Here is a 142,441-nt window from a genome sequence, read left to right as displayed (position 1 = left end):
GGCAACTGGTGTCAGTGCAGTATCTGACAGATAATGTACTCTTTGATGATGGTAGATATCCACAGAGATTGAAATGTAAGTATTTAAGGGTTGTCTGTGTGACACCAAACTCTTCTGGCTCATTTTGGGAGTGCTAGTTGATACTGGAAGCAAGCACTAACTACATTGCTGCCTTTTTAAAAGCTAAATATTTCAGCTAATAGCACATCACGTTCATATACTCAGATGACAGAGTTTTTGGCTTAGAAGTTGAGAACGAGCAAGCATCAACCCATTCAACCTTCAAGCATACAATCTTAGGAGGAGTGTACTGGAACAGGGATGTATAGGAGTTAAACATGGGTACAATGTTAAGATTGAAACCCCAAATCTCTCAGTCATCTGTCTAACAGAAATTCAGATCACGGTCAGTGAGATGTTACAATGCTAGGAGTGTGAAAAGCTGGAACCAGACGTTTACAAGAAGACTGGCATTCAAGAGGAACCATTCCTGGCACAAGGCAGGCTATAGATACAAGAGCAGTCCTTGAAGTTTTTAAGGCACATATATCTGCAAACACAGAACTTTCAGTATTTCACAGATGTGGGAGTTTATAATTTTTTAAACACAGTACTAAACTTGACTATGCATAAAGAAGCCTGTTACAAGGCTGGGAAATGCATTTCTGGTTCCTTAGTCTCCTTAATTGTATCTTGATATTCCGCCAAAAAAAGCAAACTTCATGGAATGGTAACACAGCTCTGTTCACAAGCATTAACGGCTTCTACTCCTCTTTTTTTTTTTTTGTTAAGTCTAACTAAAGAAAATAGAAAAAGATACTGGGAGGTCACTAATAAACTCATTTTCTACATTAAGGAAGAAATATCTGTATAGAACAAACCTCATAAAGGTAGAAAAGCATCTGTAATGACCTCCAGAAGTGATCATTGCTTGCACAGACTTGTAGACAGTTGCTAAGGTTGTTTTGGTTATTTTTCCATTTTGTTTCTTCTGCCTTTTTTTGAGGGCATGTGCGTGAGTCTTTCATAATGTTGTGTCATCATCTTCTCCAAAATCTCCCACCAACAACGAATGCTTATCTGGTTCATTAAGAACTATGCTGTTCACTGAACGCTTGTCTGAAAAGAGAGAATTTATGGAGGCTCTACTGTAATTGATGATGCGATCCATTAAGCTCAGTTTACGAGAGTTTGTGCCAGTCTCATCAATTCCGATATGGACACTGATTTCTGATGAGCTCTTGTGCTTCATTTGGCCACGGGCCCGGAACTCGAGTTTCTCAGAACTTGGTTTCTGGTACCTATGGGGGGGCGAGAAAAGAGGACAATGTGTCTCAGGATTAAGTAAGGTACACTAAAATATGGAAAGAAGCTAGCCTTAAAGTGCTATAATCACACGCAAGCCAGAGACATTTATAATATGATCCATTTTACAGTGATTGAAGTCTCAGATTTTGAGAGTCTACCATACAACCAGAAGCTGATTCTGTGCTTTTTTGCCAGGATGCAGAAGAACAGGTAAAGCAGACAGGTATCACTCAGTATTTAACTGCTTTAGTGGTACTGAGCATCTGCAAAACATGTAACAGCAAAGTGTATCTGCTAACATTTACCAAGTATTCTGCTCTGCTTCCTCTGAAACCAAGCGTGTTAACTGGACAGCAAAAGATACCATTCCTACCTCAGTGCTACACTGCTCCTAACTGTGAAGTAAGGAAACAAATTCTTCATTGACAAATGCAGCTTGGTTTATCACCAGTCCTCGGTGCTTGTGCAGAGTGTACAGCTGCGCTGTCTCAGAAGCCTCACTTTTCAGCAGTCAGCATGTTCAGACAAGATTTCTCAGAAATATACAAAGGGCACTAAGGAATTTGAAATTTTGAACACACTTTTGAGTTCTACGTTTCTCTTAATTTTTAAATACTACCTTCTGAAGTATTATGGGCTGACTACTCTTCTCAAGCAAGAATCAACCACTGCCAAGCACAGGCTTGCCCAAATTGTTCTCCAAAAAGTTTCAAAATCTGTCACAGCCTCACACTCATTTTCTGCCACTTAAAGGAAAAGACCTGAGCTTCAAATCCAAGTTACAAATAACAAATAAGTTTTTCATACTCACATCTTCAACAGCAAAGAAGAAAGCACAACAGAGACAGAGGAGGCGGCCATTGCTGCAGATCCCATCCAAGGTTGCAAAACCAGACCAATGGGCAGGAACACACCTAGAAAAAGAAAATAATAAGTTTAGGGCAGTAACACAGCATTCTTCATATATGAATCCAACGCCTTATGTAAAAACACAAAACTTCATGAGGACTTTCTAATTTCGTTCCATTTCTATTATGTTAGTAAATGATTTTAGTCTAGTATTAAATAAATATTTGCATTGAATATTTGTTACGTCCTATCTCGCGCAGAACCCACATGTGAATACAGCTGACCATGTCACTTATATAATCTGTAATTCATAGGTAGGCATGTCTTGCCAGCCTTGCAGTAAACTGCTTGTTTGTGGGATCAAGTTCATTTAATAAACAGTTTATCTTACAGTCATTTTGATGTGCTGAGCATATCCACAGCAGCTGTAATGTGGGAAATGACAGTGCACAAATTGCCTGCAGAGGTTGCAGTGGCATAAGAGCTCTGCTCTTAACGTCCATCAGAAATAAAGAAAATGGATACTCTTCCATACAATAGTAAATCCATGTAATCTGTTGGCTAAGCACAGTTTTATTACCACAGGAAAATCACATACCAGCAGCTATGGGAACTCCAATGAGATTATAAATTAGAGCAAAGACAAAGTTGATCCGGATCCTTTTGACGGTCTTCCTTGATAAATCTATACTTGCTACCACATCCATTAAGTCATCCTGGAAATTAATGTTTATAGGAGAAGTCAGAGATAAAAAGCATACACATAATGTCACCATACCCCCATTTTTAAGCTAACTACCATACACTGGACATAACAGACTACATGTAATAAGTATTCTGTAAGTTGCTCTATTTCATCTGCATAGAGCCCATACAATGAGCACCAGCCTTATTTCAGATGCCACCATAACCCAAACAATGTATACAGCGCTATCTGTAGGGTACAGGTCTAGACAACACAGTTCCTGTCAAGGTATTGTTGATACACAGGAAGAAGTGACTGTAACCTTACAGATATTCTGATATGTTCCTTAAATATGATTTATGTTTGCCAAAGGTCACCCCATTTTTTTCCTCCTTTGCCAACTCTAAAATTTGAATTACCCCTGAATTTGTAGGAGCAAGAAAATGGGGAAAGCTTCCTTTACAGGTCACGTACCACTACTAAACAAGCAAGACAAAGACAATCTCCAGTTGTACTGGCTTATGAACTACACCTCAGCAATGGTCTGAATCACTCAAGACATCATCTCATTTTCATGAAACATTCTTCTTTCTTACCTTAATTAGAACCACATCAGCTGCCTCGATGGCTACATCAGTACCCGTGCCAATAGCAATTCCCACATTAGCCATAGCAAGTGCAGGGGAGTCATTGATACCATCTCCAACCATGGCCACCCGTTTTCCTTCATCTTGTAGCTGTTTCACTTTGGCTACTTTGTGGGAGGGAAGAACCTCTGCAAACACTTTGGAGATGCCAACCTATGGGGAGGGGTAGAGAGAGAGAACACAGGAGTAGCTTTCCTACTAGCTATCAAAGTTTCTGCTTCTAATAATGCAATTATGAAAGCCAAAACCCACATTATGCTCTTGAGTCAAAAGACCAAACCCTAATATGAAAACAGCTCTGATTTCAAAGTTGACGCTGCACCTATTCAAAAAGGCTTCTTTAGTTACCCTCTTATTCTGAGTTTTATGTCAGCATTTTTCACCAAAGACCAGTTCTATACTAGCCACAAGCATTATCAATGTGACAACATCCTTTCTGTAAATGGGTTGTGGCAAGCTTCAAACCCAAACACACGCAGAACAGCTTACCTGAGAGGCAATAGATCGTGCTGTCTTGCTGTTGTCACCAGTCATTAGAACAACTTCTAATCCCATACTCTTCAAAGTGTAGACTGCCAGCTCAGCTTCTGGTTTCACAGTATCAGCAATAGCTATCAAGCCACAAAGCACTCCTAAAAACACAAAGCAGGGGTTAGTAATAAATACTCTGTTCATTTCTTTTGGGGGAAGGAGAAAGTGACATTTTCTCCTGTAAGACAGTGTAACAAAGCTTTAGCACTTGATGTCTCTCCACCCCATTAGTCTACTTCAGGTGTAACTGCTAAGGCATTGGTACTTACCAGTTTCTATTTAAGTGGTGACAAGTCACCTCTGAATGAAGAGAGAGCAATGAACTTACCATCGACAGCTGTAAGAACTGCTGTGCGACCTTTCCTCTCATGCTCAATCATGGCTTTATCAACTTCATTTTTAACAAGAAGTCCATTTCTGTTCATCCATTCCCGGTTCCCAATGAGAACAGAGTATTTTTGAGAAGTCACTGTAGCTGAAGGAAGAACAAGTCTTGTCATCATATAGACAACTAGCAAGTTTCCCTCCAGCTAATCCTATCCAGCTCTCTCGGTATGCACTGAAATATCATTAAAGAGTCTAATCAATATTGAGAGAGATTTTCTTTTTTGCCAAGCCAATCTTTTCATGTGTTCATGAAAAGAACGGTACTGACATTTCTTCAGTAATAGGTAGTTACCACTTCAGTAGACCAAGAATCACAGATCAAGGGACAGTAAAAGACAAAGTCCCTTTATCAGTGCCTTTAATTTAACATCCTAATATAGTTGAAAGATCTAACAGTGAACTGCTCTTGATTGAAAACCAGTCAAATGTGTAAACATACATAATTTTGCCTAGCAAATAGTGACTTGGGATGAAGCAAAATAGACAGCTAAGAGAAAACTCCTATATGGTCTTTCAGCTCCACATTTTACAACTTCCAGTTGTATTTATACCAACATAATGTTTTCATCCAAATGTTCCAAGTGATGCGTGAGCATGAAATAAATAAATGACCGCCTCTATTTCATACGTGCCTTGATGCAAGCCCAGTTCTACAGGGCTGAAAAAAATGCTCTCATTCTTAAGGATCCTGACTAAGACCAAAAACGTAAGGCAATCTTGCTATCCATTTTATTCTATGAAGTGGAGTTAGCTTACTTGGTAAATCAGCATCGATAATCAAAGCAGGCTGCATTGATTCCTCCACATTCTCCTCAAGTTTCACAAGTGTCACGTTTTTAACATTGTTTTCTTCAACCATTTTATTTTTCCTGTAGAGCAGTGCTTCAATATTGGTGACTTTACAGCTAATGCCACAGCCTGGAACTACCTGAAAATCTGTACATGTCCCAAGGGTTTCTGAGTCCAGTTCCTAAAGAAAGCGGTAGCAAAAAGAAGACTGAAGTGGCCTCAAAATTTTCCAGCTTTCTATTTGAATACATCGATTACTTTCTAAATGATGCCAGTCTATTCAGACATATTAAGTAATGCAGAAGTTCTTCTGTAATACAAATGTCTTTTCCTACACAATTTACCTTTTTGCAGTACTTTGTTATTGCTACTCCAAGAGGATGTTCGCTGTTACTCTCTGCAGTTCCCACGATGGCCAGCATTTTATTATGTGGCATCCAGTTACTCTCTACTAGGTATTTCACACGCGTCACTTCTGGAGTCCCATGAGTAATCGTACCCGTTTTGTCAAATACAACCACCTTTACCTGCAGTAAAACAGGAAGATTTCATTCAATGAACAAAGCTTTAATGTATATTTTCCTCAGAGTACCCCACTTTTAACCCAGCTTACTAAGATGCCGCTCACAAACATGCAATGATCTGCTCAGACAGGAATTAGCAAAATGCTCCTGATACCCACCCTTGGAGTTCTTGTAAAATTAACCCACGTTTTGTACCTTATGGGCCATCTCTAATGGTTCTCCTCCTTTGATCAGTATGCCATTCTGGGCTCCTACACCAGTACCAACCATCACAGCTGTTGGGGTGGCTAATCCCAGGGAACAGGGGCACGCAATACACAGGACTGTGATAGAGGCTTGGAAAGCAAAGCGGATTATCACCTCTGCTGCAGAAATGCTCTTATTGTAACCCTAGTGACAGAAATTCATTTTAGTGACACAATAAAACAAGGAAAACAAGGAATTCAACTACACATTGCCTTTGATGTAAAAAAAAGAAATGCAAACGTAAATTAAAGAATTAGAATTAAAAAGTAAAGCACAGGAAAAATATGCCAAAGCTATGACTAATGACAAAATTAACGACCAGTGAATAAATTGTGCTCTATACTGCATGTACCCATGGTTTGTTTTATTATAGGACTTTTCCTTATATAGGGTACTACACTCTAGTCATATGCAATAGCAAAGATATAAAGATTGCTCTCCTGCAACTCGTAAATTCTAACGAGAAATACTAGTCCACCAAGAAACCTGAGATCTAAGCTACCACAAAGTACAAATTAAGATTTTGATCCTCCTCTGGCATCTGTAAGGTACATGTATTTCACTGATTTCAAAGGTGAATTTACACAAAGATATACTAAGAAAAATAGAATAAGAATTGGAACTTGTGACACAAAGCATTTCTTTTCCCAACAGAAAAGGAATGGAAATTGGGAAATTTCAAGGGTTAGTATTTGTGCTTTTTTCTGTTTTTCCTTTTTAAAACTAACTGTCAGGAGTTGATTAATTACTGCAAACTCTCTTTAAGTAGAAATGTAAGAATGGTTCTGCAGTGTAATAAATAGCTGAAAAATATAATCATTTCATATGGGTTGTTCCCCCCCCCAGGAACTGCCTGCAAGGACAATCCAAAAATGAAGCTGTTGCAACCTAATACATTTGCAGACTAATTATTTTTGAAATATTTCAGAAGGTGTTTAACAAGATTTACTTACCATAAAGTATTTTTCTACTATTTCGAAATCCACAAATCCAATTATAATCCAGGCAAAAAGGGTAACCACAGAAACAGCCACAATAAAGGCACAAAGTAGCCACTAAGTTTGTCTGCAAATTGCTGAATAGGAGCCTAGGAAGAAGAAATGAGCGTCAGCTTCAGCAACATCACGCTTATTCTCTTCTATGCCTTCAGACACAGATATAATCACACCTTCTGTTTTCAGCACATTTGTCATACCACACTTTATAATTACATTTTACTCAATAAGATGACGAGATCTGGAACAGTGGACCATATCAAAGTCCTTGTTCAGCAAAAGAACTTCATTATGTTGAGATTTGAATTGCAGCTGCAATCTTAACCACTTTGCAAATTATTTGGTACACTGATGCCTAAGTAAGACGAGGCTCAAATGCTTAAGTTGATACTACTCTACCTTTGAGGTCTGGGCCTCCTCCACGAGTTTAACAATTTGTGAAAGAGTTGTATCAGCTCCGACATGGGTTGCCGAAATCAGCAGTGATCCATTCTGATTAATAGAACCTGCAATAACTGTATTGCCGGGTTTTTTAGTCACAGGCATCGCTTCACCTAAGGAAAAGTCAATAACAGATGCTGGAGGAGCTTTTTTGCTGATGTTTTTTATTTTAACAACTACCAACTCCTAACATACAGGTAAAAAAAAATAAAAGAACATCAGTTTCAACTTCTCTTCAGATTTATTTAAAAAAAAGAAGAACATGTTCATACTTGCAAAAAAAAAATGCAGGCTCACCTGTGATAAGAGATTCATCTACCATTGAGTGTCCTTCAATAACACGACCATCCACTGGGAATTTGCCTCCTGGCACCACTTTGACAATATCACCTCGCTGAACCAGTTCAACATCAACTTGTTCTTCACTAGAGTTTTTAAACAAGAGATTGTTAACGGAAGTTACCCAGGTAAAAACAGTTGTCACTATACACAAAGCATAATCCCATCAGTTAACATTGTTAACTTATACAAAGGCCATTTTATAGAGCACTAAGCTTATCATATTTTTATTTACTTCCCAGATGAGAAAATCCACTATGTTCCTTATCTTAGCAAAAATTAGCACGATTCCAATAAAACAAATTGGAATAGGATTAATTTTTCTTAATTTTAACATTTACATCTTACGTATCTGCCAGCAAAATCTGAAGTTATTTCCTTCATAGTTCTACAGACTGATAACATTTGTATGTGAATTACTAATATTAAAAACAGAAAAAGGAACATCAGCAAAAGCAAATGACAAAGTAAGATACCTTAAGAGAAGGTTATCAGGGCCCAAGGTAACAATAGTTGCTTCAGTAGCTTGTAATGAAATTAGTCTAGCCAGTGCTTCTGATGTTTTACCCTAGAATAAGAAATTCCTTATTTTTCTGACTATGGTATTGGAAAAAAATCACAGGGTAAATGACAACCAGATATGTTGTGATGTACTTTGTTAAGAAAATACTTCCTGCAAACAGATTTATATTAAGTCATTTCATATTTTTACTACTTCAGTTATTGTAGATGATTTCATAATAAATAAGGTCAGAAGAATCTAGGAAAGCTTTTTCATCTGATTTTTAAAGTATAAAACATTCAGAAATGATACTCAGTGTCTTATAGTTTGCAAATATGATGCTTTCCATTTAGCGAAGATGTCAAGAACATGCCTAGTTTACTAAACCTATTTTACTATATTTTACTAGAGCAACCTGTCTGAAATAAAATTTCCACTGCTACATTCATTTTGACCAACACATCACAAGTATTTTTATTTTCCTTACCTTTGCAACGTGCTCTAGCCACCGGCCCAATGAGATGAACGCAAGCAGCATGGGAGGTGTGTCAAAGAAAGTCACGGGGTTTACTTTTGCTTTCTCAGCCATTGCAACTAGAAGAATAACAAATGAGTAGACGAACGCAATGGAGGTTGCCAGAACAATGAGCACATCCATGTTTGCAGTTTTGTGCTTCAGTGCTTTGTATGCCTGTATATAGAAGTGCCAGCCTCCAAACATCTGTAACAGTAACAGTACCAGTTATATTCTGTGCGCTTCTAACAGACAGCAGCAGTTTTTCCCTGAGAGGAAAACATCCCCCCCCCCCTTTTTTTTTTTTTGTCATTTGCCTTCTCCATCACCTACTGAAGTCCTAGCTCTAGGCGAGAGCTGTATCTTTACCTCAGTATTCTTAGGTCATCTCACCATGCCCACCAGCTAGAGCTAGGCAAGCTGCCTCCGATGCTCTGACTGCACAGCACCTACACATTGACTGACCTGCCCAAAACAGTACCTAGCACCGCATATTTTAGCAGCAGTGTTAGCATCTAACAGCCTCAAAACAATTTGAAGCAGCAGATTTACGGTCACTTGCCAAATTTAATTTCTTTGTTGTCTTCCACTTTGATTGTCTAACCCCACCAAACTCAGAGCTGCCACGTTCTCACTTACCTGTACAGGGACACAGAGTAAAAATGACAGAAAATTCATAACAGACAATCCTGGCAGGAGCTGGCGTTCCAGGAACATAGAGGAGTGAATGGCCTCCATTTCCTCATCACTCATGTTGTGATGTGCGCGAGCATCCGAGAGTTGACTGTCCTTAACCATCATGTAAATCATCATCACCATGACAGGAATACAGAAAGCCAGGCTCACAAAAAAAGCCCTTCTCCACCTCAAATTTAAAAAAAAAATTATTTGTTTTGCAGGCGAGTGCTGAGTAACAGTTTAGCTAGCAAGTCTGCACAAACTAATAAAAAAATCCATAAATTTTACTATTCATTAAAAGACAAAACATTAAAAAGAGTAATCAAAGACGTTTACAAGATGCTTATATAGAATCTAAATATGTCCAGGAATACTTACTGCCTTATTTCACGTTTATGATCTAGGTGACTAGCAGATCTATCTTTTCTGACTAAAGTAGTTGTGAAACCTAAATCCTACAGGACAAAAAAAAAGAACAAAAATTAAAAGAGAACAGTCGATTTGTAAAGACAACTTGCACTCCCATAAATTTATGGGCAGATTACTGATTTTGCCAGCCTTGCAATTGATTTGTTTTGTTAACATTTCTGATACAATTGCTTTTCTCTCTGCACAAGTTAACCCAAAAAGTAATAGTCTGATGTAGAATTTTTCTAGAACATTCAAAAGGCACTCTAAAATGTGGCTTTCCAAAATGGTTAATCCTGAAGCACAGAAGTATAAAAATTTAGGGAGAATACCAAGAAAGTCATGTCATCTTTCCTTTGCTACAGTACTCAAGGATGGGCTTTACCTTTTGGCAACCTACAGACTTATCTTCAATTCTACCATAGCCTAGCTTTCCCAGTCTCTCTTTAAACACTTGGACAAAGTCACTATAGATCATTGCTTTTCAGCCAGAACACACACATTATCTGCAGAAACCTGAGAGCAAGATAATGATGGATGAGACAATTTTTTTTCCTTTAATAGCCTTCTTCCCTTCTGCTGTGGCGTATGTAATGCTTCAAAGGACACTGCATATTTTATTAGACTTGTTGCCTTTGTGAAACTTACCTTTATCACTTGTATCACATCTCGAGGACCTATAATCTCAGGATCGTATTTGATGTGTGCTTTGTTGGTTGCAAGAGCTACTGAGCAGTATAAAACACCATTAGTCTTCATGAGGGTAGATTCTATTTTGTGCACACAAGAAGCAGATGCCATTCCTCTCACCTGTAAAATAAAGGTTCCCTATGGTTATCGAAACCAAAGGTTAATGTATCATACGAAATGGGAAAAGAAAGTGTTGTTATGACCATCCCGAACTACTTATTGCCTATTGTTGGGGTCTGAAGCAGTGAGATGGAGCCCACTTGTGAAGGATGAAAGCCCTACAGGGGAAGTATGGCGCAGAACACAACGTTTTAAGCTCTGATGAACCTCTGCTGTCTCTTCATGCTGAGAGCTGGAACACTAAGCTAGACTCTGCTCCAAAAAAAATAAAGAAAAAATCACAGAAAATCCTGCCATATGCAGAATAATTCCCCGAAAGCAAGTTCAATAGATAAAATAAAGACGGGGTGGTTGTTTTTAATTACTAGCTTACAACAAGATCCAGAATTCCATCTCCTTCACCAGAGTTTTCCATCACAGTAGCTCCAAATCCCAGTTCTTGTATGAGCTCTGCAATAGCCGAAGGGTGTATGACAGCAGGATTATACCTCACTTCTGCCTTTCCTGCCATTAGGGCAACAAGTACTGAATGTATTCCTAGAAAACAAAATGTACAAATAGCAGTTCATGTTTCAGAAAAACACTTAATGACAATGTGACAGCACAATAGCAGTGCAATGAAATTGAGAAACCTACCACATTATAGGCACATACAAACAAAAACAAGCATTTTTGGAAGATGTATAAGCAGTGTAACAAAAGCTTGGGAGTGCAAGCATGAAGAATTAATATATTACTCCAGGAGAAAAACATGCAATTCACGTTTACCATCTGTCTAATTACAAACATTCAATTTACTTTGTATGAAAAGATGACCATTTTGACTTCAAAAACCACTTCTAAAATACACTCTGGCATATTATTTTGATCTAATTCTAGAATTTCTAAAAACCCTTTCTTTAAGAACTTGAGTGAACATGTTTCAGAAAGGGTAGATCTAACAATATGCAATCCTACTGTACACTGAGTTAAAAGGAAAGTACAAAAAGCTTTTAGAATGAAGAAATAAAATTCCAAGTTAACTTGGAATATGTCCATCTTCATTATAATAATTAAACACAGTCTATAATAATAACTCTTCATTATAGTTATGCAACTATTTGTTCCTGCAAATAAAATCATCACTCTGACAGAAATATAGACATCATTGTCCTGACTTGCGGAGCTAAAGTTACCTTACATCTCTTTAATCCATACTAATACTGTCATTCTCCAATAGCTCTGTTTCTGATACAGATGTGTACACTTCTGCCTTTACGTTGCAGACCTGGGTAAATCCCTCCAGTTGAAGAGATTTAGTTTAGTTTCATGAGGATCCATATTTGATCTCTATATATCCTCTTCAGAGAACCTCAACTCCTGCTTTTGCAAGGGCAGTCTCCAGCCAGCACACCAACAAAGCAGCAAGAATTACATTCTCTCTTCATCCTACAAACCAACTGTAAGTCAACTATGTTCTCCCTCATGAAGTACCATCAACGGTACTTCTCTTAACAACCCACTAATTAAAAACAGTGCACATAAGCTAGATGGATTCTCTAAAAGAAAAGCTCAGAAATTTAACAGGTTACACTGACATATATCTTACCATCTTCTCTTCTCAAATTCCTCTCAATGTTGGCTACACATGAAGCACACGTCATTCCTGTGACTTGGACATAGCACTTGGATACGCTCTTTGCCTCTTGTTTAGCAGCATGGTTTGGTGACAATTTGGAGGTAGGCTCAGTTCTGTGAGATGCCAGCTGCTCTTCAGGTGAGGGTTGAGTTATCCCCACAGGGAGTTCTGTCTTTGCTGAGGAAGAGATTGAAATTCATGACACCACGAATAGACACTGCAATGAGCTATGACCTGGCATTAATACACGTTGCTGTAAATTTGCAGACCAAGAAGCAGTAATTGTACGTGCCTTATTAAGGCTCTCAAGCACAGGAAAAAGTCTGCTTTCTTTTGCTTACTGAAGCAACAATGGTTAGGCCTCTGATAAACTTTCTATCTGATTGTTTTGTTACAATTTTTCTTTTCCTTTTCCTCATTATATTCATCTGTCCTGTTGTACATCCTCTGTCCTCTTTGGCAGGTCGCAAGCTAAGCCTCTGCCTTGCAACCTTAGTTTTACATGCAAATTTATTGACTTTACCTGGGGTACAAAACAAAGGAATGTTTTGCAAGCAAATTCAATGTTTTTGACTTTTGAGAAGGGACCTCAACCCACAGATAGCTGCTTCTTCCAGCAATTCAGGACAAGCTATGTTTAGGCAGGAGCAGTATAAAAGGGATTAAATATGAGCACCTGACTTCACTGCTTCAGTTATTGACATAAAATATTTCACCTGCTGTATTAAATTCAATCTTAGCAAATAAGAAATGGAGCCTCTGCATTCCCTTGAGAAGCCTCTTTCCATTAATGTTGATCTGTGTCCTCTGTAAATATTCTGGACACCACTATCTAGCCATCTGTTCCCATTGCACAATTACTTTCAGTGTACCAGACATCATGGTAAGCATAATTTTAACTTCCTTGGTGATATCCACACTCTACAGATTCTTGTCACTCCTCAGCCATGCCTGAGTCTGGTTAAACAACCTGTCCGTTACTTCACACAAGTTAAATCTCTAGTAGATTGCTGCCCTGAAGTTTCTTTAGCAGCGAATTATCATTCTTAGCAGCTATCAAAGCTCCATTTACTTTCTACATTCATTCCATAAACATTAAACAGTGGCAAATTGAAGCACCATTTGAATATCAATACTTACTGGATGTATTTGTATTTCCAGATATCTCAGTACTTTTTAATTAATCTAACGTCTTAAAGGAAGTGCTACAGATTTACTTAACTATCTCATTGACAGTGAAAATATAAAGCTTCGCTTGACATGCAGGAAGTATAATGTGTAAACTGATAAATCTCATCTTGGGTGGTACCAAATCTCAAACAGAATTGCATAATCTTTTTGAGCTTAAAAGTTTTACCTGATAAAGATGCATCAAATCCCATATCCTCTATTGAGGATCTCAAGTCTTCTGGGCTTGTTTGTAGAGGGTCATATTCTATAGTCCCATTACTATTTGCCAGAGAGACATTAATAGATTTTACACCTGCCTTTTGGGATATGACTCCCTCAATAGACTGCACGCAAGAATTACAAGTCATTCCCTCAATATTTATCACAACAACTTGAGTAAGCGGCTGGGTAGCATCCTTCAAAGCTGTATGAGGAGACTTCAGTGGAGATGCCAGTGCAGAGAGAAGCGCTGCATGTTCATATTGGTCAGGAAGGCTGACTTTAAATGTCTCTGGAGACACTGCCTCTACAGCTTTTCTCAGTACCTCTACGCTAATTAAGTTTGGGTTATAGCTTACAATGGCAGATTTCTTCTCTAATGAAACAACTATATTTGTTACCGACGGGAGTGCTGATATGGTACTTTGAATATTGAAGACACACGAGTTGCAGTGCATGCCATCAATTTTGAAGACAACAGTCTTCGTATCATTCACATTCTTGGAGTTTTCTTTCAGTGATGTTGTCTCAGAGCCTTTGGTCTGAGTACTCTTCAACCTTTCCAGGTCAATAGCACTGAGTTTGAGGGGCCTAGGCTGCTTTTTGAAAGATGCTGTGAAGCCCACAGCTTCAATTTGACATTTTATCTCTTCTGCTGTAATTAGATGAGGCTGATACACGACAACAGCTTCCTGATTGTCCAAGGACACTGAAAATTAAACAGCAAAAATAAGCGTGCATTACTGCCCTAAGTATAACAAGCATGTTGCCCTAAGAGCAACAGATCTTGTCAAAGACTTCCAAGAATGCTGCAAACGCTCAGAAACTTAACTGCAATGTAACGGAGGTTTAAGTGGCTTGGGAAAATCTCAGTGCAATTTAGTGCAACCATTTATTGTCTAGACAATACAACAGTTCTCAAATACCTTTTTCTCAGTTTTTGCTCTTTTCCCAGGACTTTCACAAATGACATTACTGTTTCTTACTAAATACATCCTTTTATCCAGGGCCTATTGCATCTTTCCTTTTGGATACAATCACATATATAACAATATTAATTTTTAATTGAAAAGAAAATATAAACTAACATTAATTACAATACAAAGAGACACCTGGTATTAGAGATTTCTAAAACTGAAAAATGAAGTTATGAAACTCTACTACTCTAACCTCCCTACCAAAATACAAAAAAAAAAAAAAGCAATCACCGAATGCTGTCACACATGTAACAGCAAGAGCCTCACCACAGTTTGAGCCTCCTTCTTCACTGCTAGCCCAAATTAAACATTTAGCTACATATCAGGTACCACAAAGAGTAACTGTTGTATTAAACTAATATAAATCCAAAGCACCTCCACATTGCCATGAGAGGAACTATGTAAGTTTTTACCTTTAATCCGCTGAATTCCTTGCAATTTGCCAACCTTCCCTTCAATAGTGCTGGTGCAGGAATGACAGGTCATCCCCTCCACTTTCACGCGCAACAAAACGCTACTTGCTTGAGACCAGCTGGAATCTTCACATGTTCCTGGAGTCACTTCTGGTGCTGAAATATTTAAGTCTACTCCTGGGACCATCTGGATAATCTGCTTGCCATTTATAATGGAAGAAAGGAAAGTCACCACTGCAGATTTTTGATCAGAGGACATTTTAACATCCAGGATACCTTTGTTCTTCAGTAGTGTACTACGAATCTCTTTAGATGTTAGAGCTGACTGAGCAGGAATAGTAAGAAAAATAGTGTCAGGTAAAACAGGTTGTGGGTCTGAACCAGCTGATGTAGCATCAAACCCCATGTCACATATTGCTTCCTGTAGTGTTGCTGGAGTCTGTAGCTTTGAGTCATAAATAATGACGGCATTTTTATCCTCTAGAGATATCTTGCAAGGGAAAAAAAAAAAAAAAAAAGAACAAACCAATTTAGCAAACTGCAATATTAAGACGTAGGAAGTAAAACCCTGCATGGGATTATGAATAGCTTTTATTTGCAGACATTAGGAATACTTTTCCAGTATTGTTTGTAGCATTTTATCCATGACTACTTACCTTGAAGAGTAAGGCCATACCAATGGCCACCATACAGTAACTTCTTCTCATCTGTGAAACAACATGGCTAGACAAAACACAGAATTGTTTTTCCCCAAAAAAGTTTCAGAATCCTTTACAAAGAGTCTGTCTGGTCTTTTTTTTTTTTTTTTTTTTAAACTTATGATATCCAGACAGCATCAATGCATTTTATGGGAAAGAAAAAAAAAAAAAAAAGAACCTTCCAGAGCCAAACTCTCTTGAATTGAGTTAGTCAGTGTAATTCAATCAAAAGCAAAAGAGCCCACAGAAAAAAAAATCTAATCATTTGTACAATTTTGCAGTTAGAAGTAATTACCCTTAGGCTGCAAGGATGAAAAACACTCTTTGAAAAATCCCACATATTTAAGTAGCAGTGAAAGGAGTCCAATAATTCTTGGCGTCTTAGGAACAGGCTATTACCTTGCTATGAGGAATAAAGCGCAGCAGACTGAGCAGAGCAAGATTCAGTTTTGAAATTAGATAACATGACAAACATCAATGAAAGCTGTTTTTCCTCTCTGTACGTTTTCGTGACCCAGAGACTTCCTGATTTAGTACTAACCTTTCACATTTGACGGTACAAATATCCTCAATTCAATTTGCTCCCAACTGATGATACATCAAACACAATTACTGCAGTTTCCAAAAGCAAAAGACAATGCTTGCCAGAGGCCCTACACGTTATCATTCAATTTTATCTTTACTTTGGGCAAAACTACAACCTAAAGACCACAGCTGTGATTAAATTACACCAGTTAAATGACTTTAAGAACCACCTTTCTTCATTTTTATCCCAATTATGGGCCTCAGCAGAATTAGGAACATGGACATTTACTGGTTTCATTACCGTTGGCAGCAAAATAACCTAAATGCAGCTGTTTGTCTGTATTGGCCATCCAACATTCATCTCTCCTGCTGACCTAATTCATAATAACTAAACAAAACCCTAAGTTGAAGTTCTGATGCTGCAATGCAAAAAAAAAAATAATTACTAATATAATCTCTTGAAATGTATTATTGTGCTATTTTACTCAGACTAAGATATTCTAACGTATTTCCTTGTCAAGAGCAGTTTTAGAAATAGTATTCAGTTTTGGGATGTTATTTACCTTAGAACATAAAAAGAAACTATTGAGGGTTTTATATTTACCAAACTGTTTCACTCCTTATGTAAAAGGCACTATGAGATGTACTTCTACATGTTAAATTAAGAGTCTCTCCTCTTACTGTCTCAAGTCATATCTGCATATCTTCAGAAATCAGCTGAAACAAAAATGCAAGGTTGTAGAAATTACATCTTCTGCTAGAATAATTTTGGGAAGGAAGTAAAGAAGACTTCTGAAGCCTGGTTATTTGAGGGTATTACTTCACAAGCCAATTTTAATCTTTGTTTCATCTCCTGTTTGCCAATACCTAGAGATTTGTGTGACATTCCCATAGGACAGAAGTCGTTACAGTGGAATCCCTGTTTCTAAGAGCCCATTCAGTGATCCAAGGGTCTGGTGTCAGAGAACAGCCCCATGTCTTATTAAAGCTCCATTAAACTTGAAGATGAAAAACAACATGTCAATACTGCTGTCGTTCACCAGAGTTTCTGTGAGCATACACGAACTCCTACTTCATGCAAAGGAAACTGTACTAAGTGGTGTACCTTTGTCTTTGTGCAGAATGGGTAACCACAACGAGCCCTCTGAAGTGAGCTCCAGGCAACGATCACATGCCCCCCAAATAAGATAGCGTACCTGATTCTGGGAAGCACAGATTTCATCTCTGATATGTCTACTAAAATGGAAACAACTTCTGAAGAGACCAGGAAAATATTATTTTCTGTAGAGTAAAGATCAACTACTACAGAATGATACAGCAGGATTTCACAATCTATATACCCAGTAATTAAGCGTGGCAATTTTCTGCAACCATAATTGTTAAGACTACTCCTTCTTACACAAATTAGGTCATAAGACTAAAAGGAATCTCCTCCCAGCTTATAAATTGTTTTCATTATGAAAACTGCCATAGACTGATGTATTTTTTAGGACCAGTTGGCTCACCCTGGAATATTCTAAAATCCACCATTTTGCTCATGATAGAAAAAAAAGATTAATGACATTGATATCTCCTCTGCATCAAGAGAGCATTAAAAAAAAAAAAGAGGTTAAAATCAACTCAGATTAAGGAAATCTGAATTAAGGGCAAAACAAGTAGCTCTGTCAAAAGTTCAAGACTATGGCTCTGCTGCTCTCTCATTCCTTCAACGGACAACACAAAAGGAAGAGAACTTCTCATGCCTGAAGGGGATAGCCCTGGACCACCAGCTACCTTTATTCCAATACTACCACAAAACAGCAGCATTCTTCATGGTGGCCAACCAACTCATCATGAATTGGACACCTCAGGCCTTTGAACCTGTGCAAGTGACTTGTGTACACTGTCAGCATAAAAGAAAAGGCCTGGAGGTTTGACAGCAAAATACTGATACTTATTGAATTTAAGGGGCAAATACAATTTGTTTTTTTAAAATGAGTGTAAATTCTAGGGCATTCGCTTCATCTTATTTAAGATAATCCTGCCCTGATTATTATTATTTTATTTTTATTTTACTTTTCTCATCACTTCATAACACTGAATCAAGCATGGAAATTCATAGTATTGAACTGAGGCAGAAAGTGACTTAAGGAGTAACAGGTGACAACTCAGCTCCCACTGCAGTACAGTAAGCACTTGTTTTTCTCTTGCTTGTACTAGAAATACAGTAAAACACCTCAAAGATCACTTTCCCATGAAATGTACAGGATATAGTATTCCCACATACTTTCCCCCCTTGGTACACACTTTACCATGGCTTCTCATACAAGAACAATACTTTAAAACAAGCGGGTAGTGCTACTTACTTTAATGTTATGGACACCATTCCTCTTCCCGACGTGCTGTTCAATGGCCTGAACGCAGGAATGGCACGTCATTCCCTCCACGCCGATGACTATGGATCTTGCCTCCATTGTGAAATTCTACTCAAGCCTTCTCATTTCTGTTGGCCAAAAAAGAATCAGGACTTTTTTTCCCCCTTCAAATAATTTCAAAGATAAAAATCAAAACAATATGCAGGAATTTAACAGATGATGTACTCTAGTAGATACCAAAACCTGATCAAAATCTGATGCTGAGCACAACTGAACAGGAAGGAGGCACTTAGCTACTTGCTCCTGTGTATCCTCAAAGAGAAGATTATTCAGACATTCATAATTCACTTTGTATTACAATCAAGATCCTTTAATCACATGCAGCAAGCTGTGACTCAGTGGTGTGTGACCCAACTGCTGGGAGAAGCAACCAAGGAGGAGACACCAGCCCTTGGAACGTCAGAATGATCGAGGAGGGCACGGAAAGCACAGTGACAGACGCCTGCTGTGTTTGTCCACATCTGTATCTCTTCGTTATCACCCTGTGCTAGTGAGAACAAGGAATGCTGGAATTGGTCCTAGGGAGTAAATCCAACTTTTTCCAAATCTCATTCAGGAAAGTCTAATTTCTGCTCCTCTACAGATTATCATGCTTATTCTATCTTGTAAAAACAGGCACAGAAAAATGACTAAATCTAAATGAAATTAATCTGCAGAAATAATGGCTGCTGCAAATGAGTTTGTTTGTCCAATGCATAAATTAAGTAACAGAGAAGGAAGGAGGACAAAGAAGAGATTAAGATTTTTTCCATCTTTGAAAATTTGCATTATTTTTTCCATTGTATGGGAGGTTTATGACTAGGAAAATAATCAGTCAGCTGCTTAGTGTTTGGCTGCAGTGAAAGCAATACCAAATTCTGATGACTAACCTAACAGCCAAAGTTGAACACGCACTTAACTGGTTTATTACCCTGCGGACTTGTCTGGGAAACTAGATTACCCTAAGTATGAGCAGCATTTAATAAAATTAATTTGCTCTCTCCCTGGTGGCATTTCACGACTGCTCCCTGCTATAGAAGGTCTGAAAGTTTCTGGTTTTGCTCTAAGACACTAGAAAACCATACATGAATACTGCAATGTTTCATTATAGAACCAGGTTGACCTCACTGATGCTTAAAACCTCAAAAACTAAATGCTGAAGCTTTATCAAGAAGACAGCACAACCCTCTGAATTACAGCGAATTTTCCAACAGGTGAAATATGTTTGTTTGTTTTTTTCTTTAAATGCATTCTATGCAAAGTGCCAGGAACACATTGCAAAATTGTCAGCCACCACGTGGGAAAACTTAACCATAATTACTAGGTCAAAAAAAAAAATTAATTATGTAAACATTGTAAAAGATAGTCTGAGCACTTGATTTTTTCCCCCTAATGCATCCCCTAAAACTCTCAAATGACCAGGCAAGGGACCTGAACTCCAGTATGACCCCTCATGTCCTGTTGGGCAACAGGAGCTTTGCTCAAGAACTACACAGTAAAGCACGAGAAAATAGGAATTAGCGTACATTAATCAGAGAATCATTAAGGTTGAAAAAGCCCTCCAAGATCATCTGGTCCAACCATCCCCTTACCACCACCATCACCCACTAGACCATGTCCCTAAGCACCACGTCCAACCTGGTAAGAGCAGCTAGCAGGCAGGAATGTTTGGCAAGCACAAAGAAAACCTCGCAGTCACAGGACTGCGTACCTCGGTGAGCTGCTTTATAATTGAAGTACCTGCTCTGGACACATCCTACAACACTAACACTCCACCCTTCCAGCCACAGCACGGGGAAGCCGGGAAGCACAAGGGCTGCATGTGGAACTGGAGACCGGGGCCAGCTGGGGATGAGCATCCCAAAGCTGCTTCCCACTGCAGCCCTGCCTCCGGACACACGCGTGGAGCGCAGGGGACACGCTCCACACACGGTGGTCCTGCTGCCGAGAGCACCCAGAGAGCTCTCAAGCAACGAGAGCCTTGATTAATGCTAAAATGGGTCCAAAGCATCGTATTAACGCTTGCACTGATGGTGCTAAGCGGGTTCTGCTGCCTCAGAAGGTAAAACAGCGACAGCAAGTTACTACGTTAGAGGCATCCCATCATGTCATAGTCAGCAGAAAGCAGTAACTCGTGCTATGAAAAGCACTAATGGGATATCCCTACCCAAGGAGGTGGTACAGATCTCACTTCTCGCCTAACTTACCGGAGCTGGATTCTTAGCAACACAGGAATATTTATCCATAATTATTTACACACCTACAGAAATGCAGCAGGGTCACACAGCACACAAGGGAGCTGGGAATCGGGAGAGCAGTGTGGTTTAAGAGCTTCAAGTGACCAGCCCTTTCTCAGGCTCATCTGCATACTTTGAGACACAAGATATTTTTTAAAAAGACTGTAAAGCTAACTAAAAGACATGCTTTCATTTCATCACATGGCCCTCACTGACACTTCAGCTCTTCCACAAGGAAGGTTCAGTCCACAGTGCAAACAAGGGCGTAATTGTAATTCCAGGCAGTAATGAATCTTCCCAAAAGGCTAAAGTACAGGTAAAGTGTCCAGAAGTACTTGACTTGCAGGGTGTTTGTGAGCACAGCAACCAGAGAACTGAGACACCCCAGTCTATCATCTGCCACAGATGTGACACGTTACATACAGTCAGTTCCACCAGTTTTTACACAGCCTCATGTTTTCCCGTTGAAAAGACAGCAAGTGGAAAGGGAAATAAAGAGTCCTTCTGCCTCCCTAGCCTAATCTAACCAAATACATTTTGAAACATGACTTCAAATATGATGGATGGTATTTATGGAAGTGAAAGAAAATAATTTGATTGTGGTAATTCAGGACCTGAATAAGCATGTTAGGCCCATAAAGCATGTTAAAATCCTACTATGTCAATAAAATTTCATATGCATGTTTTGTATAGACACAATCTTTCCTTTAAAATAAAACACAATCTGCTTGCGTTTGAATTTAAATAATAAATCAAAACCAACCGAGCTTCATTCCCTTCACTGCCCCAAGGAGGGTTTTCTGAGTGTTTGGTTGGGCTTTTTTAAGTCTGCTCTCCCAGGACCAATGATCAGGGCCTCATGGCATTAAGCACTGCATAAACATGGCAGAGAAAACCCTCTCCTGGAGGGAACCGTGACTCAAACACGCACAAGGCTTAAAGGCTTAAGAGGAAAATCATTTTTCCCCCCTCAAGACCCCAAAGTGCTAGGACTGAATCCAAAACTTCCATCACAGAATTTATCTATTGGATCAAACTCCCTCTCTTCTTTTTGTTCTCCAGCTTTTCATTAAGAAACACTACTGGAGCTACAAGACATATGCGTAAGCTCTCTACTGGGGGGAAAAAAAGGCATATCAGACAAACAGGGATTTTGATTTGCTTTGTTGCAAGTACAAAAATCCCCAGGACAATAACAAGTTAAATTGACAAGCTAACACATTCTTCCATGTGCTAGTATTCCACTTGGTCATATTCATTTCTAATATTCTATCTCCTCTTTGAGTGCTTCCTGTAGAAATACTTTGGCTGAAACTTAAAAGAAGTATTTTTGTCACAATTCCCTCCTTCTGACAACATTAACTCAAGATAAATTCGCAACTAAACAGCCTGAAAACTTTGCTACACCATTAAGTTATGGCTATCTGCAGACAAGCAACATAAATATTGACAATATAAACCTCCTTCTCAAATGCGTTAATATTTACCAAGTCAACAAGAAAATGGATGCAGAAGTCAAACGATCTCGTGACAGCATGCAGCACTCTGTGTGAGCTACAGCAGTACGGTGAACATAGAACTTCCCATTTCCTTACTCTTGCTACTGTGTGTGTGTATGTATATATATATATGTATATATACATACACACACACACATTCACTCAAAAGAAATTCAACGTAGAAGGGACAATTATGGTTCTGGTAGCTCATAGCTGAAACAACCAACAAATCAAAAGCTTTCTAAAAAGCCTTCTAGGTGACTATATCTATCTTATATGCTGATATTGAAGATCCTCATAACTACCCGACAGCAAGGCAGACGGCATCCCCAAGGAACCATCGATGAGGGCAAAACCAACAAAAAAGTTAGCAGCATCTATTGGCTGCTCTAGGAGGTGGCCTATGACCTCCTACATCCCTGCAATGTAAAAATGACTTGCTTTCTACCCAAAACAGCGCCTCTCTCTCCCCAAGACCTCTCCATACTGCACAAACTTGTCTCTCCTAGAGGACGTCCTGTACAACTTGCACCTTCGCTGGGGACCCCTGGCTGATCCCAGCTCTGTGGCACAGATCAACTTCCATGCGGGACTCCATCCAGTATTTGTTTGCTCCCACTCCTTGTGGACCATCTCTTCTGTTATCATTTTTCTTAATTATTCCTTTTTGAAGTCAGTTTTATACCCCCCCCCCCCCCCCCCCCCCCCAACACACACACTTCTGGGACTGGTTTGATGCTCTTGGTACCAGGAGTCTTACAAAACATATGTACATAATCTGTCATCGGTGTAGTGTTGTTAATTTTGTAATACCTAAGCGTATTCATTGTCACAGAACTGGTAAGCTAGTTGAACCTACAAAGCCCATCTGTATTTGTAGGTATTATATTGCTGAACTTTTACTACCCCTAATTGCCTTTCTACTACCTCTAATTCCTGCTGCTATTAATTAGTGTTATATTCTTAATATCTACTACACATCTATTTGCATCCTGGTAATATCTGTAATTGCTTATTATCTGTCCATATATTCACCTTACTGATCATTGTATTTGCTAGTGCTGATTGGTGCTAATCTGTAATAAGCAGAAACCTTGAGAAAATAAACCTTCTGTGCCTTTGTGCATCACAAAATCCTCTAAGCCCGCTTCTGAGATCCCTGCAGACCCACAGGCCAGACAACCCTTTCGGTCGTGACAGTCACAGACACGTTTTTGGGGTGAGATGCTAAGTCATAGATCACCCCTGGTTTAGAGAGAAGTGACAGCTGTATTCTAGACCAGGGCATTGCTCCACCTGTAGAACATCTTGATCACCAGTTAGGGATTTGGCAGTGCAGACAAGCAGCACAAAGACCCCTTTGCACACGCTTAGTCTAACAGCTACATATTCAGAACACAAGAAAACACAAGGCTTCAACTACTGCTCTTTTGGAATACCATCTGAAGTTCATCTCAGCCTTGGCTTTGAACACACTTTGTGAAAGCATCTGTCAGCTTACTGTATTCTCTAGTGCACTATTTACAGCTTAACACCTTTAGAAACCCCCCTTTTAGCTGTTTTAATCCTTTCAGTACTCTTTCACCTGTGTTTTGCAGTACACAAACCAATAGTACTTCCTTGCACGTGTATTAACACCATCAATGAAGCAGCAGAGCCCTAGAAATAATCGGGCTCTGCAGTAGCACAGAACCAAGCACCGTACGTTACCCTGGAGCTGCAGCACCCAGCGACAGAACAGGCGGTGCACAAGGATAGCTAAAACCGAAAGGATCTTTGGAAATGGACCTAAGCGCTTGCAGGGACAATTTGAGTCTTAATGCTGGGGTTGCCTGTGTTAAAATCCAAGCATTTCACTTTCTTCAAGAAAGTCATTTAGTGTTTTTATTAAGTGAAAGAAGCAACAGAAACAATTTCTATTTTTAATAACAACTTCTTCCAAGGGAAAGGAAAATTAAACAGTGATTAGGCACAGGGCAACTGAGAAACTCGGATTCACATCAACGAATCATTTGCTTGGACGTGCTGACAGCAGTCTTTGTAAGTAAAGCATCTCGAAGCATAGTAAGTCTAGGTAAAGTCAAAGTTGTCAGTCACAACATCATGCTACCAAAAAAAAGGTAAGTGGTACAGCTACCGCACTGGTAAAACCCCAGACTCTCATCTTATACCCCCAAAAATGCTTAAGAGCTTCTAGTATCTGAGCTAACCCAGGCATTTCAGTCTAACATTGCACTCACCATGCACCACAAGCATGCTTCACGTCTCTTCTAGGATCAGTACGGATACATAACAGAAATACTGTGTGCTTCTCCAAGTGTACAACCTTAGTTTTCACCAAAGTTTTCCATACATATTTTGAATTTATAGCTGCTGCTGGAAGATGTCAGCAAAAGCTAGGTAAAGACAAACAAATGCCAGCAACAGAATTTGTCAAATGTAACTTAGGACTGTACTAAATTTCCAAATCGCTAAGTCCTACTTTATAGCTTTCTTTTTGACAACAAAAAGAAAGATTCCTAATTACATTTAGCAGAAGACAGGTACCCATCCCTAAAGGTCTCCAAAAACATGAAAAAAAAAAGAACAAAGGACAGCATAAAGAGACAAAGGTTTATGACCCTGCCGAGCTTATGAAAATACTGGTTACAGGTGGTATGGTCTGATAGACAAGAATGGGGTTCTGCTACTTTCACAGGCAAATAGTCACTTTTGAAAGTATGGCCATATACGCGATGCTTTATCAGAGGGGAAACTGCACGCCTGTAATAAACATCCCGCACAGACAGTGACGTGAGGCTCTAAGCAGGTTGCAATTTGTGCTGCTCAAGACTTTAGCAACTCCTGCTGCGTCAGCAGACTATGGAAATTGCCCTGAGGAACTTTTTTTCTATACAAGACAGATAAAAAAAAGACAAACAGAGCATAAATTAAAAAACATTCCATTAGGTTCTAACGAGAATTTTATAATATTTGAGACAAACTCTTCGCAAATCCTTTCACTTCTTCCTGTCCTTCCACTAACTCTTCAGAGCAGATTTCCAGAGAACATACGAATTCCCCTGGAAGAATTGTAACAAGCATTAGGAAGAAAATATAATTTTGCCCCCCTCATTGTACGAGGTCAGCTGAGGCTCCTCATTCCTGTCTCAAAAATGCAAGAAGAATGCGGAACACACCGTGCAAGCGAAAGTAAGAATAAAACCAGTAAATGACACGTTATGCTGGCTTTTACGCTCCCTGCTCACCACCTGGGAATGAAGAAAGGTCCATGTCTTTTCTCCAGACGTAAATACAACCTATTTCTGAACTTCTAACTGAATAGTGGTGGTGCTTAGAGCACATCTTCATGCACACGCCTAACTTGTACGGTATTTATTGGTCTATTTACACCCACAGACACAACGCAGCAAGCAGTCAGGTACACTTTAGCAGCTGTAGGAAACATTTTCAAACATTACAGCCTTGCACTGACAGGATTTAGGTGGCACTTCCAGAAGGCAACGCAGAGGGGCTGTGGGTAAGCTGCGCTCGCTTTACCTCAGCGGTATTTCACTCCAAAGCGCCACAGGCGACGCTCTGCCCTCCCCTGGGCTATTTACACCGCGTTTTTAATGGCAAAAAACGGGGAAAACAGCGGAAAAACCGTCGCTGGGCACACAGCGCCGGCGTGACAAGGCACAACACCCGGCTGCGCGCCTCCGCTTAGAAAGGGGAAAAATAGAGAAAAAAGGGAGCGGGGAAGAAATCCTGAAGGCCGCGGGGGCTCCGAGGACGCGGTTACTCACGGTTCGGGGCCAGCCGCCTCCCGCCTCAGCGCCCTCACGGAGAACGGCGGAGCCGCCCCTCCCCCTCCCGCCGCCTCCTGAGGTGCGGGCGCGCTCCGCCCGTCCCCGCTCGGGGCCGCGCCTGGCGCTCCGCCCCGCCCCTCCCACCCGCGTCACGCGACGGGAGAGGCGCCGCTGTCACGTGGCTGCCTCCTGCTTGGCGAGGGGGGGGTTGTGGTGCTGAGCGCGCGCTGCGTGAAGCGAGTGAGGAGGGGAAGTAACGCCTGCGCCGCGCCGCCTCACGGGCGCTGAGCGGTAGCTTACGCTCCAGGAAAACAACACCGAACGCAAAGGGAAGCCCGGAGAGCCACACAGGTTTCTAGGTATGTTTATTAGAGCAGGAATGCCACGGTACAGGTGGTACTCGGGGAACAAATGCCGTCAGGATTTCAGTGAAAGCTCGGACCGGTTCGTTACGAGCAGGGGCTGTCACTCCCTCCATTCTTTTGGAGTGATTCTGCCAACAGGCGACAAGCCCCACTCGATTCCAGCTTGTGTAAACACCTGCAGGAGGACGAAAATCCAGACTATTAACTCTGAAAGCAAAGAAACATTCCGATACAGGGCTATTTCTGTTGTTTTCCATTTAGGTTTCTTGTATCAGAACATCTCATTCACCTTTCAGTAAAGCAAGTGGAATATATTTATATTGAGCATTACTTAAATAGTTCAGTTTCCTATTTCAAAATATCTAGCTATATAACCAAGAATCCGGGATGTCAAACCACATCACTAGAATGGATTTCTTGCACATAATCCATACTGTATTTTCACCATAACCTAGAAGTTCTGCTAAAAATTCTGCCTGAATAGCTTAGACAACCAACATAACAAACACTTGTTTCTACTACGTTTGAAAGATCATTGAATAGCCTGATATTGAAATTTGTGTAAGAATTCAAAATCAAAAGATGAAATAGTAAAACTTTCACATCACATTACTACTCACTTAAAAAAAAAAACCTCCAAAATTCTGATCACTTATGATATTTGTAACAAGTAAGCGCTTCTGAAAATAGCTTGCAAGTTTACAGCTACATCACAACCCTATGGTGAAAAAAAGACTTACATAACCCCAGACAGTAGCAAAAACGGCAGCTCCACCAAGCAGTACCAGGTTTCCATACTTGTCATGGAAGTTTGGCTCATGTTTGTGATGAGCTTGCCTTACTGCAGTATGCTGAACACGGCGAGCTAAGGAAAATTAAATTAAAAATACATGCGTCAACTAAAATATGCATACAAACCATTCACAATCATTGTCTCCCACCAACAGAAAGGCAAAAAAAACAAGGAAATAAAATAATCTTTAGAGCTTTGCAATGATTGTAACGTATGGGATGTACAGAAACTCTTGCATTTCATTTCAGCTCTCCCAGTTTCTCTCTAGAAAGGTATTCCTGAAGTCTGCTTCTGGTAATAAATCCTTTAAGTTAGCTTTTTCGTTTACATTTTCTCTAGACCCTCAGTGCAGAAGTTCAACAACAGTTTTGACTATTTCTTTAAGGGCATAATTTTAGTACTTAGACGTTTATTTCCAGTATATATGTTTGAGATTTATGTTTATATTTTTAGTACATGTACTTCATATAAGCATTTTCAGGATGAATCCCACCATCAAACAAAGTGTCAGAAATGGTAACACCTTTCTCATTCTCTTTAAGATTTTTGAAGGGAGGTGAAGAAGGAAGTGGAAATACCTGGGGGCCTTTGCATGATGTAAATAACAGAGTATTAAATAGAAGAGAATCTCTCCATGTGACAGGACAGGTGGATGTAAGTGTACAATATAAAAGGCACTCCTATTTAGGAGAAGACAGATTTAAGCATCAAACCACCAGGTTAAAAGAAGTGAGCCCACACAAGCACAAGTTGTTGTTTTTTTTTTTTAACTGACAAAAGAATCTTAAACATAGAGAAACACACCTAAGCACATTTGTTTGGACTGAGCACATCATATGTATTGATGAACCAGGCCCACATTTAAGGGGACTGGGTGTAACACCAGTGATTCCACCACTGAAGAGATTACTTAGCCCTTGAGTTTAAGCATTTAGCACTGACAGTACTTTGCTACCTCACTACGCAGATTACAAGACCTTTATGTACCTTTAGTTATTATTAAGGAGGAAAAACAGCGAGAAAGGGAACCCAAGGTCAGCTCTAGTAAACAACCGCGAGGTAGAAAAGAGAGGAAGAAAGGAACAAAATAAACACAGCAGAGGACAAAGGGCTGACAGCTGCCTGTAGCCCCTCACCTGCCCTCAGGAACCTTCCCTCAGGGAAGAGCAAGCCTGGGGACGGCTCAGGACCACCCCTGACAGGGACAGCAGGAAACAACAGAGACCCCTGAGGAACCGGCCGTCCCCAAGCGCTGCTACCCTCCGGAGAGCCGCCCCCTGCTTACCGGCGAGGCTCAGAGCGGCCCTGGCCACGGGAAACATAGTGCTGGGGAGCGCGGCCGGCTGGACGCCGCTACCCTTGGTGAGCCCTGAAAAACAAAATGGCCGCGCCGGAAGTGCCGCCACTGCGCAGCGCCGCCGAGCGGAGCACGCTGGGTAATGTAGTTCTCCCCGTGTGGCATGGGGAGGCGGAGGAAAAGTTCCTCCTGGCTGTCACGGAGCCGCAGCGCTGAGAGCGCTGTAGCCACGACAGAGGTTCTTCTTCTCCGCTGCACGGATTCAGAAACGCTTCTTCAAGAAAAGACAGAGGAAACAGCATTGGTAGTGAGCAGGCGCAGCCGTGACGAAAGGACTAAGTAGCTCGGCGCGGCACTTACTGTCGCGGTGTCAGGATGGCCGAGTGGTCTAAGGCGCCAGACTCAAGGCTTCCCGCCTTCCCGCGACGCTGGGTATTCTGGTCTCCGTATGGAGGCGTGGGTTCGAATCCCACTTCTGACACAACTTTTTAAATTTTTTTTTCGGTCTAACTCCACAAATTTAAATCCCTGGAAGACCTAAAAAGCTAAGGGGGAAGGTTTTTAGCGAAAAAAAAAAAAAAAGGATTTGGCTCGCTGCGCCAGAGCGGCGTTCTGTCACGCAGACGCGCCCCGGCACACACACACAAAGAGCGTGGATATGGGAGGAGTTTGAGACCCCACCGACCGTTTTGCCAAGTGACTTAATAATTTTATCCCCAATTTTTCACACACTAACCAGCGACGTGCGTGCGGTTATAAAATTAAACAAGAGCTGCGGAAGCCCTAAAGCTCCTCGTGGTTTTATTCTGCGTTTCTTTTGTGGGGTTTTTGAGGGAGAGGTGCACAGTTATGGGCGGAACACAAACCCCACACCAGGCAGCCCAACCACACTGTAGCAGGACGAGGCTTTGTGGTGTTTAACGAAGGAGACGCGGGGGCTGACGGCAGCCTCACGACAAGACACCGCAATACCCTTGAGGGGACGCCTCCGCCATGTCGCGACGCGCTCCCTCCCCTCAGCGCTCCTCGCCCGCCCGCCCGCCAATCACACGCCTCCAGCTTGCTTCCTTCCCATTGGCCAACAGCAGCCCTACTGACAGCGGTCTCAGCGAATCGAAACCCGGCAGCTAGACACGGGCAGGCGCTGTAGCCAATAGGAAGCGGCCGGGCGGGGCCGAACCGCCGGTGGGAGCGAGGGGCAGCGATGGCGGCACTGGCGGTGCTAGCGCTGCTGCTGCTGGCGGCCTGCGGAGGGCCGCGCGCGGCGGGGCAGAAGCGGAAGGAGGTGAGGGGCGGGGGAGCCCTGAGGGGTTCAGGATATACTGAGGGCTTTAGGTAGCTGTTTCTGGTCGTAGTCACGAAGATACCACTTATTTCTCCATGCTTCCTTCTTAGGGTTTAAAGGTTTCCTGTATGTATGTATATGTTTCAAGCCAGTGATGGGTAGTTGGTTATTTACCAAAACGTGTTTGTTCCTGAGAGTGCTCACAAGAAGTACAAATGTAGCTTGTGGTAAATGCTTAGCTTCTGTTAATTATCTTTCTTGTATGACATTATAACACTCCTTGCTTTTTTTTTTTCTTTTAAAGCAGAACGTATTGTGCACTCATGAGTTCTGCAAGCACGTACAGAATTATTTTTTTTTCTTCTATCTATCCTGAAAATTAAATGTTGAGCTCCTTTCCGTAGTGCTTCCAGCACTAGTACTTGCTCCACTTCTTGAGTTTTGAAATCTCCCCTAAGTGGGATGCTTCATATCAAATAAATACTAACAAGACTAGGTTTGGGGTGCTTTGTGTGGCTAAAATAAATCTTATCGTTAGCACTGTGAGAAAGTACTTCTGAGCTGACAGCCACATCAGTGTTTGAAGTAAATGAACATCATTAATTTGATTGTCAGGAGGCTCTGTGAATGCCTTTGAGACTTTTTATGAAGCATCCCATCATGCGGTCGTTATTCTTAATGAATAGCGTGCAGCAGTTTGTTACAGCAAAAATACAGACCTTCAAGTCTGTGCTGTAAGAGATTGGAGGAAATAAAACACACCAAAACCTCAACAATATTTCTCTGGCTTTGTTTTCAGATGGTATTATCAGAAAAAGTGAACCAGCTGATGGAGTGGGCTAGTAAAAGATCTGTAATTCGAATGAACGGAGACAAGTTTCGACGCTTTGTGAAGGCACCACCCAGAAATTACTCTGTGATTGTGATGTTCACTGCTCTTCAGCCTCACAGACAATGTGTCGTGTGCAAGTATGGGCTTAATTCGTAATCTTGAACTTGAAAGTCATTATATGCTTTGTAGGACGTTAAATTTAACAAGAGGGTAAAGCTTTCATGCGCACAGGAGGAAGATACTAACGCCCATTATAGGAGGGTTATCTTTGAAGTTGTTGGTGGGAATATGTGCGGTATGTATGTGGGAAAACAGCATAGTCCTTAATTATTTATTCTCCTCTTAAAATAATTGATGTTATGCAGAGAAAATACTCTTGTTGGTAGGCTTCTGGAGAGAGGGTGGAAACTCAGCTTTCCTGGCGTGAGCTGCTGAGGAAATGTTTGCAGAATTACTGCTGGCTTGCAGTCTAAAAGTTGCTGTTAATTAATGTTGATTGATGTTTGTTTACACTGATAATATGCTGGATCCTTAAATATATTAAGGCCTTCATGTATTAATCTGGGGGTGACAAGGTTCAAATAGATATCAGAAGATAACTTTTTTACCATACTAATTAGTTTGCTATCCTCTGACACAGAAAAGTGGGTGTGCTTGTGTTTGTTTCAGTGCTCCAAGATTTAGCAAATTGTTATCTACTGGATTGCATGTCTGTTTTCCATGGTTAGCACTGCTTCTTGTTATGGACACAACAAAACTTGCACTTTATGTTTACATTAAAAAAGTGCATATGCTTTGATTGTTAGATGAATGCCTGACCTCAATTTTTCTTCTGTTAAACATGAGAAAATAAACATGGAGGAGTGGGTGAGATGCTCCTGTTAAGGGGGTGGATGGCTACAGGTCTTAAAACTGTTCTGTAATTTGTGTTTTGAGCTCACACATGATAGAGCCTCTCACTTTGTGTGTTTTTACAGGCAGGCTGATGAGGAATACCAGATTCTGGCAAACTCCTGGCGATACTCCAGTGCATTTACCAATAAGATTTTTTTTGCTATGGTTGATTTTGATGAAGGCTCAGATGTGTTTCAGATGGTAAAGTTCTTTTTTTTTTTTATCTCTTAATGTTATTTTTAGCTCATGCGTTGGAGGGTAAAACCATACAAACTGTACAAAATGTGTTACAATGACTAAAGCTGTATAGTATCACAGTGACTAAATTGAAAAGTTAAAAGCTACCACTGTGATACAGAAGAAGATTGAAGAGCAGAGGGCAGCAGCATTTTGGCAGTAGTATTAACAGCACTGACAAATGTGGAATAGGTGTAAGGAGTATATTAGCTTATCTGACTTTTCTCTGGGTCTGTCTCCTGTAATAACTTGCAGTGTCATTTTTGATAGAATTGCTCAAAATACAGAAAGAAGTAAGATAGAAAACACTGAACTCCTTAGGACTGGATATAAAAGTTTTGGATAACTAGGGGGTGGTCGATTAGGCTTTCAGAACTGTAGACTTCTTTTGCTCTTCTACTAAGACTATATAACAAGATTAAAAAAAAAACAACGATTTTTAGAACAACAATTGCAAACGTGCATGGAATGATAGAATTAATAATTAATCACCGTTTTGCAAATTGTAACTTTTCTTTTAAGGAGATGCTTGCCTCAGTATTTAAAAGCTACCTAATTTAGGTGATGGTCCTTTGTTAAATGTAAATTTTAGAAAGGAGACATGGAATTTTTTAACATTCTTGTTAGATTTTTTTCCCAGAATGAATTAGTTTTTGATGGAACTCTAAGCTATGGCCTTCACATATTACTGTATGTGTTCTTATTTTGTAGGTTCCTCCCCAAATAGTAGTATTTATAGAAGAAACAGATTAAAATAAAAACTGAAATGCTATGGGCAAAACAGTGTTGGGGATGTGTCTTCATTAGGAAAAGATGATGGAACTTCATTTTAAAAACAACTATTTCTGTTTTTTTACTCTTGTCTCCTACTAACTGAATTGGATCTTTTGAAATGGTAGCTACAGATCTGAGTACTAATGAAGAAATGTCGATCACTTTAGAAAGTATGCTCAATTTAAAAAAAAAAAAAAAAAAGTAATCTCTTGTTTTCCCCAAAGGCATCCAGGACACCTAGTGGTAGAGATCAAAAAAGTTGTTTCTGATGCTTAAGAGAGGAAACAGCATGGAACATACGAGGGAACGTACAGGAGCTTATTGATTACTGTCTTAGATCAAATTCTTGCCTGTTCTGTTTTTATGAGGTCTGGAAGTGCGAGTTACTGTGTGCTGTATACTTTTTTAAAGTCATTGTGAAATATGTTAATTGAATGGTTGTTCTTTCTGATTGACTTGGTGACTGTTGCACCATGCAGATGAAATGGAAGCATGTTGTGAAGTAGACCTTTCATGGTGCTGTGTCTTCTGTGAATTTTCTAAATACAGCTAAACATGAATTCTGCTCCAACCTTCATTAATTTTCCTGCTAAAGGGAAGCCTAAACGGGGTGACACGTACGAACTTCAGGTGCGCGGCTTTGCAGCTGAGCAGCTTGCTCGTTGGGTGGCTGACAGGACTGATGTCAATGTAAGTGTGTGTAGTTATATATGTATACTAAGACTTTACCCACCAACAGCTCTGCAGCACTCACTTACTACATGTTCTGGCTACAAAATACCCAAAATATGAAGTAATTGTGTTTTGTTTATAAGTCTACTCTTAGATACTCCAAATGGCTTTTGTCTATATAATCTTTTATCCCTGTAAGCGTGCGAGGCCAGGTTGGATGGGGCTTTGGGCAGCTTGGTCTAGTGGAAGTTGTCACTGCCTGTGGCAAGGATGTTGGAACTAGGTGGTCTTTAAGGTCCCTTCCAACCTCTGTGATTCTGTGATGCTACATCTTAAATCTTCCTTACCCCATATTCCAATATTTTGTGTAATTCTCTGTTTAATAACATGGTAAAACTCATCTCCTTCCTTCCTCCCTTTTCTTCTCCTGTTAAAGGAAAACAGTCTTTCAAGTAGTAGGTAAGGTAATGGTGCATAAACCAGTAAAGGGAGAAGAAGCTTTACCTACTTCTTTAGTCAGAATTATTATACACAAAGTTGTGGGGATGTTCTTTGTGTTTATATTTTTTCCACTCTAATGTGTTTTTTGTTAGGAGTAAGGATATAATATATAATGCTGTTGAGGTAAGATAATGGATCTTCTTTGTGTAGATTCGTGTGATAAGGCCACCAAACTACGCTGGACCGTTGATGTTAGGACTGCTGCTGGCTGTCATTGGAGGCCTTGTGTATTTGCGTGGAAGCAATCTGGATTTTCTGTACAACAAAACTGGCTGGGCATTTGCTGCTTTGGTGAGTAATTCTAGCTCTTGTCTGCCTGTTGTCTTACGAGTTTCATAGCAATTCAAATCTTTCAAAGCTATTGTATTTAAAGAAGCTTAAACATGCTAGAAGAAAATGAGGTGCATTTAGCTTCTCTTTTTAGTAGTCTGATACTATAATTTGATCTCAGTGTTTTCAGCTCAGTTAATGCTTGATTACCTGCTTTTATTACTAGTGAAAGATAGGATGATGCTTAGCTTAAGTACTTCTTCCTATGAAAGGAAAAGGAAATTGGGTGGAAAAAAATCCTTATGGATTATTGTTTCTTTTTTCATTTTCAGTGTTTTGTATTAGCAATGACGTCAGGCCAGATGTGGAACCACATTAGAGGGCCACCCTATGCTCATAAGAATCCCCATACAGGACAAGTGGTAAGTCTCTTTTTATCTACTTTTCTGCATTTTTATTATATTCCTACTGATTAAATTCGGTACTAAAAGAGGCAAGTCAGAAAGAAGCCCAGAATAGAATCTGCACTCTTACTAAGTCAATGAGGCTAACCTGTCCTGCCATGAGCAAGGCAACTTAGCTTCAGATTTGCTTCAGAGAGGATCTGCCTTCTCATAAAATATACCCATGAGAGAGGGGTTTTGTAGGTAATTTGCAGCTCAAGTTACTTTGCTACTAAGCAATCACAGAATACCAATCTTAATCCAAAATCGAATAATCTGTTGTGTCATTGCTGTATGATAATGGTTATCTCCAATTCCATCTTGAGAGGAAGGTGATGGCTACAATTTTTAGTTCAGTGATTGATTAATTCTGTAAGACTGGTGTTACTAGTTCTGTGATGTTTGATGGGTAAGGACAAACACTGTCTAGGGTTTTTTTTAGCTATATTGCTTTCTGTGTTCAGCAATAATGAGTTTGAGAGCCAGATTAAGAATAAGCAATTCTTAATCAGACTGGAAATATGATGATTAATTTACTATCTAGCAATATGCTCCGCTTCATGTTGGAAACAGCTTGAAGTGCTTTCCATGCAGTAAAGCATTAGTCATCATATGGATGGTACTCTGCAGAAAACAGGACATCCTGGTTCGGAAGTGTTGCCTTGGAGTATATTTTTGCTGTTTTAATAGCCAGAGAGTTTGGGGACTTTTTGTGGGGATTTTGATTATTCTAGTGATTGCAGAAAGCTAAGAAGATACTTAAATAATGCTCTGGGGTAAAGAGGATAGCATACAGAGTCACCAAAACTGTTTGCTAACAAGATGTTTGGGATAGGGGTTTCCCCCCTGCTTCAGAACCTAAGGTAAGCATTTATTTCATCTTTCCTGTTTTTCTCTATCTTCCCCCAAAGTATAAAGGTGTATATATATTTAACAAAAAAGTAGTAGGTTTTGGAAGCAGGATGATGAGAATGCTTTTTCTTAGTTTCTGAAGGTAGGTTATTTTAAGTGAGTTGATCTCTTCCATCTCTTAACATTCCTGTTTGCTGCAAAGAAAACATGAAAACATTTATTTACCTGTGATACTGCTCTCCCCTGTCTTGAATACAATATATATATAGTACCTCTAGTGCTGAAATCATTCTAAATTACTAAATGCAAAATAAAGGTGTCTGTTAGGTTTTACACGCTCAACGGTGCTATTGTTGAACTTGGCGATTTCATATATTTCATGGTCTTCTCTAGCTCATACACCTGTGTAACGACTTCATATAAAACACCTTGCTTTGAGATTCTCAAGGTAAACTAATGTCTACTGATCTTATACTCATAAAATCTTGTTATTGGGGAAAAATCAGTTTTAGCATGTCTTGATGCACGCTGCCCTGCACATAATACAGAAGGAGATGCACTGTAAGAGTAGTCTGTATGTGCCAAGAGCATTGCATCTCTCGAGGTACACATAGTGTATTGGCTCTTCTTGTGCAGTTTACTAGGAATTAATTTAGTGAGATGGCCTTTCATGCCTGGTTAGGTGGGTCAGGCCCTCTGTATTCTTCCACTAAAAGTCAATCTGCTTATGAAATGTGTTTTTCTACTTGGATATTACATTGCAGTCTTAGTGAAGTAGAGCTTCCCGTAAGGGATTGAACAACAGTAGTCTTCAACTTTCACAAACTTTGAACTTTCTGTTAACTCAAGTCAGTTGGAGACTTGTAGCGAAGAAGAAACAAACCTGTCTGAGCCAGCTTAGAGTAGAAGTTCTCATCTTCGAAATGTTTTCTTGGAAGCATTTCTCCTTTTTGTTTTGTATTACTACTTCTGTTTACCTTATTCCTAACCCTTTTTGATCTTAATACAAAGGCTGAAGAGTAAAGCTTCAAGGATGTTGGTAGTGGTGTTCCTTTTACTGTGATGCCATGAAAAAGATTTCAAATGTTGGGCACTGGAGCCAAGTGAGTAGGGTTCATGTGCAAGTTGAAGAGACTGTCCCAAAACTGAGAAGTGATGTATGTAGAATAAGGATCCAAGTCAGGGTATGGCTCAGACTTGGAAGGCAGTGGGTGCTTTGGGCATTAATGTGGTGTTTTGCCCTGTCAAACAGGCAATCTGGGTCATGAAGGTTGTAGCTGTACTTCTGTTATTATAATCTGTACGGTACTTTGGGCTGTTTACATGCAATAGGAAAAGGATTTCTGATGCTGCTGCAAAATAAATTGGTGCACAACCAATAATGTAAATTGGTATACAACAGATTCACACTACAACTTCTTTTCTGTCTTGTGAAAGAGACACTGCAAAACCCAGTTCCCAGCTCAATAGCTGTTGTTAATTGTTTCAAAGTTGACTCCAGTCTTTCTAAAATTCAATTGCTCTTTGTCTCTTACAGAGCTATATCCATGGAAGCAGCCAAGCCCAATTTGTTGCAGAAACGCACATTGTTCTTCTGTTTAGTATCCTTCTTCCTGAGATGCAAGTTGGTGGTGACAATTTTTCTGTTAGCTTATGTTGCTGCCTCTTTTATGAGAGCATTTTGTCAAGGCTCGTATCTGTCACCTAATGCTGAGCAGAAGCTTGTAGAGCCTTTCTGTGTTGACAGCTATGCCTTTCTAATGACAGTGATCTTTAAGCTGAATAGAAAAACGTTTACTGCTTTCTCTCTAACTTCTGCCTTGCTCAGTGACCGAACTGGATAACATTAAAAATGTGGATTCTAGTGGCATTGTAAGGTTCTTCAGGATAGTCCCTGTTCTTTTCTACATGTCTTGTCTCTTCAGTCTCACTAAACTCTTGCTTTAGTGTTGAATTCTTTCCTTTGTTACTGGTGTTTCTTCTTTAATTTCTTTGCTTACCTTCTCTGTTTTTAATTTTAGCTCTTTTTAATGCTAACAAGTCAGGATTTTTCCATGCTGGTATTAAGCCATCAAGAGAGGCAAGCAGAATCTTGCTGGCTGAGTTTTTTTCATTTCTCATTTGTATAAAAGTGTTTCTTTTGAGTGTCGGTAGTACTTTGAAATCATCTGTACCTGGAGTCATCTCTGAATCAAGCCCTTCTTCCTTGTCTTGTCACCTGTATCAGCCTGTGCCTTATTTTATCTTTCTTTTATTTAATCCTGTTTTTTGGCCTTGTGGCTCCAGTGTCCCAAATTGTCTACATTTTATGGTATACAAGCATACATATCTGCTGATTTACTACAGACACATCAACCGGCTTCTCACTTAAACTGTCTCATTTCAGAACTTATTTCAAAGTACCTGTCCTCTTCAGTGCTCTGCTGTGGTTAACGAGTTCCTTCTGTTGCAAGAGCAAGGTTCTTTAACTGAGTGACTTCAGCTGCCTTCTTCCTTTTCTCTTAGATCTTAATATCTAAATTTCAGCAAGCGATGTGTTTTTGTTGTTTTTTCTTTTTAATTCATCAATATAAAGTAAGCAATTGATGTTTAAGTACACTGGTGTGTGCAGGGGGGAGTTTTCAACTCTGTATTCTTTATCAAAGATTTTTTTTATTGTTAGTACTGGAAAACTCCATTTAGAAGGGGACTTAAGTTTCTTTTAATTGAAGAATTAGAAAAGACTGAAATATTTCTATTTGAAAGTCACCACATTAGATCAAATATTGCATGCATTTTATTTATTCTATTAGCTGAGTAAAGATAGCAGAAGATATATCACTATCTTCTGGTTTGTACTTGAAACTTTCTGTCTATTTTCTTAGATGTTGTCAGTTATTGAGTAACTTTCAACTTGCTTCTTTCCCCCTGACCTGTTGTTGTCCAGAAAGCCGTTAATTTTTCCAGTGAGTGTTAATTTCCCAGGTATGGGGTGGAAGTTAACATAGGAAAGGAGGAGTGAGTGTGTTGTATTAAGGCTGGTGTATTTTGTTGATTTAGCCTTAAACAGTGTCCGTAGATGGTGGTGTTACTTTAGGAATGGTTCTCCTCCATGAAGCTGCTACTTCTGACCTGGATGTGGGGAAAAGAAAAAGTGAGTACTAATACTTGTCTTTCTGTCAAGAGTTGTTAGATTCCATAAAGATTTTTGATATGATATTTAATAAAAATGCCTTTACACTTTGGGGTTTTTATTGTGAATATCAGCTGATTTTTTTTGATTATTCTTTATATTTTCCTGTTAGTTTCCAGCAAACAATGTTATTCGGGGTCCTTCAACCTTGCAGTTGTCAGAACGGGAATTATTTCCAGTTTGGAGTACATCGATCTATCTTTTTCCTTTTCCACTGTTATTAATTAGGGATATGTAATCCGAAAGTGCAGGCAGGTCCCACACGAGTTGTATATCTGAGGCTCGAGAACTTTTTTTTCTTCTGCTGCTGTTTGCAGCAGCAGCAGTAGTTTGAGTTCTTCTCATATTTCATTGGTACACTTGGACTTCTGGTGGGAGAGAAGTGAAACACTGCTGCTTTTCTCCAGGAATGTGTACCATAGCATGCATGTGTGCATATACTTTCCACCTTTAAGTACAAGTGAATCCTTGGTTATTTCACCAGCATTTGGAGCTACTCAGCAGAATTCAAAGCAGTCTGGGGAGAAAGGAAGATGTAAAGATGCCTCACACCATTTTGTCAGTAAGGGAGGGAAGAAGGGACTGATTTTTTTTCTCTTAAACTGGTGGTATAAAATTGACTTACAATAGGAATTTAAAAGAAAATTAATGTTGATATATTTCATAGAATCATTCAGGTTGGAAAAGACCTCTAAGATCATCTAGTTCAGCCTTTTAGACTAGTATTCAAATCCACCACTAAATCATGCTAAGTTGTACATCTATGTGTTTCTTGAAAACCTCCAGGGATGGTGACTCGACCTCTTCCCTATTCTATTCTAATGCCCTACAAGCCTTTAAGTAAAGAAATTCCTCCTAATATCCAACATAAACCTCCCCTGGTGTAACTTTAGGCCATTTCCCTGTGTCTTTATCACTTGGTGCTTGGCAGAAGAGCCCAATCCCCACCTCGCTGCAACCTCCTTTTAGGTAATTGTAAAGTACAGTAAGGTCTTCCCTGAGCCTTCTCTTCTCCAAGCTAAACAGCCCTAGTTCCATCAGCTGCTTTTTTTCTTTTTTTCTTTTTTTCTAAACCCTTCACCAGCTTCATTGTCCTTTGGACATGCTCCAGTGCCTTGATGTCCTTCTTGTAGTGAGGAACTCCAAACAGAACACAGTATTTGAGGTGCAGCCTCACCAGAGCCCAGTACAGAGGGAAAATCGCTTCCCTAGTCCTGCTGGCCACTCTATTTCTGATACAAGCCAGGACTGTTGGCCTTCTGACTTCTTCTAAGGGATTATAATAAAGGTTTCATCTGACCAAACTTGTAAATATTGCAGAAAGCTTTTAAAAAACCCAGTCGCCATGGTGTTTTTGGAGAGAGCTATCACTGCCATAATCTTACCCTGCGTCTCTTGCAGTCATGTGTATAGCTGGTATTGGCTTGGTGGTGTTGTTCTTCAGTTGGCTGCTCTCCGTCTTCAGATCAAAATACCACGGATACCCGTACAGGTACAGCTTTGCTGCTGCTTTGGTTGTTGTTCTCGTGTGCATTGCAGTGCAGCTATACATCACTGCAGTCTGCTTTGTAGAGAATGGAGAAAATAAAAATACTGGCATAAAGATTGAGGAAAAAAATAATAGAAGTTTTTACCTGGATTTATGAATGAATCTGTTACTGTGGGCTGGTATTTCCTTGTCTGGTAATGTTAATGTAAGTCAGAAGGGAGAAAGAAGCAAAGCACTTTTTCTTTTCCTGACATCTAGTTTGGTGGGAAATACTCTTTAAAAAATGCTCCGCTTGCTTCTCAAAGAGTAGCAATGTTGGCTGATACAATGACCAGAAACGCAGTGTTTGGTGGATAACACTGTTTTCAGTCTGGCCAGAGCCAGGATTGCAGTACATTCCTTTTCATGCCATTATGTGTTACAAAATATTTCTATTCTCATACTGATATTTAAAGCTGCCTATATTCCAGGACTGCTTCTATAAGGAGTCTAGCACTCTTCATTGAGTGGTTTGTTTGTTTATTGATAGGTGCAGGTGTCTTGGGTGTTTTTACCAGGTTTAGTTTTTTTTGAAGGAATCAGTACATTTGAGGGGCAAGCTTCTAACCATCTCAGCTTCTGCCAAGAGTTTAATGTGTCTGGAAAGCTGATCCTAGTTTCCAGAGGCAAACATGGTCCTGTTTCTCGGAGAAGTTGTCATGACAGGTTACCTTGCGGGTATATGCAGAGAGCATCGGTGGGTTCATGTGACTTTGTGATAACACAAGGACATGGAAGATGTATTTTCACAAGATTTCTACTTATTACAGATTAACGCCAATCACCACGAGCAATCTCATCTGGATTAGATTCAAGCAGTGAGGTTCAGGCAGAAGGCCGGTTGCTAAAATCAAAATCATTCTCCTCACTATTTATTTTCAGTTTCAGTATTTCTTCAGTGATCTTGCTTTCTGAGACTGGGAGTGTACGTTTTGGCTGTAGCTGTGGTGAAGCCAGAGGTCTGAAGTTAGTTTATAATTCCTGAAATTATTGGCTGTTATCATAACTGTGAGGTTCAAGGGCGGCTGCTCTAACTCACTGTGAAACATCTCGTGCTCTTGTCTAACAGCCCTTAGCAAAGTGCATATGGTTGCAGTGTGTGATGCCAGCCCAATATTTTCATGCCAATAGTGAAATTCTGCTCAAAAAGCCTTTTGTACTTCTCGATGTTCTTCTGTTGACTCCTCAAAACCATCCATGATGTGTATTAAGGAATCCTATGAATCCACTGTTGCAATCTCTTTATATCCACAGGCTGGGTAACTGCTTAGGCAGAAGTCAGATCATTTGCGTTTGTGAATATCTCATTAATAAAATGTGTTAGTCACTAGGACATCTGTAAGACCAGAAGAGAGCTGAGTTTCTTCCTTGTTGAATAACTGATTGGCCTTTATTCTGTTCTATGCTGTGGTCTTACATACTACTTCTAAGTTTGTAGAAGGTACAATGTGGTTGCTCAGGCTTTAGAGGTACTAGAAGGCTTGCTTTTAAGTGGTTTTCTTCTCCACAGCTATTTATATCTTAGCTGCAGCAGGCCCAGTTTCTCGTTCTGATTTTCTAGGTATATGTGAAAGCTAAATAGAATGTTGTACAACTTTTTCTTATAAAATTAATAAGCATTCTTTTTTTCCCTGCAGTTTCCTAATGAGTTAAAGGATTCCAGAATGTAACATCAGAAAGGCGGTGGCTCTGAAATTGTGTGGGATGGAACGGAAGAGCTCAATATGTATGGTTCATGCTACCTCTCTTTACACTGAATGAGATAGTTAAACACTGAACCAAAGACAACGTGTAGTGCCTTAAATAAAACAAGCAATGTGCTCTGAAGGACAGAGTATTAAGAATGCAATCTCTCTCATAAGCTTTACATTTTCTGAAACAACTTTGAATCTAACGAAGTTCAGAACTTTGTGTTTAGAACTACTATGTTTCCTTAGACTAACCAGAAACAGTACTTTGAATTCAGTTGGATAATCTGTTTTCTATGGTTTTGTTCCCCTCAAATACTTACTACTTATTCACACGTAACAGGTGATGGTAGCTTTTCTGTCATGCCTTTTCATGGTTGATGAAACCTCCTCACGTACCTGCATATCTCTTCCTTCTGTCTGTGTGTGACCCTCTGAGCATACTTCAGATTCCATTACGGTATGTGCGTGTCCTAGAGCTGGATCTGAATGTTGAGAAGAGCACTGAACTGCTGTATGACGCAAGAGATCGCTTCACAGACGAGTCATTTCTACATGAAGAATTCTTCCTTCATTAAAACTTAAATTAACATTTCACAGGATGTTCTACTAATGAGTTTTATAGTTGATATTCAGGACTGGGAAAAAAAAAAAACTAGGTGCATTTATTTGTCTTCCCCCCACTAAATTACGAAAATATGATAAACTCTGCTGTTCTTGATTTGATTGAAGTCCCTACTTGTTATAGAGCAATTTTTTTAATTATTAATTGAAAACTTTCTTTGCCAAATACTGAAACTACATCAATTAGCTTGTAAGCACTGGCTTAGAGCTGAAAAAATATTCACATAGCAATCCACGCTTCCCCCCCCCCCCCAAAAAAAAAAAAAAAAACAACAACAACAAAAAAAACTGAAAAGCTGATTACAAAGTTAACTGATTATCTGTCATGTGAATTACAGGTTGCTAACTGGCTTTAAAGTTACTGCTCAAACCACCTGGTGTCAGATTTTGGTCACTATTTAAGCTCTCACGTTCTCTGTTTTCTCCAAGTTTTGTTTCAGCCTTATGTACTTGGGAGGATGTGGGACTGGGCAGAGCTATCCAATTCCAGGATAAATATTGTTACTCCAGAAAAGATTTGTTAGCCTTACAGTTGAACGGATGTGCTTTTTGCGCTCTCATCTCACAAAGGTGCTTTGTCTTAAGGATTCTCGAATAGAAGACCTTGTGCCTCAGCCCCCACTGTTGTGTAATTCAGCATCTGTACTACAGGAAATCTGTGGCCTATTTCAGTAGTACTCCCTCTTGTAGACTGTCGTGGCCTTGGAGGTTTCTAGTCAGAGGAAAATGTCTTCTGCTTCTGCCTCTCTCCTGTCTCAAGGGGTTATAGGATTTGGCCACTTTAGATTTAAGCTCAAAAAGGACTATATTGTTCAAAGTAGGTTGTTTTTCTTATGCAATTTAGCTAAATTAACACAGAGCTCAAGTGCCTTAACTTTGCTAATTTAGTTGTTTGACACCTCAACTTGTTGGTGAGATACATTTTTTGATGCCATACAGAATGCGAAGTCCTAGTGGAATGGATAAAATGTGTGCTTGGCTGGATTTTGGACAACTTTCAATAAATTTTTTTAATCTAATTGATGCTCCTCTGTCTATTTAATTTCATCATAAAACAAAAAACAGCGTCCATTTTCTTCTACTGTTGCTTCGATGTATTAATAAGTGTTTGTATATAGTAAATAACCTGAATATGGCTGAGTAGACTGGATTAACAGTGCATTGTATTATATTATGGTGTTTATGCAGGAAACTGCAGCCCAAAGTGACGTTACTAGAGGTCTTTTTGTGTAGTCAACTAATGCCATAAAGGTTGCATGTTTTTTCACTTGTCTTTGACAGCTGTCCTGAGCTAAGTCTTGGCTTCCTGGAGTCCTAGACAGATAATGTTTGCAGAGGTGGAATCCAATGAGCACTGTGGATTTGCCTGGAACAATTCTGGGCTGCTATAGCTGTTGTTTGCTTTTCTGCCCTTTTGGTGTTTTGAGAGTGCTTCCAAGAAACCTTTAGGCTGGTTGGTCGTACTTCAGTTGTTAGCTGTGCAGGCAAAAATGATTTACAGTCTCATTGTAAAGAAGTAATGTTGTTTTCTTAAGCTTTCAGATTTTTTTTGATGCGATGTGTCTTGTATTCTATTTCTCTAAAAAGCATTCAGTCATATATGGACCAACTTTAAACAGTTGTGCATCATGTTGTTGGATGGTGGGGACATGTTGGACTTCATTTAAGGTGGTATACGTGTTAAGAGTATTATGGATTTTCTTCTATTCCCATGTCGATGTATGAAGTTAAAACAATGCTTACTTTTTCCCAACATTTTTTCTGCTCTCTAGGCTGAAGATGAAGCACAAGGAGAAGGGGACAGGTGTTGTAGTTGAGCACAGGATGATTGAGTGCTTCCACAAACCTGTAGCAGATTTAGAGAGCGTTCAATCCTAGAAAAAACTATGTGGCTTGTACAGCAGCTGAGGCAATAGCCAGCTGTATTTGGGACACGGTGATTATTTTGGCCCGTCAGCACATGCATCTTGCCTGACTGGCTAGTATAACACGTTTCTAGACCAGTAGAACAAAGGTGGAAGAAGCAATGCATTAGAAAACTGAAATGCCAAAACTGGGTGTTAGAGGCCATCTCCTTTACCAAGTGAGCCGTTAAACAGCTCAGAAATAACTAAAAGCTCACCTTTTAGAGAACATTTATTATAATAAAAGCAGAAAATGGTATAGTCTGTATTTGCAAATGGACTGTGCAGTTTTAAAATGTGGCTGGCTGTGAAGATTGCTGCTTTTTCTACTTTTGAGAAGATGCTGTGGTGTATTTTGTAGTATTTTGGGAACAGCTAAAATTAAAGCAGTTCTCTGACAAAGTAAGCCCAAAGCAAGTGAGTAAATCAAATTGGACTAATCTAGATAATGTATTTTGTTAATCCATGGATTACTGGAAGCTCCTGTTTTAAAACCATGCTAGTGTTCAGAGAACATCTTAGTAGTGGTGCCTGATAACCATTCCTCCAATCTGGCCTTTTACAAAGGAGCTTCAGAAGCGCGTGCCATTCAGGGGCGTGGCTGTCTAAAGTCCTACAATAAGATGGAAAATATGCTTAGGTTTGTATGCTGTGTATGGTTTGGTGCTCATCATCCCATGGCTGATGATGTCTGCGTGGCTAGATGTATATAAGCAATCACATGATTAAGGTATGCATTTAAGCACGAGTGTAAGAATATGTTAAACCTTTTGGCAGGTAACAGGATAACCATCCATGTTTGGGGATTACGAGACGATGGCTGCCTGGAGGCTTGAAAAGTTACCTAGTCACGACTATTGGACTTCTTACCCATTCTGAGCCTAGTTAAAAGGTGTAAAAGTAAGCGTGACAGTACACTTTTATCGATGGTCTATATTCCTGACAAATCAAGGTAGGGTTTTTTAGAAGTGCTGAAGAAGAAGGTCAGTTGTTCTACTTCCTAAATGCTTAGGAACATCCAGAGAAAACCAGGTGCCTGAATTTCATCGGCTTGTTTGGATATGCTGCTCTATCATATTATTCTAGATCATCTTGTATACAAACTGTGGGAAGAAAATAATCATCTGTAGTTCTACATGGTTTATTAGCTATGGTTTCTGATAGTGCATTTTAAAAACTAACAGGTCTTTACCCAAAAATCACATGCTGAATGTGTGTATGTGGTTTTTAAGAGGTTAGAATTTCATCTGCTGTGAGAAATTAATTCCCACAAATGATTTGGAAAAGTACTGGCACTTGGCTTCTCTATTGTACCCTGATATTTACTGCTTTCTCGTGTTGAAAAGCTTCAACTATTGAATACAAACTACTGCTGAATTGGTTCCACACCATCACTTTGAACTTTATTAATGGGAAAGGAATAACAGCAAAAGAACAAACTCAGGCTCTTGAGTAAGCAGTCATTTGTTTTCATTTCTTATCATGCTTATTCTCTGATGAATAGAGAATGAGTTTCATTGCGTATTATCTATATTAGTCGAAAGCTCAGATCTTGAGCATTCCTATAAAATGAATTCAAACAGTGTCACACTATTCTTGATTAATTGTGCTACTTTTATCATGGAGCAGAATCTGAAAAAAATGTATACATAGTTCGTATTTCTAGGTCAAGAGCACATACAGTTAAAATACTCTCTCATCGGTTGATAAGTATACACATCTTTCAGCCATTTTTCCGTAAAAGTAGGCTAATATCTACTTAAGAAAACTAATTACTACTATTGTGACAGAAATCAGTGATGGGGCTCAACAGTGGACCTTGGTTTCTCTTGCTAGCTAAGCTCTGAATCTTTATTCCTCCAAGCACATTGGAGCAGCAGTGCCTATTAGAGCCTCTGGGGAAGTGGTCCTCTGTACGAGGCAGTCTTGAATGTAGGTATGCTAGCTGTGCAGAACGGTTTTTAGAGATGCGCACAATATTTATCCACATCTGGATTTTGTTGTTTTCCTGCAACCTGTTTTTTGACAACTTGATAGAATCAGAATTTGTCTTTTGGAGTAGTTGTTGGGAGATTCTTACTTTATCTGGCCCTTGTCTCTCACTACGGTTTCCTTGTAATGTGTGTGTTTAGGTAGAAGTTAGGAATTCGGGGCAAATTTATTTTTAAACTGCTTTTTAAATACCTCCTGCCAGCTCCCAAGGATATAGATGTATTTACTACTTTAGTGTTGTTTCTGTGTAGTTCTAAATCGATAGTCTGCCATAAAGAAGACTGAATGCCTTGAAAGTAAGTGTTTTGTCTTATTTTAATCACACAATTGAGATATTGATGCAGAGCTAAGAATAGGTAATGTTTCCAGTTTAATCTGCTGGGTGGCTAAAAATTACGATGGCTTTTGGCATTTTTCTTGAGTGAATTTGTAGCAGTCAGAGTTAACGCTGACTTGTTTTTCCTTCTAAGACTTAGATTAAAAGGCAAGTGATGCTTTGGTCTTTTAGAACGGCAGTATTGACCGCGAGATAGCTTTTGTTACCAAAAGCTATTATTAAATCTGCTGTTTGGCATTAATAAAAATCAGCAAATACGGGGTGCAGTTCTTGGGTAAAAAGCTAAGTTTTAAAGCAAATTCTAGACCAGTTTGTAGAATTTCGCTGGGATTTACAGGCTTGTATGTGTCTGAGAAGTCTGTGAATGCTATTTATTCTATTGCCATTGCCTTTTAGAATAAAATATGTACTAAGGAGAAGTTATGCTTCAGATGACAAGATTTTTCTTCCTCATTTTGCACATTGCAATATGAAACAAGGTGAAACTTTATATTATTTCTTCAGGGGGGCGAAAAAAAAAAGCTATCAGAGCTGGTTATCTTTCTAAGAGGTGACTAACTGCCAGCCGTTTGTAATTCTGCCCCGTACTGGACTTGGTATGGGTGCTCCCTTCTGTTTTGGGCAGGTGGGGAGATGAGTTCACATGGAAGCTGCAGCCAGGGGAGTCCAGTAGAGTCCAGCAGCCTTCTCAAGAGATGCTGCCACCAAGTAAGCACCGCTGTGTTTGAGTCTCTGAAGAACTCTGTGTAGAAAACGTGATGGTTCCAGCAGGGCTGGGCTGACACGAGGCTGTAGTGGGCTCCCTTGGGCGCTGTTCAACACCTCCAGGCTCGATTGCCCTCAGCACGGCGCCCGCCGGCCATAGCACGCTGTCTTTGGGCCGTGCTTGGAGAACGAGATGGGCGGCTGGAATTTCTTCTGGACCCATGTCCTGGGCAGCTCGGCATTGGCCGGCTGGTCCTTGGCAAGGAATGGGGGTGGCTCTGGGGCGGCTCAGCACCCCCGGGCTCAGCACCCCGCTCTTGCCACCCCTGCAGCCGAGGGCAGGGACCCAGCCCAGGGCCGTCCCCGCCGCCCCCTGCCGGCCGGCCTCGTCAGTGCACCTTGTTTCCAAATGACGTCACGCCCCTCCCTGCATGACGTCAGCCCCCCCCCGCTGATGTAACCATCCCCGCCACCAGTCAGAGCGGGGAAGCCGGGACCGTGACGTGAGCGACCCTAGCAACAGCCCCCTCCGCCGCCGCCCAATTGGAAAATCGCTGGGGGCGGCAAGGAGCCAATGGGAGGCGGCGAAAGGGGAAGGCGGCAGGAGGCAGGTCTCCCTCAGCCTCCCTCCGACAAGATGGCGGCGGGGCTGGCGATGGCGGCCCTAACGGCTTTGTCTCCTTCCAGCGCCTGAGCCCGGGCTCGCCCCGGCCCGGCCGCCCCAAGCAGCGGCGGCGGAGACATGACCGCGGAGCCCATGAGGTACGGCCGCCCGCCGGCCCCCGCCGCGGCGAGAAAACGGCCCTGAAGGAATCGAGGCGTGGGGGGGGGGAATCCGCGCCCCGCTCCCGCCTCATCCGCGGCCCCCGCCGCCGGGCGGCCTCGGCGGCGCCACCGCCCGGCCCGGCCCGGGGCTCGGCGGCTCCTCGGCCCGCCTGGGGCGGGGCTGCGCTCGGCCCGGCCCGGCCCGGGGCTGGCGGAGGCCGGGCAGGGGGAGGGGATGGCGGCGGGGGTCCGGGGGAGGGGACGGCGGCACCACTTGGCGGCCCCTCAGGCGGCGGCGGGGTGCGCCCCGGGGAGCGGCCCCCCGGGGGCAGGGCTGGCGTGGGGTGCTCCCTCACACGCCTCCCTGCATCCCCGAGGTGCTTCCCCCTCAAGGTGTGTCCCCCCCGAGGCGTGTCCCACCTGAGGTGTTTCCCCCTCCCGGGGGCTCCCCAAAATAAATAAGCTCCCCACACTAAACAAACGTCCCGAGCCACCGTTGACGAGGGGCTGCATAAAGTACAGCAGCTGCCCAAGCCCCTGTTAAAAAAGAGACGCCATGTTAAAGCGTGAACGGAGTTGGCTTTGTATGGTTTCGGTTTATCCATGTCTCTCAGGGGTCTCTGCTCGGTGCTGTCAGTCGCACGCAAGTGTGCAAAGTGCCTGAGGAGGTGTGTAAACAAGGGGTGAGCTGCTGTGTAAACAAGGGGTGTCGCCGCTGGGCCCTCGCAAATGTTGCCTGTTTCTTCGATATGATAACGTTAGGGTGAGCATCACACATCCTAGGTACTGAAAGTCGGTAAACTTTCTCCTCTGTGTGTATTTGTATATCTTCACCCGTCTCAGACCTGAGCAGTTCACAACCACCATTTAGTTTCAGCCAAAACTTAGGGGGATGGTAGTTCTTTACTCTTGGGTACAACTTGGTTTTAAAGCCTTACAACTTCAGAGGAAATTATATATGTGTAATTAACAGAAAATGTTTACAAGACGATCGTCACCGTTACTGATGTTGATCACATGCTAGATGCAATTCATAAGCATTACAAATACGCGTTATTTGATGCACGACTTCCCAACAGCTAAGTTTGTTCAGCATGTTGTCTTCATTTTATAAGACAGGGATTGCCCATCTCTCCCTCTCTTTATTACTCCTTTTTTTACCCCATGTTCTTAAAGTACTTTGACAGCTTAAACCGGTTTTGTGTTGGATCAATTATTTTATGTGTAGACTGAAATACTAGTTGGCGGATTTTGCTTCTTTTATCTCCAAGCCTTGAAAATCAAGGGTAGAGTTTGATTTCTCTGTAGCAGAAAGAACTTGCCTACTTATATTTATTGACTGCTTTACAGTCATAATTAGTATTGCATGTTCTGAAAAACGCTCTTCCATTTGGACCTCTCTGCTTTTTATTTTATCATGGCTGTTGTTTTTTTTTCCCGTTTTCCAATATTCTGTTTTGTCTTCCTTTTTTATCAACCTCTTGTTCCTGGTGTACATCATGAATGTTTTGTACTTAACTCTTTCCATGCTCTTAAATTGTCATTAGCACAGTAACTGGCATGAATGCCAAGAGGCTGCTTTATTTTATGCTTCAGTGGAATTAAGAGGATACAGAAGCTCATACCTTTTCCACTCAATTTTTCAGATTACCTGCAGACAGAAAGGTAAATGGGATTGTTGCAGAGTTTCATTTGTATCCTCAAAGAACAAAAAGTATGTGCGAGGTAGATTTGAGATTGAATCTGTCCCACGTAGTAAGCGGGCCCTATGACAAACTATTCAGTAGTAGTATGGCATCATATTTTTTGGTGCTCCAGAGGTTTTTTTTCCTGTTCATGAACTCAGTTCTCAGTCAGTCCAAATGTTTTTGGTAATCCTTACCCCACACGGAGCTCATCTTGAAGAGTTTGTTTTTACTGTGTAAGAACAGTTCTGTGTTAGGAAGTAGGCATGATGTTGTCGGGTGCAATAGGGTTTGTAAGCTGATGAACACATTGCAAGGGCTTTTTCTTATTTATGTCAATTCAAGTTCTAATAATACTGGAGTTAGAGAGAATGAGAGGGAAAAGAAAAGCACCGTGAATGAGTCCTTGATGTGGTGATGTCTTGATGGAGAAGCAAAGGTGCTCTCCCTGCCTTTTGTTCACACCCAGACACACACAGATGCACACACATACTTCTTTGCTCCCATTTCTAGCAAGACCTCGCACACGCGCACACACTTTGCTCCCATTTCCAGCGAGACCTGTTGGCCTGGCAGCTGCTGTATTGCTGTCAACCTACACTGTATCCCTGCATGTTCATTTCGGCTTCTGGTATCTGCTTGTTTAAGAAGTGTGCAGAAACACAGCTAGGGGATTGTTGGTGGAATTGTTTAGAGGGTATGCAGGCAGTAGAGTTTCGAAAATCTCCCATTACTTCTGGAAGATAGACTTTTCCTGTTTAAAAGGAAAGTAATTGTTCTATACCGGTTCACCGATTCTGGAGCATTCAAGTTACGACACAGGGAATAACCTTATTTAATTTTAAGAACCCAGGAATCTTCTGCATCCAAATGAGAAGTTTGGAATGCTGAAAAACATGATGAAAACTGGAGTAACTGACTAAGAAACATAAAAATTCCTGCTTCTGTAAACGTCAATGAAGATACTTGGACCAAAGTTGTATATAAAACTTGATTTTATTTTATTTTTTTTAAGAGTGGAGGAATTTTTGTCATAGTGACCTGACCTGTTCCTACCATTTTGTAGATCATACTGTCTAAGCACAACAACAGAAAAGAAGAAATGGATCTTACTCCCTTGGACTATTGAGGAGGCAGTGTAGTGATACCAAGTAATAAGCTGGTAAAATAAACTTCATGTCAACTTTTTATGTGTCAGACTTTCCAACTTGCAGTATGGTTTTAAGTTTTTGAGTCCCTTGAATGTCTTTGTCCTGAATGCCAGTCACTACAGGGTTGTATGAGGTGTGCTATTTAATGCCGTAGTAATCTAACAGGAAATAAGTCCGGAGTAATCATCCACGTTCTCTGAAGGTACAGTGGAAGTTAGCAGTCTTCTACACAGCCCTGTGAGATGGGCGTAAGGAGATCCATTGCTCTTCAAGAATCAAAACGTTAGGCTGGCTGTCATCTTCTCTCCTAGATGCCCCTGAGCCAATGCGTTCACACTGCTGAAGTGAAATCCCTCTGAGGGAGAATCTTCCTGCAGTGGCTGTGTTGTTTCTGTTTCAGTATAGCCCCGTCTCTTAGGGTTTTGTGAACTTTATCTCATGGTCTCTATAGGGGTTGACTGAAGGTACCTTCATTTTTTGTGGAATAATTTACTGTGATACAGGGATACCTTGACACTATTGTAACTTGAAATTCCCATTTTCATTACAGACGAGTATAAGATTCCACGTGCACTCGCGACCTCTGCCAGAAGGGAGGAGGAGTTGGTGCTTTTTACTTGCGTGTAACCCGCCAAAAGGAAATGTCAAAACATAAAATAATACTAACGTGTTGTGTTCTCCATAAAAACAAATGCCTGTGACAAATGATGTTTCTAGATGGGATTATTAGATATGTCTTGTATAAGCAGGGAAGCCTAGGGATAGTGCTAAACCTCAGGAAATCATGTTTCGTATCACTGGAGTTTGTGCCCGTAGGTGGTTTGGAAGTACGAATTGGTTCATGGATAGGTCACTGCAAGTTGTTCTAGTGGTGAGTCAGGAGGGAAAAGATGAAATTGACAAAAAGTCAGTGGTGAATATAATAGAAGGTTTTATATTGACTTTCAGAGATGGTAGGTAAAGCTCTCCAGTTTACTAAAGAAAGAGTACTAAGCTGTCATAATTGGTTACAACAACTAGCCCCAGGCAGTTGTCATGCAAGATGGATGATGGATTGATTGATGTTGTTTTTTAATTATTATTATTTTTAAAGAAAAGGAGTGAAACTGAAAATCAAGACCTTGATTTCCCAGGTTGTTGCCAAGTGCCAATTTCAGTGCTGTTTAGGCAGTTTATTTGTCTGAAAGCAGTACAGTTGTAGGAATTTGTCTCAACACATCCAACAGTAGAAGTCTTGTTGGGTGGATATATCGATCATGTAAAGCGAAACAAAAACTTTGGCAATAAATTCAGCGTTGTTAGTGTGGCAAACTGAGATGACGTTATTTTGGAAAATAAAAAACTTGTGTTTCAGGAATATTATAAGCCTTAAAACCTGATAACAAACCTGATGGGGAGTGTCTGGAAGACTTTAAGGAACACGCTTTATTTCTTATAGTTTGTAATGAATAAGGTCTCATTGAGAGTCTTTGACAAATTCCAGAAAATGGAAGACAAGTGAAACAAAGGAGAAGGCAATTTTAGAATTAGAGGCACGTGATGTCATGGGATGGAGCCCTTCTTTTCCTTTAAATGAAACATACTTCCACTTTTTTAGGAGTACTTTGTCTTGTAGGCTAAGTACATGGTAGCTTCAGCTTCCTTTCCTGAATTAATGCATGAAGATACTCAGTTTGCCATGATTTTTGTCTCATAAAGATGAAAACACAATATTTAGGTTTTCAAAGGGTTGACTTCAGTCAGTGATTTTAAGTTTGCAGACTATTTTACCATGGAAGTTACAGACTTCCATATTGCAAGCAGTCAAGCCCACTAACAAAGGAGGTGTGTGTGTATATTTAAAAAAAACAAACTTCACTCTTCACCGAAGCGTGGTTACTCAGCCAAATCATGTTACGGTTGTTTGGGTACCGTCTAAAGAAAAAGAAATTGTGTAATTTTCCTTGGATGTGATAAAGGGTCTCTTAGCGACTTCGAACCATTCCCCTTGTGTGTCTGGAGAGAACTAATTCTGTTTACTTGTCTGAGCCTGTTGTGCTGTGCTGACACTCCAGAGTTATTTCATCCAGATCATCAAGTGTCTTGAACTCTGCTAGGTATCACTTGATTAAGCCCCTGTGGATCAGAGTCAGTTCTAACCCAAATAAGAGGGAACCTGCGTTAATGAAGCCTTAAGAATAGAAGCTGCGAGTTCAGTGAAGTGCTGGTGACCGCATCTCCTTTCAGTCAGAGCTGCAGTGTTCAGGTATCTCCTGGCTGTGTTCGATCCAGTAAGTGCAGCGTGGTGCGGTTCTGTCTGACCGCAGGAGAACTCGTTTGCTGCGAGAAAGGCCAAACGCTGGAATTGGTTGTCGAGAGGTTGTGGAGTTTCCATCTGGAGGTGTCCAGAGCCCGGCTGGACGTGTTTGTGGGCAGCCTGCTGGCGGGGTGTGGGGCTAGCTGATCTCCAGAGCTCCCTCCCAGCCTAGAGGTTGCCCTGCTCCTTAGTCTCCCTTACCTGACCAGCTCTAGCCTAGCACGATAGCTCAAGTTCAGGTATTGCTGCCACTGAAGTTCATAAATCTCAGTCACCTGCGCTTGCAGAGACATTTGTACAATGAGCAGTGATTAGGGAAATGAATTCAGCAGAAGGAACAGTTACTTCTAATCTGGATTGGTTTCAGCGCATGGATCACACCAATTGTTGTGCTGCAGTGGAGGTGGAAGGAAAGAAGTGAGTGTGGCACCAGGCGTTTGTGGACGGGTGCTGAGGGTTTGTGTCCTTGGGCAGCGGGGCCAGGTCATGTCAGCCCAAACGCACTGCGAGAACCCTGGTTGTGAAGCTGCACTTGTTTTGGTGTGACTGGTGTATCGATACAAGTATTTTGCAGAATAGTCATCTGATTTAAGCTATACTATATCATTTTGCTTTGCTCTTGGAAAACCATTGCTGAGTTTAAAAACAAAACCACAAAACCCAATAAAAGATAATAGTGCTTTATGGCCCTGCCCTTGTAAAACACATGCTCGTGTTCAAGTGTTACAACAATAGGCTGTTTTATTTTCTGGTTATGTATTTTCTCTGAGAGAAGTAGGCTTTTTTTATGGCACTTAGGTGTGTTTACTCCTTTTCTGATTAGGGAGCAGCTTCTTTTGTAGGTTTTTATCATCTTTCTCCGCCAGCAGTTTTGAGCCATTTCATTCCTGTGTATTCAGCCACAATGTTGATGCATTTTTGTATGAAACTACTGTACAGGCTCTGCCCTTTTAACTGAAATCGTGGTGTTGGGGCAAGTCTAACACCTCTCGTTTCCTTCAGGAAAATCTTTTATGAAGGTCTGCAGGTGACAGAATAGTGGCCTGATTACATTCAGACTTAGGCAGTAGGGCAGCAAATGACGCTTTTTAGGGGGGGGGAAGGAATGCCTCCTAACAGTTTTGGAACTGGATGCTTAACTAAATGCATTAATTTCAGCTTTCTTTACGGTAAAGCAGATATTTTTAAAGATGGTTCTATTAATAATGCCTTAGAAATAGGAAAAGTTAGGAAAAATGGGTTCTGGTCTCTTTGAGAGGCTTGGGTGCATCTCTGCTAGCACTTGACATCAGAAGTGCCTTCGGTTGCGTTGGGTCAGCAGCACCAAACCTTCCTGTGTCCTAACACACGCAGTCTGTTTCGCCTTTTCTCTTGCCATTGTCTTAATTAAAACATGCAGACTTCTGCTGTGGGTTGCGTAGTTGTCATTCACATACGGTACTGTTTGAAGGAGAGGATGCTAGTCTGCAGTTCAGGGGTTTTAAAGAACATCTGGTTTTAATTTTCTGTATTTTTTAAGGATTGTTTAGTTTTGTCCGCTTAATAGTTGTTGCTCTGCAGTGTTTCTTTTCAGCTTCCAAAGTGAAAAATAATTGGGATTTCACTTGAAGCAACTGTAAAGATGGATTAAAAAACTTGTGCCCTTGAACTACTTTTAAGGTGTGAACAAAGATTTCAGAGAAGTGCTGAGTTTAAGGCAGTTGAGAACTCTCAAAGTAAGAAATCTGCAAGACATATTTGTAAACAAACTGAGATAGATACAAAGCTGGGAAGCGCTCCTGTACCGCTGACTGCCAGAGCCATCTGAAATTCAGATGAGCAGCACTTAGGCTAAAAGTTGGTGGGATGCTGTGGAAGAATGGGGAATTCATTTGGTGAAAGGAAAATAGTTTTAAAACGTTCTTCTAGATCTTGACGGTAGATGGGGCATTCCCCACCTCTGCTTTCAGGGTGCCTGAGGAGAGCAGACAGAAAACAAATGCAGTAACAAGTTTTCTTATGGGGTAAGTGCAGGGGGATGGTGGGTGACAGCCAGATGGAATCAGGTGTGGTGTGTCTTGGCTAGCTTGATGAGGATACCACACTTCCACCTCTTCCCCATGCCCCCACTTCCTTTTTCTTCTCCGCTCTTCTGCTCATTTGGAACATCATTTAGCCTCCTGCATGGTTTTCCTGATGCAGACTTTGTTCTCACACTGAGGGCCGGGCCTGCGCTGGTTAAGCTTACAGCACTTGCTCTGAGCTTTAGGTAAAAAATTGTGCTCTTGCACAATAACTTCTCAAGGTCACGAATCAGGTTCATGGCCAAACCAATAATAGTAGGACACCTCTCCTTTCATTGCCGTTCTAATTAGGCTGAGCAGTGTTGAAATAGCTCTAGACTGGTGGTGAAGCTGTTTCTTTACATGTGAGCCTGGAAGCTCTAGGAAATAGTGTAGGCACAGTCGATTCACGGTAGTGGGAGACTGCTTCCCTTAGTGCTCCTGAGATGCTTTGAAGTTTTTAGGCTCCTGTGTATTTTTTTAGTACCCATTTTAACTGTTGGGATGAATCTGTTGAGTCAATTTATGACAATACATTACAAGGAATAAGGATTTTGTGCAAAAGCATTGCCCTAAATCATGATTTCTTTGTGTTGAAGTATATTAAGTGTAAGGCCTTTACTTAAATTTGACCTACTACTACTAATACAGGCTTATGGTACAAAATGCTGAATAATCTAGAGGAAAAGCAAGCTGAGGAGGCTCTTTAGTATTAGTTTGTAGATTTTTTCGTGTGTCAGCATGAATGCTTTTGCTCGGAAAACAATACTTGTAGGCTAGTTAGGATAAGAGACAATAGCTGGCTGCTGATCATGTTCCAAGTTGTTGGTCACAAAGATGCATGCACAGTGTTCTGAGTGTTTTATGTTGAGAAAAATAATATAACTTGGCTATAGTTCTCATTTTATTTTCTAAGATGTTATTACCAAAACAAGTTATTTATAAACTAAAAGAGCACATGCTTTATAAACTAAATTCCACGTGCTTTTTTATTAGTACCAAGGACTAACTTTGTGTGGCCTTTGTTTATATGCATTAATTCTTCACCTAGAAAGGAAATTAAATTTCTTTACACACTTCTACTATCAAATAATCCTGAGCAACTATTTCATTTTTTTAAACTTAATGTGAACAAATCATCATTTAAGCTCCTTTCTAAAGAGCATGCAGTCTCTTAAAGCTGAAGTGTGCGTACCACTGTCATCTTCTGCAGTGTTTTCCAGGTGTGCCCTCCATCTGTGACAAGAAGGGAAGCACAGGTTCCAGGACTGGCAGTTGCGTAGCAGTGTGCATCTGGTAGTTAGAGCCGAAGACCTTTAGACAGATTGAGAGACCAATTTTAAGATGCACTTGAGAATAACCCAGGCTTTGTTACTGTCTTTCAGAGTTGCTCGAGCGATTGATGGTATATAGTCCAAAATTACAGTCTCAAAAGAAAACTGTCCTTGTTCACAAAAATCTCCTCATGACAAAATGCAATTTTGTTTTGAGTCCTTCAGAAAATCATTTTAAACATTTTTTTTAAGATGGATGCTTAATGCTGTTGTACAGACAGTTACTTTTCACTGTTTTAAGTAGTTATTTGAATTAATATGATGATGCCCTCTACACGTTGCTCAAGGGATCTCTCACCTCCATGTTTATTTTTTATCAAGGGGGAGATTTTCCTTAGCAGTAGTAGTTAATTTGAGAGTCAGGAGTTAATAAATTTATTGATGTGTTCAGAAAAACAGTAGAGATGCTAAAGGTGAGAGGATTGAGTTTCTGATAAATATTCAAAAGATCCTACAAACTGTAGAACGGGGACAGAAAATCATATTTCCTCTTACTATCAGAAGACTGTTTTGGAAATAACAAGGAGATTAGAAAACAGTGAAGAGAAGCCTCTATCCTTTAACTGGGTTAACTTATGAAGAAGATAGTGCAGCTCAGCAGTTTGGGAAGCCGTATCTAATAGCAGATAAGGTATGATGACTCAGACATATCGGCTGGCAGATTTCGGAGAATTGATAGCGGCTGGGAGGGAAGGAGAGACAAGCAGCCGAGAGTGGTGACTTCTGATAGCGGTGGTCTGGGGGATGGCTGCCCTTGGCCCTGGTCTGGTACTTGCAGTTAGAAAAACACACTTGTCTCGGGAAATTGTAGAAGCTGTGGGTGGAAAAAAAGAGTCTGAAATAAGCAACATGAAATGTGAGGCAATAAAGTGTTCATCATGAGGAGGTGTACCTGTTTAACAGAGACATAGGGGAAAAGTGGGGCCTTTTTACTGCATTGAGTAGAGATACATGGCTACCGGTTCCTGGTGTCTGAAACTGCCTAGTGAAAATTCCCAGGGTAGTACACTGTATAAATTAATTATGAATACTGGTACACAAAGATCATGACATGATCTGATCGTACCTGGTTGGTTTTCAGCAGAACTAATATAGGATACAGTGTGTGTGTGTGTAAATGTGTGAGGTTGATTTACTATAAGGTTTGTGTAAGCATGTAGATCCATCACACTCAATGGACCTGTTATTTACATTGTAGATTAAAAAAATACGTATATTATTTGTAGAGCTTTATATCCTCAGAGGTTATTATTTTTTTAATAATTAATTCAAGATTTTTTTTACCTGTTCAGCTTCGTACCTCCTTAGATTCTTCTTACAAAGTAGAATCTTAGTTTTTCCACTATGTTCATGTCATAGTAGCATTGCCACTCAGATTTTTTTGAATTTTTAAGTCATGTTTGTCTAGCTTAAAACAGTTTAAAATATATTCATTGTTTCCGTTAACATGTCCCTAGTGCTTTGTCAAAAAGGCTGCACCTGTGTGTTTGCTTTCTTTTTTCTAAACACAATGTTTAATAAAACTACATCTTTTTTTAATTTTCTTTGATATTCCCCTTGTGGAACCAAATGTTTGGGCAATAATTGTGTTTCTCCTATAGGTATGTATTAATCGGGACTTACCATCTCTTCTTTCAGGCTTGCTGGACTAGTGTGAGATCTGTAGGTAACTTGAAGTTTTGCTTGTATTTTGACAGTGAAAGCAAGTTGAATACATTGGTGCAGAAACTCCATGACTTCTTGGCTCACTCATCGGAAGAATCTGAGGACGCAAATTCTCCTCCAGCATCATCTAAAAACAAAACCATAGGTAAAAAGACATTTTTGTTTTCAGTTTGAACATACATATGGTTTTGAAGTCAAATAGCTTTGGTTGTGATTTCATTATATCACACTTCGCTGGGGCAATTATGCCAAGTCCTAATGTGATTTAATCAAGTGGCAGTATCTTGATAAATATGTCTAGCCTTTGATGCAATATTTCGTTCAGTTATGAACGTTTTCTTGTGAACGTTCAGTTATGAACGTGAATAGAGCTGATACTGGTGGTGTATTCTACCTTCTGTGAAACATGAGAAGGCAAACATGCACGTGTTTGCTGTGGTAGGGGTTCCGTGTTCAGTTTTCCTCAAGGTTTAAGGGCGGTATTTTATTTCTTCTGCTGAAGTAAAGCTTTTGTGGTCCACGTAGTAGAGGAAGAAGTTTTTAAGGTTGTGCTTCCGTAATTACTTAAAAACTATTTCTACATTTAATCTGGAAACATTAGAAAACAAAAAAAACAGAGTGCTATAGTATGTCAAATTTGGTGTTAGAAATTTTTACTTACAAGTTGGAAATTAGTAACAAATTGTAAATGTTTTATTTTGGTTACAGTAATTAAAAAAAAAAAGTGAAACTATTTAATAACAGTACCAAGTACAGTTTGTTTCCAAATTTAACTGGGACTGGGTACAGGTACACAACTTTTCAGACTCTGCTGTTCCATGAGCTAAAAATTGTGCTGAAATGATAGGGTGCAGGAGAATGAGAGTGTATTGGCTGTGCTATGGAGTTTATTTTCAAACTGTTGTCACAAGTAATAAACCTGTGTGTACAGCTTTTCATTCAGTATTTCATCTTGAGAGTCTACTGCCATGTGGTGCTATCTGCCTTGTGTCAACGTCCGATTAAATGTTAACATTGGAGAAAGTATCCCACGAATAATTTCTTAAACAGAAGAATAAATTAAACTGATGGAGATGTACATATTTCCAAGTGAGATTTAGCTGTGGAGCATACTGTTTTGAAAGAAATCTTTTCCCTTTATCCACTGTGGTTATGAAGTAGAATGTGGCTACTTGCCTCAAAATACAAATTTACTTTGAGACAGAGGTACGCTGACTAATTAATAGCAGACATGCTTCAGTGTTGTTTTTGAGATTTTATTCTTTAAAGAGAGAACATATTAAAGTTGAAAAGTCAAGAATTAAATATTAGGAAATGCCAGAATTAACTGTGCAAAGTTACTTCCCCTCCCGGCTTTCAGTGCATAATTTTAATGTCTCTAGGAACTACACTATGTGTATATTTTTTTTACCACAGAACGCTTATTCAGTGTAAATACTGGACAAGATTGGGGCCAAATCAGTTGTTCATAGTCAGGGATCTCATTGTGTTCCAGAATTTGGAGGATATATAAATTATTAACTGGAGTGTTGTAAGGAGAGAGGTGGTGATGATGATGATGATTGTTAGCTGTGGCTCAAGGAAGCTGGAGCATGTCCTTGCCACACACACAGGTCAATTGAACACAGGTCAATTGAAATATGAAACAGTTGCCCGTTGAGCACTTGATCTTGTGCACTGCTGTGGAGTTAACTGTACTGTAATGCTTAGGTTGTAGGAGTAATAAGTGAAATTACACTGATATGACCCTGATTCTGGCTTTTCTTAATTTTTGAGCACTTGATTTTACAGCCTTAATAATGTTTCTTTATCCTCTCTGCATTCGAATCGGATGTCTCCATCTACATTGCGTGGGTGCCAGCAGGAGGATCACTGAGAGCGTAGGAGAGACTGACTTCCTGCTCTTGTTTCAAGTGACCAGCCCTGGAGCAGCAGTCACAGGGGAAATCCTGTGCTCCCGTAGCCCTGGAGTGGATGGAGCATGTGCAGTTTGGTCAGCGCTAGGAGCTGGGAGGGGGTGCAGCATGCTCGGTCATAATGCGGGGATGGCGCATGTACAGTCCACTCACATGTAGAAGCTGAGATGAGGGAGCATGTTCAGTTGCTTTCGGGAACAGCGCACGGGCAGTCAGAAGGCAGAATCTGCAGACTTTATCTACCAGAATTGAAAAAACTTGTACTAAGCATATACAAACTGTGTTATCTTCAATAGATTTAGTACTTGGGCAAAACTGGTCAAAAGTAGAAGTGACGCAGGGTCCCATCTCCAAAGGAAATGGAACCCTTCTGCCAGATTTCAGGTTCTCCCCTCAAAATGGGGGAAAGCCACTAATATTCCATACAGGAGATTTTATGTATTTAAAGGGGGCAGGGGCAGAAGCTTTGTTTATCTGTTTTGATACCCCTCTCCAGCTTTGCATGCAGAAATGGCCGGATAATTTAGGCTAAATTGTTTGGTGACATTTTAGCCAAAGTCAAATACTCAGCATGAAATTTTCTATTTATTTATTTAATATAAATTACTATAGTTTTATTTTTTCCCCAAGAGTAAAGGATCAGGAAATAGTAAGTTGCGATGCCAGCAGTCTCATGCTATTATCACAAATGGTAATGATACTCATCCTGTAATTACACTATCACTATACTTGCATGTTTCTTAGTAGTGCATTTATTAAAATAGTGCTATTACTATGTTTTTGAGCAACTTTGTATGAGTATCATTAAACCACTGAACTAGAAACTCCCCTCCATCACCAGGACTGGTGGAAGGAACAGGTAGTCATAAGTTACCTGTCTTTAGGTTTTATATTCCACAGGTACTAAGATCAAGAAATGAGCATTCTCTATCATACACTGTTTTTTGTGTGCAGTTCCATGATCCTAGACTTGAGATGGTGTTTTTAATGTCAAAATGTGTAAGAAAAATACTTAACTTCTTAGAGTTTTAAAAAAACATACACCGACTCTATTATCCTTGCATATACAGTTGCACTCTCATTTCTTCAACAATGGGAAGGCTCTCTTTCAGCCCAGCAGCAACTTAAAAAACTGAAAGTAATTCCTGTATGGTTTCTGTGAAATTTATGCCATGCAGTCAGCTGTGTTTTGCTGTTGTGCAAAGTTCTGTGGAAGTTACACAGTCATCTTTATTCACGCTGATGAAATATAAACAACACTATGAGATGCAATCTGAAGAACTGCTAATATTTCTTGCATTTCAATGGATTCCCTTCCTTTCTCTCTGTAGGTGAAAGTAGAGAACCTGAGAGCAGTCCAACATCAATGGAGAACAACAGAGAAGAGGTAGGAATAAAAATGCTTTTGAATTTTAATTGTGTGACTAGTACAGAATGTATGGTGTGTAGGAAACAGAGTTCACTTGGTTGCTGTTTACAATAAATGCTTAAAGAATGTTGTCAGAACCATATGCAGAAAATACTCTGTCTGCTGAATAGAAACTTTAGTTGTAAAATATTATAAAATAAATTTAAAAGTAAATTTAAAATTGTGAATGATAATGTGATTTAGGCATATGCAAGCCATCTTGCTTCTCCCTCATCCCCATCTTTAAGTTATTGAAATACACAAGTTTACTTGGATGATTTCACTGTTTTTTCTGATGTACAATAATTCCTGGGTAAAATGTCTCTAATGCACTTCAGAGAATTAATTTATGCTTACCTAAAGCGTGCAGTTGCGTTTTTGCTAGGAAACACAGTGTTGTTAATTTATTCAGACTGAGTGTATTGCAAAGTGACTTCTTTTTAAAGAAATTCAGTTAATATTTTTCTCCTTAATTCTGTTCTTTGAATTGTTTGTAAACAGACTCCTATTTAATTTTTGCTTAAAAGAATTGGTCTCCCTTGTTTACACTCGCACCATATTACTCAGATAACAATAGATGCTCATAGAGCTGTGTAAGCTACTGCAGCACTGAGGTGCTGTGAGGAATCCCAGTGACTTGTATAAAAAGTGAAAATGTGCAGCAGTACGGAGACAGGTGTGTGTGCTCAGTGTCGTTTTACACTGTGAGGTGAGTTAGACCATTCTTCTGTGCGTTGATCGTGGAAGAGTTAACGTTGCAGTGAAGATGCACAGACTTAGAGGCCCCAGACCTGTTTGTGATTCAGAATGGTCATTGATCTGACCTGTTCTTTTCCCTGCTCCCGAAAGCTGAGGACTTGCAGCACGTTGGTGGGAGCTGACAATTGCAAGGGCAAAATTTCCTCAGTTTCATGGAGAGAGTGCTTGAGATGCGCAGTGTCTTTCTCTGAATGTCTCAATTTACAACAGCACTTTCTCTTAATTCTCTCAAGATATATGGTTAGCGAGGTTTGTGAGCATTAGATTAGTGACTTAGAGTTTGGTTACACCTATTTTAAAACATGTTTGTAAAGGAATTACGACTCCTTGGAGTCTTAAGTCTGCTTAAACTAAATCTATGGGTTTTGGTTAACCGAACTGGCTTGACTATTGAAATTGTGTCACTTTTTATTAATGCTTCTATTGATCTCTTTTATTTTGTAAGAGCCGGTGACTTCTGAGATGTTTCAGTGGTGTTTGAGTTAATGTAAGAAGCTCGTTTTGTTGACAGGTGTCATGGTCATAATGCAGTGACTTTTTTTTCTTGTTTTTAGGGCAGCAGCTCTTCAGAAAGAACGAAATCCTTAGGATCATCACGTTCAAAAAGGTTGGTTCGGAAAATAAAAGGAAATAAATTACTTTAAATCATGTGAAAGTATTGCCAAGTCTTTGTACTATGCCAGATGCTTTTGGTGTATACCAGTTTAGGTCCACTAAGTTAACAGAGTTCTGGTGAAACAAATGCCTTATAGCACATTTACAATTCCAATAGTCTTTCAGGGTCAAGAAGCTAAGATCATAAAGCTAATTTTTTTTATTTATAACAAGATGACAAGATTATCCTGCAGCTTCAGGCTCTTCAGGACAAAGGTGCTTATACAATTACTTTACTCTTGCTCTTTCAACACATGGGATTCTCCCAAAAACATAAGCTAGGGCATACAGAAAAAAAGCTTTATGTACCTTATTAAGAGACTGTAGAATCAAAATGTGCTAATAAGTTGTCCTGTGCAGCAGCTGCCATTTGCTGCATCTCTGCATAATCCCTTTTTGCTCTTTGATATAAAAAAAGTATGGAGTTAACTGTTTACAGTTTGAAGAAGACAAATTATATGTGACCTAAATAACAGCAGGCTTATTCTAATAGAACTCCTCATTTTTTACTCTCAGCTGATGCTCATTCAGGTTATGTCCTTCATGATTTTTTCCTTCGTGATTTTTTTTTTTATTATCCTAGTATGCTGTGTAGATAGGTGAGCTCTTCCAAGTGCACAATTTGAACATCTTCCTTCTTACTGCTCTTAACTTAAGCGGTATATATCTCTTTTCAGTCTCATATTTATCCAAGTTTGTTTATTGTATCATATCTGCTGGAATTAAATAACACTCTTCATTCTCCCTTTTTGTATTTGGCTTGATTCTGTATTTGCAAGTGTGGTTTCATATTTGACTTTAATTTCTCCCTCATCTTCTGAATGCAGTCTCCTGACAAACTTTTTTGTTTATATAATTTTGGGAGTTTTGTTTTTGCTTCCTGTCTATCATTAAATGTAGTGTCCCTCATACACTTAACACACTGTGCCTGATACTGAGAAAAACAGCATCCTGCACTGACCTAAGTAGTCTTTATTACCTTCAGTAATACTCAGGTATTACTGAAAATTATTGAAATTACGCTCATTTTTTTCCTGCCCTGACATAGTGTATTCCTTCATGTTAAGGTGTTAGTTCTGAGTTACTTTTGTGTGAAATTCTGGAGGCTGATCTCTGTATTCAACAGTCAGCTTTTTAATTTGTTTCTGCATTTCCTTTATTTCATTGCAAATGTCTCTTCTGCCAAGCTGCTTTTTGTCATTTGCTAATATCTGTGTGTTCTCTTTGGGCTGCCTCTTAAACTTGGAACCATGTATAACATTTCTGAGTAGACATCCACTTGGGTTTCATTCTGGCTTTTTTTTGTATTTATAAAAATGTGACTTCCTGTATACCTTTTTAAAAGCACGTGAAACACTGATATGACCAAAAAATCATACAGCAAATAATGTGAAACAAAAATCCTTTATTAGTATATCTTTCTATTTCGCATAGGAGAGAAGAGTTCCTTGTCCTAATAAGAAAATTACTATACAGCTTACTTACTATAATAACTCAGAGCATCCCCCCTTGTGTTTTAAATGAATTAAAATAGAGGTTTCCCCAATTAGCATGGTATTCTCCTTGCAAAGTGCAAGGCCTACCTGTGTCACAGTATGTACTATTTGTCACAGCATGGGTTTTTTTTCTGTCTATGCAGGAAACCTACAATTGTAACAAAATATGTCGGATCAGATGATGAACAAATCTTAGATGAGACTGTAAATGAAGATAATTCAAATGAAAACTCAGAAAATGATGTTGATATGAAAAGCTTGCCTAAAGGTAGTTCATGTCTTTCTTTGTATCTGAATTCAGCAAATTAGCGAAGATTATGATGCAGCGTAAATATTTAATTAGAATGCACAAGTATTAGTAAAATACCTCTCCTAGGTCCTGTTGGCTTTTATGTATAAACATACACATTCACATACGCCTGCAAACCCCTCTGCCCTACCCCTGCACCAACACTTAGAAGAGGAAGTCCTGTTTCCAAGCACCTTTAATTTTGAACCCAGCATTCTGTAATACGTGGATATACCAGGATGTGCTGATGGCTTAATTTCAGATGTCTATGGCCATGTGTACAAAACCACCATATAGCAGAGAAAATATTTCTGTTCTTGGGTAGAAGTCTCAAGCTCTGTCACTTGCAAGTCTTACTTATTTTACTGTTCTGTTTTTGGAGGTTATTGAGAAATAGATCAACAGAAGTAAAACTGAATGTAGGGGGAAAAATTTAATTGTTAGATCTATTTTTAAGCACCCTTTTAAATACTTGTTACTATAAGCCTACATCCTGTTCTTCTTAACTATAGTGTGATTTTGATTAATCTTCTTCATTTCTTACCTCTGAAAGTTACAGGAAACATTGGAGGTACTGCTACTGTTTACTTCATGAGTAGCAGTCATTAAAACAGTCACTTGAAAATTACTTTTTTCAGAATGTTGGATTATTTCCAGTGTCCTCGCACCAAAAGTATTAAAACTAAGCTCTAAGTAGGAAAGATGTTTTTTAATTCACATAATTTTGATTATTACTGTTCTTTGTTTAAATAAAAAGTGATTTTCTGAATTTTACTAGGGTGAAAAAAGGTTTTATTCTATTGTTCTTTTATTTATTACATGCTGAAATAAATTAACATGAGGGAAACTGGGTAGAAGGGGGAAGAGAGAGAGAAGAGTAGTTACTTTTAGGCTTCTACTAGATTTAAGTGACCTAACCCAAGCTCTTTAGTTGCAGCATTGCACTGCAAATTCCTGTACTGAAAAATTCCCAGCAGTATGATAATCCACTTCTGCACATATCCCATCAGGGCAGAGAGCATACAACTTGCTCCTCATAGCCTGTTCAGTCTTTGGCTTTTGTCCTACAGTTACAAAATGGACATAGTTTGAAGTGTGTGGTGTTTAATTTTTTTGTGCTGTGAACACCTGTGCATTTAAAACTGTCAACAAATTGCACTTTTTTTTAAAGGTACTATGTTGGCATTTATTTAAACAAGACTCTTGCACTTCATTTGGATGTGTAATGGTTTCCAATTTCTAAATGGAATTATTCTAGGTACAGTGGTTGTACAGCCTGAGCCAGTGCTGAATGAAGACAAAGATGATTTTAAAGGGCCTGAATTTAGAAGCAGAAATACCGTTAAAATGAAACCTGAAGCTCCCAAAAAGCGTGGAGGTAAATACAATTTAAAACATTTATTAAAACGGGTTTAAATTGCTGCTTATGACCACATTTGGTACATCTAAAAATTGTTCATATTTCTAATAAATTATCCTAAAAATACCTCCACTCTTCTGGCTTTTTGTTCATTAAGGATTCTAGCTGGCTGAAATTAGCCTCCATTGCTGCCCCTGCAATGCAGCAGTGAAAGCTAAGATTAGCTCTCATTACACTTCTTATTTTCAGTAGCTATAGGATGCATCATTAGGTACTCCATATGGACCCTTCTTACTTTGTATTGAGAACAGTTGCTTGCTTGCAAGCAGGTGTTAATGGTTCCTTTTTTAAGGAATTATGTTGGAACAGCATTGGTAAGGGAATGGTCACAGTCTCACCAAGAAAATGATTGTGTTTGAGCAGGGGCACGTATAGACATAGCTACCAATCAGTGAGCTAACGAGAAAGCTGAAGCCTCTGAGAGAATTCAAAGGCTTTTTCTTGTTTATTTTTTTAAACTTGGGGGAAATTCCCCATTGGTGGGCCCTTCTAAAGATTATTTTTGAGAAGCTGCTTTGCTAGCTTGGTTTTTCATAACCTCTACTAAAACTCAGAAGAAGTTAGGTAACTTCTAAGGATAACAAATTCCTCTCTCTCGTATTTTTCCAAAACTTAAGGGGGTGAGGGGGGAGTTACGTACAAACTAGCCAATAAGAAGTCAGGTATTTTCTTTAATACTTCTAGCAGTATCTTAGTTCACACATGAGCAGCAGTACCCAGGATCCCAATTTTTCCCATTGTGTTGTATGAGATACTCTCTTTTAAAGTCATTACAATTTTGTAAGTATTATTTCTGTCATATGTGGTTGAAGAGAAGTAAAACACAACTGCGAGGAAATTTGCTTGTGCATACGCAGGGGGCTCATGCATGTGTTTAATCACATTTTGAGCACTAATGCTTTCTGTAAATTAATCTTTGAAAGTTCAGATGTATTAATAGAAGACATCCTACTTAGCATGTAGGGAAATACTTTTTACATTTGTGTTTATAACAATTTACAAGAGGTCCAACGGAAGTCTTCAGGGCTATAATATCAGAAAGCTAGGACTTCTGCTTGAGTTTTGTGGACCGTGTGCGCATCCTCAGGACAATTCATAACTTGCCCTTCCAGCTTTATTTTTCTGACCCTAGAGAATTTGAGGGCCCTCGTTTGTGTATGTGGACTGGTTACTCACGTGCTGATGCCTTGCAGAAGATAATTATTTTGGAAGGAATAGCAAGAGTTTTAGACCATGCCTTTACCCAGGGCAAGCTCAGCTATATTTGTGTCACTGCTGGTAATCTTTGTATGACTTATTTTTAAAGCTGTCCCATATATGTGTTAAGCTCCTGTTGACTTCGACTGAAATGGAATAGGTAGTGCCTTCTCCTTTGTTGTCCCCATTTCCAGAACATGAAGAGTAACCAGGAGAGAGTTGTGGCTACTGCCTACCTCAAGAACAGCTGGGTTAGGAATATATCTAAACAGTTGTGCAGAAAAGATAGTGTAGATCCATTTATTCTGCACCTGCTGCATGCAGCAGGTTTAGTTAAATGACATGGCCCTCTACCTTTCTCTTGCTGCCACAATGAGGTGCCTGGCCTGCGCACATGCAAGATTGATCATTACAGATTTAAGCAGGCAAGCATGTAGTCCCAGCTGCTCGACATCCTGAATTCTATGCACAGCATGAATACATAAACAATAACAAAAAAAAATTAGGAAGAAAAAAAGCCAGTGCATCTTGTTTTTTGCAGACTGCATCGACACATTTTCATTAGGAGTTACGTGTCTAGTTTATGTTAGAAATGTCAGTAGTAATGGAACTCTCTTGCCTTTCTAGCATCCAAATGGTCTTACCCAGTACTCTTAAAAGGCATTGTGTCAGTCCTTATTTGCAACTTTTGTGTCTGCAGAATGGTTATGGTTGTGTTTTTACTAACAAGCTCATAGTTAGGAATGTTTTTTTTAAGTAGTTTCTCAGTATTAATGAATAAATAGTTACTTCATTTCTTCGGACCTCCATCATTTGTAGTAGTAATGTGGTTTACAAAGGTTCGCCTCAAAAGTATCTTTTTTTTTTCCTAGTGCTAACTTGCAGATTTTAGGAAGAAGGCAGTATTTTTTCCCCTCAAATTTGTAGAGAAGGTGGAAGTGACTTGGGACTTGACAGCAAATAGCTTGTTCTCCCTCCATTTCTTACACCCATTAAGGACAGTGATGTTTGAAAAAGTCTGGGTAGGCTGCTGTGCTGCTTGATATAAGAGAAGGTGATCTATTTTTCTGAGTAGTACAATATGATGAATGTGTGTATTTGAGATTTGCCAGCAGCATTTGGAACAGGCACTTGAGCTTTTGAGGTCATATGGGATGTTTTGAAAATCTACAAGCTCTGCAGTACATGCGTGATTGCATGCATTGAAGTTAAAATCAACAAATCTTGCATTCATAATTTCAGACCTGGTATTTTCACTGAATTGTAAGGATATATTAGCTGTTCTCACTGGACTGTAATCTATTTCAGATTGTGCCTCAGGAGCTAATAGCTAGTAGCTTGTATTGTGTATATGTTCACTCAGTTCCTTAACATTGTTCTATTGGTGCTTGGTTCTTACTCTGTGTAGTAGTTATTTTTTTATTTATAGTCTGTACTCAGACTATAACCATTAAGTTAAATATTTGAGGCAATTTCCTTGTACTACTTACTGAACATGACAGCAAATGGCAAGTCGCAGTTAAGCGTGTATCAGACCTCTGTCTACTTGATCCCAAATTAAGTTTTTGACAGCATATTAATTTAATGTATATGCATTCTCAAATGATTTTCCTCCTTGGAAGCATCATTGCTGTTGAACAGAAAAGAGTCTCATAGTATTAATTAGTTGGTTTAATAGCCTGACAGAGAGCAAGCCTTCCAACCCTAAGTTCACCGCCTTTGAAAGTGAGCTGAGGGATTAACGTAGAGATGCTTTCTTGACCAAATGTATATATGGCACCAGAGTGGTACAGAACTATTGGAACAGTCAGCAAGATGTTGAGAACATACGTATTACAGCAAAACTGTGCTTTAAAAACAAGAAATCAAGAAGGGAACAAAAACTGAAAGAAGATTTTTCAGTCATTGTTTATGAGCATTACATATACCATCTGTAATGGTTTCCAGTCTTTTTCATTGAGAAACTAAAGCTGTGTGGGAAAGAACCATCATAATACAAACCGTGTTCATAAAATTCCATTTAAAGAATGAAAGAGGAGGGTTATACAGGATATCAGGGCTGCTTTGAAAGATTGTTAGTGATGACTTGCATATTTAGGTGTTTTCTCAGGAGATGACCAGTTAATTCAAATTAGGTCTCCCAAAGGAAAAGATGTATCTTGATCCCAAGTGGAGTATAATAATTAGAGGAAAATTCTTTCAGTCTTTAACTGGTGAGCAGTGCAGAAACATCTCTGACACTGAGTGGTAAAGAACGTAACAGGCCAAAATACTGTAAGAAAATGAAATAGATATATACAGATTTCTTTTAAAAAATTAATAAAAGGAATTAATGTGTGTTTTATAATCCTCTCTATAGAGGAAGGACTCCATGGAATTGTAAGCTGTACAGCTTGTGGGCAACAGGTGAACCATTTTCAAAAGGATTCAATCTATAGACATCCTACACTGAAAGTTCTTATTTGTAAGGTATGTGGTAAACAGTTCTACAGTTTGTACTGTTTGTTTTTGTTTGAAATGTCATGTAAGTTGATTTGGGTGGGATTTTTGTGGGAGTAGTTCTTGGTTTTTAGCTTAAAAACCTTTCAGTCATCAACTGTTATAATTAAGGAAACTAAAGCAGAAAGCAACAAAAAATATTTTTGTATACCTCAGTTAAACTCATTGTGATTTCTTTGTAAGTTATTTTTACAGTTTTAAGACTAGAGTATTAGTGGTTTTAAATGGTCTGTCTGGAATTTCTCCTACTTGTAATGTATTATAAGAACAAATTCAATTCTGGATCTCCTGGTAAAGAGCACTGTATGTAAAACAACATCAGAGCAACAAGTAGAAAGGTAGCTTCAAAGCCATCTCAGTTTCACTGACATACAGATCCAGGACTGTCATAATTTATGGCAACCTCTGTAATGATTACCTAGTCTATATCCCTAAGCTAACTTCTGGGTCTTCAGCTACATAGCTTATAGTGGCTTCAGTTAGGTTGTAAGTTGCCAGCAATGCAAGAGATGAGGAGCAGTGGAGGAAGAAACTGGCTTTGCCTCCTGTTGCGGAGACTTACGTTTGGATTTTCAAGGAGATAGTAGAGCTCTCTCTATTACATATCTCTATATCTGTAGAGATTCTGTATTTATAAAGATATCTCTGAAGATAAAGAGATAAAGGTTTGTGCATGTTTAGCATTCCCCTTCTCTCTTCCTGCTTCTCCCCCAGATCCCGATTAATGTTAGGCATTCGGCTGACATACTGTCTCAGACATGTCCATATAGTCTAATGTTCTGGCTCATTTCTTCTACTTATTCTGGCTTGTTTCTTTTATAAAGCATGCTTCAGGAAAATTAGCTTTCAGGATGACTGTTTTCAATCTCCATTAGAGTCCTAACTCTTGTTCCAAGACTTGAGAATCATTAATATGTAACTGTACATGTTCGTGTGATATGCGCAAGTATCCATTTCAGTTTAGGTTGTTGGGTTTCCTAACAGCTCTTGACTGAGTTCTGCTAATTAATGATGTCATTTGTTGTTTCCCACAAATTTTCTGTATCTTTTCTTAATTGAACATGGCCATACGTTAATGTGTGAGAGAGGAATGGAAGTCCCTGACCTGCATATTCTGTGTCTTCCATGTATTCTTTCCTCCTGCTTAGGTAAAAAGCCCTAGACTTTTCAGTTTTATTTTAGAGACTATTTTCCTTTGACTTTAAGTATACTGCCAAGAGTCTAAACATCAGCTTATGTTGTTGGCTTTTTTTGGTGTTTGAGTGGTGTATAACTCTGTATTCCAGATTAAGGGGCATCATCACTTCAGGTGTGGAAGTCTCTTCTGGATTCTGAATTCACTGGGTGTAAGGGCAGAATTTAGCTGATAGCTTGTATTAATCCCTAGAAGTAGAAGTAGACCTTCAAGTTTGGGAGAACTTCCTCTACCAATGACTGGAAAACGACTTGAAAATTTGGTTTAAAAACTTCAGCACCTGAAGCCATTGCTACTGCTAGCTGAGTTGCTTGTATTATTTTCCTGTTGTTACCAGTTTTTCAATTAAAATGCTTATCTGCACCTGGAAATTGAAGCCTTCGATGTTAACATCGGGATGAATACTGAAGACCTTTTAATTTAAAATCTTATGGGATCGATCAATAAATAACATAGAGCTGAAAACTAATTTTTGTAGGATTAAGTGTATCAGGGAGACGTGGGTTTTTTTTTACTGTGTTGTTGATGTCCCTAGAATGTAGGCAGAAAATCTTTCCTAAATTGGAAGACAAACATTCAGTTCATGTTCTAGAATATGCAAATATGCAGCCATCAAACAAAAGCCTGTTACATAACTTTCAAATAAACTTGGAGCTATCTAAATAAGTCATGATTTAGAACCTGTTGTACCTATGATTTTTTTTCTTTTTAGATTAATAACAAACATTAAAGGGTAGAATGCTGAATACCTTTCAGTTGGTGCTTTTAATGGTTTGCTCCTAGTGCATGTTGAAATCATATGGCTTACTGGAGTGCATTTGAGATTGAATGAAAAATTCCTTGTTTTGTCTTTGTTATAGACTTGCTACAAGTATTACATGAGTGATGACATAAGCCGTGATTCAGATGGAATGGATGAACAGTGTAGGTAGGTATATAGAAACGGAATAAACACCCCCAGCTCTTGTTTTCTTTCTCTTGCATTAATGAAGTTATTGACGGATAAAGACTAGTACAAAAGAGCTTTAATTAACAGTTGTTTCTTACCAAGAGGGTTTTTGTAAATGTTTCACTGTTGCTTTTAATAATGAACAAGAAAACATTTTATAAAGATGTAGTAGTAAACACTTGTAAGACAACACATTTTTAACTAAATAGCATCTACCATACAAATACTTTAATTCAAAGCTGGGGATAAAATATGACATTTTAAGCCTTGTGAGACACAGTAACTTTATTTTTCCAGATGCATCTCCCACTTTTGATATAAAGTATTTTTATTGTCTACCTGCCAAATATTTAAATGAGTAATCCAGTCAAAATTGTGCAGTTTGTGCTGCTCGTGAGCTTTCATATCAGTCACTTTTCAGGTCTTCATTGAAGACCATACAATCTATATGTAGATGATTTTTTTTCCTATGAATGTGCACTAGTAGTACACGAGCTAAGTCTAGAAGGAGATTTAAGCTGATTATTTTGCTCTAAAACAGAAGAGAAAAACTTTCTTAATTCTCATAAGGAATGTGGAAAATCAAATTTAATTAGTTTTGTTTTTGTGATTAAGATGGGTGCTGAAAGTGTTTGGATATTTCTGGCCCTTTCAGCTTTTTGAACTGTTAGTTGAACACTTCAATATCCTGACTTTCTAATTCAGTTGAATGCTTTTCAGTCATGCTTTTCTTAATGTTTATCAACTGAATTTTTAAAGTGTAGATTCATTATCAAATAGTGAAAGATATGCAAACTTCTCAAATATGTGGCCTTGATTATATGGAGATAAGACTTTCATATTTCTAATGTCTCGTTTCAGGTGGTGTGCTGAAGGTGGAAACTTGATTTGCTGTGACTTTTGCCATAACGCCTTCTGTAAAAAGTGCATTTTGCGCAACCTGGGTCGAAAGGAGCTATCAACTATAATGGATGAAAATAATCAGTGGCACTGCTATATTTGCCATCCAGAGCCTCTGTTGGACTTGGTCACTGCTTGTGACAGTGTCTTTGAAAACTTGGAACAGTTACTGCAGCAAAACAAAAAAAAGATCAAAGTGGAAAGTGAAAAAAGTAAAATATACGACCACACAGTCAAATTTTCTCCAAAGAGAAATAATTCAAATTGCAATGGTGAAGAAAAAAAACTAGATGATTCATATTCAGGTTCACTGACATACTCTTACAAAGCACTAATGGTGCCAAAAGACATGCTTAAAAAAACAAAAAAACTGGTTGAGACTACAGCAAATATGAATTCTAGCTTTGTAAGCTTTTTGAAAAAGGCTGCAGAAAATTTAGAAATAAGCCCAGCTATGCAGCTTCGTCAGCTAAAAGCTTTTAAATCTGTGCTGGGTGACATCAAAAAATGTCACCTGGCACTAGAAGAAGGTCTGAACCTGGAGATTCAAGCTTTGGATATTAAAATCAAAGAGAAAAATACCAAAGAGAAAAAAACTGATGTTAGATCAGAAAAAGATGAGGTGAAGAAAGATGAAGGAAAGGAACATGCGGCATTAGAAGAGGATGACACTGTAAAGAAGCAGGAAGAAGTTGCATCAGAACAGCCTGACAATGAGCCAATGGATCAAAGTGTTCCAACAATGGAACAAACAGATAACAAACGTGCAACTGGTGAAGAGAAAAAGTCTGGCACAAATGAAGAACCTCAGTATGAACCTAATAGTACAGAGGCTTTAGACATGGATATAGTGTCTGTTCCCTCATCCGTTCCTGAAGATATTTTTGAGACTCTAGAATCTGCTATGGAAATTCAGACTACAGCGGATGAGCAAGGCAGTGGAAATGCAGGAACAGATCACGAGACTCTAAATTCAAATACGAAATTGAACACTCCTTTGAAAGATACCAAAAGTGGAACTAAGTTAAAAGCTTCAGCTAAGGGAACAAAGGAACTGGTTGTAAAACTGACTCCAGTTTCCCTTTCGGAGTCTCCAGTTAAAGATGAAGACAGCAGTCTCGAGAAGGGAAGTAAGGATGTTGATGCATTACCTACAATAGAAAACTGTGACTCTGTAAAACAAAATCATAATGCTGGCAGTGAGCGTTCCACAGAGAATGAAACCATTTCACCTGCAGAGGAATCTGATCTCAGGAGATCACCCCGTGTGAAGACCACGCCTCTGAGGCGCCAAACAGACATGAATCCTTTAACGTCAAATTCGGAAGAAGATAGCAATGACACGTGTAATGAAAAACGTAAGAGAAAATCATCAAAACAACCAAGGAGGAAAAAAGATAAAAGAAACTCTTCTGAGAGTACTGTTGATGGTCCTAGCCCTAATAAGCTTTCTAAATCAAAAAAGCCAGATATATTAGATAATAGCTCAGATTCTGATGAGATGCCAGCTGTTCTTAAAGAAGTAGCTATGATGAGTCGCAGTTCTTCGGATATTGATAGCAATAGCGAAGCACTAGCAAATGATCAGAAGCCTTTAAATGTTCTGAAGAAAGAACCAGTAAAGGATGAAAATGGAAAACGAAAAAGAAAAAGTTCCAGTTCTGGTTCAGATTTAGATGCTAAAAGGGGCAAATCTGCCAAAAATTCTGCTGTTGCAAAAAAGAAACGACAGAACTATTCAGATTCTTCAAACTATGATTCTGAGTTAGAAAAAGAGATAAAAAGCTTGAGTAAAATTGAGTCTGCAAAAAAAGCTAAGAAAAAATACTTCAGAAAAGATGACAGTTATGATTCCTCTGAGGAAGAGCAGAGGAAGAAAGTTAGCAAGAGAAAGACAAATCTGAAGAAACAGAGAGGTAAATCTTCTGAAGATGATGCTGCTGAAAAGTCACCCCCAGAGAAGGAGATTAATCATTCTTCTGAAGATAAAAAAATTAGTGTGGGGTCGGATGTTAAGGAAGAGGTAAACACAGACTTGGAAGAAAAAGCTGTAAAGGGAAAGCAAGATGTGTCTTCTGATGTTGAGAAGTCTTTACCGGAGAAAGAGGAGAGCTCTCCTAAAGGTGCAAAGCTAAGTGAAGTTAAGAAAAACAAGGATTTGAAGAAAAAAAAGGCACAGGAAGATTCCTCTTCAGAGAGTGCTGAGAAACATGCAAAGAAAGAACAGAACTTGGATTCTCCAAAAGAGAAATTCAAGAACAAAAAAAGATTAGAAAGAAAAGAGAAGAAATCTGAAAATTTGAAAAAGAAAAGCTTCAAGAAAGAACATGATGATTCCTCTTCTGATGTTGAAAAGTCGTCCCCAGAGAAAGGAAGTTGCAATTCTTCTGAAAATGATAAAACTAAAAATAAAACAATGGCTAAAGAAAAGAAAAGGAGAAATTTAAGAGAGAGAGGATCTAAAAGAGAACAGATTGATTTGTCTTCCGATGCTGAGAAATCTCCTCTGAAAGAGGAGAGTTCTTCTGAAGATGCTGTGCGGAATAAAAACCAAAGTGAAACTAAAGAAAAGAAAAAAATAAGTCACAAAAAGAAAATCACCAAGAAAGAACAGAATGACTCATCCTCTTCTGATGAGGAGTCTTATGAAGACAATAAGAAAAAGATTAAAAGAGGGTCAGTGAAAGAAAGTAAAAAGAATAACTTAAAAGAGAAAAAGAAAATGTCAAAAAAGGTTGTTGTCACTTCTTCATCCTCATCTGATAAGGAAGAAAATGATGAGCAGAATTCAACAGGTGATGGAAGCAGTGATGAGCAGAAAATTATGCCAGTGACTGAAAATTTAATGCTGTCTGCTGGCACAGGATTTTGTCAGTCATCAGGTGTGCAAAGATTTTCTTCTACGCCTATTATTAACATACAAATGGAGGAAATTGTAAGAGTTGGGTAACGGTTTACTAATCTAGCAGTGAAAATATTCATAAGCAAACATTGAGAAGTTTGTAGCCAGTTACGTTTTCTGATGCTGATTTTAGAAGCACCATTAAAATTTATTGTGTTGTTTGTCACTTCTGGAGTAAAGGATGTCAGTGGGTATCTTCAGGAAATGGAGAGACTTGAGAAGCTGTAGTCATAGTCTAATCCCAGCAGGTATTTCCTTGCGGCATAGCTTTCAAAAGCCTGTCTATTCTCTATGGTTGCCTCAGTACCGTTTAGCAGAAGCTAGTTTTAAGCAAGTAGGTATCTATTGAACTGCAATGACATTTGGTTATGCAGTGGAGATGACTCAAACTTGTGGCATTAGAGTATACATGTTAAAAACCATGTAGATTGTTCCTCATGAGAACCATGGGGCATTAGAGCACCTGTTAACAGAAGTGTCACCAATTAATGTTTTCATAGCAGGTTTAATAGTAATAATTGTTTTTTTCCTGCCAAGATAAACTGCTTCTTCACCAATGTCTAATGTCTTTAGGAAATTAATAGAAATACAGAACTGCTGGATTTGAGTGCTTGGCTTTAGAGAACATGAAAAGGAAGGGTAGTTTTCATGTTGCTGGACACCACGGGTGTTTTTAGGAAATTAATTTGCAACTAAAAAAAAAGAAATCTTTTTGTTATTTTGATTACAGCGACAGGGAAGATGTTTTCTATTTGCTTCTGATGATGTTTCATAGAACTTTCTGTACGTGACTTTACTGTAACTATTGGCTCAGATACTTCCAGTCATTGGTGAAACTGCAGCTAAACAACCAATAAAACAGCAATATATTTGTGAAGGTAGCAGAAGGGACATTGTGGCCTTTTGGCTTTCCCGGAAAGCCTCTGTAGACAGACACTTCTAAGTATTACTGCTGAGTGCAAAGGGAGTTTATTTGTGTGAGGATATTTTCTAGGGAGAGACAAATTAAAATTTTATACATAAAACATTATGTTCTTTTTTTCCTACCAACTTGACGCCCACCCATTTCTTCATGGGGTTATGTTGCAATTTAGTTTCTGGGAAGCTGTTAATTTTTAAAGATGCAACGGTTGCATTTCATATGCTTCTTTGGATTTATGACCCTGTAAAAAAGCAAAGCTTGATTAATGGTATTTTGCATCATTGTAGAATAACAGATGGAGAATAACTTTCTTAATCTGCATATTATACTGTCCTGTACTGAGCTTGTTTTTCAAGGTCTTCTGATGGAGTAAGTTCAGTTGAATCTCTGCATATAGTACTGGGATTTTCAGGGATTTTCCTTGACAGCTACCAAAATGCTTATTCCCCAATGACACCACTGCTGAGGAAGATTGCAAATAGTGAACTCTTTGCATAGTAATGGACTAACACTCCTGTAGATACACAATTGATTGTACTCTGACACAGTAACCTATATGCAGAAGTTCTCATCATCGCTGGATCATCAAGTAGGCTGAGGGTTAACAGCTTACAAATGAGAAAAATGAGACGGTGATGTGGGATGACTGATAGGAGAGTTAGTCTGAGAGGGAACTGAGTGGTTTAGCCTGGAGAGTCAATGCTAAAGCTGGGGAATCTTCACTGCTGCCTTCTGACTTCCCTATGGGTGGTATAGAGAAGGCTGAGCCAGATGCACAGCAAAAGGATGGGAGGCTAGATACAAGTTGCATGCAGCAAAGAAAATTCCAATTAGACACTAAGTTCTTCACATGGAGGATGGGCAAAGCCTGAAAGTGGTTGCCTTGTCAAATTCTGGAATCCCCAACCTTGTAAGTACTCAAGACTTGACAAAGCCCAGAGAAAGTTGGTCTTGCTTTGCAGTTAGCTCTGCTTTGAGGAGGGAGTTGGAGGGGATGATGTTCAGAGGTCTCCTCCAACCTCGTTTGTTGTATTGTTCTATGAGAAGCCAACTTGATTATATTGCTTTTTGAGGAGGCAAGCTTGCACTTACTCTCAGTTTACTTCTGTGTTTGAACAAGCTCAAGTTGTTGAGTGAATGAGACTTAGAATCCATTTTAACCAGCAGGATACTTCTATTTATCCAGGCCTGAGATTGAGGGACTTCTCTGATCACCTCTTAACCAGATGTCTGACAGGACCGTGTAGTACTAATTCCAGGACAAGGGTGTGTTGAAACAACTCAGAGCAAGCCTTTTGCAGCCTAATTTTGGTCTGCTCCCAACAGGTAGAAATGCACTGTAGAAATGAACAAGGGGACCTCAGTTGATTAGGATGTTAAGGTCTCTTTTTTTTTCCAAATGCTTAATATTACTATCCTGAAGATTTGACTTGTGTGCAGATCAGAGAAAAGAAAGTGGGAGGGCCTGGGAGTGTGCAAAAAATAGTGCGCTATCTGAATTTCTTTCGGTTCAGCTAGGAAAGTGCGGAGGAACGAGGAGGTGTCCTGTTGTGCTAGTCTTTCCTAGTTTGTGTTGCATTCAGTGTCCTGTGCTGTTACTTTTGACATGCTTTCCATCCGAGATGATAACCGTGTTGTACAACTGAGTTTTGATATTTACTGTAAGGATAACGTTTATTTTTCAAAATAAGTCTTCACAAATACACAGCAAATGTATGTGCATTGTCTTTGATAGAAAGGAAAAACAGGCAAGGATTATTGTTCTCAGATAATTCTTAATTATCTGGCAAGGCAGATGAGAGGTTTAGTAAGTGATTCTGCATTATAGTATATATTCTATATAGTATATATATATATTCTTTTCAGCTTCTGCAAATTCAGTGGCAGAGCCCCTGAAATGGAGCTAGTAACTTCTTACAGTTCAGAAATGAAGTTCTGTAACTGGAGTCTTCAATATTTATATGTTTTAGTGTAAAAACAATAAATAAATTCATAGTATATAATAAGGAAACAATTGCATGTTGTGTGTAGTAGCAAAAATAACATGGACAAAAGGGCTACTTGAAAAGCTAGGTACTTGTACTAATAAAAGTACTTATTTGTATTGTCCAGATAGCTTTTTGGTTATATAGTGAAAAAGTTGTGGTGTTAACAAGCTATTTTTACATGGGAATTCTTGACCATAGAATTACAGAATGGTTTGGGTTGAAAGGGACCTTGAAGATGCTCTAGTTCCAGCCTGGCTACTATGGGATACCTTGATGGAGATAATAGTTCATGTGCTGTATTGTTTATTGCTGCTTTTACGTGTATCAAGTGTTTTCTTATTTTGTTTGTTTCCCCTTCCTCCCCCAGGAGATGAGGGAGACCCTAAATCAAGGGCTGTTCCAATGGAGGAGGAGGAAGATGATGATGATGACGATCCTGAGAATAGGTATGATTCCATCCATAAGGACTTAAAAAAGATTATAACACACCCTAGGCGTGGGCGCAAACCGGCGCAACGGAAGAGCAAGCAGGTTGTAAAAACCAGGACTGCCTGCCTTGTAAAGACTCGCTCACAGGCTTCCCGCAAGTTTGAACAAGGGGCCAGAAAACAGAGGCCAAAATCCAGAAATGCAAAGAAAGTATTTAGAAGTGTTAGCTAACACACCTTGCATAGGGTGTGTTATAAATGCACTGCAGCACTGTCCATTTTATGTTCCCATTGAAAAATGTGGGTTTTGTGACAAGTGTTTTCATTCAGGCAGGTCTAAAACCTACTTCTGACAAATGTGAATTTCAGCTAGTGAGTAGAAGGTAAAAATTTGCATCTGTGCAATATGCAGTGCTGAGATCTTTACAGATTGCACTTGGTTATTGCTTTTGTCTAATTTACCTTTTTTTATTTGAAACGTCTTTTCTCAATAAAGAGAAAACTGTGGAGAAAGCAGTATTACAGATACTTTCAGCTGTTAATTAAAATGAGTTTTTAATCCATTAAAGAAAAACTGAAGTCACTAATGTGTTAGCTAAGGACCTGATTCTACAAGCACTTGTGCATAGAGTATCAAAGAGACTCAGTATGCATATAAATTTTTAGTCTTGCATAAGTGTTCTCAGATTTGTGGCTTATGTATTGCTTCAGTTTGAGTTCAATAAAAACAAATCTATGTAAGATACAGTTAGTTTGTTAAGACGTCATATTTTACCAATACCATTGTAGGTATCAAAATTAGCCTGGCTAGAAAATGTAAAAGCTTCATTTCCTAACGAGTGAATGCACAACATAAAGTATTGATCAGTTATGAGCTAGAGTTTGATTTTTGAACTTACTGTAGTTAGACTAAAGAGCTGTTCAACAAATTTTTATACAGTATTTCAGAAACTGATTTTTTTTGCCATATAGCATGTATGGGACCAGCTTTGTAGCTTTGCACAATTGCTGATGGAGTCTTTTTCTGCTTCTGAGCCTTACTAGTTTGGAACATGGTATCTTTGTTTCACGGAGTTGTATCTTTTGGTATATGGCTGAAGTAAATTTTACAAACACTGGTTTATATCCTTTACGGACCTCAGTTTGGCATCAAAATGGTGCTGATGATGTAGTTTCAGTCATCAAATTTAATCAATTTAACTTTTAAAGAAAGATGCTCTTTAGGGTCTTGACAGCACAGGGTCATAAGCAGAACGTGTAAGCAATGGTAATACAAGTTTTTTTTAAATGATGCTTTAATTTCAGTCCTGTTTTGATTTTTTTTTTTCTTTTTTGCTTGTTTCTTAAGTGTTCCTGGTGGATAACTAAGCCAATACACTTTGTCAAAGTTCAGTGTTCACAGTACAAATGTTACTGACAGACCTTCACCATTAGTTGAAGAGTTAACCCAACTGATAACGAACAAATCAGTAATATCAAATTAGGTTCTAAAAATCAGTTTCTGTAATTTCTTTTAAAGCTGAATATTTGTTTAAGTTTATATTTAGGGAATATTTTGAATATATATTTATGATACGGGGAGGTATTTTGTCAATGAACAGTTTTGTCAACCTTCAGACATGTTAACTGGTAACTGCAGTCTAATTTTACATTCAGCATGCAATGTACTTAGCACCAAAATCAGAGAGATAAAATGTAAAAAGATGGAACAAATTTCCAGAAGTTAAAAGCTTGTTTTTCTGTTTACTCAACACAAAGTGTTTAAATAGTTTACCTACTATTCAGATAAGTTGCCTATTTTCTTCCAGGCCAAAGAGGGTATGTAGTACCTACTGGGTATTTGTAGTGTGGGAGCTTTCATGTTTGCAAGTCTCTAGTTTAGATGTTCTGTATTTGCATACCTTTGGATGTGCATGACACGAATATTAATAGTCTTGAAATCATTTTTGCCAAAATGCAATATCCAAGTGGGTCATAATATGACAGACAGTGCTGTATGCTTTCATCTTATGTTGTGTAATTACCTATTACTGGTCCTTCTGATCTTTCAAATGGTACTGTTTAATATGTTTGCAGTAGTTTTGTTTATTAAGAAGTAAATAGTGTATTTAATGCAGAATGCCTTTAAGTATTTGATGGATGCAATAAATTTTTGTAAAACATTTTTCTTGTCCAAGCATTTAATTTAATACAACTCTGACAGCTTGAAAATCAGACTGTTTCAACAAAGACAGTACAGTGTTTAGAAGAAGGTGTTTGGCAGTTTTGACTTTTTTAAAACATGTATGACATTCCATCCAAACATTCATCTCCCAAAATATGTTTTAAATGGATCTAAATTTTCAGTAATGTACCAGCAGCCCATTTAATGCAGGAATGCTCTAGTTGAAAGAAAGGTGGCATTTATTAGCCACACGATGTGGCTTTTTTCTTTTTTGTCCTCAAAGGCTTATTTTGGGCAACTTTATTTCTACATACAATAAGTAGGTATTTATGAACACTACGTGTGAGTTGATATCTAATTGGTAATAATAATACATTACATTCAAATAATATTTTAAACTCTTAAAAAGAAAATTATTTTACAATGTAGCATTGTCTCATCAAGGTTTTTGACAAGCTACGAGTCCATCATATTGGCACTCTAAAATTCATAAACAACAATGGTGCAAATTATCCTGTGGACTTAACTCCACATCACGAGAGGCTGCACCTACTATTCCATTTTTGCTGAAATGTCTGAAGGGTAATTTAAGGTAGTCCTGTGCTTTGAATAAGTAACTCCTAGGTAACTTCCTATTTGCCTCTTGTTTTCAAATGGTATTTTCCTTTAGTGTAAGTTAGAAAATACATGGTAACCAATTCATTTATAAACTTGTGTTTTCAGTATCGTTCTTCCAAAAGTGTAGTGTATTTAAATAATGATTTATATAAAATTAAACATATATACTTATTGTTCTGGAGATGGTGTATATGTCCTGGTGGGATTATAGCCCCCTTCTTTAAGGCACTGCGTAAAATTGGAAAAATGTCCTTCTTACAAATCTTACAATATGTTTAGATAAAAATGGAGTGGGTCTAGGCAACAGGACACGCTCAAGATCGCAGTAGCACTGTGGCAGAAATGAATGAAAAGCAGGGGTTTTCACTACCTGAAGTCCTTTGCTGGAGGTCACGCAGCTCTGTGCTTTTTCTTATTTAATGTTCTTTGTAGTGTTCAAATCTGGTTGGCCAAGAGTATGTTCTAAATCCTTCACGCTATCCTTAAATATTACAGTATCTTTTGTTTTTTATGGGTTTCTCTGGGAGAATGGGAAGGGAGGAGTTTTCACACTACCATGACTTTTTTTTTTTCTTGGTACTTGCAGTTTGATGTTCCTGCAAATGTTAAATCAAGAGCATTCCATTTCCTTGCTTGGAAACCCGTTCACTTTAAATGGTTTTACATCTTAAAATAGAAATGTGCTATATTATTCTGAGTGACATATTTTAACTTGAAAACAAATTTAAAGAGTTCAGTACTCAATTTCCTCTGTATCATTTAAGCCATTTGTTACACCAGTCATTTTTTCAGATGCATTTATAAGGGTTAATCTCTTTGGTTCTAATATTGCTTACGCGTTTAATTCTAATCAGTTTTGCGGTTACATAAAAAGTAGGAATCTTTTAAGTTCTGAACATGTCTGAACAATGTGTTACAGTTTTTGCCCAACATCATACCAGCATTGAAGAGAATGTAGGTGTTTTCGCTAAGCAAACAGTTCCATTTCTGTTTGATTCAAAGGGGTTGAATCTTTATCCTAGCTAAAAATATGTATCTCAGAGTATAAAAGCATTAATTTTTTAATCAAGATTATGATAATTAATTAGAAACTAATAAACCTGTCCAGTCGGAAGAGGTCAAGATGATTGGTGGTTATGAGGATGATCAGTAGGTAAAGAGCAGCATCTTTTGTTTATGGACACTCTATTTTATGCATGGTTTTTTTTTGGTGAATGATGCATTTGCGGTTAATTTTTTTCTTAAACATTTCGCGGAAGTAAAGAGCAAATAAAAATGCCCATCTTCTCTTCTTAAGAACCGAAGTCAATCTTTGTTTAAAAATAAATGATTTTTTAAAGGTGACTTATATGAAAGGTAAGTATCATTATCCACATTCAAAGTTTGTTAATTTTGCTAATACAATTGAGCATGACATGAAGTTAGTCAGAGGGAGTGTTACTAGGCAGTACATTCAGGATTTCATTTGAAAATTTTGCAGTTCTTTTTAGTTTTGCTGCTTTTTATCCTCTAGCCAAAAAAACCTTTGGTGATATTCTTGTTGGTTTTTAAACGAGAAAATTGACCAAACTGCTTCTGTCTCCATTTCCTGGAGTAGGATTCTGTGTTGATAGTTTATGTGAAAAGCTTTCTAAAAAAGCCAACCGGTGGCATTTCAAGCAATTTCAACAGAAAGTTCTTCAAACCGTTAAAAGATGGAAGAAACATAGTCTTAATTTCTTATATACACACGTTGTGATGATTATTTTAAAAATAAAAAGGCAGTCCCTTTTCCAAATCCTCTGGAAGGACCTAATGCAAAAACTTTCAGAAGAGGATGTTACTTATCTATGGACTTCAGTAAGTGTTCGTAGGGTTTACAATGTGATCTGTTGATATATTGTAGAATTAAAAGCTTACCAAGAACACTGCATTTTAAAGTTTTAATCAACTATTTCAATTACTTTGCAAGCCATTCCTACAAAAAGGAGGGGGAGGCACAGAAGGGTGTTTTGGATGCTGGATGGTTTGTGACTCGTTGAGCAATCTTAAATGGCTTTGTGCTGTTTACTAAACCATTTTACTTCCATCTTTTAATACCAACTAAGTATACATGAGCCTTAAAATCTTTCCAGAGAATATATTACTAAGCCAAAAACAGAAAATACTGTTAGAAGTGTATGGAAGGATGCCTTGGGAAAACACCCTTTGAAGGTTTTTGTTCTAGGGATATGTTACATGCTGCAAAATGAAATACGAAATTCTTTAAAACCGATTTTATTGTCCTCCCGTAACAGTAACAACTTTAATTTTCTAATGCCTAAGAAGCTGTATTTAAGAGATCGTTGTTCCTCCAGCAGCTCCAAGTGAAGCCTTGATGGTGGCTGAGATTCATGGGTTTGAAATGGTTGTTTTGACTCGCACAAACTTTCCCATTCTGAACGTTGTGCATGCAGTATACATTAATTCTCCTGAAAGGCAGGACAGATCAGATCTAACCTAGGGAAAAAAAAAAATCATTTAACATGGATAACCACAGAATGAAAATTATAGTATTTCTAATATTAGTACGGGGAAGTCCTGCTTTCATTCTTTCAGGACTTTTCCCTGTGGAAGTAAGTGTTCTCAGATAAATCCACTATTTTCCTGTGTGTTTGATACATCATTTCATATTTTCCCTTGGATGTATATTCACACAGATTTTTTTTTTGTTTGGTTTTTGGTTTTTAATGTTGCAAGAGCACATAAAGAAACCATTTTCCATAATAACTTTTTTGCATATTAGCAGAAAACATTCTTGTGCTGAGATGAATGAAACTGTGGGAAGCTGAGCAGTTTGTGGAACAGGAAATAAGATTATTATTTTCCTTGAAAGTTCAGGTCCCCTAATGTTTGATAAATCTCTTTTGTGTCATGTATATATATTTTTTGCTGTATTTACTGTAAGGCAAGCGCTTGTAGTTACATGAGGGGTTCAGTGTGTTTTTTTCCCCCCAGGCACTTGTTAGCTGTTCATCTTCAGACATCATGAGTTGCATCCGTTACTACAGCATCTCTTTTGCAATAGTTGTCCTACACTTAGTATGGTAACCCAACTGAAGGCTAATTATATAGATGTAGGGTAATATATATGTTTTAAAACCTGTGAATTAATGCATATCGCAGCAATCCTTTCTCTGTGCTTAAAACGTGCATTCAGTGCTGCATTGTTTTTAAAACTAGTGCTGTTTAATGGTGTAAATTCAGTGCCTTGGGAAATTAAGGCATTTGAATCCCATTGATGTGAATCAATCAAGAATGATAACTTGACAGGGGGAAATGGTGAAGATCAAATCTTAGTACTCAAATCTTCTTGTTACGATTAGAATTCACATAGGTGCCTGTCCCAGCAGAGATTAGAAGAGATGAGAGTGAAAAAAATAGAGCAAATAGACCATGAATACAATGAAATGTTTGTTTCTACGCTTTATAACTATCTGCAGCCTTACTGTGAAGTACTTAACTTTTAACAAGCATGATACAGATCTGCTTTCTAAAAGCAAGTTAACACAATGTATTTAGTTAACATGAGTTTTTGCTTTTATATCCTGTCTTATCACAGTGACTTTTCATCATATGTTTTTTTGTTCAGCTTTCAAACCTTTTTGTGAAGTTCTCAGTGGTATAGGATTACATTTATCGTTCATAGATTTGCTTGAACAATGGAATACATAGTTTTTTCTGTTTTACTTCAAAGAATTGCCAAGAAAATGCTTTTAGAAGAAATCAAAGCCAATCTTTCCTCTGATGAGGATGCATCTTCAGATGAAGAGTCGGATGAAGGAAAAAAGAAAACTGGAAAACAAAATGAAAACACAGCAGATGATGGTGAGCACCAAACCCATCTGGAAAAAAGTGGTGCTGTCGTGCCTGTCATAATTTCAAAGGTCACTTGAGAAATTATTAAAATGTTTTCAATTTTCAACAACAAAAAACTGATGTTGCTTTCTGGTAGACAAATAAATAAAAGCCCGTGTACATGATCATGAGGATTATCATCCCTTTTACGGTTCTGAAAGTGGTTTTATTTTTTTGTCTTTGTGGGTTGTTTTTTTAATAGTCTTATTTTATAGCCAATTAAGAAATTCTGTGGGTTTGTGAGGAATATTCTGTGAAGAACAGTAGGATATGCAAATATACAGGAGTGATTTGGCTAGCAGATGTAGTCATTGCAACAGACACTTAAGTGCTCAGGCAATGTAAAATATGGTTTGAGGGAACAACTCTATGTTGTTGTCTGTATCTTCCTGGAAAAACAGAGAAATTAACCTAAATTAATTCTGATGTTAATTCTTGCCAAATTTAAGAAAAAAATGACCACTGTGCATGTTGTACTGACTCTTATCTCCGACAGAAGAGAATGAAAAGGAGAAGGATAATTCTGAATCAGATTCGGAGGAAGAAGACTCAAAGAAGCCCAGATACAGACACAGACTGCTGAGACACAAGCTGACAGTGAGTGATGGAGAATCTGGTGAAGAAAAAAAGGGGAAAACTAAAGACACAAAAGAAGGGAAGCGCAGAAATAGAAGGAAAGGTACACAATCCAAATGTTTCTGTCAAAAACGTACTTCTATAAAATAACCCCAAAGCATGTCAAAATGTAGAATTGAAACTGTTAATTTTTAATCTCTGCATAAGCTTCCTCGTGTATTAAATCTGAATTCATTTTTCTGTTTGATAAACAGTTTTATTTAAAATGTTAAATGTGCATGCAGCAGGTTACAGCTCTTTACTACTGTATCCTTTGAATTGGATTAATCCTGTTGAGTCTTATGATAGTAATCTTTAATAACAGAGTGAAACCCAGTAGGTCTCACTTGTGAAAATCAATCTTGCCTTTTATGTGATTTCTCCTTTCCTTGGATTGTTAATAGGCCCTTGTGTCATCAAAGAATTTCACCTGGTTTAAATGTTGTGAGCTTCAGCTGAACACCAGATGGCACTGTGAAGGGCTGCCTGCCTTAGCTTTCTCATTTTCCTTGTTGCATGCAAGAGCAAAGAATTTGTCAACCCCTAACATTTTGAGTCAGTTCTAAACTTGCTGTGCCTGAAGAAACTTCAAGCCATAAACACAGTAATATAATTGCCTACCTTGTTAGTAAACTGTTTGTCTGCATTATGTGTGAAGTGTGATTATAAAATGACATCTGAAAAATTTGAAAGGAAAGCTTCTATTTAACTAAAAATCATCTTTTTTTTTTTTTTTTTTAAGTTCAGCGCTGTTCCCCATTATGTTCTGTCCTCTTCACTCACTGTCTCTGAAGCTTTCCAATACAATTCTGTTTGCTTATAAGTCATGCTTAGATATCTTCATGCAAAAAACTTAGTCTTGTTGGCCTAATACGCAATCAGGACTCAGCTTTTCTGCTCTGTACCCCTTATATTGCTGATGCTGCTTCTTGGTATGTTCAATGGGTCCAGTACTATCTGAAATGAACTTCTACAGTGCTTGTTGACCTCAAACACTTTGTATGATTAGAAAATGTCATGTTGCTTACTTTGCAATAATATTCAACATGAAATCATACTTCATTTTTAAAGTGAGCAGCGATGATTCAAATGAATCGGAGTTTCACGAATCTGCCGTTAGTGAAGAAGTCAGTGAGTCTGAAGATGACCAGCGTCCAAGAACAAGGTATAAATAAAACTTTGCTATTCTTACCTTGTGTTCGGGTTTTGGTTTTGTTTTTCATCCCTGCCATCTAGGCAGTGAGACGGTAAAACGTAAAGACTTCCGGTAACTTTGGAGGCATTGGATCAGTCCTTAAAACCTTTAATTCTTCTTGTATATAATTTTGTTATCTGCTAATTAAATTTGCAGCAAATGTGAGAGTTTTGCATTTGCACCACAGCATGTGGTACATGGCAATTTGATAAGCCAATAGGAAAAATGTAGCAAAACAAATAGCATTTTTGTGCCAATTATGTCATTTGGGGAATGGTGGGTTGCAGTAGCAAACTGATATTTAATGAATCTGACCTTCTTCAGAGTTGTCTGGAATAGTCTGTTACTGTTGGTGTCCAGTGAGATGAGGGGGAGGAGAGGATTTGGAAGTAAAACCCCGACTGCACAAAAGAAGTATATGTTCTGTTGATTAGCAGTGTAGTTCATGTAATTTTTTTATCATTGTTTGTCAATGAGGCAATCTATTATTATTGTTTGTCAGTAAGACTGCCTTTATTATAGATCTGCCAAGAAAGCTGAGGCAGAAGAAAACCAGCGCAGTTACAAACAGAAAAAGAAACGGAGGCGTATAAAGGTTCAAGAGGATTCTTCAAGTGAAAACAACAACAAGGTACTGTATTGTGTTTTGAATTAATAAATGGGAAAAGGAGTTCCTGTTTTGTATGCTAATTGTTCAGGGATGTGGGTATCTCAAACAGCTCTGTACAAAGCACAGTAAAAAGTTAAAACTTTTCTCAATGTTAACTGTTAAAATTTGTAAACTAGCACTACAATGGGCAAAAACCACATCACATTTCTCATTTCCTTGTTTAGCTGTTAATTTGGAAACAAAAAGCAAAACAACTTTTAAGTAAATGGAATTTAAAAAAATTAAATATAGAAGATGACACATAGTAGGTTTTTTCTAGTAATAAGGTTTCTTTTCCTATGTAGTGTAGGTGCTACACAAGAACAGTTCTTTATTAAGTCATTATTTGATACCATATGATAACAGTACCTTCAGTACTGCTTTTGCACAGCTGGGTTTATCTTTAATATCTCAGAATACATTATAGTTAAGGTGCCACTTCTGTTGTCATGCTGACTACCCGTTTTAAAAAACAAACAAACAAAAAACAGTATCTTTTGTCCTACGAGCTGAACTCTACCAGTGTGTATTGAAATTACTGAGAGCTTATCTGAAAATCAAGGATTTCATGGTCTGTGTCATAATTCTCTTGTTAATACTTTAATTTGTAATAGAGTAATTCTGAAGATGAAGAAAACGACGATTCAAAATCTCCTGGAAAAGGCAGGAAGAAAATAAGGAAGATTATTAAAGATGATAAGCTTAGAACAGAAACACAAAATGCACTTAAAGAGGAAGAAGAAAGAAGAAAACGGATAGCAGAAAGAGAACGGGAGAGAGAGAAGTTGAGAGAGGTATGTTCTGTTTTCATTGCAAAATGGTAGGAAGTTGAATTGCTGATGACATTTAAGATGTCATATTTGTACCTCAATTTAATTTGATAAGTAATTTTTAAAGTACTTATATGTAGACTTGTAAGCCGTAAGTTTAGTTTGTAGTTTGCAGGTAACACTGCAGTTTTATTTAAGCCTACTGAGATCTTTAGAAAGCTGTTCCAGTTGCCTATTGCTTTACTTTTCCATGGGAAAAAGCAATCCCCCAAAGCAAGCTGATGATGCATGGTAAAGGATTAAAGGTTTCTCTTTACTTAAATAATGATATCCGTTTTTGCTGAACCTAGTGTTCGTCAAATGCTTGGCATTATTCACTTGTAAAGTATTCCTATGATGTACTGTTTCTGCTTATAGGTGATAGAGATAGAAGATGCTTCACCTCTGAAATGTCCCATTACAACTAAGCTGGTTTTAGATGAAGATGAAGAAACAAAAGAACCATTAGTGCAGGTTCACAGGAATATAGTTACCAGACTGAAACCACACCAAGTAGATGGTAAGAAGAGATTTAAAACTTTTTTTTTCTAATTTTATTTTTTTACACTGGCACAGTGTCATGTGCAATCTGAATTAGAATCATAAGAGAAACTCCTTGGCAGGCAAATACCAAAGCATTGTGTTTAATGTTCTATTTTGGAGGATCTGAACAAATGAGATCACGAATAAATACATAGTTCTATTTTGCAAGCAAAGAGTCCTAGATATTTCAAGTTGGAAGAGTCTTTAGAATAATACAGCTCTCTGCACTGAGGCAGAATCAAATATAAGTTAACTATTTTGCTGAGGACAATCTGTTTGATTTTTACAGTTTTCAGTGAGGATTTAAAAATCTCACAGTATTTTCCTGGCTTTCTCATCCAGAATCTTTTTTCTGGTACTTGACATGACCTGACTGCAAATTAACCCAACTTCTTTTCGTTTTCGACTTTTAGTGAAGAAGGAGAAGAGATTGACCAATCATAGCTTTCTTCATAGCTCATTCTGTTCTTCTAAATTCCAGAAAGTTCATAATATATCTTTCCATTTTAGTAAGAATCTTCTGGGCTTATTTCAGATCTTAAAGGGAGGTGCCCTGAACCAGGCACAATAGTTGAAGCTTCATCTGTGCTGAGTATAGCATTGTAGAATACAATTCCCCAGTAAATACGTGGCATAGAAGAAGAAATCACCCAGCAGACCTTCATGTTAACACATTTTGTTATTAGGATTATATTTTCTCTCCCTTTTCAGCTGTCATAGTTCTTATTTGAATTTTCTTTCTTTAAGCATAGAGCTTTACATCTGATCTGTCTCGACAGAATTTCTTCTTGCAGATTACCAAGATCATTTGCCACTGCTGTTCTATTTCCTCTTTTCTCCCTGCCCCCAAGGTTGAAGCCATCTGCAGTCTGCACAGTAGTACTTTTTAATCCAGTTGCCACATCTTTAGTGAAAACTGTGAATATAATTGATTTCAAGGCAAAGCTCATCTCACATGCTAATCATCTGACAGAAATTAATCAATAATTACCCTGAGCACTGCTTTTGTAAGATTTATCATGATCTTACAGTGACTGCTCTTATCAGGTGAACCGTAATAAAATGGATGATTAATAAGTAATTTTTCAACAATTTTTTTTTCAGGTGTTCAGTTCATGTGGGATTGCTGTTGTGAATCTGTTAAAAAGACAAAGACGTCTCCTGGTTCAGGATGCATTCTTGCTCACTGTATGGGTCTGGGGAAAACATTACAGGTAAGGAACAAAAGTCTTCTTGTTTTCTGGTCTGTAGCTTGCTCTCAAATCTGATCCAGCAAAAGGCACTTTTAATGACTTTCAGAACACAGTAAAATTTACTAGGCAGTGACTTGATGAGGGCTAGAGAAAAGGGTTTGTAAAAAGATTTTCATAAAGCAGTTGTGTTTGGTAGTATGTAGGTGTGCAAGTTCTGATAAGCACTTGTGCTTCCTCCACTTAAAAAAAAATAATCTGAAATTAAATAAGGTAATTGTTGACTTAAATTGTCACTTAAAAACTCATATGTAATTGTATATGATGTGTAGCTCGCTCACAACCCAGAATAACAAAATACAGCTGGTAGGAAACAGTTTCAGAAACCACTGTTTCTAAGCCAATTTAATAACCGTAAGCAGGTTTCGTTCTTTACTGTCTTTTTCATTCTTCTTCATTCATGCGTTGCCCTTCAAATTGTTTATTTTCCTCAGTGGTTTTTGGATTTTGGATTTTTTTGCATTGATAAAGTAGATATTTATCTGTTCATTGGGTTCTGGTTTTTTGTTTTATGCCAGGCTTTTACTGTCTAAACTCAGATGTTTTGTGCTATAACATAAACAATGTTTTGTTACAATTTAGACTCTTCTGGATTGGAGAAGGGGAACACTGGTTTATTTTCTGTTTTTTTTGGCTTTTTTTTTTTTCAGTAATCTGTTGTGTTTTTTTTTTTTTCAGTAATCTTTCGTATGTACATTCTTATTTCTGGGTCGTTGTGCATCACAAACATATAAGACCAGGAACTTTCATTGCCATAGCTGTAAAAAGATACGATACTCTTTAAAGCCTTTTTTTGCTTCTTTATTTGTTTTCTTTGGCTTTATAGTTCTTTGCTTTCTCAGATCTTCAGGTTCAAGCCTTCAGTATCATTTCAGTGCGTTTCTTCTCCTTTATACTGCTGAAGACTGCTTCTTAAAACTCTAAACCAGAATACTGTCGCATTTCTTTAAAAAGATTTCCATTTTGTTACAATTGACTTTTCTGCCTTATTAGAAGTTGCACAGTGAACAGCTTCCCGTTTCTATTAAGTCTTTAAAACCTGAAGCTCAATCCTCATCTTAAGATGTTTCTTTTGAAACTGATCACCCAAGCAGCTGTTGTAAAACAACAATGGTAGCTCTTTTTCTTGAGTCTCTTAGAAGATGCTTATGCCCTCTGTCAGGTTACCTTGACCTTCAAAAGGAAGAAAAGATACAGAACAGTTTTCTTGAGTTCCCCGCTTCTCGGTACTCATGCTGCTACTTTTTCAGGGGAACTGGGAGTGTTGAATTCCTTTTCTTTTTGCTTGTTTCCAAGTATCTGTCTTCATGAATTTTGGTTTTGCATTTAGCCATATTTAGCATCACTATGAGCAGAGAACTGGGGCAAGTTGCTTGTCTTGCTGCCGTGTTGCCCAGTCTGTTCCCAAGAATTCCTTTAGCAGAAGTCATTTGACAGACGAACCTTTCCCTTTTATTTTGGGGAGGAGAAATGGAAAGTTTAGAGAGCTCTCGAAAAGAAAGGAGGACAACAGTCTTATCAGTGCTTAAAAAGGCGGAATGCTTACATCGATAGGTGGAAAAGATGGTGCCTTTAGGTGGTGTCATCACTTGCCTTCAAAAAGGAAACTGTTTAATGCCTCTTGACCTGCAGGAAGCTGACCATTAGTGTGTATATCCAAAAAAAGTCTGCCATTTACTCTTAGTCTAAGATCACTGCTGATAAAAAGCACGGCCGCTGTGGACTCGTTGTCATTGGCCTTCATTGATGCTGTGTTTCCTCGCTTACGGAGAAGGGACGTATTCCCACATCTTTACCAGGACAAGTGGCTGCTGAAACAAGTCGTTGTGAACATTTTTGATCTCTAGCTTGAGGTGAATCATTAGAAATCTAATTTGCTACTTCGGCGGACACAGGAGTTGATCAGAATTGACTTCAGCTTGGGTTCAGTCAGGGCCTTCCTCCACTAGGAGCAGTCCTTAGCTGTAAAGTCGCTTGACAGGAGATCTGCCAGGTGCCTCTGGTGAGTTTGAGTCTAGCCGATGTAGCAGCCAGCACTTGTGCAGCGCTTCATTCCGAATTCCCTCTTCAAATACTCTGAGTCTGGATGCACTTCAGTCGTTCCTTGGAGTGCAGTCTCTTTGGCGTGGTGATGATGGTTCTCAAAGAGGTTGTTTTCTTCCTACAGTGAGGATGGGATCCTCAAAGCGTCTGTGAGGAAATGCCATTTCACTGGCCTCTTCTGTCTTGGTCAGTTGTGGTGAAAGCTTCCCCCATTGGATTGGGAAGCCCTCTCACCTGACCTGAAGGCTCAAGATCTGTTCATTCCTAGAGAGGTCAGTATACCCACGTACTGGAATTCCGTGCTGCATGAAAGATGTCTCCACGTTTTTGTGCCATAGCTGGATTCATCCGCAGGTGACAACAGCCAGCATTACAACCTTGGTAGTAACTTAGCAAACCAAACGCTGTACAGTGCTGTTGACAGCTGGTCTTTGACACCTTTATGTTTGGCTTATGAGGCTTGTCAGTAGTTTTTATTTGCCTTACTAGGTGTTATTGGGCATAGTCAGCACGTGGACACTGCTAGACCATAGGCTTGGCTTGACTTGATGTCCTCCTTTATTAGTTTTAGTGTCTTGAGATGTGTTCCAAGACAAAATCTTCAGAGAGGTATCTCCAAATCTAGCAGGGGGTATCTGGTTTTTGCTGGCATTAGCTGTGCCTTACTGGGTCAGATGCTTCCTGCTTCTTGTGTCTTCCCTCTAATCCAGTCTTCAGGGTGGATTCTTCCATTTCTGCATCTGCAATTGAGCCTTCAGGATTCTTCAGCAAGTGAAGTGACATAGGAAATACCTAATCCTGCCCTCCTCTGATCTAGTTGAGATGAATTTTATTTCAGACTTGTTGATCCTGAAAATCTTTTTTCATGATCTGGGAATTGCAGGATATAGTCACAGAGTGCTTAGTTGGCTCCCTCAGATACTTTAGATTCCTGGGTTTGCTTTGTAAAGAAGTGAATCAGAGAAAGTTTAGCTTTGTTTTTTTTTTTAGCATTGTTTGCTTGTCTGGTTTGGTTTTTTGAGTAATACGAAGCTGTAGATGAATAGAGAAACTGCAGTCATTCCCTGGATTCCTCTATGTTCTGCTTAGGTAAAACAAGCTGCAATCTTGATTGTGATGCACAGCACATGGACAGTACAGTGTGTGTGGTTTGGTTTCTTGTTTTTGTTTTTTTTAGAACTCCAGCTGCAGCATATCTCTTTGCTTTGTTGATGGAAGCTGAGGCAGAAGACCTCACCTGCTAAAACAATCCAGAATCCCATAGAAGAGAATTTTCATACATACCTTGAAGAGTGTATTTTTACATGCTTAATCCTGATTTACATGTTATGGTTCCTCAGGAGTTAGATCCCAGCTTTTCCTGGAGATTTGCAAAGTAGTGCAGAAGTGTAGAACTTTTCAGTGCGGCATTGGAACCCGGATTACTTTGTACATTTATACTTGATATAGTTCAAACTTCAGTAAATAGCTTGAAATGTTTCACACTGGAAGATATTTTTATATGTGATTGTGAACATGACACAGTGGCTGTGTTGTGACTTCTTGATAATCAAATGTTTTTATGGATCCTGTTTGTAGCTAAATAATCTTTTTTATTTTCTCTTACGTGGTTGTTTGCCAGTCCTCCCACTGTACTCAATAATGCCATTTGTTGTTTAGCTCTTAATAGGACTTTCCTGATGAGTCTTCATGGGTAGTTTCTTTCTGCATCTGAACATAAGATGCTTTTGTGTTGATAGCAAAACCACTAGTAATTATTCTGGTATTGGAGCATCTAAAAACAGTTTGGTGCCCAGTGCTCAAATCTTAGTCGTGCAGTTTAAAATTACTTTGATGCAGTGTATTGAATCAGGGTTGTAAGATAACAAGTTTTGATCCAGAAAGAAATTCCTGGGTGTTGTATGGCTGTGGGTTACAGGGCAGCCTTCACCATTAAATGGCAGTGTGAGAGCTGGGGCTGTTCTGGGATCTCTGGCTGCTCTGCTCCTGACTTCTTACATGCTACCTCCAGTCCTGGTTTTATTTGCTATTGCTCAAAAACAGGCAGCCCAACAGAAATACTCTTGAATGGCAGCAAAAGAGTTAGGTTTTTTTTCCAAGCCTCAAGAAGGTATTATCATCTGTAGGATATACCCAGGCTGGCTTTAGGGTGAATATCAGAAAGCATTTCAATAACCTGCTTCAGAGCTCATTTGCAAGAGCAAAACCTGGGTTTGAATCCCGAAAAAAAATAAACCCCATGCAGAATTTGCCAGTATGTTGGAAAAAAAACACACCATGGAAAACATAATTTAAGACTGAAAGTCACTTTCAAGAAATTTGACACAGTTATCAAGTCCATAGAGGTGAATTTATTTAAGGTTTGGGGTTACTACTGGGGGAAGGCTTACAAATTACTTAATAGAAATTCTTAGTTTATGAAAATGATTGATGAAATGTAAAGAGAGGTTTACAGTTCAACTATTCAAATAGTTCAGCTATACAATTTTAAACTATATCTCTATCACTATATGAAGGATTTAAGCAGCTGTGCAACCCAAATTAATAATCATATGAAATCAAAATACACGTATTGAATTTTAAGCATCAAGTTGTTTAACAAACAGAAAAAGTATGTGTGAGTAAGATTGCGGTTGGTACGTTTTATATGTACCTGTGTGTTTCTTTCCTGTCCTTCAATGCTTGGCATTTAATTTGGCATTTTGTTTGTTGTTCCTCTTGCAGGTAGTAAGTTTTCTTCACACGGTCTTGCTTTGTGACAAGCTGGATTTCCGGACGGCTCTGGTAGTGTGTCCACTGAACACCGCCTTGAACTGGTTGAATGAGTTTGAAAAATGGCAAGAAGGTTTTGAAGATGATGAGAAATTAGAGGTATTATAAGGCTTAAAAAGAGTTCTTAAAAATGAAATAACTGAATGATTTGCATAATTGTGAAGCTCCACTACTCAAAATACAAGCTAAGGAATGCACTTTGTTTGAAAAAAATCACTAGCATTAATATGCCTTAAGGTATTTAAGTTACACCACTACTTTGGAATTTTAAGAGGAACTGAAGCATGTTTTTTCCCATTTGAAAGGTCTGTGAACTAGCAACTGTGAAACGCCCCCAAGAGAGAAGCTATATGCTCCAGCGTTGGCAAGATGAGGGAGGTGTGATGATAATAGGCTACGAGATGTATCGTAATCTTGCACAAGGCAGGAACGTGAAGAGTAGAAAACTTAAAGAAATATTTAATAAAGCTTTAGTTGATCCAGGTAAGTGGAAAATTAATGAAGGTATGCATTATATGTAATGAATTTTTGTTTCAGAATATGAGCTAAGTAATCATGGAAATGGCAGTCTGTTGGGCATATGATTTTAAACAATAACATTGGCAAGGTTTATCACAATTTTTTTTTCCCCTCTGCTGAATTACAGAGGTGGTGGTTCAGAAGCTGCACAGTGCTTTTGTAAATAGCCTGTCTGTAAGGGTCTTTTGTATTAGGTCCAATATGGAAATGGCCACAGGAACACATGCTGGAAACTTTTTCTCATGGGTATCTTTTTTGCAAGCATTGCTTTCTTTGCATGGTAATTTCAAGTGTGAATTGATGGTTACTGTAATCTGCAATTTTATTACAACCACAAACTACTTCATCTTCACTAGAATTCTACAGGTACAGGAGCAAGCACACATAATAGTTGAAAACATATACCTCAGAAGTGTGAAGAAATGAGTATTAATTAAGTGCTAATTAGTTGATTGCAGATAAAGCACTTTTTCATATTTTTTTCCAGTTTGTGAAATGGATGGTTGAAGTTCAGCTGAATGGGGCAAATTTCTGTAAAATGTGTATATAAGCACTTGAAAATACTGTTGATAAAAACCAGTTTTATCGGGTGATCATCAAAAACAACTAAAAACTTCGGGATTAGCAAGTTTCACCAAAATGGCAAAATTTTCTTCCAAATTCTGACCTAGTAACTGATATGAGAACTGCATAAGATTATTCACAGCACGATATATTTTAAATACCCTATTTAAAAGATACCTTTGCCATAACTTTGATATTGTACTTACAGTTGATTAAATTTGGGAATGCTGATGTAGTAGGTAAGGGAAATGATTTATCTGATTCTTGAAGTAGATGTTCTTGGGGTTTAGTTATCTGATTGGACTTTAAGTTATGTGACTGTTAGCGTATGGTTGATTTTATTTTATTTAAGCATTCCGATTTCATGTGGAATACAGCATTGGTCTCGCTTGTACTTGGTCTTGGTGACCGATTTTTACAAACTTCACAAATGGGGAAAAACCACTTTGTGATTATTGTTACAGAACTTTAAAAAATACATTTTCATAATGATGAGGTAAAATAGAAGTTGACTAGAGAGAAGGCGTAATTGACTAGGGTCCTGATTGTATGCTGTAGTCATAAAAGACACTGAAAATCAAACAGCTCTATGCATAGCCTGGCCATGAAAGGTTGTTTCCTAGCTCTCTGTATACATATATTTCAGCAATACAGGTGAGCAAATTCAGCCTCTGTGATTCTTAAATAAAATAAGTACTCATTCTTGTGTTTTGTAAGCTAATGTTTAGCTTATGATGGATTGGTTTCCTTCTTAGTCTGGAAGTTTGTCTCATTTGTATGTCTCATTTGCTGTTATTACCTGATTAATTATTACTGTATTACTACCTCCCTGCTATTTCTGCAGGTTCCTGCCTCTTCCATTGCAGTGAAAGTGGCATTTCCCTGATCCTGTTATGAATTGGTTCAGGAACATAAAATAAGCCAAAAGAAAACTTTCAAAAATGATCAGTTTGTATGTATTTTAGTTCTCTGAATTGGCTCAGATTGAGCAGACACATACCTGGTTGACAGAGATAGTGAAGAAGGACGATGATGCTGGGCCTTTCGGAAAGGGTCTGAGCAGCAGCAACTCTAGATCTGCTTCATCTCTTGTAGAGCCACTCCCTGACCCAAACAGTTGGTCAGAGCCCTGTTGTTCGCATACTACTTATGTGATCTCTGAGTTTATAGGCAATATATTATTGTAAAAGTCCCCTTTTTTTAAAAAAAAAAAAAAAAAAAGCTATAGTGTTGCTTTTTGAGCTTCAAAAGGGGTTAGCATTAGCTGTTATTGCTAACATTTAGCGTATTTGTAAATGGTAACACATTTGCTGAAGACTTAAAATGCTCTTCTGATTAAGTTGCAAAACAGAATGGTGGTTTTCATTCACATTAAAAATAGCGTAGTTAACTAGAAGTAAGATGAGCCTTTTTAAAACTGTAAGTGGTTAGAGCTGAGCTTAAGTGTGACTCATGAGTTGAATGGGCAGAAAGCACTTCTGATATTTTGCAGCTCTTGTCGAGGTTGTTTGAAATACAGAAATGAAAACCTATTCTTCATGTCAATAACTCGGAATTCTGGAATAATTTTTCTGAAAGACATGTATGTCTTGAGATAAAGACAAAGATGGAAACAAAAAAAGAGTTGGACTAGTAGTTCCAAAGGAAGAAGTTAGGAATTTCCAAGAAAGCATAGAAGATTGTTTCATACTGGCCTACTGATGGCTGATACAAGTCAAAGCTGACTAGGTGTGATAAATCCACACCTACTCCTTTTGTGGACAAATCATCGCTTAATTTGTAGTCTTCCATCTTCGGGCAGGATTACAAGGTCAGTGCTCTGGCTTCTAAAATCTTTCAAGGCTGCTGATAATGCTGAATTTGGGTTAAAAAAAGAAATGAAGAAAAATGGAAGTGAATCAAGTTATGAAGCTCGAAGCCCGGTGAAAACGTCATTTAAAAATATTGATAAAAATTGAGCAGATCAACAGTGAAATTAATTTACTACTTAAACTGATCTTCTTCTGAGTTGGGAAACCTCAGAATAATGACAGCTTGTCAGAGATGGGAAGTAAGTAGTTTAAAGAAATACTTTGAGATAATTGAAAGCATTGCTGGGTGCTGCCATCTAGGTCAGAGAGCTGTGGCCAGATGGGTAGTAACGAAGGTGATTTTCCCTTATAAGCTGGTTGAGAGATAAAACGGATAAAATGCTACAAAATACTTTGTCTCTAGAGGCCATGAAAGCTACCTCTGACTGTGAATAGTGCAGTTGTTTTAAAAATCAGAAATTGACTTTTCAACAAGTCTTACGATCTGGTTGTTTTGGGCTTCATATTGCAAGCTGATAGTAGCAATTCTCAGATTTCCATTCCTTTATTTTAAATTGTCTCTCTAAAATCTCATCAGAAGTTACTTCCTTTCTTCTTGTTTTCACTGGATTATCTTTTCAAAAATTGTCTGATAAGCATCCTTCTATGTGATAGTTTTCACAGGTTGAAACATCTGGCTCTGTTAGCAGGTTTTTACTGACACATGTTGATAATGTGCTTTGGTAGCTCTTAGTTGGCCTTTCTCTGTACTGAGCTTTTGTCCCTTCAGAGATGAAAATCCCCTCTGCTGCTTACGTTCCTGCTGAGCCTTCCTGAGGTGGGGTTTGGTGCTGGAGCTGAAATGATCCAACAGCTAAGCTGAGCTATTAAGGGGTTGGTTCTTTCCTCTTACCCATACTCTGCACGTTTCCATCCCCTGCCTTCTTAGCAGCACTGGCATTTCCAGCTCCGGTTTGCGAAGCTGCCAGTTTGACTCAGGAAAGCTCCTGTATAATAGCTGATGAACTGTTTTTGTGATCATGTTGAAGCCACAAGCATTATTTAAGCAGGAAGGAAAATTGCGTAGGGTTGAGAAAGTTGCCAGGAAGCTCACAGCCGTAGAAGAAAAGGTATGAGCTAGTGTCTAGCAGTGGTAGCAGTAGCCTGATGATGGCTTTGTACTTGGTTGGTTGTGTTCAGGTGTATTTATATTCAATTAAAATTTTGTTTTTAATGATGAATGAAAAAAAAACAACTCACATCTCCATCTAATTTCACCCCAAAATCATGGAAGAATTGAAGGATCTCTTGTCCTGCTATATTTCTGTTGACTTTAGCAAAGAATAGAGGAGTTGAGATACTCTTATAGTAACTGACTTTTGGAGGTTATTTTTCTTGTGGAAAGTGTAAGGGAGCCATGGTGTAAGGTTTCTTACTTACATGTCTTTACAATAATGTTGCCCCTTCCTTCATGGGTTCGTATTTATGTAACTTTAAAACCATCAGACTGTAGAGGGAGGTGGCATGCTCACCGTGGAATTTTATACAGAGGAGACCCTGTGCCTTGTGTGACGTACCCTGCCCCATCTCTTCCGAGTCGTTCTTGTGTTTTACATCCTGCCCGTGGGGGTGGTCCTCTTCTGCTTCCAAGCCTATGTAGACACCTTAGGACAATATGATAGAGCAACATTTGTGATTAGGTTAACTTCTAATGGTTTAATCATAATCCACAAATTGCAGCACACTGGGCCTTGTAGGTTTTGACTAATTTCATATGAACACGGAAACCTTGGTTTGGTCTCTTCTTGGATTACTTGGTTGGTGGTGTGGAGTCAGGCCATTAGGAGCACTAACCTTGCAATAACTCAGTAGTTATTTTTATGTTGCCTCATATCCTTCCCCATTTAAACTAAATACAATCAGACAGTAATGTTCTTGTGTTGTCATCCATTACTTTTTGGACACGTTTGGATTGCCTAAACTGATGAGAAGACTCTTGCAACAGCCATTATTTGTTTCTTGCTATCTGTGAATCATGGCCCTGGCAGTGAGCAGACTGCCAGTAAAAGTTATAAATCTGCATGCTGGATTACTGCTGGGACTGCAGATAGGACAAGCTTTGTCTCTGGGAGCACTTTTAAAACTAAAAGTTGCAAATTTGGTATGTGAGTGATAATTTAATGGTTTGTGTCTGGTTAAAACGAATACTACTAGGGTAGATGTATTCTGTAGTAGAAGCTTATGTAGTGCTGTATGCTGCAGGAGAGGGGACCAGAGAGGGAAGGTTTAGCCAAAGTTTATGGGTGGGGAAATAGTGTGAGAAGTGATTTCATTAATTAACTAGCTCTGCCACGTGAAATAATGGAAGGATTGTATACTCCTGCAGAGCAAGACATTATTTCCCATAATGCTTCGTACCACACAGCATTTTATCGAGTTGTTTATTAATAGCTGTTGTGCTGTGCTTGCAGCATTTCAGTAATTGTGTCGTTTTGTTCTTGTTACTGCTAATAAAAATCCCATTACTGTTAAACTTGGGAAGTTCTTTAAGTTCTTGTAGACCTCAGAGTAAAAGAACTGTGTGTGTATCTATATACCTATGTATCTATCACTGTGTGTTTCATTTGTATCAGCGTATTAATGTGTCCAAGCACAGCAAGAAGGTTAAGAAATTGAAGACTATGATCTCTGAAGAAAGATTGAAAGAGTAAGGCTTTCTAGCCTAGAAAACAAGATTACTAACCGGACAAATTTTCCACCATGTGAAAGCTGGTTAGTGAGAGACTTTGGGTGGGATTTTACATGAGTTGGAGAAAGGAAAAGGCAGAATTTATCTGGAGTTGCATCAGAGATCATTTAGATTATGCTTTACACACAGTGTTTTAGGAGAAGAGAGAGGTCACAGAGTTTTACTTCTTTTGGGGAGGATACATCCTACTCTTATATCTATTATCTCAGATGAAGAAAATGGACTAAACAATCCCTTGAGGTCTCTGTTTTACATTCCCTTAAGATATTTTGATAAATGCTCTGTCTGTAATGATTTTTAAGAACAAGAAAAAAACACAAATGTATGAAAATCCATGTCACTGAATTGTAGCCAAGATGTGAGTTCAATATCAGTGCTACACGACTGCCAAACAAACCACAAAAATTACACTAAGATAGTTTTTTCATATTTCTGCTATCATTCACTTAGTCTAAGCAACATTGATCTTTTTTTAAATAACTGCCTTGTTCGTGTTAAAATCATAGTCTTTGAAATGGATTTCTGGATTTATTGGCACCATTTTGCTTGCCTAACCATCATTAAAATGTCATTATCCTTTTTTCTAATGTGCTTTGATTGTAAATGCAATGTTCCAGACCAGATCCATTTCTGAGAATGCTGTATTAATGTGCAGGCTGTCAGATCTGGTGGGGAGATGCTGCAAGTCTTTACAAATGCTTCAGTTCTGGCAAGCTCCTTACTCTTCAGGAAACACTAGCCCTGAGGTGGTTCAGAATGAGGAAAGGGTCTGTCAGTAAGAGGTGCTTGCCTAAAACTGAAGAAGGTCTTTGTGTGTAGCCTCTCAGCACTGTCCTTGCTGGGGAAGGTACAAAAGTTGTGAATTAGTATGGGGAAATGTTTCTGGGGAAGGTGTGAGAATTCACAAATCACTAGACTTGGGCAAGTCGAATGTGTTGGGAATTAATGTAGGTACTGGATTTTCGTGATTGCCTTCTAGACTTGGTTAAAAGACTTATTCTTTCTGCTTAGAAAAAAATACCTTCTTGATTCCTTTCCTATTAACGTGTAAGATTGAAATCAGCTTGACATTTTAAATGGCACAATTGAGATGGTTAGCATTAAATCATGCAGTTGGTCAAAGGTGTGATTGGACTGTTGATTTGTGTTGATTACTAGAATTGATTTTCTTTACTGAAGAAAACATTTATCAGTAAGTTACAAGAGATTAAATTGGTAATGCTGATAAATTCTTCTTTGCCATCTCAAATGCCAGCTTTTTTAGAGCTGAATAGATAACCCAGCTGATGGCTTTGGTTAGTATTTTTCAGAGGTTTGTAAACTTGAGTTCAGCTGATGTCAGGGTTGATAGTACAGGAATTGAGGTCAGTTTTAGATCTGGTAAGACATTCATTCAGTCACCAGTAGGATCCTAGAACGTCTTCCATATGTCCTTCCAAGGAAATAGTTTCCAGAATTTGACCCAATTCTGATAAATGTTAGGATGTGTAAGTATATTCTGCCAAATTGGTATTTTTTGTAAACCCCAAATTTGGAGTCCTAATAATTCTGCCAGAGTTGCTTCTCATACAGTGCAAACATCTTATGGTGTGGCTTTGTCATTCCTTGTGCAACTCCTCTAAATTTGTAGTCTGGAATCCCTGGTTTTATCTTCGGTAAAAGCTGAGGAAATTTCTGCAGTGACTTTTAGCTACAGGGTGGCATTTCAGTTGTCTCTAATTCAAATCAGATTTGATGGTGTTCATAAATCTTAGATTAGACTTCCAGTCGCACTGTTTACCTGTGTTGATACGGATCTGTTGCCTTGCACAAAAATTGCTGGCTACCTGATCTTTTGGGTTTTGTTTTAATTGCCTGAGCACCAGTAGATGGCAGCATAAGCTGAATTTAGGGAACAGTTTTAAGAAGTTTCGACAGGGTGAATGAAAATACAGACACAGATGCACTAGCTCTGTGGATAGACAATTTTTATAGGAATATGTTCGAAAGATGTATTTAATCCTGCCTTGAAAATTTTACAAGTAATGGTCTGCAGTTTACCAGAAAGTCTACTGTAAATGCTTGTGTAAAAACTGAAAAAGAACCTTAATGGTGCTTTAAAATAAAAAAAATAAAGCCCATAATAAACATTAGTAGAACAAATTTCAGTTTCTGTAGGCTGCCAGTTTCTTTGTGGTTATAAAAGATGGGAGAGATCTAATGTTCTTATTTCTTTCTAGGCCCTGACTTTGTTGTTTGTGACGAAGGGCACATATTAAAAAATGAAGCATCTGCTGTTTCTAAGGCAATGAATTCTATTCGATCCAGGAGAAGAATAATCCTTACAGGAACACCACTGCAAAATAATCTTATAGAATGTGAGTAGCTTTCTTGTTTAAGACAGCTTTATTTCTTTGAATGTACTCCTGCCTTTCAGCAATATATTAGTAAAGAGAGAGTTAGTTTGATTACAATTTGACATGATGAAGCTGTTTGCTATGTTTCCACAACAACAGAAAAATAACAAGTTTTTTGTTTTGTTTTGTTTTTCATTTTGCATATTTAATTAATGTCTCGAGATGCATTTCTATGATAGCTTAAGCCGAATTAAGCCGAAGCTGTTGGAAGCCTGGCCTTTCCTCCATCCCTTTCCTTGGCATGGCCTTGCATACATCTGATTCCACAGGGAGCCAGTGTGAGGAGTATCAGAACATGAATGCTGAATAGCTTTCTGACAGTTCAGTTCCTTGGTGTGGCTCACCAAAGGATCAGATGAGTCTCAACATGTCCAAAGGGAAAGGGAGGGAGTATTTAGAGGGGAAATGGGTGGACCAGGTCTAGCAGGAGCATAAATTTAAATTGTTTTAAACTATTATAGAGCAGTGTTCTTAGAAAACTTGTTAAAACAGTAATTTATTTTATTGCTTCAGGAATTTTATTCTATATTAGCTTGTAATATTTGCTCCTGTTTGTTAATAATGCGGTAATATTTCTTTCTTTTGATTAATGCTTTTGAATCTGTTTCCAAATATTTACAAATACGATTTGTCATTTAATTGCTTTGGTGTACAGAAGCTCTCAAACTTTGTTTAGCATCTAAGATGAGGTAGTGTTAAATCTGACATTAAGTTTAGAAGTTACCTTTTTGCTGACAGTGTGTATCAATTTAAGATGCCTTTTTCTGAAAATGCTGGGTTTATATATACATATTTTTTTTGCTTAAGAGAAAGCTCTTACTTTATATATGACACATTCATTTTGTGTTAGAATTAATCCCAGTACTGTACTTTCACTTTTCAACAACTGGAGCCTGATCTTTTTGTTCCAGATCACTGCATGGTTAACTTTATTAAGGAGAATTTGCTTGGTTCCATTAAAGAATTCCGAAATCGATTCATAAATCCAATTCAGAACGGTCAGTGTGCAGACTCCACTCTGGTAGATGTCAGAGTAATGAAGAAGCGTGCACACATTCTCTATGAGATGTTAGCTGGATGCGTTCAGGTGAGAACAGTTTTACTATAACTAATTACTTGAATTAGCTGCAGGGATGGGGATGAGTTATTTCATCTTGTTCTGATAAAAGTGCATGTTACATTCGACTTAAATAATTTCACACGTTACTAGATTTCTGCATTATTCACTGCAGGTAGAAAACCTTTTTTAAAAAAATCATAGTTTTTATCCTGATACCAATATCTCCTAAGCAGGATATATACAGATATTAGAGAACACTTTTTCTGTTAGGAGAGTAAAAAACTTATATGATAGAGTAGGATGCCAATTACTTGGAAATCCTCTTTTAATTTCATGTATACATGCTTGAAAATTCATCTGCCTAAAAACTGCAGAGAAGGTTTGTGATCCGTAGTTTGATCCATAGTTTGTCACTTGGTTCTGGATTCCTATTTTTTGATTTGAGAGAATGAGAACAATGGGGAAGAGGAAAAAAGGAAGTTTAATTGGGTCTAAAAGGGTGAAGAACTTAACCTTAAATGAGAAGAAAAACGAAACAACAAACAAACTTTAACCTCCCTAAATTTCCAGAATGATGGCTGGCCTCCATCTCTTGAGTTTATCTGCTATAGTATTGCACCTCATGTGCCATCAGCACAATGTTACTGCTGTTCCCCTCTAAACCCGGGCACCAGGAGAGGTGTGGTGCTGTGTAGGCTCCCAGGGCCTCTTCCTGGCTGTGCTTCTGCAAGACCTGCCTGTCCCTGTCCTGGCACAGCCTTGCTTGGGGCAAGGGCAGGGACACAGCACCCTCTGTTCATGTCAGAGCTGAGTCTGCCCCCTATCTTGTTTTTTTTTCCATGTGTTGTTGATCATTGGTTAAGTAGTCCCAGTGGGCTTGAGTTAGGTCAGATGGTCATAGTGGGATAGTCCCATGAGTAGATAGCTGTCCTTGAAAGGAATAAAAAGGTTTATGGCAGTGTGTAGGGCTGGTAAAGGACTTTTTGGCATAGGATGAGTATCTTGGAAGTATGAATAGTAGCAAGAGGATAGCACACAACCCTACACCTCTGTACAGTACAGGAACACAAACTATTCCCCATTACAGTCTGCTCGTGTTATGAAGGAGGTAGCATGAAAACTCCAATTATTGTAAATAAACATATGAAAACATTTAATTTCCTCAAACACTTTCTGGAATCAATACTTACGAGCTGTTATGGATAAATTAGTCCTGCAACAAAATTAGTCCTGCAACAAAATCAGTCCTGTTAGCTGGGGACCTTACCGTTGTTCTGCGCTGGGGGGACACAGATGGTGAGCAAGTCCTGAGTCCCCCAGACGCTGGGCACTCCACACTCATGCAGCATCGGACGGGGCCTGGTGGATTATCCCACAGCATGCTGCACTAAGCAGGTCCTGTCCGCGGAGAGAAACTCTCATTTAATCTATTGTATAATTTCTCTGCAAGAAAACAACTCTATTCCTAAGGAATGTTCGCATGGGAGCTTCTCGCTACCCTTCCAGATAAAAGCAAGGCCATGCAGGTGGTGTAATTGCTGGTGCCAGGTGGGAGCTGCCCGCAGGCTCTGCTGTTTGCAGCAGGCTGGCTGGGGTTATCCTGCAGCCCAGGGGTTTGTGCTGCACGGCACAAGCCTGAAAGCCACACTGGTCGAGTGGCACAGCACAGGCTTGAGCCCCCCGGGGCTGCTCCGTGGGTCCCCAACTCCTGAGCAGTGTCTCGGTCAGGATCAAAGCACCCTGTGCCGTTTGGATGAAAGGGCAGATGGAGAGATACAGAATCTAGTGTAATGGTAGAAAAGATGAAAACGAGTAAATTTTGTTTTGCAGTCAAATTTGCAAGGACTTGGAAATGAGACATGGGCTTGATAGGTCATCTTGTAACTAGACAACTGCATTTACTGTGTAAGGTGGGCCTTACAGCGCCTGTACAGGGATTTATTTATTTATTTATTTATTTATTTATTTTTCTTTGTGGTAGGAGAGAATGTGAATCATTGTAATTTATGCGTGGTGCCTTGCCGTTGGAGATGCCCGAAGTTCTTAAGCTCTCAGTAGTCATTTTCATGTTTATAATGACTAAAATCTCACTTCTAAAATTACAGAGGAAAGATTACACAGCGTTAACAAAGTTCCTCCCACCAAAATACGAGTATGTTCTAGAAGTTAGAATGACACCTATTCAGTGCAAACTCTACCAATACTACTTGGATCATTTGACAGGTATGTGCCTACAGTTGTCTCAGGTAACAAGATTAATGGTTATTTACTAAGGGGCTTTTGCTATGGTTGGGAGGGTTGTTAGATATATAAAATCAGCCCTATAGGGATATTTTTCTGCTTCCTATAAGGTTGACCTTAGCTCTGAAACTTGAATTACAGCAAAACATTTGGTTGTGCGTTAATATTCTTGGAGGAATAGTAGTATATGTATCTCAACAGTAGTCCTCCTTCAGGTCATGGTTCATCTCTTCTTTCTTTTTTTTCTTTCCTAGACATAAAAAGTAATTTATTTAATATTTTATTCATGTAAGAAACAAAATATTTGCATTAAGATTGGAGGGAGAGAAATTAAAATTGAGCTGCACTGCTGTAAGCACACTGCCAAGCCTTGCAATTTCTTTTTAATTGTTATAGCTGAAACTGTTATTTGTCACATTTGGCTCTTTTGTGGAACTGTCTCTTCTGTTGTTCTCTAAACCCCTCAAGTCTGGTTTTCACAATGACCATTCTCACTTCTTTCCAATTAATGTAAATTTGGTTAACTGTAAAAGTAAGGTGTATGAGGGGGAAGAAGAAATGTACCACAGTGGGCTACTCTACCGTTCACTTATATGAGAGAGAAAACTCTGCAGCTTGTAATTTTAGTGTATCAAGGTGTCAAAATGTCAACACTTCTATATGGTAATGCCAAACAGGACTACTGTAGTGGGAATCTCAAGGAACTCTTAAATGAGCTTTTCTGTACTGCTGGGCATTGTGCAGCCAGATTCCTCAGCAGCAGCTTTTGGGTTCTGGAACAATCTATTTGTTTATATACCACATAGAATAATTGTCTTAGTGATTGTGCATTGAATTACATTGTCATGTTTAAGGTGCTCTGATAGGCTTTTGTTAAACCTTGAACCATATATTCCCTTTCTGCAGTTGCTACAAAATGTATTACGTAGACTGTTGTGCCAGTTTAGTAGTATTAGTATCCTTTTTTCTCTTTTTTTTTTTTTTTTTTGCACCTGTTAAGCCACCTGCCTTAATGCCCGCCTGTTGCTGCTGCAGGAATTTTTAAACTATATTTTTCTATTCTGGTTACTCTCCCAAATTTAATTACAGAGATTAATTGCATCTCAAATCAAGCTGTGATTTACAGCAGTATGAAATTCACTGTGTTGTCTTAATTACTTTAGGTTCTGGTTAGTGCAGTTTCTATCACCTAGCCAAACTGCCAGCTAGATTCCCTTTCTACACCTGTGTTGTGTGATGCCTTCATTTGGTGTAAGTTATGGAAGTAGAGAGTTTTAAAGGGCCAGTGAAAGCAATTTCACTTCCACTGATAATCTCCAGTAATAATTGCACATTTACATGCAGATTGCTCCTTTTAGCCTTTCATTCGAAGGGAGTAAAAACTTCTTGCTTTATGTATTTTTTTAAAAAAAAAGGAAGTAAAGGTTCTTAGATTAATAGTACTTCAAAACAGTACACAAGCAAGCCCAAACTTTTATGTAGTGCTCACACCTAATGAGCTCTATATTGCAGTCTGTCCTGTATTGCTGCATTGACTCTTCTTTATAGAAATGTGCTGAAATGCTGCTTATTTGCATTCCATGTCCTTCATCATTCTAAATGCATTCCAAAAGCAAGTAGCCTAAAATGATAAGCATTAGTTATTTACTCTACAAGCATGCATCCAAATGGTTTAGGTTAAATCATCGCAGTTCTTCATGGTGTCTTGTAACTTTCAAGAGTTACAATAGTTTTGTAGGTTTCCTTTGGCCTATTTCTAATACAAAGCAGGACTGTTTTTGCAATTTCAGACTCTACAACCCTGACTTTGTTGGTCTGGCATGCTTTTAGATGGTGAAGTAAATCTTTTATGCATCATTGATTAACATAAGAGCTAGAGCTGTGTGTTTACAACTGCTTTACTTGGTGCAGAAATCTTTGCAGACACTGGCTTTCAGTACTTCGTTTTTTAATAAAGCAGGCAGCTGGTAAGAGGAAGTAACCTCTAATCTGGTGTTCCTTAAAGCTAAGGGAAGGATTTCCTCAGGCAAAAAGCCTAATATAATGAGCTTCACGTTTGTTCTGTTGTTGGAACAATTAATTTATTATTGGGTTGTGTGTGTAACTAACTGAGAAAACACACTCCCTAACAGGTAGTTTAATCTGTCCAAACTTAGAGGGCTCAACACAATTATTTGAGCTGAAATCTGCAGCTGTCACAACAGGTTGCACAGTTTCATGAGTTACTAGCCCTTGGTGAGCTTCTTCAACACCCTGAGCTAGTAGAAAGCATCATTTACTTTCTCTCTCTTCTTCTGGGGTTAGTGTCCTGCCACTGTGGTGAGCTCAATCAGATCATCTGGTACTTAGGGCCAGAGACAACATGAGAGAGAGGAAAACGAGAGGGGAAGGCAGGAAGAACTGCCTCTTCGAGAGAAAAAAGCTGTGCAAGCTAACCGTGGCCCAGGTCTTCAGAGGAAATCTCTAAAATGGTTACTGAGGCCTGCATGAGTTCTTTGGATTACCTTTGTATTTAAAGAGTTCCACTGAGGAAGATGTGCTCTCTGATTTTCATTAAATAAAAAGCGAGTCTTGCTGCTGAAGACAAATATACAAGGGAAGTTGCTGCTTCTCTGCAAATGTTTAAAGTTGTTTTCCTGTGCCCTGTAACAGAGGCATATACCAAAATACACATTTTAGATGCAATATTCTAAGGTTGTCATTTTTTAATTCATTTAATGAACATGTTTGAACACTTGTGTAATAATATATGAACACATATCACATATGAACGCTTCTGTAATACAGAAAATTAAGAAGTCTGTAGGAGTTGTTAACTGAGGACGTTTATCTGTCATGTTAGCTCAAGTTTAGCCAAGTTGAACCTAAGAATTTGTCTTCCTTATAATTCAATTTCCCAGCATCATAGGGGAGTACAAGTTAGTTCTAAAGCTGTGTTTTATGATTAAAACTTAGCAAGAAGTTGTTTTGTTGATTACTTGTGCTCTGTATACATCTATGTGATAGTCTTAACTTGTTGAGCAAATGCACTGAACAAGCTTTATGCCTGCCTCGCCGTAACATTTCATAAACATTTCAGAATTTTGATGCAGCAAATACTGTTTTCTGCTAGGTATACATACCTTAAATTATGGATACAATGCATATGAAAGCCAATCAATTTCAAGAACCTCAAGTTATTGTACTGTTTAATGAGTCATTGAGACTACAACAAACGTTCAACTCTGCACAATTTATTACTTTGCTCTAATTTGTGCTTGAACAATGCAAATAGGCTGGGCATTTTTACATTTTTTATTGTAGCAAATTAATGCAGAGTTGCAAGTTTAAAAAAAAGTAGCTTAAAATAATAAGTCAGATTCATTGAAAGTTAAGTGCAAATTTTATTTTGTTTTCTAGCTTGGGCTGCTCTTTAAGGGCTGATTTTACAATTAAATGCATAGACATGACTCCTTTAGAGAGGATTTGAATTCTTTCCTATACTGGGAAGAAATGTGCTTTTATGTAAAACTGAAATCATGTTTCTTATTGTCAAGAAAAAGGGGAAAATCTAATTTTGACAACTTTGGCTAGGAGAAAAATGCCTATGACTGAGTAATTTGATCTCTTTTACAACAGACGTTACAATATGATGTGCATCTGGAAAGAACACTCAGTACTTCACCACCAGATTGTTCAAAGGGGGAATGTTATGTGGCTAACTTACTGCAAGGTTTCATTCTCATACCTGAACTTTATTGTCAGGTGTAGGTAGTGGCAATGAAGGTGGACGAGGCAAAGCTGGAGCTAAACTATTTCAGGATTTCCAGATGTTGAGCAGAATCTGGACTCACCCCTGGTGTTTGCAGCTGGACTACATTAGCAAAGAAAATAAGGTAAATTAGATGTATTAAAATACTCTCTATTGAGACATTTTTCAAACAAGCTATGCTAAATTTTAGGTAAAATTTCATCAAATTAATGGAAACCTTTGTTGGTGTGGGGTAATCGTGCCGCCGGTTTTGTCATATTTTTAGTTTCTGGATATGTTGTCACTCTTAAAACATTTTGAAAGGCCATGCTGTTGTAGAACTTAACATTCTTCAAATGAAGAATAAGCAGATGGCTAGAGGTTTAATAAGAGCTTCTGGATGAGCATAATTAATAAAATTTCTGTTTTTTTCTCTTTTGAGGGCTATTTTGATGAAGACAGTCTGGATGACTTCATAGCTTCAGATTCTGATGAAACTTCAATGAGTTTAAGCTCTGATGATTATGCAAAGTAATTGAGCTTTTATTTGTTGTTTGTTGTTGGATTTATTTCCCTAATAGAACTTAAGTGATTTCCATAAAGTAAATGGTTTTATATATATGTATATATCTGTTAGAATATATCCTCTAGCAATATGATCTTAAAAAATAAAAATGGGATGTACAATGTTATCTTCATAGGAAAAAAAAATCCAAGGGGAAAAAAGTGAAGAAAGAGTGTAGCTCAAGTGGGAGTGGCAGTGATAATGATGTAGAAGTCATAAAAGTCTGGAATTCAAGATCTCGTGGAGGTGGAGAAGGAAATGTAGAAGAACTTGTAAACAATCCTCCGTCTGTTACAAAATCAGATGAAGGTGAGTATAGTATATAAGTAAATCAAATATGATGCAGCTTGACATTTGGAAAATGTGTTTTGAGAGTGCTGCTGTCAAGAGTTCTGCTTTGTTGCAGAACAACAAATTTCTTAAATCCGTGAAGTGCCTCTATGCTCACAGCTCCTGCTGTTCCTAATAATCTCCTACAGGAAAAATAAAGGGCATCAATTTAGAAGTGAGGGGTCTTGTGACAGAGAAGCTGAACAGATACTTTTTTTAATTCATAAGTACAAAACGGTGTAAGGTTAACAGAGAACTATGATGCTTTTCATCTTTATTTTAGGATGTTGGTGAAAGATGAATGGAATGATTAATAGATATGTATGCCCTTTTTGTTGCACCTGGAATTTGAAATAAATAACTAAGCAAGCAGGTATAACGCAGAGGCATAAGAAACCTTTTTAAAGACTTGTTATTCAAGCTATGTATGTCTATATATTTCATTTTCTTTTATTTTTCCTTTAATAATCTACTTCTAACATTGTATCTAATATCATAAAGCTATTTTTCTGGCACTGTCATTTATCATGTGTTTAACAGATATATCAATGCCTAATCACCTTCCCTAAATAAGTGTTTTTTGGGGGAGAGAATTTATTTTTTGTCCCCTATTCCTACAGCAGAGATATCAAAAATGTGTGAGGGGGAGAGAATGAGTGTGTGTGCATAAAATACGTACACGTACAGATTAAGTGTATTAAATTCATTACTAGCATTACAGGAAGCATGAGTTTCTGTCTGTGGAACACTGAAATTTTTACATCTCTCTCATGCAGCCTTGTTCAATTTAATGTAGGTAGCGAATTTCTAAACAGACATTTGATGCTGTACCAGATGAGGTTTGGGGGCAAACTTGGTATTTCATTTCAGCTGTTGAAGGCCTTTCTGCAAAGTTTAGGGGTGAGGATAGAAATAGGTGGTGTGCATAAGATTTTCCTATGTCACGTCAGACTAAGTCTCTTAACTTGTTCATTGTTCGGTCTGGTATTGAAAAATACGTTCTTTAAAAGCTTGTGTGAAAGAGGGCTCGACTGTGAATTTTGTCAAGATCGGTTCTATCTTGCACCTGAAATTTATTGGTGTGTCACAATTGATTTGCTGTGCATAGTCTTCAAATGTAAGCATTTTGAATTATTCATGAGATAGAACAGTTTTCTCCTATGTAAGTAAATATTTCAGTAAGATACAAGTTTTTATGTGAAAAAACATAGCATTAATAAATCTAATCAATTTTTATCACTCTAATGCAAAGAAGGTTAAACTGCAATGTCATAAAAATAAATTAAGTAATGCAAATAAAGATAATTCATGGTTCTTGTCTGCCATTCTGGTTCTGATTACAGTGCTGAATATAAGCTTTTTCTGGTTGAATTCAGCTCTGTCTCAGAGAAGACAATGCAACTATCATTAAAGATCAGCATGGTTGGTGTCTGACACTCTTGAGTGATGATTTAAACCCAGAAGGACTTGGTTTTGCTAGTTATTTTGGTGTAGTTCTCAGTGAGAAACTGTACCTTATAGTTCTAGTATTTTTATATTTCTAGGAGTCAAATTAACAACAATAAAAAAAAAAGTTAATTTCTAAGATGGTGACATGTTAAAAATGGGATTGTTTCCATGTATGTGTTCTGCAGCTGTTGTTATTCTAGTGATGTGTTAGCAGATGAGCAGGCAAGAAACTTTCCTAAAGAACTTTGCAAAAAGGCAGAATATACTGGTGGAATCTGTTTTTTCTTCAACTGTAAATTAATAAAAAGGGGGGAAAAAGTTACAATTTTTCCCCCGTATATACTAATGTTGTCTTCTAAATTAGATTAGGAAAAAGATTCTAAATCTGAGCATAACAAAAGAGGAGATGGTTTATGTTTTGTCTTGAAAACCAATATTATATGTAGCATTTGAAAGCTTTCTTCTGAGAGTTCATCTTGATAGACGACCTAGGTGTAACCCAAAAGACCATTCTCTTTCTAGGAATTTCAGATGTTTGTTTCAGATTCAAAATCACTTTGTGAAAAGCTTCTTTATAGTTACTGGAACATGAATGAGTTTTCAAAGATGCGTATTTGTTGGAAACAAAGCTGTTGATAAATACTCATGGGGAAAAGCTGCGGATAGTAGAACTATTTTTCTAAACGTTCTGCAACATAAAGACGTTTCAAAGCATTTAAATGGACACAATGCCTTTATCTCTGAATTTTTGTTTGTGTTTTTTATAGGTAAAGCTACATCTTCTTCAAATCCTGGTAGCCCAGCTCCAGACTGGTACAAAGATTTCGTCACTGATGCAGATGCTGAAGTGTTGGAACATTCTGGGAAAATGGTGCTTCTCTTTGAAATTCTTCGAATGGCAGAGGAGCTTGGGGACAAAGTGTAAGCCAGTTTTAGAAGCATTTTTAGCAATCTTACAAATACATCAGTCTGTTAGTGTTCTTCATTCAGTCTTTATAATGCTGTAGGTCAGGTTTTTGAAGCAAATGTGTGTGCTCTTTTTATGGGAGAGTTTTCCCATACACATACTCCACCAAAGCCCCTTGCTGTATCTAGGTGGGTTGTTCATTTCAAAGGTTTTATCAGAGTGAACAGGGGAGAAAAGTAAAGCAGTACAATATTTAAAATAACCTCAGAGGTTAATGTTGTGGTTTTGTCTTTCTGTTTTCAGCCTAGTATTTAGCCAATCCCTAATATCACTGGATTTGATAGAAGATTTTCTGGAGCTGGCCAACAGGGAGAAAACTGACAAAGATAAGGCTCCTATTTATAAAGGTGAGTGTCAGCTTGGACAGTTACAAAGCTAAGAACTCTCTTACAAGTCTCTATTTGGTCCGAAGGGAATGGAGTTAAAATAATTGTTTGCATGAGAAGCATTGTGTGCTCTCTGCCATTCCCGAAGCTGGCAGGACTTCTGTTCTACTCTGTAGGAGGTCTGTGCTATCCCATTATGGACTCTTGCTTCTGATTTCATTCTATATCATCTGTGTTTAATGTAGCCTAAGCAGATTAAATGTTCATCATCCAAAATCGAGAGAAGGCATTTTATTAAATTCTGTACAGAAGTGATGTTGTATGCTCATGCATGGCAAATTCTGATGCTTCCTACTGGGAGAGAGATAATGAAGGAAAATTACACTATTTTAAAGTGGTGTGTCTTGATGTTGAACGCGAAATTTGAATTTAGGGTTTATGTATACTGCAGCAGATTGTTTTATGGATTCTGTAAAGAGAGCAATGTATTGAATTAATCGTTATCCTAGTGATGCTTGAATGGCGAGGAATTTCTTACGAGTCAGACGTGTCCTCTGTGCAGGATGTTTCTTTTGTTTCCTCTGTGTGATCCTCCCAGAGCTCTTGATGATGCGGTTAATTTTTATGTGAAGTTTCAGTGCTCAGTGTGTGTGGATTGAAGAATTTCTTTGAATCTGTCATTCCTTTCAAATATCTTATTTCTAAGTATAAACATGTTGAACAGTTGCATAAGAGAAATGTGGCTTAGTGGTATCAACACGGTAGTTAGATGAAGATCTCCAGTATGTCTCTGATTTATTGTTCCCACGTGCTGTTTTCCTTAGCTTCTGAATATTTGTTATCTTCAAATATTATAAGCTGTCTTTTTTTCAAGTTTCTGCCATTAGTCGGAGATAATTTTTAAGGCCTTTTTTTCTGGTTTTAATAGTTCTTTCAGTAAGCAATTAGGCTGTATTTTATATATGTGTGTGTATTTATATATATATATTCCAGGCACGACTCAAAAATCTGTTTCTCATAATTTGACTGTATGAAGCAGTGTTGTCTCCTAAAAATGCTGTTTTCTTTATAATTGATGGCACAGTGGGGTTCATTTTGTGGATATGTACCTTGATAGTCAAGAAAATGAAAGGCTACTTCTGAATTCAGGAGAGAAGAATCTTTCTATGTAATTTTTTTTCATCTGGCAAGAAATAGCCATAAGTCACAGTATATTTAAGCTCAAACAGCTAGCTGTTCTGAATTCATTTCCAAAATGGTTAGACCTTGACTTTTGAAATCTCCTTTTGAGTATTTACTTATGGATGCTATTTGTATGGGAGAGACTATGTTAATTAAAAATATGAAATTATGGAGATCAATTAGTAAAGCAACTAGTAGTATAATACTTGAGGATTAGATGTAGTTACTTTTTAAAGTAACCTTATCTCCAAGTTAAGACATCTCTATACAAATGTGGATATAGAAGTAGAATTGGTGAGAAATCAGAGGAACCATCCAAAAAAGCTAAGGTCTTCTCAAATACTTCATCTAAATTTTAACCTTGAAACATAGCTTGATTATAACTTCACATCTTGAAATTCCGATCTTTATAAAGGTGCTTTAAGGAGTTTCATTTAATAACAGTTGTTAATTTTTACAAGATTAAACTCTTAAGAAGAAAAGGATAGTGGTAGACGTTGGATGCTTTTGTCAAGGTGAAGTGCTATTGACATTTAGTCTACTTTTTGAATCGTTTTAGACAGAATTGGTTTAGGGTTGTAGGAGCATTATTCTTACAAATGCAGTTGACATTATATTCTCTCATGTTACGTTTTACATTTTATTATACAATCCTCGCTATATAATCTGAAGGCATGCCTGTGGAAAGCCCCTGAATTCTCCCAAAATATTTTCTATCCTGGACTTTCTGTCTTGAATAACCTGTAGTCTTTTCCCATTGTTGTAAGTTGTCAGAGTAGCATATTTTATGTTCCATGTTTGCTTTTGTACTATTTTGAGAGTTGTTTATATCCAGCATTATCAGTCTGGTTACTTACATAGTAGGCATTTTAATCATTTGACTCTTAACATTTTTAGGTGAAGGAAAATGGTTCAGAAACATTGATTACTATCGCTTAGACGGCTCAACTACAGCTCAGTCAAGAAAGAAATGGGCTGAAGAATTTAATGATGAAACTAATGTGAGGTGAGATCTCTTCTGATAAACGTTTGATTTTCCCTCTTTTGTTCCATGTTTCTTTGTTACTTGTATTAGTTTATTGACCTATTAACATTGTGTGAATAAAGCATCACGATGCTGCCAAGTACAGGACTGCTTCATATAGTAGTTTTAAGCAAGTTATCATTGTTTGTCCCCACTCCTCAGTGTGTATATTTTATTTCGATGCTTGTGGCTCAATTGCATATTACTATTTATTTGTGGCTGGAGTTTCTTTGTCTGCAGAGATGAGCTGTTTCTTTTGTTCTATCCTTGTAGTTCAGTTTGTTTTTTAATTTCAACTGAAATGGTTCTTCCATGTTAGAGAAGGAACTAAGAATAAATAGACTTGGGATTTCTATCCATTTTGCCTTTGGAATCCTCTAGCAGTTTCCATGCCTTGGGTCGGAGAGGTTTCGCAGGTTATCTAGCAATGCTGCTACAACAGGCAAATGCTGTTTGGTAGCAAAGTTGGCTTTTAACCTGGCATGGGTGTACTTCACTAGTCTTTCTAAGTCAGTTCAAACATGAAGATGAAAGTGATAAAATATGCTTCTGGTATTGTAAATACGCTTTCTTCACCATTTATAAGTCTGCTAGGTGCATTTATAAAAGTGTAATACCTACATTTTGGTACTGTTCTGATTGTTTTCCAAATATTATTCCAGTAGCACAACAGTAAATAGATCGTTTTGTAGTAGAAGGAAAAGGCATTTCTATATAAACAGACATTTCGTTAATTCTAATAATATACTAACCATACTAGTCTCTCAGTTGACATTGTTTCAATATATAAAAATATATATTTAATACATTTCCAAAATATTAAAAAATTGCAACTTTTCTCTGTTCCAGAGGCCGCTTGTTTATTATCTCCACTAAAGCAGGCTCCCTTGGAATTAATCTTGTGGCTGCTAATAGAGTAATCATCTTTGATGCTTCTTGGAACCCGTCGTATGATATCCAGAGTATTTTCAGGGTTTACCGCTTTGGGCAGAACAAACCTGTGTTTGTGTACAGGTTTTTGGCTCAGGTAGGTTTCTGTGTGATTTTTTTATGATATTCTGGTTCTGCAGTCAAATTTGTAAACTGTAACTATTTGGACTTCTGCTGAGGTCCGTAGTGGTCCACACTGATCCAGTCATCTTCCAGCTTTAATCTGATAGCAGTATTTGTCCCAAAATCACTGAAAAAAATCTTGAAGGAAATGGTGGTAAAATAAATAAATAAATTGCAAAATAATAATTAAAAAAAAAAACGCTGAAATTATTTGCTGTTAAGCCCACTTAATCTGGCACTTTGTATTTCACAAATCCTGGAATTCTAGCAGGGATTCACACATTCAGACTCAGAATATTGTTTACTGCTTTAATTTGTACATTATGAAAAATTCTTAATTGTATAGACCACATAGAGGATGGCTGTCATTTGTCAGTAGCCTTGCTGAATGTGGCTGACTTCTGCAGACCTCTTAAAACGTGTCTCTGGGTCATTGAAAATCCAAATGGAATGAAGATGCTGGTAGCTAAGGATTTTTTTTTCTATAAAAAGGCATGCAATCATGATTTGAAAACCTGTATCACAGCCCAAAGATCTGTAATGATTCCAATGGTCACCGATCTATCCTCTTTATAATAATGCCATTACTTCTGACAGGTAGTGTCTTGCTTCATCTCCTAGTTCTGAGGCTTTCACAGGACAAACTGAAGACTTTTTTCCCTAGTAACAGTAATTAACTCATGATCAAATCATTATTCACTTGCCAACTTAAATAGATCACTTTTTGTAACATGTTACTGTCAGACATGGATTTTTTTTCTTCAGGCTTCAGTCTGTTTTTCTCTACGTGCACTTTTGAACTGTTGGTATCCTTTTTAAGTTGCAGTGTTTAGAACAAGCTATGCTGTTCTCATACTTTTCGTAGTTGTCATCTTTTTTTTTAAAATATGTAATTTTCCTTTTTTCATCAAAGATCTAGTTTGTTCGTACCCAGCTGTGATGAATTAGACTTGACTGCTTCCCTTGCCCTGTCCTTCCCACTCCAGTGACTTGGTATCTGTTTTCCTTTTTTATGGGCTGCCCAAAGCAGCAAAATGTACAAAAAAGGTACATGCTCTGGAAATTGACATTTTTGTCATAATTATACTTTGGGAAATAGAGCAAAACCTGATCTCTTCAGGCCACTACTGATAACATATGTTTCTTACACTTAGTCAACAACTAGGTGACATCTGTCGCTTACACAATGCATGCTACTTTTTATTCATTTCCAGGAGGGTTTTGTTCTTTTGTTTGTTTGTTGGTTTGTTTTTTTTTCCCTTCAGCAAACAGTGAAGTATTTTCAGGTTTCTTCATTGTTTTCAGGTTACTTTGTAGATAAGGAGCACAGAAAAAAGGGAAATAGAGCACTGTTTTGTTGTTGTTCTTGCTCTTCTCTATCTGTTAGTTTTTTCCTATGTAACAGAAGGTCGGTTTTGTGTAAAAGTGAATAACTGTGTTTTCTAGGGAACGATGGAAGATAAGATCTATGATCGACAGGTAACAAAGCAGTCGCTGTCTTTCCGGGTTGTTGACCAACAGCAAGTTGAACGTCATTTCACAATGAATGAGCTCACAGAGCTGTATACCTTTGAGCCAGATTTGCTAGATGATCCTAATTCAGAAAAGAAAAAGAAGAGAGATACACCGATGCTGCCTAAAGTAAGTTGATGCAGATCACTGGGAATTATATTCTATAAAAAAAACTTAGGTCTTTTGAAGGATGTGGGGTATTTGATCTTGCAAGGAGAAGTGCTGTATTTTCACATCAGTATTTTTTACTTTGAAATGTGGTAGATTGCAGATAACGCAATAAAACGTGTGATCAATATCATGGATGCTCTAATGCCCTTCAGTCTAATTGACAGTGTAAGAAAAAGATCTTCAGTTAAAAGACAGAGTTTTTAAATTAGAACAAACAGAACCTGGGAAGGCAAGATGAATGCGTAAGTGGGTGCTGGTGACACCTAGCATTACCTCAATTAGTGGTGATAAAACTATCAGGAGATGCTGGGCTTCGGGGTCTGTTTTTTATTTCCCTAGGTAAGACTTTGAGTCAAATTAATCCATGATCTCTTTTGCTAAGCCTTTTTGTGTGTTGTTTTTTTTTAGTTCTTTATTATTGTCTTCTTGTAGGGACCATTAATAGAAATACAGTAGAGATAGGGAAAGAGATATTTATTGTTTAAGTGAAGAAAAATTGGACAAGCTAAGGGTTTTAATGTGTTTTTAGTGTTGTCAGTACTAGCAGAGACCAGTGACATTTTTGTTCCTTTTGCAGACGGTCATTTACTGTACATGGTGAGAGCGCTGACGTTCTGTGCTCTGGGGTAGTATGAAGTAGTGACTTCTAAGATCACAGTAGTTTGTTTTCACTGAGGCTTGCCTTAATCTATTTGTAGTGGCTGTGACATGTAGTAGTGGTTCATTGTCGCTACATAGTAATGTCTCAGTATCCTGTGCAGTTCTTGGGGAACCAAAAAATTTATGAACTTAATTTGAAAGTATAAACTGTAACTTTTATTCCTGCCTGACTGTGAAGTTCAGGGGAAAAGAATGATCAGATTGTTTATCTTAGTTTCCTTTTCCAAGTCAGTTTATATTTAAGGTTAGTCTAAGGTTTGTACTTCATCTATTTTATATTCTTCGTGTTAGGTGTTGTTCACATACACTAATGTAATGTGGCCTGCCAAAGGCTAATCAATTAATAACTTGCGCAGTTGTCTTTAGCTTACCAGGTGAATAGCTAGTAAATAGTAACAAGTAAACGTACGGCTCGTAGCTAATTACCTGATTACATCTCTGAGCTGTTATCTTTAGGTCATTACACACTGTCTGGGTGTGGAGAAGGAGGTTTCCTAGTTTGTACATCTGTTAATTTTCAAGGAAAAATGGTAAGCTTTTCATTTGAAACTGTCTGTAGACCACTGTAATATAATAAATTGCAGTTGAACATCGCATTGGCATTCTTAATATTTAGGCCTTTGTCTGAAATGGAGTTTATTCGACCACCTACAGTGTCCATGCAGCTGTCAGGGGGATTTAGGAAGCAGTAGCCCTATAAAGTGTTAGTCGCTGTTACACATGCATTTAAAACCCTTGAAAACAATCTTTAATGACTGTATCTAAGCTCTTTTTCTTATGATGTTTCACATTGTAAGCAGTAAATTGTAGATAACAGATTAAATTTTTACTATTTTGTAAATTTACAAATTCGTTTTTTTTACCTCCTAAAACATGTTCCTTTAGTTTAATTAATAGTACTTACTTAATTCCATTTAGCCACCAACATGTGGTTCATATAAGTGAAGTTGAATACAAAGCTTTAACCACGTCCCTGGCTAGAAGTGAAGCAGATCTGTGTATAGGAACTCTGCGTGGTTCTTTTTCATAGCTTTAGCAAATGGTATTGAACAGGATTATTATTATTAAGATGTGCATCTTCATGCACACTTCTAATCTGTTTTGTTTTCATTTGATGGTTGAAAGGGCTCTAAGTCAGATAGATTCATCTTATTTTAGCAGTTTCTGTATTTATTTGTTGGAAGCAGGCTTTTGTATTCCTGGTTCTGATTCCACAGAATGTGGAAGGCTAGCAGTTAGTTTAGCCCCTAAATAATCTTTTCCCTTTCTTTGTGTCCCCGAATTAGGCTTGGGTCTGCGATAGTGAGGAAGAATCCTGCGGGATGCTGAGCTCCCTCAGCTCCTGCTGAATTGGGGAAGTGGGAGGTGAGGTGTGAAGGTGGCACAGGAAGTAACGTAACTTCTGGTAGCTGGGAGCAGTGTTGCCTGTAGCATGCGTGGTAGCCAGTGCTTTCACGTGTCTTTGGGCTGCTTGTGGTGAAATGATGTTAAATTGTTAGTGGGGAAAGATGTGTCTCAAGAGTATTAATAATGTCGGTAGCTGTCATTTGCACAAAGTATTACTTGTGGTTTGGGATTGGACCAGGCAGTCTGAGGGCAGGAGTGCAATCTGTCCTGCAAGGGCATCATACACGTGTGAGCAGCAACTAATTAATGATTCCTGGATATTTCATCCAAGAAGAAATGCAATAGTAACATTTAGGGTGCCTGGGTGACTAGTGCCAAGGTAGTAAACTGTTGCAAAGTAATTTATGTCACAGAACTTTTTGTTTGTTTCTTATATTTACTATAAAAAATGTAAAGACAAAACGCTTTCCCCTCAACTATTTTGATTATCCCAATTTTTATTATTATTATTTTGGCTGTGTTTGTCTTCTCAGCTGATCGGGATCTGTTATTTTCCTTTTATCCACAGTCAGGTTCTTGCTTTGCAGACAGGTGAGCTAGTGCAGCAGTTGCAGCGGTTTGTTCCTTGATCTCCCTGTGTTCTGTTTAACTGAATGGTGGCTCATAGCTTATTTACAATATCATTTGTTTAACTTCTGTTTCATTTACCTATTTCTTTTGCTCTGTCCAATTCTCTAGAAATTCTACATAAACAACGAAAAGCAAATACCAGCTGTAGAAAACATTGCAGTGGATGGTATAAATATCAAAATCATGTAATCTTACTCATCCAGAAGGCTCACTATTCCTTATTTCAGTGGAATTAGAGCAGAGATGCATGACTTACCTTTGTAATAATGATTTTTTTAATGATTTGATGAATTTAACACCGCATTTGTTGCATTTTTGGAGAGAAAACAGTCGATTATAAAGACTGATATGCTTTCAGAAGCATTTTATTGTAACAGCCCTTAATTGTACAGCAACTGGAGTTTAAAACTTCACTTAAGATGCTTTGTTTGTGCTAAGTTCAGCATGCCCTGCCTGATCTCTGCAGCTTTCAGTTGGAGGCAGAGGCCACTAAAACTTCACCTGAATTACCCTTTTCCAGCATTGAGCTGCCTGCTCCTCACTTAAAAAGACTGAGCTGTTCCTTTATAATTATCAGCAAAGCGAAGTAGGAATTGAGGCTAAAAGAAGGCTTTTGTTTTGCTTTTTACAGGTTTTATGTATACATTTGTCTTGTCTTCAGGCCTCTTCATCTCTTTTACATCTCCAAAGCGGAGTCTCTTGAACAAGGAACGATACCATTGTGTAACTCTACTCTTGTGGAGGCAGCAAGATTGGGGGTTACTCTTGTAATCCATAGCGTTGGTGTGAAGTGCACAATAAAAACACCTAAACATATTAAAATCATCAAGTAGAGAGACATCTAGGATCTGAGAGAATGGGGTCCTCAGAATATGGGTGCATAAATACTTGAAAATGTGCTTTGAAGGGTTCAATTCCAAAATGCATGCTCTTTAGAGGGAATTATAAATAAGAATTAGGTGACGTTTTCCATCTTTCCTCTGATTGTCTAAGCATAAATGTGGAAAACCCTAGAGAAATAAGTTTTCTGCGGGTTGTCTGCTAAGTCACCTTAGTTCTTGACTTCAGTGAAGCTACCTTTTAGAAGGTCAGCAGTCAGGAATCGTGTGCTGAGGAGGAGTGGTTCAGAGCTGAGCATTAGGGTTGCTCTTGGAACTTGTAGATTTGACACGCTTTCCAGCTGCTTTGATGTAAGAAAAAATATTTTTAATTCATTTCTTACTAAAAAATTAGGAGAATTCATTGTGGATTGTTTTAAAAGAAAGAAGTAAAACCTTTATGTGACCAAAGAAACGAGTGCTACTTGATTTTCAAAATACATCCTTGAGAATTCCTTTATGCAATAATCCCAAGTTTCAGTCAAAGAAGGGTTTTCTTAGAAAATGTTGTTAATAGGTGGGGGTGGGGGGGAAGATGCTGAATGTTGCTATTTTATATGAAAAGCCACATGGCAAACGTGGAATATGTAGGTTTTCCTGGAAGCTTATCAAAGTTTCATGTCAAGTTTTAATTTTAGCAGCAGTTTTCCGCACACTGCAGTCTGAGCAAGACCTGCAGGTTGCCCGGGAGCACTAAGAGCCAGTATACGCCCCTCTCGGGGGAAAAGGCGTGCTGCACTACAACAGTAACTTCACAGTGCCATTTCTCTGCCCTTAGCCCTCTGAAAGTCCTGCTACGTCTTGAAGAATGTAAATACTTGGTTTCAACACAGTATTTTTAGCGTGAATGCTATTCACCTGAATTATTAAATTAGTCTTAAATTCCACTGCTTGAAAGCACATTTCATTCATCCGCTGTCCCTGTAGATTTGAAAATGACTGCCTTAGAAGTTCTGTCTGAAGGGCATAACAGGTGTCTTAAGACTGAGTAATCATTGATTCAAATTCATTGTATTCAAGTATAGAAATAATTAGAACTAATTACTGTATATAGCCCATGAGCTTTATGCAAATGTAGTGAGTCATTGCCTAATACAGACTAGAGGCATAAAAACTTTCTCTAAATTGCTACTCTACAGAAATAGTAAAAGGAGAAGATAGTGTAAAGTGAGAAAATTCTCTTTGGTGCATTGTGACTGTTTTTCAGGTGTTACGTTTCACTTTGCCCTGAATTTAACAATAGATTCTGAGTCCTTTTTAAAATCAGTGCGATTTATGATGACTAGGCTGTTTTGTTTTTTTAAAAGCAGGTTCTCAGACCCTTAACACTCAGCTCCCAAAGGATTACACTGGGGTATCCAGGAGACTTGGCTGGTATCACATAGCTATCACTGAAGCTTTTTACCACAAACGCTGATAATTGGGTGCCGTGATCAGTGCAATGCCCACGGCTTGCCCTGGCCAGTGCAGTGTTTCAGCGCAGTGCAGGTGAGGTAGGAGATGGACAAGGACAAAATAGGCTTGAAGGGCCCTCACGACCCTCGCAGCTGGCACTGTGGCACCTTGTTCCTTGTCCGTTCTTCCTAGGACATTATTTTTATTGTATTTTTGTACTAAGGGGCAGTTCTGTGAATTTTGGGAAGGCTTTTAATTTCAGAACCCAAAGAATTTGCTGGCTTTTATTTTTCGTTCATTTTTAAGATTCCTTTGTGGAAGATTTCCTTTCTAATACATCTATCTCTCCGTAGCGTTTAATTTCTATATAAATGACAAATTAATCCTTTTTTAAAATTAAAAAACTTGAAAATCTCTCTTCAAATTTTTAATTCATCACCAGGATATCACCTAAAAGCTTATAAACAATAATCATTGTTTTATCAACAAGTTAAACAAATGAAAGGAATGTTAATCTGCTGCATTTTTTTTGTATATAAGGTGAATTTATTATTTTTCTTCACTGTAAAATAAATCACATGGCAGTACCTTCCATATACCAGTTTTCAAGCTCCATCATATTTAATGCAAAATAAAGTTTAGACAAAGAAATGCAAACACGCAGTTGGATGTAATTTAAACCACATTTTGAAGACACTGTTGGCCAAGTGAGTGTGGATTATATTCCAGTATTATTTTCAATAGTAGTGTTACTATGGAAATTAATGCATGTGCATGGCCTGGAACCCTCCGCGCACTGATGTACAGCTACAGTGTGTTGAGAGTGCTTTTTAATTGTGTTAACTTAATTTTGTAATATCTCCTTGACTTCTTTACCCCCTTCCTCTAGATGTTTTCTGCACATCCCATTAATGCATCCCTTTTTTCTCTCTCTGCTGTCCTTCTCTCCCACCACCCCAAAATCCCGTTACGTGTTTCTTGTGCCCATGAGTCATGCAGGTCTTACACTGAATGTTTTCTTGAAGAGCTGGAGAAGAAAGCATGGGTCAAAATTTAGGAAGACTAGTTGATAACAGAAGGATAAAACAAAGACTGGCTTATATAGTTCCTTATGTTACTTACTGTTACCTTCTGCTTGCTGTAACTGAGCTTTAAACAAGCACAGGAACAACTTTCTGTAGCTGTCATGGCAAAGCCACTGGTCAGGACTCTCAAGTGCAGTTCCCAAGTACAAGGTTCCCAAAGTACAGAGGTCTGGCAGAAGAAGGGCTTGGCATTGAGTGGGTCTGTAGGTATTTGTCTAATTCTGCTGCAAAAAGATGTCTCTTTCACTGCATTCACCGTAATTCGTTTCAGGAGTGGATCAGAAAGTTTAATGGAACGATGGTTTTGTGTTATTAATCCTAGGTGGAATGCTGAGGGGTACTGGAGCTTCTCAGTTAGGCGGGCTTATCAGTGCTGCAGGTGCATTAAAAAAGAAAAAAAAAAAAAAAAGCATTCAGTCATTCCTTCTGAAATGGGGACTCCTGTGGTACAGGGAGGGGCAGGTTTTAATAGTCTTTGTAGAGAGTCTCCTTGATCCTCTGCAGCATTACCTTTATTTACTACAGAGAGGCGTCATCTTTGAACAGCTGTGGAGACAGGAATGTTGAGTCGGTGACAATGGGGACTGCAAAGTCATTATTAACACACTGCCTTGAAATCCCAGCTTTTCCCATTCATGTTGTTTTTATTTCCCTTCTGAACTGAGATAACGATCTACCAAAATGTGGCATCTGTGGTCCAGTCGAGAGCAGTAGCCACTAGCCAGTTTGGGTAGCAGCTAGCTTCTTTTTGCTTCACCCAGGAGCTATTCGACATTCTGGTAGTGCTGCCTACTGGAAAACAGCAGTAGGATTTTTTGGTGTTAATATAGCTACCAATTTCAGTATGTCTGCAAACAAAACCTTCACAATAGACTGTAGTTGTAAAGGGCATTGTAAACATTTCCCTTAACCTTAAAAGCAGTTAAATGTAAGGGTGTTGTGAAATATAGAAAGCTAACTTGCCACCTGCTGATAAAATCCAGCTCACAACAGAGATTTGAACTTTTTAGCCCAAATGGATGGGGGACTATTTATCTCAACATGCATCTTGACAGTTTGAAGAAAGCAGCCTTTTTTGCAGAGTACCAACAGACAGCTGATGAACAAAAGTACGACTTAGAGCTTTGCAACCAGCAGCAGTGCTCTTTATAGATTACAGATGCGGATTATTGATAGGTCCTCTCAGGTATCCGGTCCTAGCAAAGGAAAAATCATTTAGCACATTCCTTTCTTTTTAGGTTGTTAAAGTGCATTTATTGTTGTGGAATCTGAGAGCATTCCTGTGGTTCATTAAGTGATCCGACTGTCATCTCTGTAGCAGGTTGTTAATCCATTACCCTCCCTCTGAGGAAAATTCTACTTTTAAATTATTTTTTAATTTTGTTTCCCTGCAGTGCTCGGAGCTGCTGTTCATGAAAATTGGGTCAAAGCAGTAAGGCCTGCACAAAGAGTAAATATAACAGAGCTACTGAGTGACTTCTTATTCTCTCATCCCTTTTTCATTTGAACAGGATACAATTCTGGCAGAATTGCTTCAGATCAATAAAGAGTATATAGTTGGATATCATGAACATGATTCGCTCCTGGACCATAAGGAGGAAGAGGAGCTCACTGAAGAAGAAAGGAAGGCAGCATGGGCAGAATATGAAGCAGAAAAGAAGGTAAACTATCTGTACCAGTTTTCTGTATATGAAAATAACCTTTCCATATAAGTACCATTCACCTTTTCAGTTTGTTTTGAGGAAAATCATTTTCTCATAGGCCAAGAAACGGATATGTAGAGTAAACTCATGGAAAACGAGGATATCATGTATTGTTTACTCTTTTGATGCTTTTCTTCTGTGTATCTTCCTTATTACTTCCATTTATAAGTAACTTTTTACTTCTGCACACAGAAATTTGCCATTTCATGATAACACTCAACTGGTGTCCTGTTTAATAGCTCACTTTTACAACTTGAGGAAATTTCTAGTTCCATTGAAGGTGTAGAATTGATTTCAGAACTTTTTGCCACAATCTTACTAACATACATGCATCTGCTAGAAAGGGCTTAAAATCTTGCCTTTTTCCCCCCTTATTTCCTGTATCTTGTTTATTTCATATTTAAGCAGGTGGTAGAAAGAAAACTGAAGTGGATAGAGCAGTGGGTTCTGTGGGGGTTGGTTTGGTTTTGTTGTCATTTTAAACTGTAAAAGCAGTATTGGTAACTTGGTGTAACTGGAATTTAGCATCAAAAAAAATCTGGAAAGGCTAAGTTTGGTATTCATACCTGATCAGTAATCTGAAATGACAAAAATTGGGTATATAAAATGCCACTGACAATCCTGAATGAACAAATGACAAATGAAATGGAGTATTGGGAAAAAGCTTTGTGAAGGAGAAGAAATAGGAGGATACAATAAATTTCAGTGAGCACTTATATGGCTTTCTACAAGGCAATTTGGGAGATGAGCTTTATATTCCTGTTAGTAAATTATCCTTTTCACATCTTTAGATTTTTATTACAATCCAGTCAAAATCAACATTAAGTAATGGGTTTGCAATTAAAAGATGCATCTTAAATAACTTCAGATATAATAATAAACCTTGGCTGTTCTTGTCTTAGTAATGACCGAATAATTAAGCTCAATGCCCATATTAACTTAAGACTAGAATTGAGGTTCCCCTGTGATTAAGATGTCCTTTTGAACTGGGGTTTGGAAAGGCTCCTCGGTGCAGTGGGATAGCTCAGCCTCCCTGTGCCATGTACGGTGGCCGTGTTCATCTCTACGGGCTGACTTGTCTGCGTGTGCTGCTTCAAGGTTTGGTAGAGAACGTGAATTATTCCAGTTGTTCAGACAAGTGCATTTTGTGTTTTCAAGGGCTTGACCATGCGTTTCAACATGCCGACTGGGACCAACATGCTTCCCACAAATTTCAACTCTCAGACCCCATATATTCCTTTCAATTTGGGTGCTCTGTCAGCAATGAGCAACCAGCAGCTGGAGGTAAGCAGTGATCTGTTGGAACATCTGTGTTGCTATAAGCATGCGTGTATTATTCTGTCACACGTAGGTGGTTCGTGTCTTTCTTTAATATTCTGGTATTTATGTAATGGTCTCTTACTTTTAATAGCTAACTTTTTTGCTTAGTTACATATCTGTAAATTGAAGTCTAACTTGTATGCATGTAACCTGCAAGACCTCTATCTGGGTAGTATCTCAGGGTTCTGGGAGATTAACTGCATTCCTTGCAGACGTTAATTACCACATCTAGCTTTGCGCCTCCATCTGCCTTCTGTCTGAGAAGGAGTGGGAGGGAGGAAAGTGTGCTCTGTTCCCAGTTACCTCAGGTCTTAGCTGAAGCAGCTGCTGATGTTTCTTCCTAATGTACCACCCTGTAAACTGCAGTATTTGAAGGGCATTTGGTTGTCTTATGATGCCTACTAGTGTCTGGTGAGGAGTTTTTGTGAAAGAATTGAAAATCTCTAGCAACGTATGCAAATCAGGGGGACCCATATTGAATACATCTGTGGAATAATACGTGACATGCCAGTATTATGCTAAAATAGGTCACAGTAGTTTGAGCACAGAGAATGAGCTGAGGTTGTGACATCATCAAACTCAGTGTTGCAGAAAACTTGCCTGAGTAGAAAAGCATCACTCCTGTGATGGTCTGAAAACCTTTAGGTACAAAAATAGTTGTTTTCTTTATAAATACCGTCTCCTGTGTAGGTTGCCAGTTTTGTATGTGCTGTTCAATTATTCTGAATTGAAGTTCAGTTGTGTGGAAGTCCGAGTCTGTCTTGTTACTCACAAATTGACATGTGCAAATGAGGAGAAAAATGTAATTTCTCTAGGTACATAAGCCAAAGATGAGGAAAACTTAGAAACAGTTTGCAAAGAAATGTGTTCTTTGCATCTGTGCCTTATAGTTAATTTATTGGTGTTTTCTCAGGACCTCATTAATCAAGGACGAGAGAAAGTTGTGGAAGCAACCAACAACGTAACTGCAGCAAGAATTCAGCCCCTTGAAGACATCATTTCAACGATAGTGAGTAAAAGAAAAGAGTTCATTATAGGTTTAAACCTACAGCTGAACATTATCAGGCAAAGAAATGATCATTATATATGTCATTCAGCTAATTAGTTGTTATTAATTAATGTCATTTCCAATGTGTGTTAACTTGTATCACTGCAGCTTGCAGTAACCCTTTATGGCATATAGATGTCATAGAGCCTTATGGGACTAGCACTTCAGATCCATGACTACTTGCTGTGCACTGAAAATCATGGCTTTCTACAAATAAGTATAATAATCATACACAAATAAGAAATACTGCCTATTCCTTGTCCCTGTATATCTACCTTAGACTGCATTTCTCACTTGTTACCAATAATCTAGAGGCATATTACCTCAATTAATAGTTTAAAGAACTGTTAACTCTTAGTTCTGATTCTGGGCAAGTGTAATTTTGCGTTTTCCAGAAACTGGGCTGTTTTTTAACTCCTGATGCAACTCAGAATGTAGCGCAAGACCTCAGTCACCATTACGTTTTTGTCAAAATGACTAATGCCAAGATTTTTGTTTTTTCCTTTTCAGTGGAAAGAGAATGTAACACTCACAGAGAGCCAAGTACAGGCACTGGCCCTAAGCAGGCAGGCAAGCCAGGAGCTTGATGTTAAGCGCCGAGAAGCCATCTATAACGACGTCCTTACTAAACAACAGATGGTAAAATATCTAACAATTATTTGATCAGCTGTCCAAGTTTGAACTGGGATATTGAGTATGGACTTCGCATGTGGGTGTTTATAAAATAGAGGTGTATGTTTAGATATGTATAAATATGTACTCGCAGAGTATGAGTTTCCATGGGTCAAGTATTTGCTGGCATTGTGTAGTGGTGTATATGATGTAACATCAGGAATTGACTTCCGCAGTATGCTGGATTGGATCGCTCAGCCTCATCGGCGGAGACTCCATGAGAAGTTCATTTCAAAAGATACTCACCAGATTTTTCTGTTGAAGTAGTTTGCCTGAAGGTCATGAGGCTTAAAGAGAAATCTAACTCCAGTGCTAAGAAAGCAATTTACAAAACACAAATCATAGAAAGTATTGGTAACGGTTTTTAGCTTAGAATTATTTTTGCAAAATCTGAAAGCTGCCCAGTTTTCAAGTGGTAGAGCTTTCTCTTAGGCAAACATTTAGTGACAATCTGCATGCAGGACTTTCAAAGGGATGATAAATGGTACCTGACAAAAAAAATGCTGTAATTTATACCTGGGAGTAATTTCACAGCATAGCGCATTTTGCTGTAGGAACTTACCCAAATGTTGCATGCAATACAATAGGCAAGTCATTAAGAGAACTCAGCCCTAAATGGTGTTACTAAATGGTTTCTGCAGTAATCAGCTTGTGAATACCATCACATTAGTGATGGTGATAACAATAGTGCTTTTTCCTTCAGCCACGCTATCCCGAACAAATTGATTTTAACTCTGAACTTGATACTGGTAGCATTAAGATGGGTCGTGCACTTCTAACAGCTCTGCTTTCCCTTCACAGTTAATCGGTTGTGTTCAGAGGATACTTATGAACAGAAGACTACAGCATCAGTACAATCAGCAGCAACAGCAGCAGATGTCTTACCAGCAAGCAGCAATGAGTCATCTCATGATGCCAAAGCCTCCAAATTTAATCATGAATCCTTCCAACTACCAACAGATAGATATGAGAGGAATATATCAGTCAGTGTCGGGTGGTATGCAACCACCACCTTTACAACGAGCACCACCCCCAATGAGAGGCAAAAATCCAGGGCCTTCCCAAGGGAAATCAATGTGATTTTGCACTAAAAGCCTAAAGGATTGTTAAAATCAGAGAAAGAACTTTTATTTTTTTAGGAATCAATGGCTTAACAGAACTCAACTGTAAAAAAAAAAAATAAAAAAAGTAATTAAAAAAAAATAGTTTGGTTGGTCCCCTTAAATGCCATGTTCCATGTTAGTGTTTCAGCTTTGTTTAAATAGGACATATGTTTTCCCTTGTTGTCAGTGATGTTGCCTAGAATCTTCTTACATATGTTGAGTACAGGAGATATCAAGTTGTTTTCAGTGAAAACAAGTCCTCCCGTAACAGTAGCATCTCCACAGGTTTCCTGTCTAAACTCCTATGCTTGCTTTTAGTAGCTGTGAAGCTGTCATCAAATTTGAGAAGCTTAGGAAGGACTGCAGGTCTGTATGTTTCAGTATACCATATGTGAATTGTACACAGCTGAGTTCTTGATTAGAGTTGATTCCTCAAATTATGGAATACTTTTCTGCTTACCCATTTCTTGAAATTAGTGGGAATATTGTAACAGAAATAGTTCAGTTTCCTTTTGGCTGAGGTCTGGACTTGTACTATCGCATCTATGCTGAACGAAACATAGGAACTGAAAATACTCTTTGAAATAGAATCGAGTGCAATATTCTTAAGTACTACTGCTCTGAAACTTTTGAGTCGTGCAGTTACATAGAAACTGTGTCTACAGCCTTAAATAGTGACTTGGGGAAGAAAATTATTCTTCCTTAGTCTTCTGCCATTTTTTATTTTCACTTTTATGTCATGGAAAAGCAGTTGGTGATCTGGGAGTAGGAGATGTTTCTCCTTCACCTGAATTAGCTCTACGTGGAGTCCAATGCAAAGCACATTTCTGTTAACTCCTTAATGCTGGTGCTACTGTCTTTGCCCGTTGCCAGCAATGGGAGACAGGCCAAGAATACTTAAATTCCTGGTATTTTGGGGGTTAGGATGCCGATGGTGGGCAGGGTCAAACCCTGTTACATTATCAACCTTAAAATGGCAGAACCATTGCAAATTTAAAATTGATACCAAAAAGTGCTCTAACAACTTCCTGAGCTACCAGAACAGTGAAGTAACTTTTCCTCCATTAGATAAGAGTTTTGTTTATGCACTCCTCCCCATTACCTTTCATTTGTGTGAAAACATAATTTAGTACACAAAGAGCTTGATTTCGTTGTTGTTGTTTTTTATGTAGACCAGAGATAAACTTCTCGTTTATTATTATATCAACAGCACTCTCTTTACCCACACTTCTTGTGCTTGTGGAGATCTAACTAAACACAAATAGGGCTTTTCTTTGAATATAGCTTGGTGGACTCTTCCCCAAAAAAATGCTTATAATCTGGGGCTAAAATAAACGACAGGAGCATTTGGGGCAACGGTGTGTCGAGTATAGAAAAGAGCTAGAGAATTCTCGACAAACAAGCGGATGAAGGCATTTGCTGTAGATATTGCTGGACTCTTCTGGCTTGCTGACATGAACTGAAATTGTTTTGGTTTCTGGAACCGTTCTTGCAGGAGTTTGAGATCTTGCCCTGAATGGACAATTGTTGTTTTGTTTTGTTTTTGGTTTTGTTTTTTTTGCATCTAAATATGCAAATACTACGTGATATTTCATTTTGTGATAAAAACTTGGTTTGTGATCTGAACAGAGTTTCTTTGATCTGTTGCAAAACCAGCTAACAAATTGCCATCTTGGACTCTTTATTACAAGATTCCACAAATGAACCTCAGTATGTTCTAGTGCTTTGCCAGCTCTACAATTACATTTATTTTGGGGGGAAGGGAGCAAAAAGAGATCTATTCACGCTAGAAGTAATGAAAATATGAGACTTTGAAACCAACAATCGAAGGCAAATGTACTCTGGGCAACTCTCACTGATGTTCCTATGTGTCATGAGTAAGAGAAGTATCTTCTACCAAATCTGGGAATGTTCAATGGAGTTTTACAGTAACTCAAAGACTTAAATGTGGAAGTTTTAGGCAACATTTAAAGGCACATTTTTTTCATTCTGGACAAAACTATGGATAACAGAAGACTAATGCATAAGAAGAAATTGGAGATGAGCATCGAAATAAAACTTGGACCACTTTGCATACATGTTTCTCACTTGACATTTTAGCTGCATAACAATGTGCTTTGAGTATAACATCAAGCTTTAACAAATATTTAAAGACAACATACATCAATAAGATAATAAAAGGCTCATTTTTATATTTGTTTTAGATGTTTTAACTAGATGAGATGGCTTAAGATGACGAATAAAATTGTTGCTTGTAATACAATTTTGCCTGCGAAATTCTCCACATTTTGTAACCTGTTTATTCCTTTGGATGTAAAGCGTTTTTGCTTAGTATTGTGATATTGTATATGTTTTGTCCCAGTTGTATAGTAATGTTTCAGTCCATCAACCAGCTTTGGCTGCTGAAATCATACAGCTGTGAAGACTTGCCTTTGTTTCTATTAGATGGCTTTTCAGTTCTGTATTAAATATCTTAATTACTATAGAAAAGGTGTCACCTCTTCCTATAAGGCTGTTTTGTAATACATATAAGGACTGGAAATGTGTTTTTAAAGAAAAGAAGCATTCGAGTAGGACGATATACTATCTGTGTTTTCACCATTCAAAGTGCTGTTTAGTAGTTGAAACTTAAACTATTTAATATCTCATTTAATAAAGTGACCAAAATACATCAATGTGCCTTGTGCTACATTTACAGTACAGCATGAACTCCACAGGGACATGGTCTGAGAACTTGTCTGTTGAGAGCTGTGAACTTGCACTGCGCTGGAGTTAAGCTCTTTTTGCCACAGGGAGGTACCCATTACTCAATTTAGTCATTTTTTAGAGAGGGTAGTTGTGGGACAGGTTTTCAAATAATAAACACTTGACAGTGGCTTCTGCAGCCAATCTCTCTGTTAAAAATGATGAACAGGGAGGAATTGCCCAACAAGAATAAATCATTCAGAGCGAGGTGAAGTTCTGCTTGGTCAAATCAGAACGAGGTACCTGGGTAGTTCAGCCTTGTAACTGTACTTTTTTTTTTTTTTTCGCTTTTGTAGTTATTAAATCCCTCCTGTTGGGCAAAAATTAAAAAATAAAAAGCCTTTACTACAACCACAAAAAAAAAAGTCAAGTGGCAATTATGTTTAAAGCTGTCCCTACACTTGTTCCCTGTGCTTAAAGCTTTCTCTTTAGCTGGTGCTGCAGCTGTGTTGCTGCCCCACGAGGTGCGGCCGGTCCTGCAGCTGGCTGACAAGGGGCTAGTGCTGTGGAAGCTGCTTAACATGAAAATAATCACGGTTCTGAATCAGGTGGTGCCATAAAGGACAGCGTGGGTAAAGTTTTTAAATATCCTTGGAAATTGCTCACAGTTGGAACTGGGAAAAACTCCCACCGCAGTCAGCAGGAGGCTCAGGCAGGCGCTGGGGCTGGAGGCTGCTGTATGTCAGGCCAGCACGGTCAGTGCCGATGGTCAGTGGTGGCATTTCGATGTGTCAGGTGCTGAATGCTTTCCTTTTCTGCTTTTTTTTTGGTCTGTAGAAGACTCACATTTGATCCTTAAATCCTGAACCAGTTTGAGTGGAGTAAATAAGTCATTTTATCAGTTTAAGCAAAGAGAGTTTTGAGTTTGGGTAAATTTTCAGTGTTTATGGAAAAGACAAATGTCCTAAATACTCCTAGCTGGAGATGCTTGGAAAAATTAGTGTTGCAGCATCGGCTGCAGTGGGATACAGTGTATATAGGTGAGTGCTGAACTCCTCAGTACTCCCTTCCCAAACCAGTGTGGGTGTTGCGATAACCCCGTGCCCCACCTATGCTGTGGGGTGTACCCTGCAGGCGTGTCCTGGCATTGAGAGCAAAACTCGGAGGGGGTTTGGGTCTCAAGGGCCTGCAGAAACCCTCCAGTGGCCACAGCTGGGGCACGCTGCAACTCGTGGGATTGATGGATCGCTCACACTTCTGTGCCTGACCCCAGCCCGTCTCCATGTGGGCCGTTGCCGTGCAGCAGCGTCCAAGGAAGTGTTTTTTGAGCAGGTCGGAGCTCCCCTCCTGCTGCACGTAGTGAGAAGGGAACATAAGGGGTGTCGAGGGAGTGGCAGTGATGGCAGAAGGGGCATAGGGGAGTTTTGGCAAAGGGTTGAGGCAGAAAATGGGGACACTGCTGGAGAAGGGCAGGGGGGAGGCAGGAAGGGAGGCCCCCCTCATTCTGTGATCAGCCTCTTGCAAAGGCTTCCTTGGTTCTGTGTTGGGTGACCGGCACACCTGAGCACTGCTGCTTGAGATGCTGAATGTGAAACAGTAACTGGGGCTTTAAAGCTTCATCTGGGGATATGGCTACTTTTCTAATTGAATTGCACAAAACGTTGTCCCCGGGGATTCTTTTTGGCACCAGCATGTGCTCACAGGGTGATCAATCACACTTGGTTATGTGTGAACACAAATTTTTGGTAACAAATACTTTGGTGTGATTCAGGAACGACCTGAGATGTCTCAGTGGAGTTGGCTTTGCAGATGTTTTCTGAAACCTACCCAGCACAGGTTGGAAACTACTTCCCTTGTATTTTTTATGATGAGGATTGAACACCTCCAGAGCAGTTACTTGCTTTGAGAGAAAAACAAGTCTTACGTGGTACTGCGCACAACATGGTCTGCTGGGTTTACGTCCCTCTCTCTGACTTCACTCCAAGTTCTCACGTTACCAAACCCGGTAGCACGGTGCCTGCACGGATCACGGGCTATCATGCTGCCTTGTGCTGCCTGCTCTCCCCACCTGACTACAGATATTTTTTATCTCAAAATCAGGACCAGGGCCTGTGTTTTTTCAACTCTGGCCACGTTTCCTGTGGTCCTGCCTGCTTCCCTCCAACGAACCGAGCTCTGTGCCTGCCTTCCTGACCATGTCTCTCCTGGATGGCTGCCCTGGGTGCCTGCAGCAGCTGGCGGAGCAGCGCATCACACCTACACTCTATGTTTGCCCTGAAAGTCAGAATTATTTTCAGCACAGGTCCCCACCACCTTGTCTTCTCTCCAAATGCTTTTCCAGGAAGGTTGTGGCAAGCATTTTGTTCACCAAAGTGTGGAGAAATGATTTACCCGCATCTGCTGGCTAATAATGACCCTGAGCTATCAGGTAACCCAGTTATTACCCTTGGTGTATTGTATGTCCTGTGGCTTAGGGTGAGCGCTCAGTAACCTCCCTTTATTTCCTCACAGTGCCTTTGTCTTTATGAAGCTTTCTGGATTGAGTTGGAGACAGACTTTGCCCTCCAGACAGCTCCTGTTGCTGAGACTGTTACGCTTCAGCAAAGCCTCAAGGCTGAGAGTCAACTCCAAGTGCTGGGATGTAGGGGAGGACATCGCCCTTCGTCTCGGGTCCCCAGGATTGTCTTCTCCTGCTGGCGCTGTCCTGAGGGACGCGGATGTCTTTGTCTCGCCATCAACAAGAATTTTGGTCCTTCTCCTTCGGGGACGTGCTGTAGCCAGGTGTCCTTTCAGGGCCATCTCGGCCACAGTCAGCAGCTGACACACCTCTGTCAGACAGCCCAGCGGGGCAGCACCTGCCCTGGAGGGCACCTTCCTCACCTGTCCACACGGAGTTTATCCACTCGCATTCGTGTTTTGGGCTCCACTGCATTCTCCAGAGGAGGCGCTGGGCAGCCCTGAGCCACCTCTCCTGCCCAGGAGAGCTCCCCGTGCCTCCGATCATGCACTAAAGTTGGGGGGATGACTGCTTTTGCCAGGTTTACGCTGCGATGTGCTGGGTGCTGCTTCAGCCTCATGCCAAGGGCTTTCCTCCACTTCCACACCACGCTGAAGCGAGACTTGGGAAATTGTCCATCTCTGCTGCTTACCTCCTTCCTCCTGCTTTGTGCAGGTCTCAGTTATTACATGCCCAGCTCTCTCCAGCTGGAGAACTGTTAAAAACAATTCCTTTTGTTGCATTTATTGTTGTGTATTAAGATACATGGCTTTTTGCGTGTAAAACAGCCCAGGGGGAAGGGAAACAAGTAGGTATAAGGCTCCTACTGGAGGAAAAAAAACTTTAGGTTTTGTTGTTAGTTTTTGTTGGTTCTTGTTGTGTTTTTTTTTTTTGGTGGTGGTGGTACCAACCCTTACAGTGAGTTCTTGGTGCATTTTACTGCTGGTATTGTGTTTTCAAACCCCAAGCCTGAAAAGTTTTCCACTCTCACGCCTGCGCAGCCCTTTGCAGGAGGAGCCTCCTTCCGTGGCAGCCCTTGGATTCTGCTGCCAGAGGAACGAGCCCGCTGCATTGCACCCATGGGCCAAATCAGCTCCCTGTCAGGTTGGTGAAAAACACGTACTGTGCATTGCTGAGATTCAGTTTTGAACTTCATTTTGGAGATGAGAGGTGGCATTTTCAGCATTACAACTACCTTCAAATGTAAAGGGAAGCAATAGCTGGAGAGAGGGGTGAGCCGGCAGGTAGGATCCCTTGCCCCACTCCTGCAGAGGCAGCTGGGCTCTTTGGGACGGCGTTTGCAGCAGCGATGCCGCTGGGACCCCGTGGATGGCCACAAGCACCCATGGAATGAGGCTGTGAGAAGGCTGCAGAGTGAAGCTGAAGGTCTGAGACTTTCCCTTTGCTAAGGTAAAAAGTACATTTTAGGATGCTTTTCACAAATGATCACGCTTCTGACATGGCCACTGAGGATTAGATGTTTCAGCGATGACTCAGAGGAAAAAGGTAAATAAACTTTTTTTTATTTAAAACACACAATTAAATTCCTCCGTGTCTAGATCATTCATGGTAAAGCTCCTTTAATCTTTTCACTGCAGTTTGCGGACTGTTGTCTGGGACAGCTGCGGCACCGGCTGGGATGTTTGGGTAGCAAAGGCTGTAGCAGGGACCTGGGAGGTGGCGGAGAGGACAAGAGATGGCCAGGAGGAGCTGCTGCTCTGTTAGCAGTACACAGCGCATGAAGAAGGTGGTGTGGGTCGCTCCTACTTCAGTGAAATCGTCCTGGGAATTGAAGGAGCTGAGCTCTTCCCTAGCCTGCTTTGTGGAGACTGAGAAACTATACTGTGAAAAATGACGTTGTGGTAAGGAAAACCCCAACCCAAAGCCACAACATCTGCATTTGTACATATTTTTGCATGCTCCAGAGAACTATGTCTCATACCAGGTGCTTGTCTGTGCTGTGCAGGGGCTGTAGCAGTGACACATTCCTGCTCCCACCCTGCACTGAAAACCCTGCCTGCTGACCTCAGGCTGAGCCCACCGAGAGGCAGAGGAAAGCTGCCGGGGACTGTGTGCCCAGGCACTTTCTGCACCATGCAGCCATGAACGTCCAAGCGCTGCCTGCAGGGATAATCTTCATCCGTGGCAATTACTTACAAATGAGTGGGTTTTAATTGCTCTTGTTGCTTTCCGCTTTTTCTTCACTGATTTTTCCACAATGCTTCAGGTAAGAGTTCAGGTGTGAGGCTGGGTGGTTTTAACAGGTGTGAACTGGGAGGTTCCTCCCTGCACTGCAGCAGGGACGCATATTCCTGGGAAATCCTACACAAGGTCTTCAGGAGCGGTGGCATGCCTGGTGCCTGGTGTGGCCTGAGGGCTGATTTTTGTCCCTGGCACCACAAAGGGGAGGACTGGATCTGCCATTCTCAGCTCCCACGCTTCATTTTATGTCCAGCTGCTTGTTTCAGGGGGGGGTCACGCTTCCCAGAGCCATTCCAGCTATAATTTGATGTTGCCCTTCCGTAAGAGTTTGGAGTTTAAGAAATTTATCTAAAGTCCAAAGCCTTTTTATAGGTGGTCTTAATCTTCACATTGATCAGAAAATACATGGTTAATTGTTAAGGAGCACCAAAAAAAAGGGCTAGCAAGAAATCTACAATATAAAGACAATTTTATTGCCAATAAGCTCTTAAAACTCTTTGTTTTTTTTTTCCTGTTTCAGTAGGACCTTATTCTTCCTGATGAAAATCCGGTCATAGCATCTCTCATTAAAAATAAAATTATTTTGAAATAAATAAATATATAAAATAAATATCATATACATTTTATAAATAGTTTTGTCCCTATGCACAGTATCCATGCTTACATCTGAATAATGTTCCTCACCCACTTCCCACCCCAACAGCAGGAAACACCCCACACATCAGGACCAGTCCTTGTAGCATCATCCACGTAGCAAACTCCTGGGCCGCTGAAGCAGGGCACCATTTGAAAGGCTTCTTCTTTGCCGGTAACTATCCCAAGCTCATCAGCAGCATCTGTAGCAGTTCTGTGGTCTTTTGTTTTCTTCCTTTCTCTTGTTTTTTTTTTTTTTTAGTTGTTTTTATTTTTTTCCCCCTGGTGATCAAGTTTGCTCGCCTGTTTGTTCCTTTAAGCAACCATAACACTGAATATTCAGCCTCTCTGACAGCCACCGAGTAAAGAAAGTGAATGAAAATGAAAGATTATATGTAGGGTTCCCTCCCTTCCCCTACCCCCACCCCCATAAATAACCCACGTTCGATATACACTTCAAACAAGGAGGAACAGCAGTGTCTGAATTCAATGTAAGTGCTTTCCTATGTCATCTACGTTTACAGGAATGATGGAATGACTATTAATATAGTGCTCTGGGAAAAAGCTTGGGAGCCCAAGTATGTACACTGACGGGGCAGCTGCCGGAAACATCACCTGTAGTGGAAGAGGTCTCTGTACATTGCAGGTATTTTGGCAGGGTCCACAGGCCTCGGTAAAAAGTGAGTGAATTTCTGATGTCTCTTAGTCCTGTATCCCTCGCGGGGGGAGCCGTCCTTGTTCAGCGCCACGTAGTAATGCCTCTCCGAGTCGGGATGCTTGTAGAGGGTCGAGGCGTACGTGTTGTACCAGTTCTCTTCAAACTGCTCTCGGAAAACGCACTCCCTTGTGAGCTTCTTCTGCGTTGGGGCAGAGATGTGAGAAGAAAAAGATGGGTGTCAAAAAATAAAAATCAAAAAAAAAGATCTCTTCCTATTTCCTTCACTTTCTTTTCCTATAATTTTCCTAGCTACCTGCTTCTGGCTCCCCTGAGGAGGGGACTGTGCTGCTGGGGATGATTCTCATGGGTGAAAGCTGGAAACGGGCACAAGCCCGGACCCAAAGACCTCCGAAGCTGGAGGAGGAAGGAGACAGAAGGAGAAGGTGGGTGTGCATTTTGCAAAGGCCCTCCATTAAAAATAAAACACGGCTGCAGCAAAACTCCAAAGCTGGCAGCCACGTGTCTGTGGTCAGGGTGTGAACGTGGAGATTGCTGCGTTGGCTGTGGGACCGGCACCTGTCTGGGGAAGGGAGTGCCCAGTTGGGGCCGTCCCCCCCCGGCAGCCCCACGCGCAGGTAAGACACAGCGAACGCACGCTGCGGCGCAAGGCACCTCCCGGCAGGACGAGCGAGCAGCGTGTTTGAAAGTTCAAGGCACATAATGATATACACTGCAATACGAATGAAAGCATTCCTCAGGCCTTTCATCTTCTGAAGCGCCAGATAGCTGTGATGTGAGGCCATAACAAGATGTGGGGAGGTCTGGATGGGGAGCAGCGCCCCGGGGATGCCTAACCCCAGGGAAGATTTACGGCGGCGATAGGTGATGCGATGAGTGAGTGCCAGCACCGGCCTCGGCGCAAGGCCAGCACATGGCCGGAGCATCACACATCGGGTTTGGGGGATGGATGCCACCGCTGTCATGCAGCCACAGCCCCTTGAACCCTTACCCCGGGGGCTGCTGGCAGCACGTGGCTTTTCAGGCAGTGGCCATCACCCATGGGCTCTGATCTCTCCCGTGCCAGCTGTCGGGCTGGGCTGGGTCGCAGCGAGGAGTGGGGCTGTCCCCAGCCCCACCAGGACCTGGGGGACTCTGGGGTGGCTGCACTGAGTGGCAGGGGACCCGCAGACCCCGTGGGGATTGCCCAGGAGGGGCTCAGGCCTTTCAGATGAAAGGCGGGCTGCAGACGTAGGATGCTAGAACATTACAAAGACTGTACCCACACGGTAAACTATTTGGGTAGGGAATGTGTCTTATCTATGCTGTATGGAGTGCTAAGTAAATGTTATTGCCTGCAGTGGATGTTTTGTAATAAGATACAGGAGCTCACCTGCGCTCAGAACCTGTTTTGAACGTTTTGCTGCTAATTAAATAAACCCTGAGGAAACTCATGAGTCCTCCAAAAGCCTCCACCACAGCTCTTGTCATCTGAGAGCAGCAGAACTGCAGATTTCTCTTCCCAGATCTGTCAATGAACATGCACTTCTTCCCCTCCTAGGATGGCATCTACTCAAAACACACTGGAAGCTACTGACCAACTGAAGTGCAGTGCTGCTGCGTTGTCCCCACCTGCATGCCTTTCACTGGGCTGTTTGGAGGCACTGTGTTTCTGTACAACGTTTTGCGGGTCCTGGGTGACTCTGCAGGATGTCATTTATTTTCCTCCCAGCCCTGGGATGTCCCCACTGAGCCTGAGGCGACGCAGGGCACTGCCCGGGACTCTTACTGCTCCAGGTACTTGCTTCTATTTCTGAAATTGGTGGAAAATGTAGCAGAAGCGGTGGGACACAGCTAACAGAGCAGGCTGACGGGCACTCCCGAGAGGACCTCGTGTGTCTTTGTGGCAGTGGTTGACTCCGGTGTTTGATGCTGCTAAATCAATATGCGCAGCATGCAAAGTTGGCACTGAGGGGAACACTACACTTGCAGAAATTTTAAAAATACCACTCCCCTGCAATCTCCTCAAATACCATTGTAATGCTAATGCTGTTGTTACACACTGCTTTATGGACCTGTAAGTAGGAATACTGTAGTGGCTTTCCCTGTTGAAAAGCCATCATTGCACAACCCACACATTACAGGTTTTAAAACTTCAGGGTTATTTGGGGACCTGGTTTGTGACTTTTGCACAATTCGGATTGGTGGTCACTGTCATCCCTGCAGTGTCCAGTGTGTTTTCTACTGTGCAGGATGCAACAACAGAGAAAACTCCCATGATTATGTCTTAAGGTCAATTCTGTTTCCAGGTAAAGTCTTGTAAAATTGTATTTTTGTTATTTCTGTGAGGTAGCATTAAGACAGGCCCTGAAACTTAATTAACTCTGTTGATTCATGATCAGAGCTGCAGGGCTTGAAAGCAAAGGAGATACGCAGGTTTGTGCCCTCATTTTCAGCATGAATGAGTACAAGCTGCAATTCCAGGAGCTGTTGAACAGCCTTGGAGTTTAACAGGAGGGGTCCTGCTGCATGGTTTTAGGCTTGAGCC

General features: G+C 39.1%; 5 protein-coding genes, 1 long non-coding RNA gene and 1 other non-coding gene across 19 annotated transcripts in view; 4 read left to right on the top strand and 3 right to left on the bottom strand.

The window, feature by feature from the left end:
* ATP7A (ATPase copper transporting alpha) overlaps window positions 1–26,330 on the bottom strand; it is a 28,504-nt gene extending 2,174 nt beyond the window's left edge. The window contains 24 exon segments of the mRNA XM_040572683.1: window positions 1–1,301; window positions 2,120–2,222; window positions 2,756–2,873; window positions 3,439–3,642; window positions 3,979–4,121; window positions 4,349–4,495; window positions 5,164–5,377; window positions 5,541–5,723; window positions 5,916–6,110; window positions 6,920–7,005; window positions 7,008–7,053; window positions 7,361–7,515; window positions 7,700–7,827; window positions 8,218–8,309; window positions 8,731–8,964; window positions 9,397–9,622; window positions 9,814–9,890; window positions 10,492–10,653; window positions 11,027–11,190; window positions 12,242–12,448; window positions 13,629–14,369; window positions 15,051–15,540; window positions 18,619–18,755; window positions 26,191–26,330. The exon segment at window positions 1–1,301 is cut by the window's left edge and continues 2,174 nt beyond it. Of these exon segments, the coding sequence (XP_040428617.1) occupies window positions 1,025–1,301; window positions 2,120–2,222; window positions 2,756–2,873; window positions 3,439–3,642; window positions 3,979–4,121; window positions 4,349–4,495; window positions 5,164–5,377; window positions 5,541–5,723; window positions 5,916–6,110; window positions 6,920–7,005; window positions 7,008–7,053; window positions 7,361–7,515; window positions 7,700–7,827; window positions 8,218–8,309; window positions 8,731–8,964; window positions 9,397–9,622; window positions 9,814–9,890; window positions 10,492–10,653; window positions 11,027–11,190; window positions 12,242–12,448; window positions 13,629–14,369; window positions 15,051–15,540; window positions 18,619–18,726 (4,500 nt within the window). The 5' untranslated portion in view covers window positions 18,727–18,755; window positions 26,191–26,330 and the 3' untranslated portion in view covers window positions 1–1,024.
* Window positions 26,331–26,541: 211 nt separating this feature from the next.
* LOC121077432 (cytochrome c oxidase subunit 7B, mitochondrial) lies at window positions 26,542–28,865 on the bottom strand. Its single transcript, XM_040572686.1, has 3 exons — window positions 28,637–28,865; window positions 27,299–27,423; window positions 26,542–26,733 (listed from the first exon to the last, which is right to left on the bottom strand). The coding sequence occupies exons 1-3, from the start codon at window positions 28,671–28,673 to the stop codon at window positions 26,659–26,661; spliced, it is 237 nt and encodes a 78-aa protein (XP_040428620.1). The 5' UTR covers window positions 28,674–28,865; the 3' UTR covers window positions 26,542–26,658.
* A 152-nt stretch (window positions 28,866–29,017) lies between these two features.
* TRNAL-CAA lies at window positions 29,018–29,129 on the top strand. Its single transcript has 2 exons — window positions 29,018–29,055; window positions 29,084–29,129. It is a non-coding gene; the product is annotated as a tRNA-Leu (tRNA).
* Window positions 29,130–29,793: 664 nt separating this feature from the next.
* Window positions 29,794–42,438, top strand: MAGT1 (magnesium transporter 1). Of its 5 annotated transcripts, XR_005824032.1 has the most exons (11): window positions 29,794–29,933; window positions 30,733–30,902; window positions 31,743–31,860; window positions 33,220–33,360; window positions 33,994–34,134; window positions 34,446–34,535; window positions 36,946–37,032; window positions 38,335–38,353; window positions 38,448–38,541; window positions 39,982–40,072; window positions 41,746–42,438. XR_005824032.1 is itself a non-coding variant. In XM_040572684.1 (10 exons), exons 1-10 carry the CDS (start codon window positions 29,853–29,855, stop codon window positions 41,759–41,761), a joined length of 987 nt encoding a protein of 328 aa, XP_040428618.1. In that variant the 5' UTR covers window positions 29,794–29,852; the 3' UTR covers window positions 41,762–42,438. The 5 variants fall into 5 exon arrangements, 2 of the variants coding, with proteins under 2 accessions (XP_040428618.1, XP_040428619.1); XM_040572684.1 differs by lacking the exon at window positions 38,335–38,353 and having other exon boundaries at window positions 36,946–37,009; window positions 38,467–38,541; XM_040572685.1 differs by lacking the exons at window positions 29,794–29,933; window positions 38,335–38,353 and adding an exon at window positions 30,142–30,160 and having other exon boundaries at window positions 36,946–37,009; window positions 38,467–38,541.
* Window positions 42,439–47,807: 5,369 nt separating this feature from the next.
* On the top strand, window positions 47,808–133,892 carry ATRX (ATRX chromatin remodeler). 9 transcript variants are annotated; one of them, XM_040572676.1, is made up of 37 exons: window positions 47,925–48,120; window positions 50,875–50,970; window positions 58,329–58,441; window positions 60,161–60,289; window positions 61,544–61,599; window positions 62,934–62,986; window positions 64,673–64,797; window positions 66,077–66,196; window positions 69,795–69,904; window positions 71,990–72,057; window positions 72,940–75,860; window positions 79,158–79,236; window positions 85,716–85,846; window positions 86,373–86,555; window positions 87,563–87,656; window positions 88,209–88,317; window positions 88,950–89,129; window positions 89,523–89,664; window positions 90,792–90,901; window positions 95,705–95,851; window positions 96,058–96,235; window positions 103,594–103,731; window positions 104,682–104,857; window positions 106,936–107,053; window positions 110,816–110,946; window positions 111,244–111,332; window positions 111,503–111,675; window positions 113,913–114,066; window positions 114,356–114,459; window positions 116,518–116,626; window positions 117,494–117,671; window positions 119,144–119,338; window positions 126,887–127,036; window positions 128,237–128,362; window positions 129,312–129,407; window positions 129,957–130,085; window positions 130,920–133,892. In XM_040572676.1, exons 4-37 carry the CDS (start codon window positions 60,271–60,273, stop codon window positions 131,196–131,198), a joined length of 7,170 nt encoding a protein of 2,389 aa, XP_040428610.1. In that variant the 5' UTR covers window positions 47,925–48,120; window positions 50,875–50,970; window positions 58,329–58,441; window positions 60,161–60,270; the 3' UTR covers window positions 131,199–133,892. The 9 variants fall into 9 exon arrangements, with proteins under 9 accessions (XP_040428615.1, XP_040428611.1, XP_040428607.1 ...); XM_040572675.1 differs by having other exon boundaries at window positions 60,158–60,289; XM_040572673.1 differs by lacking the exons at window positions 50,875–50,970; window positions 60,161–60,289 and having other exon boundaries at window positions 47,842–48,120; window positions 86,376–86,555.
* Window positions 133,893–139,500: 5,608 nt separating this feature from the next.
* Window positions 139,501–142,441, bottom strand: part of FGF16 (fibroblast growth factor 16) — an 11,133-nt gene continuing 8,192 nt past the window's right edge. The window contains exon 3 of the mRNA XM_040572682.1: window positions 139,501–140,095. Within this exon, the coding sequence (XP_040428616.1) occupies window positions 139,850–140,095 (246 nt within the window). The 3' untranslated portion in view covers window positions 139,501–139,849. The remainder of the gene's footprint in view (window positions 140,096–142,441) is intronic.
* Window positions 140,729–142,441, top strand: part of LOC121077429 — a 3,204-nt gene continuing 1,491 nt past the window's right edge. The window contains exons 1-2 of the long non-coding RNA XR_005824030.1: window positions 140,729–141,690; window positions 142,120–142,202. This is a non-coding gene — a long non-coding RNA (uncharacterized LOC121077429). The remainder of the gene's footprint in view (window positions 141,691–142,119; window positions 142,203–142,441) is intronic.

This window comes from Cygnus olor, chromosome 13 (assembly GCF_009769625.2).
Source record: "Cygnus olor isolate bCygOlo1 chromosome 13, bCygOlo1.pri.v2, whole genome shotgun sequence".
NCBI classification, from domain to species: domain Eukaryota; kingdom Metazoa; phylum Chordata; class Aves; order Anseriformes; family Anatidae; genus Cygnus; species Cygnus olor.
The sequence above is the reverse complement of the archived record's forward strand: the minus strand, read 5'-3'. Positions and strand labels throughout refer to the sequence as shown.

Bases quoted from the DNA above. Each gene is read 5' to 3' on its own strand.
- ATRX (XM_040572672.1), top strand. From the start codon at position 48,101: ATGACCGCGGAGCCCATGAG. The intron at 75,861-79,157 runs GTGTGCAAAGAT...TTCCTCCCCCAG, and splicing joins AGGATTTTGTCAGTCATCAG to GAGATGAGGGAGACCCTAAA. The intron at 107,054-110,815 runs GTATGTGCCTAC...CTTTATTGTCAG, and splicing joins CTACTTGGATCATTTGACAG to GTGTAGGTAGTGGCAATGAA.
- MAGT1 (XM_040572684.1), top strand. From the start codon at position 29,853: ATGGCGGCACTGGCGGTGCTAGCGCTGCTGCTGCTGGCGGCCTGCGGA. The intron at 30,903-31,742 runs GTATGGGCTTAA...GTGTTTTTACAG, and splicing joins AGACAATGTGTCGTGTGCAA to GCAGGCTGATGAGGAATACC. The intron at 38,542-39,981 runs GTGAGTACTAAT...CGTCTCTTGCAG, and splicing joins GGATGTGGGGAAAAGAAAAA to TCATGTGTATAGCTGGTATT.
- LOC121077432 (XM_040572686.1), bottom strand. From the start codon at position 28,673: ATGTTTCCCGTGGCCAGGGCCGCTCTGAGCCTCGCCG. The intron at 27,424-28,636 runs GTAAGCAGGGGG...AATTTTCCTTAG, and splicing joins GGCCGCTCTGAGCCTCGCCG to CTCGCCGTGTTCAGCATACT. The intron at 26,734-27,298 runs GTAAGTCTTTTT...GTCCTCCTGCAG, and splicing joins TTGCTACTGTCTGGGGTTAT to GTGTTTACACAAGCTGGAAT.